Source organism: Mytilus trossulus, chromosome 10 (genome assembly GCF_036588685.1).
Source record: "Mytilus trossulus isolate FHL-02 chromosome 10, PNRI_Mtr1.1.1.hap1, whole genome shotgun sequence".
Lineage (NCBI taxonomy): Eukaryota > Metazoa > Mollusca > Bivalvia > Mytilida > Mytilidae > Mytilus > Mytilus trossulus.
The window spans coordinates 28,779,168-28,923,346 of record NC_086382.1 but is presented as its reverse complement, the minus strand read 5'-3'; the positions used below and the strand labels follow the sequence as shown (position 1 = coordinate 28,923,346).

The 144,179-nt window shown below is 31.4% G+C and overlaps 4 protein-coding genes and 4 long non-coding RNA genes across 15 annotated transcripts; 3 read left to right on the top strand and 5 right to left on the bottom strand.

Moving 5' to 3' along the window:
- The first annotated feature begins 3,404 nt into the window (after positions 1–3,404).
- Positions 3,405–5,086, top strand: LOC134686143 (neuropeptide Y receptor type 6-like). The gene is made up of 2 exons (XM_063545815.1): positions 3,405–3,449; positions 3,740–5,086. The coding sequence occupies exon 2, from the start codon at positions 3,929–3,931 to the stop codon at positions 4,889–4,891; it is 963 nt and encodes a 320-aa protein (XP_063401885.1). The 5' UTR covers positions 3,405–3,449; positions 3,740–3,928; the 3' UTR covers positions 4,892–5,086.
- A 13,103-nt stretch (positions 5,087–18,189) lies between these two features.
- Positions 18,190–20,713, top strand: LOC134686142 (uncharacterized). The gene is made up of 2 exons (XM_063545814.1): positions 18,190–18,324; positions 18,660–20,713. The coding sequence occupies exon 2, from the start codon at positions 18,680–18,682 to the stop codon at positions 19,811–19,813; it is 1,134 nt and encodes a 377-aa protein (XP_063401884.1). The 5' UTR covers positions 18,190–18,324; positions 18,660–18,679; the 3' UTR covers positions 19,814–20,713.
- A 16,718-nt stretch (positions 20,714–37,431) lies between these two features.
- LOC134686141 (uncharacterized) lies at positions 37,432–40,139 on the bottom strand. Its single transcript, XR_010101551.1, has 4 exons — positions 40,080–40,139; positions 39,505–39,577; positions 37,992–38,221; positions 37,432–37,528 (listed from the first exon to the last, which is right to left on the bottom strand). It is a non-coding gene; the product is annotated as an uncharacterized LOC134686141 (long non-coding RNA).
- A 4,066-nt stretch (positions 40,140–44,205) lies between these two features.
- On the bottom strand, positions 44,206–46,970 carry LOC134686140 (uncharacterized). Its single transcript, XR_010101550.1, has 4 exons — positions 46,894–46,970; positions 46,306–46,378; positions 44,772–45,001; positions 44,206–44,309 (listed from the first exon to the last, which is right to left on the bottom strand). It is a non-coding gene; the product is annotated as an uncharacterized LOC134686140 (long non-coding RNA).
- An 8,404-nt stretch (positions 46,971–55,374) lies between these two features.
- LOC134687176 (uncharacterized) lies at positions 55,375–58,125 on the bottom strand. Its single transcript, XR_010101744.1, has 4 exons — positions 58,029–58,125; positions 57,575–57,650; positions 55,830–56,050; positions 55,375–55,481 (listed from the first exon to the last, which is right to left on the bottom strand). It is a non-coding gene; the product is annotated as an uncharacterized LOC134687176 (long non-coding RNA).
- Positions 58,126–61,123: 2,998 nt separating this feature from the next.
- On the bottom strand, positions 61,124–65,310 carry LOC134687175 (uncharacterized). 2 transcript variants are annotated; one of them, XR_010101743.1, is made up of 4 exons: positions 65,208–65,310; positions 64,745–64,820; positions 62,366–62,646; positions 61,124–61,232 (listed from the first exon to the last, which is right to left on the bottom strand). It is a non-coding gene; the product is annotated as an uncharacterized LOC134687175 (long non-coding RNA). The 2 variants fall into 2 exon arrangements; XR_010101742.1 differs by lacking the exon at positions 65,208–65,310 and having other exon boundaries at positions 64,745–64,895.
- A 14,554-nt stretch (positions 65,311–79,864) lies between these two features.
- On the top strand, positions 79,865–123,904 carry LOC134687173 (unconventional myosin-VI-like). Of its 7 annotated transcripts, none has more exons than XM_063547224.1 (33): positions 79,865–79,957; positions 86,756–86,882; positions 87,634–87,703; positions 88,852–88,925; positions 89,814–89,943; positions 90,745–90,909; positions 92,144–92,241; positions 94,089–94,253; positions 95,106–95,186; positions 96,378–96,561; positions 97,298–97,442; positions 98,210–98,367; positions 98,811–98,902; positions 99,768–99,840; positions 100,342–100,469; positions 100,767–100,862; positions 101,181–101,372; positions 102,100–102,141; positions 106,301–106,394; positions 107,373–107,503; positions 107,732–107,939; positions 108,436–108,526; positions 109,434–109,584; positions 110,612–110,752; positions 111,842–111,918; positions 112,438–112,516; positions 112,873–112,922; positions 113,868–113,972; positions 114,555–114,575; positions 116,708–116,811; positions 118,341–118,475; positions 119,296–119,511; positions 120,366–123,904. In XM_063547224.1, exons 2-33 carry the CDS (start codon positions 86,766–86,768, stop codon positions 120,551–120,553), a joined length of 3,801 nt encoding a protein of 1,266 aa, XP_063403294.1. In that variant the 5' UTR covers positions 79,865–79,957; positions 86,756–86,765; the 3' UTR covers positions 120,554–123,904. The 7 variants fall into 7 exon arrangements, with proteins under 7 accessions (XP_063403294.1, XP_063403293.1, XP_063403299.1 ...); XM_063547223.1 differs by lacking the exon at positions 79,865–79,957 and adding an exon at positions 80,057–80,194; XM_063547225.1 differs by lacking the exon at positions 79,865–79,957 and adding an exon at positions 81,857–82,021.
- Positions 123,905–126,579: 2,675 nt separating this feature from the next.
- On the bottom strand, positions 126,580–140,845 carry LOC134686139 (uncharacterized). The gene is made up of 3 exons (XM_063545813.1): positions 140,718–140,845; positions 133,955–133,994; positions 126,580–127,991 (listed from the first exon to the last, which is right to left on the bottom strand). Exons 2-3 carry the CDS (start codon positions 133,977–133,979, stop codon positions 126,910–126,912), a joined length of 1,107 nt encoding a protein of 368 aa, XP_063401883.1. The 5' UTR covers positions 133,980–133,994; positions 140,718–140,845; the 3' UTR covers positions 126,580–126,909.
- Positions 140,846–144,179: the final 3,334 nt, after the last annotated feature.

Here is a 144,179-nt window from a genome sequence, read left to right as displayed (position 1 = left end):
TTAGCTAATACAAGTAAAAGAATGTTAAAATCAAAATGTAAAATAACAAGAAAAACTCCAAGCTATAAATGCACTTTCAATGGAATATTATCATAAAATGTTAAAACAGCCAATTTAGAACTATTTGTTTGTTCAAGCTTGTACTAATTGAAGGATTATACGATCGGGAACTTATAGTCCACCAGGAGATACACAATGGAAGTGAGGCCATTAGTCGTAATAATATTTTATCGTGTGTTGTCTTTGTTGTGATGTTATGCTATTGTTTCAGAAAAAGAGAGAAAGTTTGGTACCATTTAAACGTTTAATCCATCTGTAAATGTTTGCATCTTTCCTAAGTAATGCATCTGAAGTACAGTTTCTCGTATCTCGCTTTTCATATAGATTAGACCGTTGGTTTCCCCATTTGAATGGTTTTACAATAGTAATTTTGGGTCCCTTTATAGCTTGTTGTTCGGTGTGAGCCAAGACTCCGTGTTGAAGGCCGTACATTGCCCTATAATGCTTTACTTTTTTAAAATGTTATATGGGTGGAGAGTTGTCTCATTGGCACTCACACCACATCTTCCTATATCTAATGTTGCTATGTCAACGAATATTCGTTCCCCCTAACAGAAGTTCAAATGGAAACTTTGTTATAGACATTGTCTTAATATCTCTTCCTGTTGGAACAAATATTCTTTACCATTTATTCCGTTAGGAACATATACTGTAATATTTATTCCTTTTAAACTCATCTTAGATACCAGGACTAAATTTAGTATATACGCCAGACGCGAGTTTCGTCTACAAAAGAATCATCAGTGACGCTCGAATCTAAACAAAAAATTATATTATGAAGTAACTTCTATTCAGTGACAACTGCACCAGATGCACCAGATGCGCATTTCGACAAAACAAGTATGTGCAGTGATGATAGCAGGTAAAATATTTGAACATATATTGCCTCATATAAACGATGGATAGCTCATTTAACTAAAAGTACCAAATGAACAATGAATCAAAAGGAGACAATTTCTAAATTTTAATTGACAATGCAAATATTAGCCTACGGGTAATTAATCTAGATAATTATTTAACTATTTCCAAACACGTAAAGAACAAGAATTTGTCCAGCCTGCCATTTTATGAATTTTCATTTTAGAAATAATACAACTATAAATATAAATGTAAACAAAATATAAACAAAATGTAAAACAATTTTAAGAAAAAAAGTGTGAGGACGGAAATAAATAGATTTTTTTCATTAAATTCAGAACAAGAAAATACAATAAAATAGTGTAATTAAGTTCATTAGGTCTTTTCACTTTTCTGTAGAAAGACCTATTGTATTTGTTGTGATTATTATTTTTCTTCTTCCGTCAAGTTTGGTACGTGCGTTGTGTAGTAGTCTCGCAAGATGTCGCCTAGAACATATGCATATTATAACGAACAGTTCTTGGGCTTTTGCGACTGACCCTGATAAGTCGAAACAAAACTGTCCAAGAGTTATCACCCCAAACTCTGTTGTCTGTATGGTGAGATCCCCTCTTAACCTTATAAGAAAGCGACAAATTTATTTTACAAAATTGATCGCTATATCTTTAGAATTTTGGGTCCACTTTTGAACAAAGCGATACAAAGACTCCATATGAGAGTTATTTCCCCGAATTCATTTGAAATACATGATATGCATTTGTAACTGGGAAACTCTAGGAGATAAAGATTTGAGTCTGTTTATTTTAGGTCCTTGGTCCAATGAATAGAAAAGAAGGTCAAGGTCAAATTCTTAGTCTATTTTTTTCTTTTGTCTTGATCTCCTCTGTCACTATATATATACATATATATAAAACAACAAGTGCACAATGTCAATGTTTGCATAGCTGTAATCAGATATGATGCATTTGGTCTGAAAAATCCAAACAAAATCTTATCAGAGTTATCAGAACTGAAATGATCCAATTCAAGGTTAATTCATTATTCCTCAAACATTATAAAGCAATAAGGTCTGTTTGCAAACCGTTGGTTGACTTGTGACTTTGAAAATTATGAATCGGAAGTGACCTTGACTAATCATGAGGTAGCTATTCGTGCACTTATTTCATGTTATACTACCTATAAACTGAATTGTTTTTTAATATGCATACAACAACCTATCATTTGAGACCGGAACAGAATTTCACTAAACCGGAAGAACTTATATCTCCATTATTATAGGCAAAAGTTTAAAGAAACCATAGATTTGGAATCAGTGTAAATGCAGCAATCATTTGAGACCGTATGTAATTGTTTTAACCGGAAGTTGACAATTATATGTCTTATTTCAGACAAAAATATGTAGAAACATTTTTTTCATTGAATTAGTATGAAAGAAAACTATGATTGGACGCCAAAAGTAACTTTAAGTAAACCTAAAATTGCCTATCATCAATTAGTTATCTATAATTCATTAAATTGATGTGGAAAAATTTTCAATTGTTCTCTGAACAATTTTTTTTAAAAATTTTTATTGACTTTGTACTTGTGCATTGGATGATTAAAAAAGACACCGTAAAATGTGCATACAGTGCAGTAAATAATGAAAGCTACACTATTTAAATAAAGGCAACAGTAGTATACCGCTGTTCAAAACTCATAAATCCATGGACAAAAAACAAAATCGGGGTATTAAACTAAAACCGAGGGAAACGCATTAAATATAAGAGGAGAACAACGACATAACACCGAAACGTAACACACACAGAAACGGACCAAGCATCAGACAAAACACCACGAGAATAACAAATATAACATGAGTTATTTAAGATATGGCATATTTTTTTTTCTTATTTTAGTTGCTCAATTTTTTAATTATTGAACCTTCTAGTAAATATATTAATCTTGCAAGGAACATATATAAAAAAAAACTTGATTGTATTTTGCCATACTTCTACTGAGATTTTACAACACTTACAGACCTGAAGGACGACTCCGGGTGGGTGAGTTTTTCACTGCATTGAAAAACTTATTAGTGACCTTCTGCTGTTGTCCTTTCTATTATCGGGTTGTTGTCTTTTTGACACATTCACCATTTCCATTATCAATTTTATTTTATGACAACAAATCAAAAGGAAACAGCTGTGATCAAGACTGTTCTATTTGGTAACTTAAAGTTTTTGACTTAAGTCTTTTGACATGCAAGCGTACGTTTTGCATTCAAATCATAATCTCAAGACATTTAAAAAAATCTGAAACAAGGCGTCAGTATTTCCACTAATTACAGACTCTTTCTCTACAATTTAGATACACTCAAAATGTTTAACTACGGACATGGAAGTTTATCATTCATAGAAATACGGATAAAACAAAGTTCATAGGGTAAAAGGATATGGTAACTATTGATAACAATAGAACCCAGGAAATGTCTAAATATTTTTTAACTGTCGGCAAATCTTCAAACTCACTCTCTTTTAAAGACATCATTACACAAGGTTTGTGTTTCTAGATATTTCTTTAGATTTTGTTAACATTTTTTTTTGGACGTGTAGAAAGCTTTCTTTATTCAAAAATTGCTTCAATTAAATTTTTGAATGTTGAACATGACATATAAATATTACCTGTATTCAGATTAATTGCTTTCAATTTGAATTCAAAATGAGGGTTTTGAAATTTATTTAGATTTTATAATGCCCATTTTTAGATAGAAACGAAGTTAAATGTTTTAATTCTTAATGGAAGTCCTTAACTCGTATGTAGCACATTTTCTTTCTTTTTTAAATAGAATCATCAGATAAAAATGGAAAAGACCTCAACTGTTTCATTGATTAATTATCAAGAACAGGACTATTCAAATATGTTGAACACTTCCACGGTTGAACCTAACATTTCTACTTTACCGCCAGCCAGATCACCGTCTCTAAGTGATATCGATTATAGTGAATTTGTTAGACGTTGGTTTTAATTTTTTGTAATGATAGTTTTGTTCTTAATTGGAACGTTCGGAAATATACACACAATACTAGTTTACTGGCGTGTAGTAGAAATGCAAGAACGTTCCCATGTTCGTACAATAATTATCTGGCTCTCTGCTGTAGACTTAACTACATGTGTCGTAGTTATGCCTTTCGAGACGATTCTCGTTCGCTTATGGTTTTCCGTATCATCAAATGCTGTTTGCAAACTAATTCGATATATCGCTCACACGACTGTCGTCTCTTCATGCTTGATTTTAACTGTAATTGGACACGAGAGATATAGGAATATCTACAGTATATTGTTAGGTACAAAATCAGAAGAACGTCGTGTGATTTGTAAAATAAACAGATGGTTAAAAGGAAAGTCTACTCATTTTCGTCAAAATTTCATTTGTTCTTTTATCTTAATATTTTGCTCTGTTTTGTTCACCCCGATTTTCGTCTTTCTTGGGATTGAAACGGTTCCATTGAACTTTCCAAATATATATGGAACGCAATGCATAACGCTCAAACAGTACAGATCTAGCCTGACCGCTGGATTGTATTCAGCGGTAGGCGGTTTACTTGGGTTATTTTGTTTCATGTACTGTTGTTTTTGCTATGGAAAGATATTATACTTAATTTACAAACAGTATAAGAAAGAAAAAGCAAGACGAAAAACCAGCATTCACCTGAGAGCAAAGGTTCACAAGGCACAGCAATCCTCTAACTACAAAAAAAGAAAACCGAAATACAAGGTTACAATTAGTCTACTTGCCGTGACTTTACTCTCGTTCTGTAGTTTGGTTCTTTATTCCATTGGATCAGCAATTATAGTCTCGAATTCACCACTAAAAGATGCTACCATTACACTTCTTCTGATGCGGGCTTGTTTTATTAATAATGCATGTAATCCCATTATATATTTTATTTGTGACAACAAATACAGACAGGCTTGCAAGAAACTGTATATAAAATAAAGCTAAACAAACAAAACGTATATAACAAAAGTGAGGAAATTGCATGATTCCGAAAAGGAGCAAGATCGGGTGCATCGAATGTGACGGCATTTCCGGCTATGCATAAATCACCCACCATGTAAAACAATTGGAACATTTTTAAAAAGAATTCAAAGACCAAGAATTGGAATATGGACGAATGAAAGTTTTACCAATTTTTTCTAAACGCTTCCTTTTATATCTTTTTTTTACAAATTTGAACTATTTGAACTAATTTGAACTAAAGTGCGTAATTGTCATTACTTTTTTTTTTTTTTTTCGTCTTTGGTACATTCTTTTGAATGTTTCTTAAGTTTCTCTATGTCAGTTGTGTTGTATTAATTTGTTATGTATTTTTACGGGGTTTTTTTGCTGATGGATCTTAATTAGGTTTATGTTATCAATATAACGGTTACTATCAACAGCACTCATAGAAGTTGAAGGATTGAAGGACAAACTAGCTTTGAGACCAGGTTTAAATTCCAACGCGCGACATATACACAATGAGGAGCAAATGCGGAGATTTGATTTTAATTAGATTGGGTACATTTTTCATAGAAATATCCAGACAGGAGAAGAAAATGTGTTTTCCAGTCGCTCTTTATAAAATATAGTCAAGTGTGCGGTTTGTTATGGTTTGTTTTGACTCTTCTCGTGTTGAATTAAACTTTGAGTTCGATATTTTTGTTCGTACATACATATATAGGAAGATGTGGTATGAGTGCCAATAAGACAACTTTATAACCAAGTAACAATGTATAAAAGTAATATAGTCTATTTTATCTATGGCTCTTTTTTTTGCGAACTATTCTATAGAATATTTATGTGTCTTAGTAAAGATTCGCCTAGATTACAAATACGAAAATATTTTAAAAACATATGAAGACTTAACAATATTGCAAACGGCGCCAGTCAAAGAAACGCTGTCTTTAGATGACAAAGGTCAAGAAGGGATTGTAATAATCATGATGAAGGGCAATACAATCAGTTATCGAGAGTTATCGTGATGGTATCATCTGTACAATTTTGCAAGTAAAAGAATAAAAGTCATTCAAGTCATTCATTTTATGTATTATTTATTTAATAACCTTATGTATTGGTTTGTTCTTTCAGTTTTTTATTGTACACTTTGTATGTATTTATGTATAGATATATTATTAAACACTATATATTATATGATAGCCACAGATTTAATTATTGTTGTTGTTTTATCTTATACTATTGCTTTTATTACTTTGAAAATAAGTGTACATATGCAGTTGTTACTTTTTCATGATATTCAAAATAAAGAAAGTTAATTTATAACACCACAACGTGACATCTTGTTTAACTATTTGTATTAGTGCTGCCCATCAATAATAAATTTCTACTTTTGTTCAGCGTATACCTTTGTAATGTTATTTAGCAGGTTTGTTCAAGCAAGCATATGCCAGATGCCTACTATGATTGATATCATAATACCATAAGAAACAATAAGAAACATGTCTATCAGAAACAAATTAAAGAACAATGACAAAGTAAAAAAAAAAATATTTAAAACTAAATATACCAAAGGATCAAACAAAAATTATATAGTGTTTTGTAAAACGTTGCTTTAAAATATTGCTACGAAACTAAATGTCTTATTCACCAATCGCAATTTCAGTTCCCTTTGTAATGATTACTTTGATGAGTATTTAGTTTGTTTTTAGAAGCAACTTCTTCTTTAAGGTACATGCAAACAATATCAGCCTTTGACAACTTCAACATTCAGGAAAAAGAAACAGTACCGAGAAACCAAGCTTGACAATAAATGGTATAAAAAAGTAACAAAGTTGAGTCGTATTTTTATTCACTTCAATCGACAGAGAACGATACATTTCTCAAAGTCGATATGTAACCATCTTCATCGCTATTTTACGACTTTTCCTTTGATCTTTCTGATTGAATATATCCTTTCCCAGTGAAGTCGAATGGTATGAAAAACAGAGTCAAGTGATATAAAAATTTCGCTAGAAGCTAAGGAAACACTTGCCGTTGTCAAGGAAATTAACAACGGCTTCATAGGTTTATAGCGATAAACAGATCATTATAATTGGTCATTTTGATTGCTTTTCCAACTTTCGCTGTATCAGCTCGAGCGAGAAATTCAATCTCGTTGAGAAGATCAACGATATTATATAAGTATTGACTTCATGCAAAAACCATATATGTTATATCATTGATTTGAATTGATGAATCTATTTAAGAAATAATTCCTTCATGTCATGATCTATGCTCATTATAACATGGGTAGGCATTATATTTGTCGATATTTTACACTGAGCGTTAGCGAGGTGTAAAATGTGGTCAAATATAATGCCTACCCATGTTAAAATGAGCATAGAGCATGACACGAAGGAATTATTTCGATTCTAATATGACAGTTTAAAAACTAGGAGCAGGGTAAATATATGTTGTTTTATAAAAATATATAATAAAAGTTTATGCTAGCTGCTTAAATTTATATATTTTAAAGGATAACGATGAAAATAATGTAAATATACACAGTAAGTTCGTGCGCATGTGTCAAACACATTTTGTGCTCATTAGAACACGGCTTTGTTTACAAAGCGTAACAAGGACGTCATATTAGAATTATATATATACCGTACTGTATATAACATGTGCAGTATAAATTTTTAATCGATAAAATACAAAATTTAGCACCGTTATGTTTTTTCTTGAAAATAATAATTCATGTTTAATAACGTAGGTGGGTGTTCTCCATCAGACAAGTTCATTGAGTATATGATAAGGTATGAATATAATTCAAAACACGTGAACAAACAGTTGTACATTGTTCTAGGATTCGTGAAAAAAAATACGTGTAACTCTACGGTACGTGAACAAACCTATGCGCGTATCTCCAGGGTTTATAAACAATATGTTATGCGTACCTGTAACGTGTACGTGTAACAAAATGAAAACGACTGGAACGGCTTTTATAGTTCTCAAGCAATCCTCATTTTCACATGGGTGGTTGACATAACAAATTCTGTAGTTTCATTTATTCCGAGCTCAATGGAATACTTCCGTATAACATATACTTACCAAACATTGAATAGTTTAGTGAGATTACATCATCTTTAACGCAGAAGGGGGAGCTGACGGAAAACTATAGCTTCCTTAAATTTGTCTAGCGAAACTGCTATTTTTAAAGTCTCGTATGCATTGACTGTTTACTGAACTACTCGTTACACGTTAAAAATCTGTTACCAAGAAAATTAAAATGCATCTTGAAGATATCAATTTTAGAACAAATTTGAGTTGACTATATTGATAATTGCCTCGATCACAACTGATGTAATTGCCTTATTAAGATAAATGCTGGTTGTTAATGGATATTGAACGTTATATGAACACTCATTTATGTCGTAACTACAATCCCCTTCCCTTTTCACAAAGATGACCTACCAAATTAGACCATTTACTGGGTTTGTAATAACATGAGCAATTCAACGGGTGTCACGTGTGGAGCAGGATCTGGTTACTCTTCCGGAGCAACTGGGATCACCCCATGTTTAAGTGGGCTTCTTGCTGCTTTGTCTTTAGTTTTCTATGTTGTGTAATGTGTTCTTTTATTTGTCTCTGTGTCTTTTTGGTTTTTTTATGAATGGCGTTGTCAGGTTTTTTTCGAACTATAATTTTGACTGTCCCTCTGGTATCTTCGCCGCTCTTCTTTTAATATACACTACTGTGATATTTTATTATCTTTTAACTAAAACATAGTTAAAAAAGGGTCTGAAATTGACAAATTCTTCATATAAAGAACAAAACTGTTACACTTCAAGGGTTTTGGATATAGCAACACTGCAATAAGAAACAACACATGGAAACAGTTATTTGTTCACATTCTCCCTTAGATTATGTGGTATGAGGGCCATTGATACAAGTCTCCATCAAATGGAGAACATTACAACTGTTGCAGTCCATAATTACAGAGAGGTCGACTTCACATAATATCGACACTCTGCATCACAACTTTTCTTCAGTATTGACAACAAGTTCATATATTCTGGGAGACATTGAATATAATGAATTTTCTATACGTTGTTTGAATTTTCAATTAATATATGTTTGTCTTTAAGAACGGTTGGGAATGCTCAAATATATGTAATGTCGTAAGAGACTTTTTTTTTCTTTATTGGGTATTCTAATATTTCATTGCTCAGTTATGACACAGTTATACAACTTATGCCGTTTGGAACACATCTATATATATTTTGGTCCTCCAGGAAAACACGATCTTTATCAAGTTCCTTGAAATCAAATATTTAAATCATTTATAGACGGAAAGGAAAATATTTGATGAATTAAAATCGAACAAAACACAATGAACTATTTTTACTAGATTTTAATGATAAAAGTCAACTGTATCCATGAATGTGGGCGATTTTGTATTAATGTTTTGATATTATTCCAACATATTTGAACTTTTATACACCAACAACATAAATAAAGGCATCAGTAGTATATCGATGTTTGAAAATCCTAAATCGATTAAGAAAACAAGTCTTGGTCACAAACTCAAACCGAGGGAAACACATCAAATATAAGAGGAGAACAGCGATACAACAGAACAAACAACAGAAAAATGCAACACTCACAGAAACGAATTATAATGTTCCCAAATTGGTACCGGACATTTTAAAAACAAAATGGTGGGTTGAACCTGGTTTTTTGTCTAGTCAAACATCCCGCTTTTATTGCAATCATGTCAAATATAACATTAAAATGACAACATAACATGACAGGACTAAAAAACATATAAATGGGAGAACATATACATGATACATACAGGAGAGAGAAAGTCATAAATAATAGATATCAAAAGGTACCAAGCCTACAATTTAACACACCAGACGAGCGCCCCGCCTACACAAGACCCATCAGTGAAAACAACCTATTAAAATACAGTGAAGAAGAAGATACCTTCTCTTTGAAATCTAAATATATCGGGTTTTTTTTCTATTCATACATATAAAGTTGCTACTCAAAACAAAACGTCCTGAAATGAAATAATTAACCTTTTCAGGATTTGTTGTGCAGACGACTTGGTGAATCACCTTACTACAAAGCTTTTTTAACTAATCAAATATGGAGTACTTCATTTATGTTCTTAATTATGTAATTGACATTTTCTTATGTGCTAGATCTTATCATTTATTTGTAACATAATTTCAAATTAAACTATAGAAACCTAATTTATGCACATTCTTATGCAACTAAGTGGTTGTCGGTTGCCTCGATTTATGACTTTAAACAGTGGGTTACTACCGTTGGCTGAACAAAATACATATGAGTTCTCTACTTAAGTTAAAGGACCATCTTTATATCTGTCTCGATATTGTTAAATTAGATATTGGCGTTGCACAAGCTTGGAGTTCATATTTTTCGGAGACTACTTATGACATCCTTATGCTGAATCTGTTGAATTTGTACTGAGTGATCCTTTAGACTGGAAGATCATTATTCATTGATGAGTTGTAACTGGATTTTTAACTTTTCTCTTCAACTGAAAAGTCTTCTATTTTTTTAATTTTTTTTGTCTTTTCAAAGGTTTAACGTCAGTTGTTTTTGTGCGTTTTTATTTTAGTTCAGCTCATTTAACCTGAACTTTAATCTTTCTTCTTGTGTTGTTCCGATTCACAACATTACCAGGTAATGTGAGTTGTGAGCCATCGCAAAAATGTTTGATCCCGCCACTTTCTGAATGTACATATACAGAGTTTGTAAAATTGTAGTTTATATGTTGTCTTTAGTTCATGTCTGTTATATTTGTTTTTGGTAAATTGTTTGTTATAATTTATGCTGTTTCTTGTGAGCATGGTTTCACACGTTTTTATGTCAGGTTCTCCAGCCGATCGCAAGTTATTAGATTGTTTTGCAATGTCGTTAGTGACTTACACTTGCTTATATCCACTTTATTAATAAATTTAAAATCTAGTTTATAGTTGCCTCTTTGTTATCATTCCAAATATCCTTATTTTCATATAATCATAATTTGTCGACATTAAGGGACATCCAAATTCTTTCATACTATCATAAGATTTCTGCTGCACTTGCCTCATTTATATAATAATTAATTCATATTGCACCTGTATTGCAATAATTGCACGTTTTGTCGTGTTAATGAAATCATAAGATATTTTGTTTTTTTCTTATATTAAACCAAGCTTACGTTCCGGAAATTTTGAAAAAGAAAAAAAAATGAAATTTTACTACAGATTTTTTTTTAATTCCAAAGCATCATACAATTTAAAAACTTTAAACCAGAAGTGCGTACTTTATCATATATGGAATCTTGATTTGTACAACTGATAAATAAAGAGGATATAGCTACAATATACAAAGAAAACGAAACAAGGAAATATATTTTTTTTATGTTTATTCTATTTAATTAAAGCAAAAGGTTGTAATCCTTAATTTCTTCTTTTTTTTTATTTTACCTTTGATCATATTTATGGCTTTCATTTTCTAAGTTTAAATTTGAAAATGTGGTATTTACTCTAAAAGATCAAACTATTCATTTTGTAAAATTGTCGTTTTTAACTTGGTTTTAGTAAACGGAACTACTGAAATAAACAAAATAAATTTCACTATGTTTTACTTACGAGCTTTATTCTCATAGGAAGACATTGTACATTTCAGATTTGAAATCACCAATTTATTGTAATGGAGAACGCTACATCTGGTACTTTGACATTATACAAATCGGACAGTTACTCATATATATTTTCACACTCTGCATCACAGCTTAATATGTCAACAGCAATGCCAACCAAGTCACCTATCTTAGGTGATATCGAATATAACGATTTTGTAAGACGGTGGTTAGAATTTTCATTTATGATATGTTTTTCATTAATCGGAATGTTTGGAAATGTTCATACAATACTTGTGTATGCTATAGTGGAAGAAATGAATCAGAGGTCTCATGTTCGTACATTAATTACACGGCTATCTGTTGTCGACTTGATAACATGTTTTGCAGTAATGCCGTTTGCGACAGTTTTGGCCACGAGCATCACTGAAGAGACATGTATTGTCGAAATGCGCATCTGGTGCAAGAAAATTGGTACCGTTAATTTTATTACTATTCGCTTAAATTATTCCGTGTCATCAAATGAAGCTTGTAAACTATTTCGATTTATTGGTCATACGACAATCATGTCTTCATGGTTGTTATTAACTGTTATTGCACACGAGAGATACAGGAAAATTTACAGTATATTCTTAGGTAATAACTCATCGTCAAGTACAGGTAATAAAATAACAAGTTGGGTTAAATCAAAATCAACTTTTTTCCAACAAAACTTTGTGTGTACTTTAATCATTATACTATCCATAATAGTTTCTTCTCCGTTGTTTGTTTTCTTGGAATTGTTACAGTTCCGTTGAAAAATACAGGACTATCTGGAACGCAATGTACAACGCACAGACAGTACAGAGGTAAACTAACCGCTGGATTGTATGCGGGAATAGTCGGTTTATTCGGGTTATCGTGCTTCATATACTGTTCTTATTGTTACGGAACGATTGTATATCTAATACGTAAACAATCTGAGAAAGAGAAAAAGAGAAAAGAAAACAATCTTTAACTAAGAGGAAAAATAAACAAGATTCAACGAACTCCTAGCTACAATAAAAGGAAACCGAACTTTAAGGTAACAATCAGTCTAATTGTTGCAACTGGATTATCTGTCTGTGGTTTCATTTTATTTTCGATTGGGATAGCACTTGTTGTGTCTGAGTCAGCACTAACAAATTATGCCATTACATCTGTTCTGCTACGTGGATGCTTCATAAACAATGCTTGCAATCCTGTTGTATATTTGATTTTTGATAACCAATTTAGACATGCTTGTAAGAAACTCTATATCAAACAAACATAAACAAACAAACAAAAGAGTGTAGAAACTTTATTTTAAGAATTAAAAGTGTTTATCTTCTTTTTTCCAAACAATTATTTTCGTCAGATTTATTTCTGTGTGTAAAGTGTGTGTATGTAATAAATAAGAGATAGCAGTAGTTGTACAATGCTCAAATTTCTGTCATCCATTGAAAAGATAACAATACGGGCTTCTTTATCGGAAGTACTTTAACAAAGAGACATGTCTATAACTTTGGGTTGTGACAGTCTTCATAGTTTTGCTTATAAGATTGTAATGTAAGAATGTTCTTTAATAATCAAAATACATTTGTGGTAACGAATTTCATTGTTTAGTATAGCCATCATAGCTTTTGTTTATTGTATTTGAAAGACTTGTCAACTAATATTATACGAACCAAATTAAATAAGATTACCATTGGTCTCAAATGTTCTGGTAAGATAACTAGACCTTGCGTCACTGGTTGATCCCATCATGTTGCTGATATATTGCTGATAAGTCTTATTCAGTGTTTAAAAAATGTAGGATGAGAAAAGGATTTTGGTTAAAATGTTTGATTATTGCATCTTTGACTCATTAGTGGTGACCCAACTCGTGATGGTGTTAATTAAAAATTCAATGGAACTTTACTACTATGACTCCTTAGTTCAAAGGCAGCAATAACAAAAGAATTAATAGTACCTCATTGTATGACAGCTACGGTCTGAAATTTCGCATACACTGAGTTATTTTCTCCATATTAAGCGCTCCTGGAACGTTGAATTATACAGAGAAAAAAATCAAACTGTGAGGATAAAATCATGTCTTTATCATGGCTGTTGTCAATTAATCCTTACTCTGAATTTCTAAGTAGAAGTAGTGATATGGTGCAGAATAAACTGCTTAATATGATTTCAAATGCTCTTACACTTAACTTTCTTTGGCCTTTTTGGTTCGAGAGTTTCAGTAGTTATCAAAAGTACCAGGATTATAATTTTATACGCCAGACGCGCGTTTCGTCTACATAAGACTCATCAGTGACGCTCAGATCAAAATAGTTAAAAAGCCAAACAAATACAAAGTTGAAGAGCATTGAGGACCCAAAATTCCAAAAAGTTGTGCCAAATACGGCTAAGGTAATCTACTCCTGGGGTAAGAAAATCCTTAGTTTTTCGAATAATTCAAAGTTTTGTAAACAGATGAGTCTTTAGTAAACAAACGCGGTCTAACGTGCACACTGTCTATCTTGGTGTCTATATATGATGAGTGTATTTAAATCAAACTCTATGCGATTAGTGTGTTTTACAAAGTCAGCAATCATTATATGTTTGTAGGGATAAACATCACCTATATACCTATAAAGCGGAATGTTAAGGTACATGCCAAAGCCAGCTTTACGAAATATTTCTGACAAGCTGACGCATGAAGTTTGTCTTGTTGAAAAAAGGAAAAGGTCGGTTTTGTAAGTCATATTGATCATTTGTTTTATACATGCGTCCTCCATTTTTCAATTTGATATATCCAGCTGACTAGACACTTTTTGTTGATAAGGACCTACATGTATGCGACTTCTGAGAGTGAAATGATTGGTTACAGGTTTACTATTCATTATATTTGAACTGATAAAAAAACCCAGCATAGAACAAATAAGATTTATTTCTCTTTTGTACTGACCATTAAGATCTGAACATAAAAAAATGTCGAGCACAAAGTAACACCAACTACAGAAAATGTTCCAGATTATATGGATATATTTATACTGTTTTTGTAGTTGATATCGGACAATGTAAAAAAGATCTCCGATTTATATCTTTACGATTTGACAAACAACATTACTTATACAAATCGGATATAATCAATCGTTGAATAATAGCATCAAGATCGCAATTTATTATGACTAAAAATAAAAAAAAAGAGGGGAAAAATAAAATCGGTAATCGAAATTAAACTGACAACGCATACGACCTACCTAAAAAAAACAGTTTTAAAAACATAGCATAGAAAAACTGCACAGCAGGAACCTAGCAAAATACAAGGAGTGAACTAATAGAATCGGAGAGGTTGCCAGATCCTGCTGTATATGTGACATTTGTCGTGCTGCTGGTATTTCGGATGATATAAAAAAAATTGAGAATGGAAATGGGGAATGTGTCAAAGAGACAACAACCCGATCAATTAGCAGATAACAACCGAAAGCCACTAATGAGACTTCGATATAGGTTATATGCAGCAACCGGCTATGAAATAAATCATTGATTGAAAGTACAAATATATCTAGCACATCGTTTTAATAAAAAGAACTATGTAATTAGACGTGTGCTGCTTTAATGTGATACCTGCTCTTTCATTTTTACTAGATAACATTGTTGTTTGCTATGGATATTCCATAAATCTTCACGTTATTGGCATTCCTATAGTGTCTTACTGTGCACAACTTATTGGGGAGCTGGTTCTGTATTGTTTTTAGTTACAATTCATGACTAAAATCAACAAAAACCTATAGAAAAACATCTGATTCAAAAGAATATAATAACACTTCAAGTTATTTAGATGATATATTAGCTCTCAATAATAACGGCTTCAGTATGTAACCTAAAGAGATTCATCCTGCAGAACCGACTTTAAATCAAGATAATACGAACAATGCACACTGCCCTTTCCCGGATCTCGATATCTATATCTGTCATGGAAAAACTAATATTCATATAAATATATATATAGCTTTGTTATAGAATATAAAATAATAAAATACATTTTGATAACAGAAATGATTTTTCATTTTCTATTGTAATTGTAAATTTTCATTTTAGATGGTGTCTTTATCTTGTCACCATCTAATGGTGTTTATATATCTCATCTTGTTCGATTCAAGATAAATTGAGAATGGAAATGGGGAATGTTTCAAAGTGACAACAACCCGACCATAGAAAAAACAACAGCAGAAGGTCACCAACAGGTTTTCAATGTAGCGAGAAATTCCCGCACCGCATGGCATACTTGTGTATTAATATTGATTCAATTATAAGGTATTTGCATCAAAAATGAAAACCTTTATTCAAAACCAGTTGTTGGCATAATACGATTTATATTCTTCTCATATATCTTATTATTGAAGAAATAATTCGTTGAAGCCATAGATTGTTTGAAATTTACACATGGCCTGGGACGGGTTGATCGAATTTTATCCAGAGCTTTACGAATATCACGACCAAGGCCATGTGTAAATTTCCAATAATCTATGGCTTCCATTAATTGTTACGATTCTAAATTGGAAAGGTTAGTTTTGAATGACTCCTCTGCTAATAAAAAATATACATCTTCATCACATTGTATAGTATGAATTTAATGTTGACCTTTTTTCAAACTTAATGGATAAGTTTTCAAACTAAATGGTCGAGTTTTCAAACTAAATGGTCGAGTTTTCAAATTACAAATAATTTAAACCAGCAACATGTTATCAAGAGCTTCAAAGTTTTTATTCTTAGTACCATCTTGGGGATAACATTTTGCCGACTGAATGTGTAACCGATACATAGCGAGAACCGTAATTTAATAATTTATCAGTTGTTAAATATTCAATTGTTTCATTGTAACTTTGTTCATTGTAGTACTGCTCCTGTTAATTGAGTTGATACGGATCCTGCAAGCTGATTACATCCCCCCGGTAAACTTGTCTTGTTTAGGTTTCTTCAATTTACGAAATGACGAAGATAATTATATAGATTCAGAAATTAAAACGGTAAGATCAATTAAAATTAAACATTCAAATACAAGGACATGCTTTTGTAAGTTTTATATGTAAATCTTCTCGATAAAAATAAGTAGATGTTTTTCTTATTGTTTTTCATATTTGAATACTTTTTGAACGTTTTTAGTTTGAATACAACATGTACAAATGATAACGTTATAAATGGCCTAATTAAATATCATGTAGAATAGAGGGGACTAAATGAAGGCCATAGTAATATACCGCTGTTCGAAAGTTATACATCGATTGGGAGAAAACAAATCCGGGTTACATACTAAACACGAAGGAACAACATCAGCTATTAGTGAAACACAATCCCACGATTAGATTACCCTACTTTTTTGGCACACCCATTTGGAATTTTGGGTCCTCAATGCTCTCCAACATTGTACTTGTTTTGCTTCATAACTATTTGGATCTTAACGTCACCGATGAGTCTGATGTAGACAGAACGCGCATCTGGCGTATAAAATTATAATCATCGTACACGTTTATGCCAATGTGAAATATACCACTAAAATGACAACATTACATGACAGGTATACAGTAAAAACAAATGTAAAAAAACATTCAGGACACAGAAATTACAGAAATACAGAAATTATTAAAACAATAGGTCATGTCGACATGCTAACCACAGAATAACAACGAACACGCAAATCAGCCAAGGACAGCACACAAAAACAGCATAGCAGCAACACAATCTGTCCGTCACACGGCTTTAGCAACGCCACAAAAATGACGACATAGATAAGTTTCTTAAATTGGACATACATCAGGTTTGGATTAACACCCTTAGGCTATTTATTGAAGTTCAAATATAATGTTTTTCAATGTATAATGAAAGAGGAGATACATGTATTAAAAGAATTCTTGAAAAAATAATTAACCCTTCATTTCGTGTTGGAAATAAAGGTAAATAAAATTGGAAGTCTCTTGATGTATCACATTAACAAACCTTTTTAGGGGTTCCACATGTCGAATGTAGTTCTAAAGAGTTATGATTGACTTTCTATGCATTTCCCTGGTCTTACTGTTTACAAATGTACCTGTATAATTGTACAGTAAACTATAGAAACCTTATTGATGCACGTTAAAATAATAATTTCAGTGGTTATGTGTTATCTTACTCAACTGTTATTCTGAATTGTCTAACTATTCATTGTGAGTACACATGTACCAAAGCGTCCGTTAAATTTACGAAGGGATGGTTCAACTTCACCATTTGGAAATCTTGGTTTAATATCTTCCTTATGAGCAGCAATCCTATATCAAGAAAATCATAATAGGAAATACAAGCAGAGGAATATCGTAGCAATTGGGGGAGATGTTCCCGTATACAGGTGCTGCTGGAATGTTGCTACTTAGAAATGGAAAGTTCCCAACTGGAAAGCTGAATTCTTTTGTCGTAAAGTTAAGTTTTCAACCGACCCTCATTGTCTATTTCTAGATGTAAGTCAAGGTATGAGGCTGACTTAACTGTACCTAACTGTATCTCAAATATGCACTGATCAATTAAATAAAATCAAGATAAAAAAATATCTGACATTGACAAATGTTTACTGTTAAATGACGCCTTCATAATTTAGTTTTAGTATACTTCAAATTGTTTCACTCGAAAACTTTTTATCTTTCCTGGAAACAAACACGGAATTAAATGCACAAATGATGCGGGTAAAGGATAGAGCAGCACGTAACCACGTAGAGTTACAAGGAAACAGATTGTTTTGATTAAGCTTTCAATGTTCAGTGTGGTCTATCAAGTCAGACGCAAGGTTTGTAATTTCGGATTCAAATTTTTCTTTTATTCTAATATATGGCTTTCCTTATAATTTATGAAAAAAAAACTTTTTCTTTTATCAAAATAAGAAAAAAAAACACTAACATTTAATTTTAGAGCGTGACGTTTATGAAAGTTATGAAAATATTGACTAATTTGTATTTGAATATTTATGCTTTTTCGCAGTTAACACACAACTTACTTCCGCAAATTATAAGATTGTGTCACAGGTGTTAATTAACGTAACAAGTTAAACATACGGAACCTATTTAATTAATACAGTGTCACACTTTCTCCCTTTTTCTTATGCGGACAAATTTTACATTTCAGAATTAAATCTGAGTATTGATATGGAGGAAACTACAGCCTTTGTCGTATTCAAATTCAAAGAGGTCAATTACTCAAGTATATTAGCTGCATCACATCTAAATACTTCAACATCAATGCCTGTGACGTCAACATCGCTTGGAGATTTTGAATATAACGAATTTATAAGACGTTGGTTTGAATTTTCATTTATGATATGTTTGTCTTTAATTGGATCAGTTGGTAATGTCCATACAATATTGGTGTACGTGCGAGTGAAAGATATGCACGAAAGGTTCCATGTTCGAACATTAGTTACCTGGCTCTCTGTTGTCGACTTAATAACATGTCTTGTAGTTATGCCATTCGAGACGGTCACTATTCGCTTAAATCATTCTATGACATCAAATGCTCTTTGTAAGCTTGCTCGATATATAGGTCACACAACAATCACGTCTTCGTGGTTGATTTTAACGGTTATTGCACACGAAAGATACCGAAAGATCTATAGTACATTATTAGGCACTTACTCCGGGCCATGTTCATGTCGTAAGCTAATCAGTTGGATGAGATTGAAATCTACTTCTTTTAAACATCGGTTAATTTGTACTTTAGTCATCATAAGTTCCTTATTGATATCAATTCCAATATTCGTTATTATTGGGATTGAACAGGTTGAAATAAAAAGCACACTGTTAAATGGCACGCAGTGTACAACACTTAAGCAGTACAGAAGCATACTTTCCGCTGGATTGTATTCGGGAATGATAGGTATGTTTGGACTTTTATGCTTCATATACTGTGCTTACCGTTATTGGAAGATATTGCAATTAATACATAAACAATATGAAAAAGAAAAAAGAAGAAAAGCAGACTGTAGCGAAATGAAACATAATGCGGAAGAAGAACAACCATTCAATAGTGGGTGCTGTAACATTGGCCGCTACAAAGTTACAGTCAGTCTTATTATAGCTACTGGATTGTCGTTTTGTAGTTTCATCTTGTTTACGATCGGTATAGCAATTGTGATGTCTGATTCACCACTTAAAAATCATACTAGCAATGCTGTTTTGATGCGTTCATTGTTTATAAATAATGCATTCAATCCAGTTTCATATTTCATTTTTGATGACAAATTCAGATGTGCATGTAGGAAACTATATATGAAACAGAAATAAGTACAAATTAAAAACCAATTGTTCAGAGAACAAGTGAAGGCCTTTCCACATCAATATTCAAAGTTATTGAAAAGAAACTAGTTCCGGTGTACTCAATGTTAAACTTGGCATCAAATAATTAGTTTCTTTATACTGATAGGATAAATTAATGTTTCTATATACTGTTGAGTGAAATAAGATATGTAATGTGCTACTTCCGTTGAAGTAAATATCACTTTTGGATTCATATGATAGCTTCTTTCACACTGTTTAAAAAATATATAGTTTCTGCATGTTGAACAGGGGATAATTGGCCACATCCGGTTTATCGAAAGTCATTTATAATCTTCAGTGATAAGTTTATAAAACTTTTTACAAAAAAGTATTGATTCCGAGTTCTTTTATATGAAAAAAATATAGTGCGTGCAAATAAGCTACTTCGTTTTCTCAAGTTCACTTCTGATTGTAATTTTTCAAGGTCATATGTCACCTTACCTTTTGTAAAAGGTCATATGTCTTTTTAATTAACCAAGTTGAGGTTATAAACAAATACAAAGTAAGTATTGCAAGAACAAAATATGGCGCAAGAAAACAAAAGAAAGAAAATCAGAACAAATGCAATAGGTCTTTCCACAGAAAAGAGGAAAGACCTAATAAGTCCGGGCACATATATTGTGTCACGGATGAATGTTATTTTTGAAAATGAACTTTTTGTCTGTGTATCCTTTTGTGCAGAGTATTTCATTTTCAGCCAAATTGTCATCAAATGCATTTGTATGCTCTAATAGTACTAACCATTATCACGAAATATATGTGTGTATTTGTTAGCCTTATATTTTGACATGTACTTATTGTTGATCATCTTCATCCCTTATATATTTTTTAAGTAAAGGAAAACACATTCATCTTGCAAAAATAATTATAATGAAATACATAATGATTACCAATTCAGACAGGTTTGTTTAAATCATATTTCAAATGCAAATATAACTTCGGAAACATTTTTGTGAGTGTTTTTTTTTAACCCATCCCGTTGGTCCCTCGGTTATTCAAATGCGGATTTCCAAAGCACTATTGCTTTCCTTAATCAAGTCGGATCAGAGTGTTACAAAGTTTTAACAATATCATATTATTATATATAGACATCTGTGTTCTGAATATTTTGCTATACATTACTTTTTGACAGTTGTACATGTACTATATGAATCTTGCGGATATTTAATAACCTTATACAAGAAGATCGAACAGTATTAGAGACATTCACGCTTTTTATTAATAACATAAACGTCATGAAGAGTCAGAATAAAACACACCCTCGTACAATGCCAAAATAAAGATATCAGCAGGTTGCAGTACCGTTAAACAACGTACTATTACAACAATTATATTAAGTAAGGTTTTAATTTGCCGATAACAAAATTTATATTTCTACAAATAAAAGATTTTTTATCTTGTTAGATTAGGTACCGTTTAGAATTTGATTATTTTTTATGTTTGGCAAGTTTACACGGATAGTACCTAAAGTTCCGGCCTCAATAAACGACATCGCCGTAAATTTATGACGTGGTATATTCCGTTTGGAATAGTTTTTCTACAGGTACAGTCAACTTGCAAACCAAATCTTTGTATCTATGGAATATTTTAGCTATCATTTTTGATAACGAAATCCCTTACTTAATAAATAACTAGTAATGAGTACGTATCGTGAATTAGTTGTTCGTCGTAAATTTGGAGATGTGTGGTCACAGTTAACTTCAAAATCAAACAACCACAACGCGAATGGACCATGTTAGCTGCAAACACCATCACTTTAATATTTCCTTTGTTGAAACCAAGATCTATATCAGTGCAACAATTAGAAATGTCTAATAAAGAGATAGCACACGTAATACAAGGATTAGGAAACGTGGTTAATTTATACGAATTAGAATCATTGTTTTTTAGATGAATTTTGGAAGATGTGGTGTGAGTACCAATGAGACAACTCTTCATCCAAATAACAATTCAAAAAAAAAAGTAAACCATTATAGGTCAATGTACGGCCTTCAACATTGTATGGTAAATTGCTTAATTAATCATTCAAACAATTTAATAGTCTTCACCTCCGTTGAAAATTTTAAAGAAATTACAATATCAGCTCTATCACCCTCTCAGTTTTAAATAATTTACTTAAGGATGTATTCTTCTGACATTTCAGTCTCGTTCAGTCTCGTTGAAATCTCGTTCTGGAATTATGTCTAAAACATGTGGTACAATTTCGAGAAAATGGGTGAGGGATACAAAAAATTATTTTACCAGAAACATGTACATCCCACATCCCTTTTTTCTTTTCAAATTTCTTAGATATGTATGTTTTCAAACATTTATAACAAAGAAGTTGAAAAAATATGCAATTTGTACTTAAAACGGAGAAAAATCACAAATTTACTAAATTGACAACATGGTAAATTTGGCACAAAAAAGCATCAAAATATGATAAAACTTTCTTATATTAACACCTACCTATAGTTTTTGTAATTCAAATTTATTCAGATTGGTCCCCTTTATCTTTATTGAAAGTATGACAAAAAGTTTAATTGTGGAAATGTGATTTTTTTTCATGATTATAGCCCAAAAATAGGTAAAAACTGATGAAAAATGAGAAAATCATCAAAATTGGGTACTTTCAAAGGGCCGTAGCAAAGAAAGAAGTGCACTACCATATGATTTTTTCTTCACCAATCATTTTTTTACAGTCATATGAACCCAAAAAACAGGGTTAGAAAAAAAGTTTAATTCTAGAAATTTTTGACTCCTCAGAGGTGTACATCCTTAAAGCTGTTAACTATATTGATTGATTGATGGTTGTTTAACGTTCAGTGGCAAATATTTCATGCATTATCAGAACAAAATGTTAACTTCAATAGGATAATCTATGATATTAAACAGGTAATTTTAGTTTCTCAAGTGTACAATTTAGAGTTAAGAGTTTAGTATGACGTACATTGTCACTGAACTAGTATATACATTTGTTTATGAGCCTGCTAGATGACGTTTTTGTGTGCGGGAGTTTTACGCTGCATTGAAGACCGATTGGCGACCTATTTCTGTTGTCTGTTATATGGTCGGGTTGTTGTCTCTTTGACACATCCCCCATTTCCATTCCCAATTCTAAGTAATAAAATTGCAAAAATTAAATTAGATATCGGAAGACGGCGATGTTACGTTGAAGGGTAAGTATGATAAAAAAATAAAAAAAAACTATAAGGTCTGATAATATAGCATTTTTTCGCTGGTTTTGGTTCATTATTTGAGTTGTTTAAAGAAATATTCCAAACTATAAAACAAATTGAAAGAGTTGGTATTGCTTTGTTTCATAAAAAAGAATGGCGAACGTAGATACAAGTATCTTTTCTTAGGAAGGGATAAATCCTACTTTGTAAAGAATCACTTAGATTCAAACAAAAAACTCTTTAAAACTGACACAATTAAGAAGCTTACTTTCTTGATTGACCACATGCAGGTATTGGTTACGTTTGTATGGTAATTTTTCAGCAGCCTGTCGACATTCCAATGGGAACCAATTGTCGCCTCTTCTTGCCAACTTGTGCATTATTATATTGAGGCTGACTTCATAAAGGAACCTCTTAGGAAGAAAAATAAGGAATAACCAATATCTTTTAAATTTACTTCTCCGCTATATAGAAAAAAGTAAAATCACTAAAACACTTAATTTCGAGGAATATTCAAAACGGAAACTCCCTAATCAAATGGCAAAATCAAATGATAAAACACATCAAACGAATGGACATAAACTGGCATATTCCTGATTAGGTACAGGCATTTTCAAATGTAGAAAATGGGATTAAACCTGGTTTTATAGCACTAACCATTCACGTGTATAACAGTCGGATCTAATTCCATTATATTTACAACGATGCGTATACAAAACAGCCATGATAGGTAAAATTGTCAAAATATGGGTACAGCAGTCATTGACGGAATGTTTAAGTACCGGGTCACGTCAAATGGATATCAAAGAAGACAGACCAAACATTTAAATTACTGACTAAATAATTTCAAATTTGGTGACTATGTTGAACGCATCTATCACATTGAACTAGAAATAAAGGATACAACAGATACAGTTACGACTGCCTCATATCTTGACTTACGTTTGAATGGTTTTACACTAGTTATTTTGGGGCCCTTTATAGCTTGTTGTTCGGTGTGAGCCAAGGCTCCGTGTTGAAGGCCGTACTTTAACCTATAATGGTTTACTTTTTAAATTGTTATTTGGATGGAGAGTTGTCTCATTGGCACTCACACCACATCTTCCTATATCTATTCTAGAAATTGACAATGATGGTTGGTTGAAAACAAAGTTTACGACAAAAGCGATGATTTCATCTTTCCAATTAGGAAATTTTCAATTCTATGTAGCAACATTCCAGCAGCGCCTGCATAATGAGCAAATATCCCCCAATTGATAGGCTCATTTTTTATATTGCCGGGCTTATATTTCTTTTCATGATTTACTTGGTAGAGAGTTGCTGCTCCCAAGCCAGCTATTAAACCAAGAGTTCCAAACGGTGAAGTTGAAATCATCCCTTCGTAAATTTTACGGATGCCATAACGAGTTGGTTGACCGTTTTTGAATAATCGTTTCTTAGATGATATCGAAAATATTTATTTTGTCGTTACCACAATCCACTTTCCTGTCCACCATGAATATGCCTGAAATAACCCCCAGCTTTTGGTAGGGTTCGTGTTGCTTTTTCTTTAGTTTTCTTTGTTGTGTCTTGTTGAATATTATTTGTCTGTTTCTCTTTTTAATTTTTAGCCATATCGTTGTCAGTTTATTTTCGATCTCTGAGTTTGACTGTCTCTTTGTCTCTGGTATCTTTCGTCCCTCTTCAAAATTTCTAAAACATATGCATCCTCTGTAAAATAAGTTAAGCATTTTTTTTTTATTAAGGTTGAATAAGAACATTTTGTAGTTGAAGTTAAGGGTACGTTATCTATACATATGTTTATGAAGTAACATCTATAGGTTAAATACGGTTTTCGCAATCGGGAATTTTTAGTACCTTTTTTCTTCTTTCTTTCTAAATTTTTTTTTTAAAGAAAACAAATATTTGATAAAAAAAAAAAAGGACCCCTCCTTCACATTAATACTATAAGTGATGTCATATGATGGAATTGAGGCTTGTTGTCATATGGTTTTAGATAACGATTCATAACATAATGTTAAAAGAACAAGAGAGATGATCTGCAATAAATAGCACACGAATGATAAAAAAATAAATAACTTTTGAAGTATTTTTGTTGTTGATAGATCTTTATGAATGTGTAAAGCATATTTGAGCTCAATTACAAATAATTTAATTTTGGATGTAACGCGTCTTCTGATTGGCTGAGGTTATTTTGTTATGAGCAAATAGACATAATTTAGTCATGTAGCCGTGACGTCTTCAACGTTTGTTCATGGTTTTCTACGGTTTAAAATGAATATAGAATTAAATTGTAAGAAATGACTGCAATATTTTCTTCCTGTCTATTCGAAATAACATAAAAAATGTGGTGCACACTGTCAAAATAACCCGCTACGCGCGTTATTCAGTGTGCACCAAATTTTTTATGTTATTTCTTCATAGACAGAAAAAAATATTACAGTCATTCCTTAATTAACAAAACGTAATTACATAAAAGTTTTATTGATATGAAATGAAAAAGAACATTAAAGTGTTTCTGACATTTTTTTGTCAAAAGCGCTCGTGACGTTTAACGTGATTTAACAAACTTTACTAAAATTGTCCGTTTATAAATTTATCAATTATTAAGTAACTAAGGTTTCAATCACCTTAGGCATGTTGGTTTTAGATGAATTCTGCTTTTTATTTTAGGTATTTTTGACATATAGCTCTTCAACGGTTTCGGTACTTATACATTTTCGGATTTCAAATGTTTGGCTTTGAGCGTTCCTGATTAAGGTAAATCCAGAAAAGCGCCTCGGACGCAAGAAATTATTAAACGTCTTGTTTTCAATTTTTTTTATTAACAAGACATACGAAATAATAAGAAGAAAATAAATATTTTACGACATGAATCTAAAAGGATGTGTATTATTCATATATAAGCATAGCAAGAAAAAAATGAACTGGTTTTAAAAATAAGATATCAGTTTTAAACGAACTAAAATAAGACCTTTATCTCTATTCATACTGTTATTTTTTAAAAGGAAAGGAAACAATTTGCTTACGTTTGAAAACAGATAAAACATGTACAGATAAAAAACAAAAGGAAAACAACAATTCGGCTCAGGAAGATAATTTGTCAAAAATGGAAGTATATAAACAATTAAAGATTTAAGATTAGGTAGAACGACATTTGTATGCCCAGAGTTTGTTGCAAAGTGTATAAATTAGGTCATAAATTAATTGTTTTCGGCTCCTACGTAGTTGATTACTTATAAATGAAACCGGAAGTTGTTATGTTAACTATAGATAATCATAGAATTAGGATTAAGTAAACGAAACGTAAATCGAATTTGAAGAAATAAAGACGTGAACCTACCACAATCGGTTACAATTGAAACATATTTTGAGTTAACAGTTGAGGTGCACGAAAACCAAATATAACATATAGCAACAAACGACAACCACTGAATTAGTTATTTCGGACTTGTTACAGGCACATACATACTAGTAAGGTCAATTACATGACGTATACCAAATCTTACAACTAGTTCAGTTCAATAATATACTTCATAAACAAGAAAGTTACTACCGAAATATCCGGAAAGAATGAATTTGTTAATAAATTACTTTAAATTAAAGAGAGAAACAAAGTTGTAATCAAAGGAACATCATCGTGATTATGATTCATGTGTAGATATACTTTTTTGTTTTGATAAAATACAAATGTAGTATGGCGGAAAGGATTGAAACGGTAGATATCACCTGCATAATACGTTGAAGTGTTTTGATTGGTATCAATTCATATGAAAAATATTATTTAAAAATCAACAAGACTGTTATTAAAACGGACCAAATTCCACTCTTTTCAAACAAAAATTGAAAATTAAATTCTAGCTATTATAATCATTTTATATGAAACCTCCGAAAACGATAAAACTGGCTTACGAAAGCACAAATGTAAGGTTCATGAATTTATTATACTGGATTCATATATTCGAATTCACATTATACATATATTGAAAATAACATTAATTATTGGCAACGCTGAATAGTTCAATATTTGTAGAAAAATAGAAAAACACAAAACACCATAAATCTAATGAAATGCAGATATAAATACAATTAAATTTAACTTGAAATAAAGATTGCTTTTTCAAATATCAATTCAATACAATAGAAACATTAATTTAATCAAAGTTTTATAAAACCTTTTAAGAACTTGATTATCTCCCTTTCTGAATATTACAATTCATAACATTTCTCAAATCAAAATATGAACACAAGAAAAAGTCTTCAAAGTAAACAACATTGTTTATGAATAATCAATAATGTTTCAATTAGAAATATCAAAAATTAACTAAACATTATCATAATATCAATCAAGGGCACATAATAACAATTCAATATACATACCCTAAATAAGGAAATGGCAGACAATTTTACTGCAATAATATCATCCTCTAGTATGAAAATCACATAGATCTACCTGTGAACAATATTTACTTTATCAGAACCTTTTATATTTAAAATGTAAAACACATCTTTCATAGTATAAATAGTTCTCAACAATGCCTATCAATTAGTTCAATAAAACTATATTTCAAATTCAAATGATTAAACAAAATTTCAAAATCATATTTGCATTTGCAAAACTTCAGATAAAAATATAGAAAGTTATATACATTTACATATCATATTTTCGTTCTTTTTGTATTTTATAAAACTCTTTTATATCAAACAGTCATATTCTTTATCATTATAAATATTTACAAAATACACCAACCTTAATCTTCAAATATTCTTGTTCACAAAACTGAGACACAACTACACTTGTCGATCAGTTATTTATCAATGGTACAAACATACAATGTAGTGAACAGTTTTTACCTGTACACTAATTACTAGAATGAAGTAAATAATATTTTGAAATACCTTTAAATAATATTTGGACAAAATAATCAAACTGTATCATAAATATGATTTGATAAAATATATAAAAGCTAATATAAAATTTATCTTTTCTCTTTTTTCCAATTTTATTTAATTTCCAAATTTCACTACATTTGCTTAACTCTATACAAAATGTAATACAATGTATTTGACATGTTACAAAACTTCAAGAGCTGAACTCTATATATACAAAGAGAGGTAACTCAAAAATTTCTAATATAATTTTTGGCATGTTACATATAGTATTAAGTAACACAAGTTATATATTTGAATTTCTTCTCATTCGTTAGAGCTCTTTCTGTACCTTTTTTTTTTAGTAATAATTAAAATAAGCCTATCAGTTATCAGATGGTACTATATACTGCTATTATAATGATTTATTTTTTCTCAAACTAAAAAGCAGTAACTTAGATTTTGAATGTAAAACAAAATATAAATGGGTAGCACAAACAGGAACGACAAACTATTCAATCAAGCAAAGTCATAAACAAGAGAAATTAATGCGTGTCTTTACTATAGGAAGAGATAAAATTAAGAAAAGGAACGAGGAATGTACCAAAGCGACGACAACCCGACCATAGAGCAGACAACAGCCGAAGGCCACCAATGGGTCTTCAATGTAGCGAGAATTCCCGCACCCGTAGGTGTCCTTCAGCTGGCCCCTAAAAATATATATACTAGAACAGTGATAATGGACGTCATACTAAACTTCGAATTCTACACAAGAAACTAAAATTAAAAATCATACAAGACTAGAAAAGGTCAGAGGCTCCTGACTTGGGACAGGCGCAAAATTGCGGTGGGGGTAAACATGTTTATGAGATCTCAACCCTCCCCCGTTATTCATTATATGGAATGCATAGACACTTTTCTTTAATATCATTTTTCGTAAACGAGAAGTCCTAGTCCGATGTCAAAAGATGTAACAAAAGGAAATGAATAAATTGACAATAATACATAAATAACAACAGACTACAAGCAGTTAACTGACATGCCAGCTCAAGACCTTAATTGAACTGATTAAAAAAATATGTCTTCATCATTTGAATACTCAGGCACAATTCCTCCCTTTAGGGGTATAGTATCATACTATCATAAATTATATGAAAGGAACATAACCCGTGTCATGCCAACAGCTGGTTTTTTTTAAATAAATTTGATTAGTTCCGATGCAAAGACCCTTTAAGTGAATCAATATTAAAGCATATACGTTACATGACTCGTCAGCATTACATTGCACTAGCCAATCTTGTAGGTATGTAAAAGGTTCAACACACTCAAGTGGCAAGATTAAGGGGTTATGATCGTTTCCCGTTATTGTACGTCGGATCATATTAGGTTTTTACTTCCCTGCGGTACCGCAGGAAGTTCTTTTGGGACAATCTCATTTCTACCCTGAGTGGCCGGTTCTGAATTAGTACCAGTTCGAGCTTAACTGTTTTATGGTACATAGTACGGCCTATGTATTCAGTGTAAATATTGTGTTTTATGATAAAGAAACTGTTAATCTTTACTCCCCTGTAACCAGATGGTGATGGGAATAAGACCCGACGTATTTGGGGATCATAACCCTCGTTCTTTTTAGGATTTTACCTGGGGAAACTTGAGCATCCATTGCTACAAATGGTACACAGATTTGTCAGTTAAAACAATCATGTTGACATTATGTAATCATGTCAGACCTCGTCATTCTAAGTGAACTGTGGCCGTTATTTCAACATTAGTTATTTGTTTGTTATGTTTTTGCCTGAAACTGGATTCTTTGATTAATTAGACTATATATAATAATGACTCTTTATTTTTCTTGACATGTTAAGCCTTAAAGCCTTTAACATATCTGTTCTACATTCATTCGATAATTGTTTTAGTTTGAAGGAGTTACATATATACGTCTCTATTTGAGGCGTACACTTCTTCTGATCTTTCATAATGTTTGATAATCTATCAATCCATTTTGTTTCAGTAACTAGACAACTGTGATTTTAAAGATTTTTCCTTTTTTCTTATTTGTGCGTTCTTACAAAACAAATCTTTTCAGGAACTGTAAAAATGCATTAGCTTGTTTTATGTTTAACTATATCATTTTAAAGTTTGGCAAGTCTATTTTTAGTCTAAGTTCAAATACAATCTTTGTATATTCGTAAAAATTAGAATATTTCAGCAAAAGCCATCGATATTGAATAATACATTGGACAGTTCCCTAGTTCAACTTTCTTTTGAATTGCCAAACACTTCTTCTAATCGATTCTCAAGAGTATATTTCAAAAATTGTGTATCTGGTTTTTTTTCTACTTACAATTTACATGCAAAATAAGCAGTTGAAAACATACCCCATATTTCTCTTATTAATAGGTTAAATTTCAGGTTCATATAAATGCATTGAAATCAACACCTTAGGACTTGATGATGCTAGGTATCGCTGAAATTAAGAACAAATTGGTTTATTGTAAATTTCATCGTTGCATTTTAAAAAAATGATTTCCTTGGAAGATAATAATTTTATTTTCCTGAAAACACCTTCCACCCAATCGTAACCTCTTTACAACCCTAGTACAAGCAAATGCGACCCAACATGTGCGTAAAAACTTCTGATGATTATTTTTAGGTCAACATTGTTTCCATCTTTCCGTTTTATCGTACATGTTGTAGACACTTTACAAGCAGTACTTACAAGGTAAAATTGTTTTTATTATAAGCTTAATTCATATATCAAATGCCTTTAAAAACAAATCATGCTGTAAATCCCAGGCATTGACTACTTTAGCCGTATTTGGCACAACTTCTTGAAATTTTTAGTCATCCATGCTCTTCAACGTTGTACTTGTTTGACTTTTTAACACGTTTGATCTGAGCGTCACTGATGAGTCTTATGTAGACGAAACGCGCGTATGGGTATTTAATTATAATCGTGGTACCTTTGATAAGTATTTACACAACGGGGTCGATGCAACTGCTGGTGGACGTTTCGTTCCGAAGGTATTAACAGTCCAGTAATCAGCACTTCGGTGTTGACATAGATATCAATTATGTGGTCGTTTCATAAATTTCTTATCCACGGCATAGATCACCGTATTTGGCTCTTTGATTTGGAACTTTTTAGTCCTCAATGCTCTTCATCTTTGCACTAATTTGGATGTATAAAACTTTTTATGTAGACGAAACGCGTCTGGCTTATTAATTTATAATCCTAGTACCTTTGATAACTATTATACATAAATAAAGGCAACATGAGTTAATCGATTGAGAGAAAACAAATCCAGGGGAAACACATGAACTATAAGATGAAAACAAAGAAATATCAGTTACACTGAAGTTTATCAAAACAAACGACAAAAGAGTAAACCGAAATAGTCCATCATGTTTCACATGCAAAAAGTGAAATATCTAAATGTAAAAAAGGATAGTAATTACCATTATTATTTTGTGGTTAAAATAGTCTCTTATTATTCCCGTCCAAAGGAACTAGTGTTTCGTTTTAGTGTATTCTAGTACTTTCTTTCAGACAAAAACACGTGTTTGAACATTTCAGCTGTTGCCGAAACACAAAATGATCGCCATTGCTATTTTCGTTGTTGTTTTTGCAGTTGGTCTAGGGGGTAAGTCAACTTGTTTTATAACTTTGTTGGGCTTTTTTTACATCATTCTGTCAGACCTCTTGAAAATGTAAAACTCGATATATCTATTTTTATTGGTACTTTTGATTTGTAAAATTAAAATTCTGGACGAGACTTGAAAAATAAATACGAAACTGGAACTTTTAAATAACATTACCATATTTTTTTAATATTGCCATCTAACGGGAGGTTTTGCTCGCCATAAAACAATACTCAACCAAACATTTTTCTTAAAAGTATACTGTTCTAAGTCAGAAATGTGACAGATGTTATTACATAGTCCGTTTCATTTACAGACATTGTTTTCTTTTTAAAAAAATCAATAAAAGGTTTATTGTACCTTCAAACAGGGAAACGAAACTATAAAATGTAACAGTCAAACAAAAAGCAACGAGACACTTGTATATATATATATAAAATGAGGGTACTTTTTATATGGCCTTCCAAATACCGTTTCGATCCCTAACATCACTGAAGAGACATTTATTGTCGAAATCCGGATATGGTGTACTAAAGAAATATTGACACCGAATGTTTGTGGCACAACATCCTGTCCACAAGTTAACAATTATTTTTTTCTGTGACGTATTAAATTTATATTAGGATCCATTTTGTTACATCTTGTGATCAATTTTATTTGGCAATCGTCTATGGCAGTCAGCAGGGTTAAAGAACATTAGTTGTTCGACCTGTTAGTCAAATGCGTTTTGTTTAAATATACTTTTTCACTCTTTTGGTCTTTTGGGAAATGTTGTTTGTGCTGTTTTTAGACCCTTCTACAACGAAATTTGTTTGACATGCACACGTATAAAAATTGCGGTTTTTATCCAACGCAGTCATAGGTTTGAACGTAGTTTTCAATTTAGACTCGTTATATATATGTTCCGGACCATATGAGTATTTGGACCATACGCGTATGGTCATGACCATATGGGTATATACTCATATGGTCCGACCATACGCGTATGGTCGGACCATACGCGTATGGTCGGGGTAATTAACACTCTGTTACAGTTTACTTTTCATACTTCTAAACTCTTCATATGGTATGACCGTTCATTCAAAATACGCTATCATAAAGGTAATTTTATCATTATATTATAATAAAAAGATAAAGCTAAATAATAATAAAAAGTTTCACATAGTTACTTAATTTTACTTAATTGTCAAATTTAAAGTAAACACATTTTATACCGATGGTCATTACCGATTTGTTATTACGAGTAATGGCAATATGTCGACTTAAAAATTAAATTCCAAAAATTTCTTAATGAACTGTTGCATAAGAAGTCACTGGAAAGTATCATACTATTAATTTATTTAAGTTGTGTTGTGAAGATGGTGTATTGCAGTCATTTTACGATATTTGAGATCTAGAGCTTCTTAAAAACACCGTAGACATCAGAATTGCCAAAGACCTCGGTACCACTGAACGCAGCTGCAAAAAAGGCTTGTTTTTCACTCGCAAACAAAATGTGTAAATGAAAAAGATCGTGCACAAATTTCTTGCAAATGCAAAAAAGCTATGATACCGTGTGGAAGTGAATGTCATCCAAACCTAAATGCAGGAATGTAACTAGCGATGAAAACTAACTATGGCATCAATATTAAATTTTACGTATTTTTTTTTATTATAAAATTACAAAAATTGTCATGTTTTAAACCATCACTGTTTTTTTAGATAAAGTTTTTGTATTATTGAAACGTTTATAATGTAATTTGAAAAAAATATATATACCTATATGGTCCAAATACTCATATGGTCCGGCCCGTTAATAACCAAACGAGTATTATACTCATATGGTCCGACCATACGCGTACGGTCGGACCATACGCGTATGGTCGGACCATATGAGTATACGCATATGGTCATGACCATACGCGTATGGTCCAAATACTCATATGGTCCGGAACATATATACAACTCGTCTAAACATCAACCCAACAATGTTAGATCTGTAAATTTGCTTACGCAAATTTTTGGTTCTTCCCTCGCCGGTATTCGAACCCATGCTACTGTGATACCGTGACACCAAATCGCCTGCACTGCAGCCGTCCCGCTAGACCACACGACCACCTGGGCTCTCAAAAAAAGAGCTTTTGGTGGGCATGTGTTACCTTTCCACGTCAGTTTTAATCTAGCGGCGTACTACAGTACATGATATATAAGGCATGAAGATGTTATTGTTACAGATCAGCTAAATTATCTATAGTAAAGGATCCTACAAATTAATGTAAGATACAGTCACAGAAAATAATTATATTCATAAGTACGTCTGAGTCAGTGACAACCCTACAACAGATGTATCCATCGGATCGCCATCAATGATGGTGATACATGGCTGTGTACATAATGTATATACAACTCGTCTAAACATCAACCCAACAATGTTAGATCTGTAAATTTGCTTTCGCATAGTTTTGGTTCTTCCCTCGCCGGGATTCGACCTATGCTACTATGATATCGTGACACCAAATCGCCTTCACTGCAGCCGTCCCGCTAGACCACACGACTACCTGGGCTCTCAAAAAAGAGCTCTCGGTGGGCATGTGTTACCTTTCCACGTCAGTTTTAATCTAGCGGCGTACTACAGTACATGATATATAAGGCATGAAGATGTTATTATTAGCTCGAATGATAAATATTATAAAAGGCCAAAAAAGGTACGAAGCTGAAGAACATTGAGGAGCACAAATTCCTAAAAAAAAATGCCAAATACAGCTAAGGTAATCTATTCCTGAGGTAGAAAAGCCTCATAATCTTTTCTTGGATAGTAAACACATAACAATAACTAACCATTCATTGAATCTATATCACTATACCAAAAAAGTAGAATTCTAATTGTTTATCAGAATATTGTTTTATTTAGTCATATATGTGTTATTGTTTGTCAATTTTCACTTTAATTACGTTAATCGGTAATTTATAATGTAAATAAATAGTAATTAAATGTAAATGAAACTGAATCATAATGTTTATGCCCTTTATATATCTTTATCTTTCTAATATTATACGTATGCATTTTCTGATATTTGGAAAATTTCGAAATTTTTAATCATATTATGTATATTATTCAGTTTGACGAGGAATGAAAGACAAGAAAGACTAACCAATGAGATGTAAATGCTTACCGCATACATTACGATTACCAGATACAGACATTATGGAACACTCACTTATTTATCTATATTATTGTTTACATATCTTAAAAATTATAAAGTTTATCTATTAACTAAAGTATCTACAACGACAAGACATTGATCTTTAAATGATTTCTACGTTTTCTATTATAAACAGTATGATCGTTAAAGTGTTTTTTTGTGTTTCGGTATCTCTACTCAGAAGATACATATTTATTATGTTGAAGGTGGAACCTAACACTACAGGGAGATTTTTATGTTTAATTGAAAAGAACGATAAGATGTTAAATTGAATTCATGAAACAAAAATTCCTACACACAATTGATAAACAAAACTAAAGGAAAAGCGCTGTACTTGCATTCTTCGTCTCAAAGAAAGAGAAAGTTGGTCGAGGATCTTTCAAGTTACACTCATTGCAACATTATAGATTATTTAAGGGCCCCTGGTTGCTAAGTGGTTTAAGTAGTTCTACTACTGTAATAACTATTCAGTCAACACTGAGGTTGTGCAATCGACTCTAACCATAATTTAATAGAATTGACAGTTTTCCTATCGAAGGTCTGTGGTTAAGTCCAAGCACTCCATCTTCCAGAGAAACAGCAAAGCTTTGAAACCAAATATTTGTATTTTTGGGGGAAATGTGATAATACAAACAAACACCACAAACATCTTCCTTGTAAGTGAAATCTTAAAGAAGAAGGTCAATAGATAGGTGACAGTCGACCTTTTTTCAAATCTCTTTACTCGATCAAGAGCAGAAAAATCAAGAAAACAAACATGAGGGAATTGCATGAACTTAAAAACAACCTGAGTACGTCGACCGGGTAAGTGTTTTTTTCCTATTTATGCATCACTAGCCATACGTATTCACACTCAGAAAAAGATACAATATGTATAATTACAGACCAGACGACTATTATTGTATCAAGGGAGTTAAGCCCACTTATCAGTTAAGCTAGTGATTAGAAACAATAATAACTCGCTCAGCCCAACAATTTGTAACGGTGATCGTAATTATTATGTAATATCGATTTTAGTTGTTCTTCCACGTGACTTATAAAGCAGTTTTTGTATTAGGTGTGAACATGCACGAGCGTAAAGTATAATCGGAGATAGTCAAATGTGATGCGATGGAGCAGAGGATATGTTACTGTTGTGAAATTTTAAGAGAATATTTAGAAAGTTGATATCATAACGTCTGTTATAGATTCTAGTTAGAAGTTGCCCATCGGTGTCAACATCGAGGAAATGATCAAGATAGGAACCAGTCATCATTCGAAAGTATTCGTATTACAAGTTGGCTAGGATACAAAAGAATACTTATTAAAAATGGGTTATTGAGTGACTGAACATCATCAATATACATATAAATAAAAAAAGAAGGTGTGGTATGATTGCCAATGAGACAACTCTTAAGTACAGACCACATGACACAGAAACTAGAAACTATAAGGCGCCGATTGGTCTTTCACAATGAGCAAAGCCCATACCGCATAGTCAGCTATAAAAGACCCCGAAATGACAAATTCAAACACGAAGACTGACGACCTTATGTGTGTAAAAAACAATGAACGATAAACTAGTATAAATCACAGCAACAAAAAACAACCTATCTGAATTGACGATGGATATGTTCCAATAGCCGAAACCTAAACCTGGTTTTTTTTGTTGCGTTTATGACGTCACCGAATTAAAATTATCACCGAGTCTCTACTGAAATGAGCAGCACGACCAATTTAGCATCTGCTAATCCTTTCACATAAGCTTGGTATCAATCCTAGTAATGTTTAAAATAGGAATGTGTTGTTCTTGCTTTGATTCAAGTGTTGGTTTGTATTCATTATGATTATGGAACATGCGTTTTGTCAACAGGCCCCTCTAACCTTTTAGAATATCACTTTCAATCAACTCAAGAAGTTTGAAAGTATTCAAGGTTGTTTACACATTTGATGATGGCTTTTGGTAGGATTAGAAGTATTCCGATATTACGCTAGTTTGTTGTATCTGATCTACCACCGTTTGTTTGTGTGATAATATTTCGGGGTTTTTTTGTCACAGTATTGTCCGTGTGATTTCGGCTTATGAGTTTGAAGTTACCTTTGGTATCTATGACCTCTAATATGAACCGTTTGAAAGTTATTAAAATGTTAAGCAATATGATTGAACACATGCCCCTGCCAATATAATTAAGTCTGGCTGTTACCTTTGTACTGGGGACCTACATAATATGTCTGTTACAAACTTCTTTTTAGATACCTGACTCTGTATACCCCTACGAGCATATATAGTCCTTGATTATTCATAATGTTTTTGATAATTACTCAATCATCTTATTATAACACATTTATATAGGAGGAAAAGGAGGGGTATGAACTCGAATGACTCAAATTCTCGGGAAAGTCCGACAAAATTATATGCAATTCGAATGATAACCAGTAATCAACCACTTGTGGGATAGTCCAAGCGGAACTTAAGTTTGATGGACATGTTTGAAAGATATAAAAGCGAAACTAATTCAAAATGACAAATGCCGACAACATATTAACTGTATGTTTGAAACCAAATTCGTTAACATCATTGATTAAAATGATCAAAATAATTAAGACAAATTAACAATAATTACTGACCCTCAAAAATGATTGCTCAGGTTCTTAAAAAAAATCAATCTTTTTACCACATGTTCCTTCAGACTATACTAATCTTTGAGAAATACAGAGAACTTCATATAAAATAATGATTAATAAATAAAAAAAAAATTATTGAAATTTTATTTATAATATTCATATAAATATATATACTCTGCAACTGTTCATATTGTGTCTATATATTGTTAGACGGTATCGACAAACATCTGAAAATGTAAAACAAGAAATATTACAAAAAATAAAATGTACTTTACAAAGCTGAAATTTCGAGAAGTTTACCGGCATTTACCTCGGTTATTCAAGAGATGATTTTCATACAGTTGACTTACAATCTTATTTTACGTATATATAACTGATTTGTACTATGCATTCCATTATATATATTTACCTTTTATAAACTATGTCATGTGTGTATTTCAGTTTTGTTTTAAATTATTTTTTTTATGTCCCTCCATTTTGTTTTTCGTTAAAACAGTCCTCTTTTGAGAATGTCAATTTGTGGAGCACTTATATTCACAGTTGCTTTTTTGTACTTTTATGCCATAATTAAAGTTATGCAGTATTGAATGGAACGATACATAGCAACAATCAATCAATATAGTTTTGAACGTTTGATTTCCTAAAAATCTTGAAAATCTAATATATTAAGTTAATGATAAATTTACTCACACTATATAGTTAATATAATTTGTCCTCATTGAATTCGTCTGAAGCAAATTCCTCAGTCTCTTCGTTAGATGGGAAGTCCCCTATGACCTGGTCTTGATTAGACTTCCTACACCAATAGCATTTGCATTTCGTTTTAAGCCAGCCTCCAGTACATTTTCCAAAACAGCGTTTAGTAAGACAGTGGATTTTACAAGCAATTTTAATTGGACAGCCATAATTAGCTTCACATACTGCAATATATATTAATATAATTTAATTTTAGATGTAACGCGTCTTCTGATTGGCTGACGTTATTTTGTTATCAGCCCAATATACATAATTTAGTCATGCGTTTTTTCATGGTTTTCTACAGTTTAAAATAGAATTTAGAATTAAGTTATAAGAAATGACTGTAATGTGTTTTCTGTCTATTCGAAACAACATAAAAAATGTGGTGCATACTATTAAATAGCCCGCTACGCGCGTTATTCAGTGTGCACCAAATGTTTTATGATATATCTTCATAGACAGAAAAAATTATTACAGTCATTCCTAAAATATATTTGAATAAGATCATTTTCGTTTGCTACTTCTAATTAAAACTATAAATTTTATCATTTGAAATCATGGTTTCCTAAAATTTCACCAAAATAATTTGTATAAGAATTTTTGAAGTTCGAGTGATGTATGGAAACATATAAAAAGCTACGATTTTGCAGCGTTACACCTTTACGAAGCTACAATTAATTTGTCATTTTGCAACTTTTCCATTACATAAAGAGACTTTAAATAACCAAAATAAAACCGAATACGGTGGTCCCTTTAATTTCTTTGCATCTTTAAAACGGAAATGTTCACAGCAATAAATATCGTTCAAATTTGAACTGTGTACAGCAATTACGTTTTATTTTCAGTCAAACTTATTTGACATACATTTTTCTAGAAAATACAATTTTAAAAAAGTGCATATTTGTCGTTGCTTGAGACGTACATTCTAAACATCTTAAGACTTTTCCATCCATATTAATTTGATTGTATATTTGATCTAATAGAGGGTAGATTTTTTTTTATCATTCAGATATTTTGCCTTAATCAGTATATTTCAATATTGGTCAAAGAAATCATTTTTAAAAATTCAGAGTTGTTGTGGTTGTTCACAAAGATAAATGTACAATTCCCTATTTACAGCTATAGCATATTGCTGAATCCAACCTATCAGATGATATAACATTTTTTTTTCATTTTTCTTCAGAATATTGTTAAAGAATGCGGGTAAACCAATGATGAAAATTGTTTTTGAATTGTTATTTAGTATACTAGATGTTCTGTTCTACACTCAGAGGTCATCATTTGCCGTATATAAAACCGTACATTATCAATTTAACAAGCAAGTATTTTTTTTAGAATTATATGTCATGTAATAAGTAATGTTGCCATTTCCTTTAAAAATTATGTGTATTTATGATTTTTTTTATAATAGTCTTTAAACGAACCTTGCGTTTGTTAAACGCATGTGTCTTATGTATAAACTTACCTGTGAAATATGCTACACAAAAACAGATAAGTAAACCAACTGCTGCTTTCATATTGGAAATTTTCTTGTCAAACTAAAAAAACAAATTGAATTAGAAATTTAACATGCGAAATCAAGTATGCATCATTGGTTGTTTTCTGTGAGTAAAAATATAAAAATAATTTTGACTGAGATTAAACTTGCATGGCAGATGATTTATGTCTAGCAGGAGATGATAAACTATCGACGTATCTTGCTTCTTACTCTTTTGAGTTCATGCGATTCCAACCGAGTTTTTTAATACTATATCTTCCTAATCGATGAATGAAATTTGACAATCGTTTTAATTAAACCCCTTTTTATCTGAATTCGTTATTGTAATCGAAAATCTTCCATATTTTTTTTATTTGAACATCCATGTATTTTCTAAATTTGAAAATGCATGTACCAAGTCAGGAATATGACAGTTCTTGTCCCTTCGTTTTTGATGCGTTTTGTTATTTGCCATGTGATTTTGGACTTTCCGAATTGATTTTCCTCTGAGTTCAGTATTTTTGTGATTTTACTTTTTATAAAGAAATAATAATTCAACTCACCCGTTACTGTTTTACAGATGTCAAAACAATTAAGTCAATCATCGCATTACAGAGATTTATATACATGCCAATAAACAAATTACGGAAAACAAAAAGGAAAATCATTTATGACCTTTGTATTCCTGTTTACTAAGATATTGTTTTTATTTTTTTGTAAATAGCCTAATTAATTGATATTCATATCCGATTCTTGACCCACTTCGTCCCTTCTAATTTGTTTTATTAGATTTGAACTTCAGTAGATTGCTTTACTTTTAACTTTGCTAACCCTATTGAATAAAAAAGTCTTCTTTATTCGCGTTTAACCAATAGTAAGTGGATAATATGCCTACATTTTGTGGTACTCTGTTGCAACTAACATTTGTATGTAATTCGTATATAGTTAGGTTTGTATCAAAAGTACATTACCTTTATAATAGAAACTGGATCATTGTAAATATGTTGTTGTTTTAGGAAAGACAAAGGTCGTTTGGCGGAAATGTACAAAATCATTTCATCTTGTCAATATGTTAGGTTGTAATTTGTTATAATTGTTTTTATTTAAGACACAATATGATAAAGTTGATATTATAAAAAAACTGTTACTAAACATTTCAAACTGATATTGTGGCTATAGTAATCATTTCACAGCATAAAGGGACATAAGATGTCATATTCATAATATCTGATTTGTGATGCCCCCGCAAACGAAAATTGGGCATATTGTTTTACCCCTGTTCGTCTGTCCATTTGTCCTTCCTTCTGTACTTGTCCGTCCCGTTATAGGTATATAGTTGTTCTACTTAATTTTCTTCTCATCTTGAATCCTAGGATGTTTTCGCTTTGCTGTCTGTGTTTACATATTTTAAAGGTGTGCATATGGTCAGGTTTTTAATTTTCACTAATATTTGCTTTTAGGAAGATAGTTGAAAGTTTCTAGATATTTCGTCTACCATTCAAATGCTAGGTGGTCAGGTTTTTCTATATTTATTTATATTTGTTTTTTACGAAATAGTTTTTGAGGGTATAAGCGGATAAATATTAAAGGTAATTTACAATATTTACATTTTGCATCTGCGCTATGTATTTGAAGGCGGGCAATTGTGTCTCTCAGACACAATAATACCTCAAAGAAAGTCCTACTTCGTTTTAACACAGTTTTTTTTAGAGTGGAGTGCGTGGGCATCGCTTTGTCTAGTTTGACTTAAATTCTCATGTATAATTCATACCATACGAAAAAAGGGATGAAAGAACCAGACGGACAAGCAAACTCATAAATTGAAAATAAACTGACAAAACCATGGCTAAAAATAAAAGTCAAACAGACAACCAATAGTACAGAAGACACAACACAGAAAACTAAAGACTAAGCAACACGAACCTCACCAAAAACTGGGGGTGATATTAGGTGCTCAGGAAGGGTAAGTAGATTCTGCTCCACATGTGACATCAGTCGTGTTGCTTATCTTATTACAAATAATGTAAATAGTCTTTTCGGTAGGTCACATGCTTGAAAAAGGAAGGGTATTGTGGTAACGATATAAGGAACAAATAAGATTTCACAATCAAACTCATAGAGCATATACAAATAAAATACTGAAACTCAAAGCCAAATTACAAAGTTCAAAAGTAACAATTAACAATGTATGGACTTGATCAAATGTATCAGGAGAGAATACGCGTTGTAAACTAGATGCCATCTTAATAACCATCAAGATTACTTCCAAATTCTGACGATAACCATCAGACCCGATTGAAACATAAATAGCAATAAAAATAGACTGATAAGCATGAAGAGTTATTTAATAATGATTGTTCGAGGTCTGTTTGATTTCATGTCATAGATTTGGAAGAGGTAAATCCTGGATCTACTTGATCATAAATTTTTTTATAGTGAATATTTTGTTTCACTTTTCAAATAAACTCATCATAGATACCAGGTCTAAAACTTAATATTTACGCCAGAGGCATTTCGTCTACAAAAGACTCATCAGGGACAATCGAATCAAAAATGTTATAAAAGGCCAAATAAAGTACGAAGTTGACGAGCATTTAGGACCACAATTTTTTTAAAGTTTTTCCAAATACAGCTAAGGTAATCTATTACTGAGGTAGAAAATACTTAGTTTTTCAAAAATTCAAAGTTTTGTTACAGTGACTTGACTGTTAGTGTTGCTCTCCACAAATTGCAACTCATTCAAAATTTTGACCAAATAGCAATTTGTTTTATAAAATCAATGTCGTGGTATTTTATTGCCTATGTAATCATTCAGCACGACATCGTCAATCTGAGCAGTCGAATTTTCTTGGTAAATTTTAATTCTGGTTAAAAGTTTATTAAGATTTTTATTTGGAGAGTTTTTTGTTTGATACTGATGTTTGAGTTATATATATTATATGTGTAGATATATGTATGAATTGTGTTTATTTCTTATTAAATATAGAGCATCGGCGTTGTCGTGCGACTATCTACTTTACAAAGTATTTGGTATTTATTATAGCCTTTTATGGCGTTTATATTCAGAGTGTATACATATATACTTGGAAAGTTGCTACAAATATTGATTATACTTGGATATTTGGTACAAGTATTGATTATGCTTGTTTATTTGGTGCAAGGTTTGGTTTTTATGTCTACATTGATGGGTGGTTTATACGAGGAGAAGTTACTGTTATAATTTTATACTGTTATACTGTTATAATGTTATAATCCTGGTACTTTTGATAACTATTTACTGCTGAGAAATTTTAAGAGTATATTTAGAAAGTTGATAGCATTACGTTATTTATAGATTCTAGTTAGAAGTTGCCCATCGGTGTCAACATCGAGGAAATGATCAAGATAGGAACCAGTCGTCATTAGACAGTATCCGTATTACAAGATGGCTAGGATACAAGAAATGAGAACACTCGATGAAAATGGGTTATTGAGTGACAGAACATCATCAGTATATGTATGAATGAAAGAGATGTGGTATGATTGCCAATGAGACAACACATAAGTAGAGACCACGTGACACAGAAATTAGAAATTATAAGGTGCCGATTGGACTTTAACAATGAGCAAAGCCCATACCGCATCGTCAGCTATAAAAGACCCCGAAATGACAAATTCATACAAGAAGACTAACGACCTAATGTGTGTAAAAAAAAAACCGATAAACAAGTATACAACAAAGCATCAAAAAACAACCTCTGAATTGACGTTTAAAGTGGGAATGTGTTGTTCTTGCTTTGATTCAAGTGTTGGTCTGTATTCATTATGATTATGCAACATACGTTTTGTCTTACCTTTAAGAATATCTCTTTTAATCAACTCAAGGGGTTTAAAAGTATTCAAGGTTGTTTTAAATTTTATAATGGCTTTGATGGGATTAGAAGTATTCCGATATTACGTTTCTTGTATTTGATATACCAGCGTTTGTTTGTGTGATAATCTGTCGGTTTTTTTTGTCACAGTATTGTCAGTGTGATTTCGGCTTATGAGTTTGAAGTTACCTTTGGTATTTATGACCTCTATTATGAACCATTTGAACGTTATTAAAATGTTAAGCAATATGATTGAACACATGCCCCTGACAATATAATTAAGTCTGGCTGTTTCCTTTGTACTTGGTTCTACATAATATGTCTGTTACAAATTTCTTGTTAGATACCTGACTCTGTATACCCCTACGAGCATATATAGTCCTTGATTATTCATAATGTTTTTGATAATTACTCAATCATCTTATTATAACACATTTATATAGGAGGAAAAGGAGGGGTATGAACTCGAATGACTCAAATTCTCGGGAAAGTCCGACAAAATTATATGCAATTCGAATGATAACCAGTAATCAACCACCTGTGGGATCGTCCAAGCGGAACTTAAGTTTGATGGACATGTTTGTAAGATATAAAAGCGAAACTAATTCAAAATGACAAATGCCGACAATATATTAACTGTATGTTTGAAACCAAATTCGTTAACATCATTGATTAAAATGATCAAAATAATTAAGACAAATTAACAATAATTACTGACCCTCAAAAATGATTGCTCAGGTTCTTAAAAAAAAATTCAATCTTTTTACCACGTGTGCCTTCAGACTATACTAATCTTTGAGAAATACAGAGAACTTCATATAAAATAATGATTAATAAATATAATAAATTATTGAAATTTTATATATAATATTCATATAAATATATATACTCTGCAACTGTTCATACTGTGTCTATATATTGTTAGACGGTATCGACAAACATCTGAAAATGTAAAATAAGAAATATTACAAAAAATGAAATGTACTTTACAAAGCTGAGATTTCGAGAAGTTTACCGGCATTTACCTCGGTTATTCAAGAGATGATTTTCATACAGTTGACTTACAATCTTATTTTACGTATATATAACTGATTTGTACTATGCATTCCATTATATATATTTACCTTTATAAACTATGTCATGTGTGTATTTCAGTTTTGTTTTAAATTAATTTTTTTATGTCCCTCCATTTTGTTTTTCGTTAAAACAGTCCTCTTTTGAGAATGTCAATTTGTGGAGCACTTATATTCACAGTTGCTTTTTTGTACTTTTATGCCATAATTAAAGTTAGCCAGTATTGAATGGAAAGATACATAGCAACAATCAATCAATATAGTTTTGAACTTTTAATTTCCTAAAAATCTTGAAAATCTAATATATTAAGTTAATGATAAATTTACTCACACTATATAGTTAATATAATTTGTCCTCATTGAATTCGTCTGAAGGAAATTCCTCAGTCTCTTCATTAGATGGGAAGTCCCCTATGACCTGGTCTTGATTAGACTTCCTACACCAATAGCATTTGCATTTCGTTTTAAGCCAGCCTCCAGTACATTTTCCAAAACAGCGTTTAGTAAGACAGTGGATTTTACAAGCAATTTTAATTGGACAGCCATAATTAGCTTCACATACTGCAATATATATTAATATAATTTAATTTTAGATGTAACGCGTCTTCTGATTGGCTGACGTTTTTTTGTTATCAGCCCAATATACATAATTTAGTCATGTGACCGTGACGTCATCAGCGTTTTTTCATGGTTTTCTACAGTTTAAAATAGAATGTAGAATTAAATTATAAGAAATGACTGTAATGTGTTTTCTGTCTATTCGAAACAACATAAAAAATGTGGTGCATACGATTAAATAACCCGCTACGCGCGTTATTCAGTGTGCACCAAATGTTTTATGATATATCTTCATAGACAGAAAAAAATATTACAGACATTCCTAAAATATATTTGAATAAGATCATTTTCGTTTGCTACTTCTAATTAAAACTATAGATTTAATCATTTGAAATCATGGTTTCCTAAAATTTCACCAAAATAATTTGTATAAGAATTTTTGAAGTTCGAGTGATGTATGAAAACATATAAAAAGCTACGATTTTGCAGCGTTACACCTTTACGAAGCTACAATTAATTTGTCATTTTGCAACTTTTCCATTACATAAAGAGACTTTAAATAACCAAAATAAAACCGAATACGGTGGTCCCTTTAATTTCTTTGCATCTTTAAAACGGAAATGTTCACAGCAATAAATATCGTTCAAATTTGAACTGTGTACAGCAATAACGTTTTATTTTCAATCAAACTTATTTGACATACATTTTTCTAGAAAATACAATTTTAAAAAAGTGCATATTTGTCGTTGCTTGAGACGTACATTCTAAACATCTTGAGACTTTTCCATCCATATTAATTTGATTGTATATTTGATCTAATAGAGGGTAGATTTTTTTTATCATTCAGATATTTTGCCTTAATCAGTATATTTCAATATTGGTAAAAGAAATCATTTTTAAAAATTAAGAGTTGTTGTGGTTGTTCACAAAGATAAATGTACAATTCCCTATTTACAGATATAGCATATTGGTAAATGCAACCTATCAGATGATATAACATTTTTTTTTTCATTTTTCTTAAGAATATTGTTAAAGAATGCGGGTAAACTAATGATGAAAATTGTTTTTGAATTGTAATTTAGTATACTAGATGTTCTGTTCTACAATCAGAGGTCATCATTTGCCGTATATAAAACCGTACATTATCAATTTAACAAGCAAGTATTTTTTTTAGAATTATATGTCATGTAATAAGTAATGTTGCCATTTCCTTTAAAAATTATGTGTATTTATGATTTTTTTTTATAATCAAGTCTTTAAACGAACCTTGTGTTTGTTAAACGCATGTGTCTTATGTATAAACTTACCTGTGAAATATGCTACACAAAAACAGATAAGTAAACCAACTGCTGCTTTCATATTGGAAATTTTCTTGTCAAACTAAAAAACCAGATTGAATTAGAAATTTAACATGCGAAATCAAGTATGCATCATTGGTTGTTTTCTGTAGGTAAAAATTTAAGAAAAAAATTGACTGAGATTAAATTCGCATGGCAGATGATTTATGTCAAGCAGGAGATGCTAAACTATCGATGAATCTTGCTTCTTACTCTTTTTTGTTCATGCGATTCCAACCGAGTTTTGTAATACTGTTATCTGTATGTTCCTAATCGATGAATGAAATTTGACAATCGTTATAATTAAACCCCTTTTATCTGAATTCGTTATTGTAATCGAAAATCTTCCATATTTTTTATGATTTGAACATCCATGTATTTTCTTCATTTGAAAATGCCTGTACCAAGTCAGGAATATGACAGTTCTTGTCCATTCGTTTTTGATGCGTTTTGTTATTTGATTTTGCCATGTGATTATGGACTTTCTAAATTGATTTTCCTCTGAGTTCAGTACTTTTATGATTTTACTTTTTATAAATAAATAATAATTCAACTCACCCGTTACTGTTTTACAGATGTCAAAATAATTAAGTCAATTATCGCATTACAGAGATTTATATACATGCCAATAAACAAATTACGGAAAACAAAAAGGGAAATCATTTATGATCTTTGTATTCCTGTTTACTAAGATATTGTTTTTATTTGTTTGTAAATAACCTAATTAATTGTTATTCATATCCGATTCTTGACCCACTTTGTCCCTTCTAATTTGATTTATTAGATTTGAACTTCAGTATATTACTTTACTTTTAACTTTGCTAACCCTATGAATAAAAAAGTCCAATTGTTTTACATTGTCTTATCGGGGCCTCTTATAGCTGACTATATGCAGTATGGGCTTTGCTCATTGTTGAAGGCCGTAAGGTGAACTATTATTGTTAATGTTTGTGTCATTTTGGTCTTTTGTGGATAATTGTCTCATTGGCAATCATACCACATCTTCTTTTTTATATTTTTTATTCGCGTTTAATCAATAGTTAGTTGATAATATGCCTACATTTTGTGATACTCTGTTGCAACTAATAATTGTATGTAATTCGTATAGAGTTAGGTTTGTATCAAAAGTACATAACCTTTATAATAAAAACCTGATCATTGTAAATATGTTGTTGTTTTAGGAAAGACAAAGGTCGTTTGGGGGAAATGTACAAAAACATTCATCTTGGCAATATGTTAGGTTGTAATTTGTTATAACTGTCCTTATTTAAGTCAAAATATGGTAAAGTTGATAATAAAAAAAAAACTGTTACTAAACATTTCAAACTGATATTCTGCCTAAAGTAATCATTTCACACCATAAGGGGACATAAGATGTCATATACATAATATCTGATTTGTGATGCCCCCGCAAACGAAAGTTTTGAAGTATTTTGAAGGTGTGTATGTGGTCAGGTTTTTAATTTTTATTAATATTTGCTTTTTAGGAAGATAGTTTTTTCAGTTTTAAGTTGAAAGTTTCTAGATATTTCGTCTACAATTCAAATGCTAGGTGGTCAGGTTTTTATATATTTATTAATATTTGTTTTTTTTAACGAAATAGTTGAACTCAATTTGAGGGTATAGGCGGTAAGTTATTATGGGTATTTTAAAATATTTACATTTTGCATCTGCGCTATGTATCTGAAGGCGGTCAATTGTGTCTCTCAGACACCATGATATCTCAAAGAAAGTCCTACTTCGTTTTAATACAGTTTCTTTCGAGTGGAGTGCGTGGGCATCGCTTAGTCTAGTTTGACTTAAATTCTCATATATAATTCATACCATACGAAAAGAGGGATGAAAGAACTAGACGGACAGGCAAACTCATAAATTGAAAAAAAACTGACAAAACCATGGCTAAAAATAAAAAGACAAACAGACAAGCAATAGTACAGAAGACACAACACAGAAAACTTAGGACTAAGCAACACGAACCTCACCAAAACCTAGAGTTGATCTCAGGTGCTCTGGAAGGGTAAGTAGATTCTGCTCCACATGTGGCACCAGTCATGTTGCTTATCTTATTACAAATAATGTAAATAGTCTTTTCGGTAGGTCACATGCTTGAAAAAGGGAGGGTATTGTGGTAACGATATAAGGAACAAATAAGATTTCATCTGTGAAATGGTAATTCATTTACGGTCAACCAGCTCATTATGGCGTACGTAAAATTTACGAAGGGATGATTTTAACTTCACCATTTGGAAAAATACTAAAAAAGAGGGACGAAATATACCAAGGACAATCAAACTCATAGAGCATATACAAATAAAATACTGAAACTCAAAGCCAAATTACAAAGTTCAAAAGTAACAATTAACAATGTATGGACTTGATAAAATGTATCAGGAGAGAACTAACGTTGTAAACTAGATGCCATCTTAATAACCATCAAGATTACTTCCAAATACTGACGATAACCATCAGACCCGATTGAAACATAAATAGCAATAAAAAAAGACTGGTAAGCACGAAGAGTTATTTAATAATGATTGTTCGAGGTCTGTTTGACACGAAGAGTTATTTAATAATGATTGTTCGAGGTCTGTTTGATTTCATGTCATAGATTTGGAAGAGGTAAATCCTGGATCTACTTGATCATAAATGTTTTTATAGTGAATATTTTGTTTCACTTTTCAAATAAACTCATCATAGATACCAGGTATAACACTTAATATTTACGCCAGAGGCATTTCGTCTACAAAAGACTCATCAGTGACAATCGAATCAAAAATGTTATAAAAGGCCAAATAAAGTACGAAGTTGACGAGCATTGAGGACCAAAAATGTCTTAAAGTTTTTCCAAATACAGCGAAAGCAATCTATTATTGAGGTAGAAAAGCCTTAGTTTTTAAAAAATTCAAAGTTTTGTTAACAGTTAATTTATAATTTTGAACATATCAATGATATCTCAAGTCAACACAGAAGTGTTCAATGTTCACATTCTTTTCTTAAGAGTTACCAAACAGACTTGATTACCAAAGAAACTAAGTCAGTGGAAAACATTACACTGCTAAATATTCATTTTGAACACAGGACTGTAAGGTACGCATCACATACAAATTAACGAGAACATTTTTTTCTTGGCAAAAGTTCACCGTGATGGTTCATTTAAAATAGGGTGTTGTTTCAGGAAAGACAAATGACGTTTGGCGGATAAGATATAAATTTTAACATGTTGGATCTTTAGAAATTTCCGCTACGTGTTTATTTGTCATTATTGGTTTCGTTTCATTTGGTCTTTTTAACTTTTTTGGATTCGAGAGTCACTGATGAGTCTTTTGTAGACGAAACGCGCGTCTGGCGTATACCTAATTTAGTCCTGGTATCTATGATGAGTTTATATTCAAACCACTTTTAGATAAAGACAATGTCGTAAAATTCAAGAAGACGTTCAGTTAAAAAATATTGAACTGGTTGTAATGATAATTTAACAGAAATTCAATTGAACTATTGATAAGATAAAAATATTAATACGTTTCACAATGGACCGAATAACACTGTTTAAAATTATTTTAGATTACCAATACTAATATTTATCTGCGTGTGTAGTCAGCATTCATAGGTTGGCATACACAGCTATAAAACTGATACTAGTATTTGATTATTTCCCCCATTACTTGGTTGTGTTACAAAGAGAGCAAACCAACTTGAAATGTGATACCTAACGCTACGTTTGAATACAAAATACAAACTGGAAGTACTAAACTTGTTGTTACAATCGGTCAAATAACTGGAGATTTAACTGCGTTCCTTCATATATATTGGTGAATTTCTTGATTAACTAACGGGGCCTTTTAAAGCTGACTATGCGGTATGGGCTTTGCTCATTGTTGAAGGCCGTACGGTGACCTGTAGTTGTTAATGTCTGTATCATTTCGGTCTTTTGTGGATAGTTGTCTCATTGACAATCATACCGAATCTTCTTTTTTATAAAGACATGCATAATCTTAAAAAGTTGAAAATTTCGATAAACCTTTTCCCCGTAAACAAATATGAATTGCAAGTTTGAAGAAGTAGACAAATTATACTTTATTTGATTTTAACAGAAATTGAATGAATCTTATTTTGCATCCAGAATGTTGGGCTCCGTATTAAATATTTTTTTTTTTTTACATTCCACCATCATAGGTAAAATAGGGACGACAGATACTAGAGGGACAGTCAAACTAATAAATCGGAAATAAACTGACAGCACCATGGCTAAAAATGAAAAGGACAAACAAACAAACAATAGAACACAAGACACAACATAGAAAACTTAGGAATAAACAACGCGAACCCCACCTAAAACTAGTGGTGATGTCAGGTATAAATGTCTAATTGTTTTACATGTGTGATCAAATTTACTTTGTGTCAAAAATAGGGTTGTCAACGGTTAACCGATTACCCGGTTAATCGGTCGAACGACCGAATACCGAATACCAAAAACGCTAACCCGTCAACCGGACTTTTTTTTCAATTTCGATAGATTAGATAAAAATTTGTGTTGAAAATCAAATCATTAAATAGTTATGTTTGATTGAAAAATTGTCGTCGTGGTAATTAGTTTGACAGATCAATTGCCCAGTATATTGATTGCCATTGTTATTCCTTAAAACATAAAATTAATTAGAGTTCGGGGCAGGATCTTTAAGAAACATAATTAGTAAACATGTTTTTTTAACAGTAACTTTAAATCAGATTTAATTTTACTAATTACTTCATTATTTCGTTTTCGATCTTATATGGTGTAAACCTACATTTAAATGTGCAACCTCCGTAGTGCAAGGGTTAGTCTTACTTTAAATTCAAAATAGTAAAACTCAAACCAATGTGAATGTACTCAATGTATACGTGAAAGTACGAGTAACATGCTTTAAGAAAAAAGCAAACACAGTGAAGAAACAGGTCGTACAGCATGTACAATGACCTATAGTTGTTAATTTCTGTGTCATTTTTGGTCTCTTGTGAAGAATTGTCTCATTGGCAATCATACCACATCTTCTTTTTTTATAATTAATCATTTCAAATTGAAACACACCCCATTATTTTCGGAGACAACAAGAGAAAAAGAAAGAATGATAGGTTTCAGGCATATGACATATTCAATTCTACGAGATTAAGATTTTTTTTTTTTTTTTTTAATCTGAAGTTGGTACAAACGCTTTAGTTGATACGGTGTATTTCATTATCAAAAGTCAAACTTCGCCAGGAATCCTCACAGACAAGCCTTATAATGCGAAAGGAAAAACTTTAACTCTTAAAGCGTATTTATGACTTGGATGAAAGGTTGTCAAATTGACACTCATACCATCTTCCTATATCCACATCTTATATCTATATGTAGGGTTCTATTGATAAGACTTTCAAACAACACCTTAAATTACCGGTTAACTGGTTAATCGGTCGAACGATTATCCGAGTAACCGGTTAAGCAAAAGTGTTCGATTTGACAACAGTAGTCAAAACCATGCGGTGTCAAATATATTCAATCACAATCTAAAGTCATAGTTGTTTGAGCTTCAATGTTGTGTCTATAATTTTCCAAACTGCTGGTGTAATACCACTATTGATTTTCCCCTATTAGTCATTGTTAAATTTGCAAATATTTTCAAATAAAAGAAATACTTGGCATGAGTAAATTTTTATTCTATCCAGTACAATAGAAAAAAATTCACATAACTTTTCATTGCATATAAGAAACTTACCATCATTGGAAGTTAACCAATCAAAATTCTCCCCTTATCTATCATTTTAGATTTAGGAACCATGTAACCACAAGTTTACAAAATATTCCATAGAAACCCAACATCAAATAAATAATGGTGATTTGAATAACCCAAGACATATGTTTATGACACAGAAATATTGTACTGCAATGAAATGTAGGATTAATTACCTACAACGGTGAAATTTAAGGGAATTTTTTTTTTGACCTATTTTCGTATTCAACCGGATGTGACGTACCATGATTTGGTTGTATTACACCTGCATAGGGTCCGACCTCGACGGTCGTATCAAGCTACGCCCAGCAGAAAATTTATTGTAAAAAGTGACCATATGCACTTGCGCAACATCTTAACGGATATAAACATCGTGAAAACCAACAGATACTATGTTACTGGTCAAAAATTGGAAGTAGATTGAAAAGTTGATATTTACACGTTTGTAAAAAAAGATTCGAGTTTAAAATGATCCCTCGATTTATTAAGACGAGGACATGAAAATACGCGTATTGGATGACAGAACATCACCAAAACAGCAAAAAGCGATATTCAAGATCTTTTCATAATGCTTCTTCGCTTTGTCTTTTAAATGTGAGTATGAGTTAGCAACATTTTATAACTGGATATTACCAAAACATTTTTTTATAAAAAAAAACAAGTTCTGTTATTAAAGAGACCAATTGGTGCCGACAGGAAAACATGTTGTTATACACAGCTTCAGTCATCTCATCACAGTGAAAATATCTGGCAAATTTACCTTCTTTATTACAGATGAATGTTTTATGACTTGCAGCAAATTTCTGTACACTCAGACAGCATGCAGACTTTGTAAAGGGCCATTGAATAAGACTAGAGAAATACTTTTATAAACGGATGCGTTGTATAGAGTTGGAAATCGGAACTTTCAACCTAATTGCAGTGAACATAAACAGCACGTAATCAATCTTAAACATAAAACAAAATTTAATTAAACTTCCAGTTTATACGATATCTACAGCTTAAATTACATAACATGATTGCCTCCATAGAGGGTTCCTCGCTACAAGGAAGTTATTTAACCAAGTGATGAATTTGAATCCTCCCGTGGGAAAATATTACGTTTGCCATTTTGAGTTTGTTGACCTTAACGGTATATGTGTTTAAGAGATTAATATAAATATGTTCCAATAACAAAAACCATTAACCCGTATATGATAACACCGACTATTTAATTATTGCCGATTTAATAGGGTAAATTCAGTAAATAAATATACGTCATAGGGATCGCCAATTTTGGGGAAAGCTTTCTATATAAAACTGAAGTCATGTGCTCTTCTGATTGGTAGATAATGTTTGTAAGAAATATTTTTGGATAGATGGATCAAAACTAGAGTTAAACATATATTTTTTTAAATGTGAACGTACTAGTTATTTTTACTACAGGGTTAAAAAGTAATTGGGGTCAGTTTTTTTACTGCATTTACCCCCAATAATTACACGAACAACACAGCCGATGTTGATAAGGATCTACTTACCTTTCCAGAGAAACCTGAGATTAACTCTGTTATTGCTTTCGTTGGAAATGTTGGTCTGTATTTTTATTTTTTGTTGACAGAAAAGTGTAGCCTGATAAATTTCTAGGTTTACTTTAGTTCTGGGTTAGAATGTTTACTACTAGTCTGATGGTTTACGAATTAAGTTATGTCTTCTTGTTAGATAAGAAGAAAGTGCCAAATCGCTATTGGTTAATGCATTATTTAGAAATAATTCATGGAAGCCATGATTTTTGTTGGGGATTTCGTAACAAAGAAGCTGTCATGTTGACTTGCAGAAATCAGTTAACATGCCAACATTGTAATAGAATAGAAAATAAAGCAAACCCTACCGAAACAAATCCATTTCAATGTAATATCATACGAATTTCAATAGTTCATGTAAAGATAAAACCTTCAACTTTGGCGTTTTTTATTTGTATAAAGTCACGTTTTGAAATTACTTAAGTGCGCCAAAAGGCATTAATGGACTTTCGCAGAATTTTACTTTATTTTGATTTGTAGATTTCTTCGATCTCTTGTGCATGAATTATATTTGCTATGCATCCGAAAAAAAAGGCTCTGTAATTATTTGTTTTTTTCAATTGCAATTTTTAGTAAATTAAAATCGGAATAGCGTTTGCACTAAGTTCCGATACATAAGGATTGACAAGGGAGGTATATTGTAACATCCATTATTATGTATATCTCTGAGTCTGTGTTACGTATAGATATATCGAGACTTTTATCATGGTGTTGTTAACAACGCCACTAAGCACGTCATATAAGAATCAATAATGTACCATCGTTTGGGTGGTTGGTTTTATATTGCTCAGTTTTTAATAATCTATATACAGTGTAACTAGTCTAATCCGACACACTGGGGACCAGTAAAAAATGCCGGATTAAGCAGGGTGTCGGAATACTCAGGTGTCGGACTAGGCAGGTTACACTCTATGTTGAGTTGTATGACTATAATTACTTTCTGTTGATAATGAATGTTTCGACTGTTTGTCATGGCATTGTCATTTTTTTTTCTGCTTATGAGTTTGAATTATATTTTGGTAGCGTGTGCCTCTCTTAAACAATATGGCATACATTGCATTTTAGGAAAAGAACGACGAGTTGTAATTCTGATACACTTTCTAAAGTACTTGGGATCACACATAGGTTTTGAAATAGAGTAAAATAAATTCATTTTGAATGTTTAGCTATATCCTTGGACATGTTCCCCTTGAATACTAAGCAGACAGTCATTAATAGTGATCTCAGATGACTTTTTCTCTCCCCGAGGATTCTTAGATTGATAGTGACTGACGATTGTTAATATGTGTGTATTGATTTTATAAATTTTGTTAAAGTTTTGTATCGGTTCTTGCGTGTTTTAATCAAAATGTGATGATAGAACATGTAGAAGATATATATGGATTTAAAAGGCACAAAGTTCAAAATTCAACTTTACACAAATCTCATACTGTATTTTATGCATTCCAAAATTATAACGACGCTCTTGATTTCGAATGAGTCAACCTCGGATGAAACGAATACTTTTTGTCTACCCTTTCGACTTCGACTCAACGAAGTTCGATTATTTTCTGTTGAAGCTTTACTCACATTAAGTTATTTTTCTTGTGTGCCTAATATACATGTATGTTGTGTTTATTTGTAATACGATTTTTGGTTCTTTACATCACCCCTCTATCGTCTTGCTACATGTACCTACAGACTATAAGTATTTTTGACAAATGAAGTGTATTTCATATATGAACAAACCCCGATTGGTAACAAGATTTATTTTTAATATTTTATGTATTATATTCTCAGATATTTACTCGATAACTGTTTATAACGTGTCTTGATGTTGTAACTTGGTGTTGACAAACATCTGAAAAAGTCAAATAAAAAACAGAATAAAAGAATAAAAGGTACAATAGTTATCAAAAGTACCATACTTATAATTTAATACACCAGAAGCGCGTGTTGTTTACATGAGACTCATCATTGACGTTCAGATCAACCCATTCAAAGTTTTATCGAATAATAAGTCTTTGTCTCAGCTCTATAAAAATCAGACCTGACGCATATGGTTATTGGAAAGGTAATCCGAAAGGTGTCAACTGATTTTACGCCTACATACAGTTATCTAACAATCGTATTTGACGTGGATTTAACTGAATTGTACTCTGAATTCCAATTAGATCGATAATATCAAGTAAATAATACAATTACTCACTATAAACAGTTAGTTGATATCGTCTATTGGGAATTCCTCCGTGAATTCGTCTGCTGGGAAATCTTCAATGGCCTTGTCTTGATTAGATCTCTTACATATATAGCATTTGCATTTCCTTTTTATCCATCCTCTTCCTCCACAGCGTCCAATAAGACAGAGTTTTCTAAGGCAATGGAGTCGACACAAAGTAGGAATTGGACAGCCATAATTAGCTTCAGTTACTACAATACATATATATAATTGAAAAATATCATATCTGTTTCTTAATTCAATTCAAAACTACAATTGCTATCATTTAAAAATCATGCTTTCTTGAAAATCCATTAAAATATTGTTGATACAAATTTATATTTCATTGCTGTAAATATTTCCGTTTTAATGATATGAAAAATTAGTTGGTTGGCGCATTCGTTTTTGTTGTGTAAATCATTCAAGTTGAGTAATGTATGAAAAAAAAAAAAACGCTTTGTGTTTGCAGCGTTACACCTTAACGAGGTTACGATAAGTTTTTTCGTTTTGATCCCGTTTTTAACTACATAATTATTGAGACTTATTGTTTTCCAAAAAAAAAAGAATATGATTATTCCTTATAATTTGTTCATATTCTTAAAATTGAAATGTTTACAGCAATAAAAAATCATTTTGAATCCAAATTCTGTCTAAGGATTTTCTAGGACATGAACATTCTCATAATTATTTTCAAATTGAAAATTTTACAACAATAACATATTATTTTTAATCAAATTTCTGTGGATAATTTTCGTTGAGTTTGAAGTGCATTCTATATATTTTTAGATTTGTTCACCAATCTTTAAATTGACTTTACATCTGGTATGACAAATGTTACATTTATCATTATTTGATATTCAGATATTTTGCCTTAATCATTTTGACTTAACCATTCTAAAACAAATTTAAATTTTCAGTATTTTCGTTTTTTTTTATAAATACTCATTTAATAGTTCTATATTGCAAAATATTGTTACGATTCATCCGATCTCTTGAAATAAATCACAACTGTAATTCTATTAATAAATTATAACTTTATTTATTTATCTTAACATTTTTTTAAAGCTCTTGCATTAATACACATTTTTCTTATAGTATATATTGTGTATAATTTTTTGTGAACACATTTAAAAAATCCAGTAAACAATTCTTCAAATCATTGAGTTTAATTAAAACTTGCATAAATTATTCGATTTTCTATATTTTTCGTTATTATTATGTTTAGCCAAAATATAAAATTAACAGTTCTGTTGAGGAGGTAAGGAATACAAATAAAAAATTCCGCTTATAATTTATATAAAAACTTATTTTTAATAATAAAAAAAAACATCTATCTAATAAGTAAAGATTCTCCGTATTGAAGATCTATTTTTCATTTTTAAAACTAGTTGTTTAATGCAAACAATGCGTCTCTGTAGGGAAAATATGTTGCTATGTAAGAAAGATTACACCTAATTTCAATATGGTATATAGATAATGATAATAATTTCCAAAAAATGTCATCAATATATTTGGAAATAATCAATCAAAACAGTTCACATTTATGAATTTGCAGATAAAACTTTTCAGCAAAGTGAGACCTGAATAAGTTTTAACAATGTCTACAAAACAAAAACGCATGTTTATTTGAAATAAATTAAGAAATTAACGAGAGGTGAAACACCTTTAAAAACGACTGCACCAAGTAGACGCTTTGAACGTTGCGCTTGGTAAACGCAGGTGTCTCATAATCTTACCTGAGAGATATGCCGTACAACAACAGATAAGTAAACCAATGATTGCTGCTTTCATATTGGCAATGTTCTTCGCAAACTTTAAATAGAAAAGGTTGCATTTAAAACTAAACATGCTTGTTTGACATTTTCCCGATTTCCATTCACAATTTTATTGTGTCTGTAAGTAAGTTGATGAAAAATCATTTTTTGAGAGAGAATTCGAATGGCGGGAAAATAGTGCATAGCAGCAGACGATTAAGTATCGTCGCGCCAAGTCTGTCCTACTTTTTGAGTTCATGCGATTCCCGCCAATAGTTTCATTATCGTTATCTTACTAATCGATTAGTGAGACTTGTACATCGTTAAAAATACTACTGTCTAAATTCATGATTCTAATTTAAAAATCTTCAATATTTTATATATTTTTATATATATTAAATATCTTTGTATTTTGATAAAAAAAAATTCAACTCACCCTTTACTGTTTTGCAGATTTCAAACTATTTAAAACAATCCAATAAACAAATATCGGAAAGCAAAAGGAAAATATATACTCATCAGGGTTTTCCGGTTTCCTGTTATGATGTTTGCTTATCTTAACTTATAACAAAATAATTTTTTTAAGTAAATCTTGTTTATGAAGTAGGAAAATGTTCTATTGTTGTAACATTAAGGCATCAAATCTAAGAGCTCGATTGAGAATAGTCATACCAAGGCAATAAACAAAAACTAAGGGAATCGAATGAACTCAAAATAAACTGATCATAGGTTCAAAGCTTTAAATGTGTACGCCTTAATTCTGTTTCTTCTACAAAAGACTCATAATACGAATAGGTATAATGGCCAAATAAAGTACGAAGTTAAAGACCGTGCGAGGGCTGTATAGCCAGCCAAGGTCGTTAATAATATCCATTTGTAAAGTTAAAGAGACTGTAGGAAACACAATTTCAAAAGGTTCTGCCTAATACAATTAAGGAACGTAATTTATTCCTGGTGTAAATGGTCCTTGTAGTATTTTGCAGTATTCAAAGTTTTGAAAACATTAATTAGTTAAACTGTTGCAACCGCAAATAAACACAATCGGAATAGGTTATTGATCAGACATCTGTACTGGTATTTAAAAATGTAAGGTCGCAGAAATATGAAGCTAGTTATTTAAGACACCAACACAGTGTATCGGTCAACCCATTTGGGATACCTACCATAAAATGTACATTGTTCCGATTTCATTTGTTCTTCTATATAACTCTGGATTTCAATGAAATAGTGCAAGAAAATGTGAATATGCACGACCGTAACATCATTTCTATGCTATTGAAACGCATTCGAATGACTTTGTCAGTTAGTTTTTTACTTGCAAGTTTGATTGTTCCCTTGCTAACTTTTGCATCTCTTTTAAATTTTAATACTAAAGAATTAGTACGGTTTCAAAGAAAGATTATCTGTGTCAATATAAAAAATATGATTAGATTATGAAGAAGACTTTTAGACTTTCTATTTTCGGTAGTACCCTCAAACAGGATGTTCTGCTTGTTTTTTATACTGGCAATACTCTTACTTACATTTGACAAGTTAAATTTTGTTGTTATTTTTATGCGTTTTAATTTCAATGTGTACATAGGTTTCATTTATTTAGCTTCCCGTGATATTGTTATTTGATGAATATTGACTATTGCTGACATAGTTTTATATTATTATCAATTGGCCAGTACAACTGCTTGTTTCGCTGTCATTCATGAGGATATCATATACTGAATATTCAGTGTTTTTGAAATGTCAGGATTTCCATGTTTATCTAAATAAATATAACTTTTTTAAGTAAGGTAAAATTTATGATTGCACTAACACCAGGCAAAAAGTACCCTTAACATTTCGGCCTTTTATTTCAAACAAAAAAATAGGTTTAAAATGTTTACGGTATCTAATCTGCATGTCAATTACAGGTTATTAAAGCAACTTTAAGTTGCAAGTGATATGAACACTAAAATGTATCATACATAATAGTTATGAAAGGTACCAGAATTATGATTTAATACATAAGACTAATCAGTGACGCTCAGATCAAAATAGTTAAAAAGCCAAACAAGTACAGAGTTGAAGTGCATTGAAGGCCCAAAATTCCAGAAAGTTGTGCCAAATACGACTAGGGTAATCTATTTCTGGGTTAAGAAAATCCTTAGTTTTTAGAACAATTCAAACTTTAGTAACAGGAAATCTATAAAAATTACCATATAATTGATATTCATGTCAACACCGAAGTGCTGACTACTGGGCTGGTGATACCCTCGGGGACAAAACGTCCACCAGCAGCGGCATCGACCCTGTGGTGTAAATAGTTATCAGAGGTACCAGGATTATAATTTAATACGTCAGACGCCAAAATAGAGAAAAAAAGCCAAACAAGTACAAAGTTGAAGAACGTTGATGACCCAAAATTCCGGCAAGGTGTGCCAAATACGGCTAAGATAATCTATTTCTTGGATAAGAAAGTCGTTAGTTTTTCGAAAAATTTAATGTTAGTAACAGGGAATTTATAAAAACGACCATATAATTGATATTCATGTGCTGACTACTGGGCTGGTGATACCCTCGGGGACGACACGTCCACCAGCAGTGGCATCCACCTAGTAGTGTAAATAATCACCAGGATTATAATTTAATAAGACAGACGCGCGTTTCGTCTACATAAGACTCATCAACTACGTCAACTGTCCCAAGGTCTAAAGTCAAAATGAGAACTGACAACGCTGTAGCAAAGAGACGAAATAGACTCAACCAAAAGTCTGAAAAACATATCACAAAATAATTGAGACAAAGCAACACTAACCCCACAACAAAGCATGGAACTCGAATACTAGTATATATATATAGATGTATAAAATAAAACTTTAAAGGGCGACTATAATGAATGTTTTAAGTTCGCATGGAATGTTTTTTTTTAATCGTACAGTAATCAAGGCAAAATAACGTTAGTGATTTGTATTAAAATGATAGACCGTAGGAATCAAATTTTATTGTGTTCTGTATTTTGCAAAGGATGGATTTCCTTTGTCAGACTTAACATTCACATCTTTTTTATTTTTCTTCCATGGTTAGACACATGTCACACGATCCTATCATGGATATTAAAATCGATGTCAGTTCTGGAATTGACAAATTCGTCTGAACTATTATGTTTGCAAATCATACTGAAACTGATGACGACCAACTGTATGTCATGACCGTTTTGATTGTTAATATTTCTGTGTTATTTTTATTTGTGATTTTGTTTTGTGTATCTGTTCTTATGTGTTTATATTTGATTATCATGATGGACCATGTCAAACATCAAATAATTCGAATATTATGTTCCTTCCCTTGGACACCGACTCAACAAAGTTCGATTGTTATCCGTTGTACCTTTTTCTCACTTTGCATTAATTTTCTTTTGTCTGGAATATTCTATTTTTGTTTTTGTTTCTTGATTTTAGGACTTCTGGTTCTTTATATCCCCGTTCCATCCTCCTACTACATTTACCTCCAGACTAAATTTATCTTTGATACAGTGATCTTCAAATCAACAAAAACTAATAGCTTATAACATTCTTTTTTTATACATTTTATGTATTATATTCTCAGATATTTACTTAATAATTGTTTATAATGTGTCTTTTTGTTGTAACTTGGTGTTGACAAACATCTGGAAAAGTAAAATAAAAAACATCAAAAAAGAATAAAAGGTACAACACCAATCAGAGGTTTGGTGAGAAATATGTCTGTGCCTCGAGAGCTCAGACATATAAAAGTCAAAACTGCAGCTTATACTACTGTATTTCGAAAGGCGTCAACTGTTTTAATGCCTACATAAATTTGACTGACAATCTTATTTAAGGTGAATATAACTGAAATATGATTTGGTTACCATTTAGATATATCTATCCTTTACAACCATTACCATGTGTAAATGTCTGTGTTTTTTTCTCTCCATTAAATACAACCTTAATGTTCCTCCTTTTTGTTTTTCATTTAGCCATTCTTCTGAGAATTTCTATTTGTGAAACACTAATATTCACAGTCGCTTTTATAACCATTTGTTTATCTTATGTAATATACAACTAGAACGATACATACAGGAGTCAGTTTTGCTCTGTATATGCTCTTCTATTTATCAAGAGTATGGATGAATACACATAAGCTCTAGATGCAGCTTTATAAAAAAAACTTGTTTTATTAAGCTTTCACTCAAATTATTTATTATGGAAGAAATATGGTATCCCTAAAAAGTAATCTGACGCAACGCGTTTCCAATGGACAGAAACATATAACAGTTATTTTCTACAGAAAAGCTTTTTGCAATTACTAGTGTGGTGAGGGCAAATTCGATGATAATTAGTAAATAATTAAGTTACTCACATTACTAGTATATAATTAAGTTACTCACGTTACTAGTAAATAATTAAGTTACTCACATTACTAGTATATAATTAAGTTACTCACATAACTAGTATATAGTTAAGTTACTCACATTACTAGTATATAATTAAGTTACTCACATAACTAGTATATAATTAAGTTACTCACATTACTAGTATATAATTAAGTTACTCACATAACTAGTAAATAATTAAGTTACTCACATTACTAGTATATAATTAAGTTACTCACATAACTAGTATAAAATTAAGTTACTCACATAACTAGTATATAATTAAGTTACTCACATAACTAGTATATAATTAAGTTACTCACATTACTAGTATATAATTAAGTTACTCACATAACTAGTATATAATTAAGTTACTCACATTACTAGTATGTAATTAAGTTACTCACATTACTAATATATAATTAGTTGACTTCGTCTAATAGGAATTCGTCAGTAAATTCGTCTGATTGGAATTCCTCATTGGATTCGTCTGCTGGGAATTCCTCAGTGGCTTCGTCAGATCGGAAATCCGCAATGACCTTGTCTTGATTTGACTTCTTACAGATATAGCATTTGCATTTCCTTTTTATCCATCCTCCTCCTCCACAGCGTCCAATAAGACAGCGTCTTCTAAGGCAATGAAGTTGACACAAATGAGGAATAGGACAGCCATAATTAGCCTCAGTTACTACAATTATATAATATTAAATAAAATCATATACGTTTCCAAATTCCATATAAAACTATAAATTTTATCATATTAAATCATGCTTTCTTGAGAATCCATAAAAATAATTCTGATACGAATTTATACTTTATTGTTGTAAATATTTCCGTTTTAAAAATATGAAAAATAGCCGCATTCGTTTTTGTTGTGTAAATCATTTAAGCTGTAAAAATAAGAGTTCTGTCTGAAACGTGAAAAGCTACGATTCTGCAGCGTTACGCCTATACGACGTCACAATTATTTTGTAGTTTTGGTCCCCTTTTCCACTTCACATTGAGACTTATTGTTTTCTACCGAAAAAAACGAATACGGTGATCCATTCTAATGTGTTCATATCTTTAAAAGCGGGAATGTTTACAGCAATAACATATTATCTGCGTATGAGTTTTACGAAAAAATACAATTTAAAGTGCATTCTATACATTTTTAGACCTTTTTCGTCCAATTTATTAAATTGATTTTTCAACCGGTATGATAAAATTGAGAATGGAAATGGGGAATGTGTCAAAGAGACAACAACCCGACCAAATAAAAAAAACAACAGCAGAAGGTCACCAACAGGTCTTCAATGTAGCGAGAAATTCTCGCACCCGGAGGCGTCCTTCAGCTTGCCCATAAACAAATATATACTAGTCCAGTGATAATGAACGCCATACTAATATCCAAATTGTACACAAGAAACTAAAATTAAAATAATACAAGACTAACAAAGGCCAGAGGCTCCTGACTTGGGACAGGCGCAAAAATGCGGCGGGGTTAAACATGTTTGTGAGATCTCAACCCTCCCCCTATACCTCTAACCAATGTAGAAAAGTAAACGCATAACAATACGCACATTAAAATTCAGTTCAAGAGAAGTCCGAGTCTGATGTCAGAAGATGTAACCAAAGAAAATAAACCAAATGACAATAATACATAAATAACAACAGACTACTAGCAGTTAACTGACATGCCAGCTACAGACTTCAATTAAACTGACTGAAAGATTATGATTTTTATCAAATGAACATCAGGCACAATCCTTCCCGTTAGGGGTTTAGTATCATACCATCATAACATATATGAGAAGAACAATGTTATCTTAAATTTATCATTTTCTTATATTCAGCTACTTTGTCTTATTCACTATAACTTAAATATTGTTATAACAAATTAAAAAAAAAAGACTTTGAGTATTTTCTGATTTCGTAAATATTTATTTATAATTTCATATTGATAAATTCAGTTACGATTCTGAATCATTCAATATAAGTTAAATAAACAAATGAAAACTGTTATTCTATTAACTGATTATATTTTTATTCCCATATCTTTAACATTTTGTTACAGAAAGCTTGTATTAATGAAAATTGTTCCTAAAGAATAAAGAATAAAGAATAATAATCTGTAAACATATTCAAAAAATTCCATAGAACAATTCTGTAAATCATTTAGTTTAATTAGAAATTACATACTCGAATTTGTAGCTTCTCGTTATTATTATGTTTAGCTCAAATATAAAACTATCAGTCCTGTTGTAGAAATTAAGGGATATTAAACATGAATAATAAAGTATTACTGCTGTTAATCATTACAAAAAAACCAATGACTCTCTGTTCCATAAATTGGAATTCAATTTTTAATTCAGCATACTAAATCTGCTATCCTACACTCAGAGGTCAAAAGAGTTTCACCATTTAAACATTCCGCTTAAAAGTTAAATAAAATCTTATATTCAATAAAACAAAACCTATATAATAAGTAATTTTTTTTCTGTATTGAAGATTTATTTTTCATTTTAAAAAGTCATTGTTTAATGCAAAATATGAGTTTCTGCATGAAATATATATTGCTATGTAGGCAAAGATTACATTTAATTTCAATATGTTATATATAAATAATGATAATGATTTCCCAAAAATGTCATCAACATATTTGGAAATATCATCAATCATATCAAAACTGTTATATGAAAAAAAATACGGAATTAACGAGAGGTGAAACACCTTTAAAATACGACTGCACCAAGTAGACAGTTTGAAAGTTGCGCTTGGTAAACGTGGGTGTCTAATAATCTTACCTGAGAGATATGCTGCACAGAAACAGATCAGTAAACCAATGATTGCTGCTTTCATATTGACAATGTTCTTTGCAAACTTTAAATTAAAAAAGGTTGCATTTAAAACTAAACATGCTTGTATGACATATTCCCGATTTCCATTCTCGATTTTATTGTGTCTGTAGGTAAATTGATGAAAATCATTTTGAGTGTGCATTTAATCTTACTTTAACCCCACCAGTTTTTGGTAGGGTTTGTGTTCCTAAGGTTTTAGTTTTTTTATGTTTTGTGTTGTGTTCTTTTATTTGTCTATTTGTCTTTTTTCTTTTTTAGCCAAGGCGTTGTCCATTTATTTTCGATTTATGAGTTTCGCTGTCCTTCTGGTATTTTTTGCCCCTCTTTTTCTTTTATCGATTAGTGAGATTTAAAATACTGTTGATTTAAATATCTATGTATTATAATAAAGAAAAAAAATTCAACTCACCCTTTTATATTTTGCAGATGATTTCAATGTTTTAGTTATTAGTTTAACGCATTACAAAGGTATATATACATGACAAAAAACAAACAACGGAAAACAAACAACGGAAAACAAACAACGGAAAATCTATTCTCATCCGTGGTTTTCCTGTTTACTGCGATAATGTATTTGTTTCTAAATAGTCATTGTAATTTTACTTATAATACTTTATTGTTTTGGTTTTGTTTTCTCTTCCAAAACGATTTATTATATTTGAACTTCGGTGAATTGCTTTACTCTCAACTTTCAAAATGAAGTAAGAAAATGTTCTACTGTTGTTAAATTAAAGCGGCAGTATGTTATCGATGTTCAAATCTAAGAACTCGAAAGGTAGATACAAACTCAAGCTACAAACAAAACTGAATCCAATGACACTTTTCTGGAATATTGTATAAATCAGAACAAAGCAAACGAGGACCTCATAAAAATGTGCAGTTAACTCATTTATAAGGATAACACTTCGCTTACTTTTGTAGGTTGTAAATTTCTTAAATCAGAAGCATTATTTTTTTTTCATATTGCAATATATAAGTTAAGATTGGTAATGAAAACAAAAACAAAAAAAAGTTTTCAATATTTACTTATTTATGAGTAGACTTATAAGCATATACTTCGAGGTGTTATAAATGTCAGAAATAAAATCATCTTATCTTGCAATGTTCTGGTCAATAATTGGTTTTCAATGATTCCTCGTTTCAAGTTTAATACAGTATACACATAATAAATAATTAAAAATGATAAATTCATAAAAAAGACAAAATAAGCTTCCAATTAATTTAATATATGATGTCTTAACTCTTGTTTAATTTTAAATGATTTATTTTTTTGTTCTTATTATGTATTTGAAATTTAATTTTGATGTGTACACATGTTTCATTTATTTGGCATCCCGTGATATTGTTATTTGATGAATATTGACTATTGCTAACATAGTTTTATATTATAACCACTGGGTCGTTACTTCTGCTTGTTCCAAAGTCATTCATCGGAGTACTATATACTAAATATTCATTGTTTTTGAAGTGTCAGGATTTACATGTTTATATAGATAAATATTACGTGTTTAAGTAAGGTAAAAGCTATGATTGCAATAACGTCAGGCAAAACTTACTCTAAAACATTTCGGCCATTTATTTCAAACAAATGTCTAGGTATAAAATCTTAACGTTATCTAATCTGCATGTCAACTATATGTTATTAAAGCAGCTTATATGAACACTTTTTAAAATGCATCATGCATAAACTACGTCAACTGTCCCAAGGTCTGAAGTCGAAAAGGGAACTGACAACGCCGTAGCAAAAGACGATATAGACACGAGCAACAGTCTGCAAAACATCACACAAACACAATGAGACAAAGCAACACGAACTCTACCACAACGTGGGAGAATTATCAATAAATCCTGCTTTACATGTTGCACGTCTTGCTCATGAAAGTACGAACACGGTGAAAAATCTTATTCACATTGGAGGAAAACAGGGTGGGATTAAGGTTTATAAAAGTTATCAAAGGTACCAGGATTATAATTTAGTACGCCAGACGGACTATCATTGTATAACTTGGTTCTGGTGTGATTCGTCATCAAAATTAGATACACATGAAACTGTTGCTTCCTGCGTTGTTTCCACTACAGATTCATATTGGACATCTATCACTGCGGTATTGCAGAAGATCTACATTTTACCATCTTTGCTCTTTAAATTATCAGATCATGTCTTCATCTAAAACTGTCTGCATCAAACACCTGCTTAAACAAAACAACACAATTAATTTATCAAATCATATTCATTTTCTTGACATTTTAAAGCTATGTACAGGTACGTACAGTTTATGCAATTGCAACGGGACACATAAAATACTTTGTGTTTTTTAAAATTAATAGTACTTTAGAGTTGATTAAATGATTAAACCGTTCTTTGATATGGAAATGGTTAATTTTGTTTAGTTTATGCATTTCATATTTAGATACCAATATTATAGAGCTTATTGCTTCTTTACCCTACTTTTTGTACGTTACATACACGTTTCTTTTTCCATTGATGAAAATCAAAAGGAGGAGGCTTGAAACTAAATTCAAACTTTTAACAGCCTGTCCAATTCATAATAAGGGTTTTCTGAAAAATTAACATTTTTTTTTATTGGTTTTGGTTTCTACTATTTGTTGAATTATGTTTTGAAAGCATTTTTACAGTTTTTCTAATATTTTTTTCGCAATTCTTTTAGACTGACTTATTTTGCGCTTAAAATACTTGTATAAACAACAATAAGAAGATAAGGTAGGATTCCCATAATGAAAACTCTCCATCTGAGACCTAATGACATAGAAAACACAATGCATATATACAATTATAGGTGACCGAACGGCCTTCACAATATGGGAAAGTCATACAGCACGGTATAATCAGCCATAAAAGGCCCCGGAATGGCAAATGTAAAACGAGAAAACTTACGGTCTAATTTATGCAGAAAAAAATAAAGAGAAACAAATATGATATACAGCAACAAACAACTATCATTGAATTACAGTTTCTTGACTTTGGACATACACGTACAGAAGGTAGTGGGTCAAACTAGTCTGTTGGCGCCAAACCCTCTCCCTAACTGTGGACATTGGTGTACATAGTTCCAAAATTACCAGGATTATAATTTAGTATGTACAACAGTACAACATAAATACAAACTATAACTATATATACAAGTCCTTAATAGACACATCTGATGACAGTGACAGTGCTTCTCCGATGACATTTATATATAAGTGAAAGTGTATCGCCATACTAATTACTCATCAAACGTGGTAAAAATTTAAAAAAATAGTGAGACGAGATATGACACAAAATTAGTAAACATTGAATTTCAAAATGCATTAAAAATTGTGTCATGAGGTCAAATCAACTTGATCGAACATTGATGCGTGGACAGGGTAGACGATTCTGCTTTCAAATGGTGGAGGGGGAGGAATCATTGGAAATTCTCGATTTTTTTAAAGTCCCGGTCTTGATGAAAGTAAAAATTAATTCAGGAAACCCCACACTCATACCTTTTCCGAAATAAATAAACATTTCACACCCTCATTTATCAATACTAGTGTTCGTTATAACAGTTAAAAATGTACACAATTTATATTTCTATTATTCAATAAAAGAAAATATCAGCTGGGCATCCAGAACTTTTAGTTGATTAGTTGTTTGTGACTTCGGCGAACCTTTTTTTGTATATGCCAGTCATGGTCTCATTGGCATTCGCCACACCCTCATTCCATTTTAGTTTCTGATAGAAATACTCTCCTGGAAGAACATGTTTAAACTTACGATGTGTGCTCATAAGAATTTAATCGAGCAGAGCTAGACGAAAAGCACCATTTCTTTCGTGCCAAAAAAAAAAGTTTTTTTTTACTGTAGGAGTAGTGTAGGGTTTGGGTCCCTTGATTATGCATCTCCAGGTCATACGTAATTAAAAGTATTTCATGTAAAACCGTGTTAAAAATGTCACGCTTGACTACCAGATATTATCCATCTGATACCATTGAAATGTTCAAAAGTTTTAATGAAAATAGTCGTAAAAGCTTCGAGTTAACCTACAAAAAACTAATACATTAAACCATCAATCCCTGATACTGTCGTTCTTCACATCTAAATAAAAATAAGGTTTTGACTTGCATGAAGCAAATATTGATCAAATGAAATAAGAAACTGATTTAGTGTATTCATCAAAATAGTTATAATTTTTGCATGATTGAAATACACAATTGTTCATATCTTGTGAACAAATATCGATGCCCTTCCCCTTCTCCCATTTGAAGTACTGACAAATTGGACCCCCACTTTCTATTCCCAATATTTTTAAGACCCCACTTGATTTATCCTTCCTACGTTCATGTTACAAATGGCCACTCTCTTTAAAATGTAAACGAGTTTTTATATGATTTTTTAATCAGATAAAACTCAACCCCTCCCTTCCTGAAAAAAAAGAACGGTCGGTGCTTTTGTAAAACTGCATTTCAAATTCTTGGAGTGTTTACCACGATGTTGATTTGAATTAAAAAAAGGGACATGCAGTTATGGACACTTTTTGCCTTCAATCAGGCAGTCAGAGTGTAACATATAATTCAATTAAAAAAACAAAAAAAAACAAGATATTTAGTACAAACCAGCAGGTCATAAAAACATGTTTTTTCTCAAGAAAGGTCAGTTGTTAGTAAAAGGATGTCCGAATACCGACAAAGGAAAAAACAAAGGGAAATTGATAGGATCAAGCTTTTTGTGTCATTTGATTTATCATTTGTTGAGATGTTTTATTTCTTGGCTTGTATAATATGTAACGAGAAACAGGCAATATATGCCCCAAAATTTAGAATTCGTTCATACAGTTTGGTATTATTCAAAATTATTAGTCTATACAAGGATCACCAGTCCGTAACCTTTCATTTGATACTATAACAACTAAAATATATTCTACATAGCTTTATATTTACAACTATGCGTAGAAACTATTTTTGTTTTAAACATATTATACTTCCTGTATGTTTTTTTAAAAGGCTCGATTTGGCTGTGATACATCTTACAATTACAAGGTATATCCTATAATCATGTTGCTCCATATCGTGTGTTCTATTACAAAGTGTGTACCAGACTAGTACTTCAGAATGATAACCACTTTTACCATTGAGCATAGGATAATTTTGGAGTTCCGAAGACCCGCGCGGTACACAATTTGAAGTTTTGTGCTCCTGATATTATTTATATATAATTTAAGATTGTAAAAAAAAATTTTGAAACTCGTGATCCCCGTTCTGTCTTCCCATTATAAAAATATACGTTAAACTTATTTATTTTGAAGGTATCAATGAGGTATGTCGATATTGAATTCTCTGAAATTGATTAAGATGACAAATAAAGATAACGAACACAAACTGAAGGACTTGCTCGAGTTCAAAAAGGAAAAAGGAAAATAACAAAAATACCGATTCAAAACGGAAAGTCTGATTTTTTACAAGTCCCAATCTTGAAGAAAGAAAATTAAAAAAAAAAAACTTTTTTCTTCTCAAAGACATCAGATGTCATCCCATCATCTCTCAATACCTTTGTTCGTTATAACAAAACAATATATATACATACAGTACAATGCTTCGAGAAAACCTGCGAAATCTGAGACACCAAACCTTTCATTCCTGATATAATATGGTCGTTCTTTATGTCTAACAAACAAACAGAAAAATGTATTGACTTGCATGAAACAAATATTGAAAATAAGATTTAAAGTAAAAAAAAATAACACAGAGGATTTATAAATTGCATCTCAATCCCGTGTTAGAAATTCTTGCTGAAAAACAGTCAATCAAGTACTGATTTAGTGTATTCATCAAATCAGCTTTAGTCGTATCGTAATCTCTTTGACACAGTTCCACGTGCCTAGTAGTCAGCATTTCGGTGTTGACATGAATATCAATAATGTGGTCATTTTTATAAATTTCCTGTTTACCAAACTTTGAAATTTTTGAAAAACTAAGGATTTTCTTATTCCAGGCATAGATTACCTTAGCCGTATTTGGCACAACTTTTGGGAATTTTGGATCCTCAATGCTCTTCAACTTTGTACTTGTTTGGCTTTATAAATATTTTGATATGAGCGTCACTGATGAGTCTTATGTAGACGAAACGTGCGTCTGGCGTACTAAATTATAATCCTGGTACCTTTGATAACTATTGACATGAATATCCAATATATGGTCATTTTAACAAATTTCCTGTTTACACAAGTATATGATTTTTTCGAAATACTACGGATTTTCTTATCCCAGCCATAGATTATCTCAGCCGTATTTGGCACAACTTTTTCGATTTTTTGGGTCCACAATGCTCTAAGACTTTGTACTGGTTTGGCTTTATAACTATTTGGCATGTGCGTCACTGATGAGTCTTAAATTATGTAGACGAAACGCACGTCTGGCGTATTAAATTATATGCCTGGTCAATTTTAACTTTGATTTGTGTAGGCTTGAAATATAGAATTGTTCAAATCATGTGTGCAAATTTTTATCCCTCGAGCTCCTACACCCAACAAGTACATGTATGTTATAAAAAAATAAGAAAACACCTTTAAATTTTTAAAACTTATCAAGGCCCCTTAACTTCTTCCCCTTCCTTAGTGTTACAAACCAGTTCTTAAGTAAACGATTTAAGATAGAAAGTATGTTATCATATTGAACACGCCTTCCTCCTCCATTAAAAGATCAACGAAAGGTTCCTTAGTAAAGCTGCATTTCAAATTCTTGTAATGTTTGCCACGCAGTACATTTAATGAAAATGGAGAGTTGTGGGTACTTTTCTCCTGTTATTCGGCATTTGGAGTATAGCAATATTTTTATTTTTTTTTTATTTTAAACGTATATTACTTCAAATGTTTAAGTACAAACCAACAGGTCATAAAAACATGTATTTCTCAAGAAAGGTCAGTGGGTTATTAAAAGGATGTCTGAATACCGGCAAAGGAAAAAACAAAGGAAAATTGATAGGAACTTGTTGATATATATATAGCTATGTTGTGGTCTCATTTCTTGGCTATTATCTATAGCACGTATAAACTGTTTACTTGAGAATAATGTCCACTTTTACAGTGGGCATACCATAATTTTGCAGTCCTGAATACCCGCGCGGTACTCAATTTGAAGCCACTTATGTACTCCTGATATTGTTTCTATATGTATATGGGGGGAGGGTCCTGATCCCGAAATCCCGGGCTTAAAAACACGAAATCCCGGGGTCCCGAATTTAAATAAATTTAAATCCCGACGTCCGAAATTCGATAAAAGAATTCCCGGATCCCGAAAGGGTCAATCCCGAAATCCCGAGCTTAAAAACACTCGATCCCGGAGTCCCGATAGAGGTCCTATACTCCTTCATATACAGCATGGTTAGATTAAATTTTTCTTCTGTTTTCTTGTTTTGTTTCTGTCGCTCGATTAATGAATGGATAAAAAAGGGATGTTGGTGTTCGTTAACAAGACAGCAATTTTAACAAGAAAAATAAGACATCAGTTATGGTCCGTGTAACACTTATCAATTCAAAGTTTTAAAAAGTTTTGAAATTTTAGATTTTTGGAATTTTGATCAAATTATTAAAATATCAAAATTCTAAATATCGTTTATAAATTTGATAGTTTAGAAATTTGATCAAACTTTTGAAATACTAAACCTAACGCGCAATTTTGATTATTTCACTTTTTGAAAGTTTGATTTTTTAAATGTTTGCTTAATATATCAAAATAGAAAAGGGGCAATAAGAGGGATACCTGTAAAAAGCGAAACGAAATAAAAGCGGAACGAAACGAAACAATATGAATTAAAAACATACTGATACTTAAAAGTTTATGTATGAAATAAAACGGATATTTGTAAGCGGTGAAAAATTGGATGACAAAATTAATATTTCTTAAAAGAAGATAATCTATTTAAAAAACAGACGTACGGCTCTGACATTGACCATTTTACCTGCTGGTTTTATGATACTGAATGCATGGTGTCCTAATTAAGGTTGTGATAGTCCACAGTGTGGGAGGTTTTTAATGTAATCTTATTAACGCTGAAATTAAGACGGTACTAAGATCCAATATCAGCAAATTGGAACCAAGATATTGTTACAAGGTATCTACAAAAACTCATCATAGATGGATACCAGAATATAAATTTTGCCGGTTTTTGCGCCAGACGCGCGTTTCGTCTACAAAAGACTTATCATTGACACTCGAACCAAATGAAGTTAAAAAGGCAAATAAAGTCAAATAAAATTGAAAGGGCCAAATAAAGTAAACTTTAAATCCAAAGTATAGCTCTGGTTTTGTAAAAGTTGAAACCTTTCATATCATATATAAACGTATGTAATGAAGGTAAAATGAGGTAAAATATTTAAAGATTTCATATAAAACTAAGTGAATATTCTATGTATTTGTAGAAAATAACTTATTCTTGTATAAAGCTTTTTGTATAAAAAGATATAATTAGAAAGTCTATAATATTATGTAACTTTTAATATATAAGTATTTGTGAAATTCTTCTTATTTGACACTTAGCGACATAAATAAGGTTTGACAGCTTAAACTCTAAGAAGTATTTCCTTTACCAAATATATCTAATTCTTTTCTATTGTTCAACTAGAATTCAATCTAACCAAAATAATCGGATTCCCCTAATGGTCGTAAAAACAAAGTATTAAGCAATTAAAAATAGTAACCCCAACTTATGCAAAAATATGAATAAGGTAAAAGAGATCTAACCAATAGAAACTGTCCTTATAAAATAAGTATTCTAAAAGTCATTCTGATTGGTGAATAAAGCAACCAGCACGTGTCCCTAGGGTTTAAAATAGGAAACCTTAAGGAATCAAACATTAATTTACTCGTATGGTTGGACTCCAAATAAACATATATTGACATCTTTGTTTTATTCACCAGGTTCGTAAAATTACAAATTCTGTTTAATGAAAAACATAACGTAACCTTAATAATCTTTTAATGTAACAGTTTATAACAGAAATCTTTCTTAATTAAAGTTACCATTAATATCATGATAAACTATTTTAATTAATTGATAAAGTATTTTGATAATTGTTAATTTAATTTCATTTTAAGAATCAAACTCTTCATTTCATATTTATGTATTTGATTAATTTACTCGTATGGTTGGACTCCAAATAAACATATATTGACATCTTTTTTTTATTCACCAGGGAGCCTCGAAAGAACGCAAACGATAGTCCCCCAATTATCGTAGTTAAATAGAGAACACAGACATTTAAAACAGCAGACCAACAACTACACTTAACCCTTCAACGGGAAAGGGGAGACAACTGCCTTAGTCAGCGCTTTCTCCCTCTTTCCCGCACAACACGTATACCATAAACATTATTTTCACGAGCATTCATATTTATGTAATAGTCACCGCTGTACTACATTAAGCACCCAACTTGCATTCATGTTTGTGTAATAGTTGCCGCTGTACTACATTAAGCACCCATCTATCCAGTTGTAGGTGCCGGCATTTTGAAAATTGTGTTCAAAAGTTTCTATCAGCGATAAATGGTAATCTTCTGGGGAACCAATATTTAGATATTTCTGCCTTTTTGCAAGAGTTATCTCCCTTTTCAATGCAAATCTCCATAGGAATTTTAAAAGGTGATTTTTAAGTCTTCTTCAAGTAAGATTTTATGGGACTTTTTTCTGTGTATATTTGGGGTATAATGCTAAGGATTAAAACTTAAAAATCTTCTGTTGCAATAACATTCAGGTTAGGGTCAAATGTATGATAGACTGACTGGACTAAGAGGGAGACATCATTGTAAATTATCAAGTTTTTTTTTTTCATATCCCGGTCTTGAAGAAAGAAAATAAATTCAGGAAATCCCACACACACCCCTTTTCCCAAATATATAGACATTTCACCCCCTCATTTATCAATACTTTTGTTCGTTATAACATTTTAGAAATGGTACACAATTTATATTTGTTTTATTCAGAAAAAATATTTTATTTGCTGGGCATCCAGGGCTTTAAGTGGGTTCGTTGTTTACAACTTCGGCGAACTTTATTTGTATATGCCAGTTATGGTTTCATTGTTTCATTGACTTTCACCACTCCCTCATCCCATATTAGCTTCAGATAGAAATAATCTCCTGGAGGAACATGTTTAAACTTACAATATGTGTTCTTTAGAATAGAACCGAGAAGAGCGAGACGAAAAAAGCACAATTTCTTTCGTGCCAAAAAAAACCCCACTTTTTACTGTAGAAGAAGTGTAAGAATTTAGTCCCTTGATTATACATCTCCAGGTCATACGAAAATGAACGTAATTCATTTAAAATGTGTTGAAAATGTCACGCTTGACTCCCAGATATTATCTTATACCATTGAAATAATCATAAGTTTTAAAGGAAATGGTCGGAGGAGCTTCGAGAAACCTAAGACTTAAACTAAGACGTTAAACCATCAATCTCTGATACTGTCGTTCTTCATATCTAACAAACTAACAAAAGAAGGTTTTGACTTGCATGAAGCAAATATTGATCAAATGAAATAAGAAACTGATGAAGTGTATTCATCAAAATAGTTATAATGTTTTGCTTGTTTGGAATACAGAATTGCTAAAATCTTGTGAATAAATTTCGATGATGCCCTCCCCCTGTCCGATTTGATATATTACCAATGAAGACCCCCGCTTTCTATTCTCAATTTTAACAAGACCTCCCTTAATTTCCACTTGCCCCTTTTAGGTTACAAATGACCAGTCTCAGTCTTGAAAAAGTAAACGAGTTACAATAGATATTTTTGTCAGATTAAGCCTCCCTTCCTGACAAAGTACGAACGGTCGGTGCTTTAGTAAAACTGCATTTCAAATTCTTGGAGTGTTTGCCACGATGTTCATTTTGAATTAAAAAAGAAACAGTTATGGACACTTTTTAGCCTTCAATCAGGCAGTCAGCTCTAGTGTAACATATAATTCAATCAAAAAATTAAAAAAAAACACCAAGATACATGTACTTAGTACAAACCAGCAGGTCATAAAACATGTATTTCTCAAGAAAGGTCAGTTGTTAGTAAAAGGATGTCAGAATACCGACAAAGGAAAAAACAAAGGGAAATTGATAGGATCAAGCTTTGTGTGTCATTTGTTTATTAGTTTTTGATATTTGTGTTGAGATGCTTTATTTCTTGGCTTGTATAATATGTACCAAGAAACAGGCAATATATGCCCCAAAATTTAGAATTCGTTCATACCATATGTATTATTCAAAATCATAAGTCTATACAAGGATCAGCAGTCAGTAACCTTTCATTTAAAGTCACAAGAAACCTCAAATCAAAAGAATAATGCATATGTTTTTTATAACTCAATGGATAGTTTTCATTATAAAACTTATGTACATATACTTTTTTCTGACGAAAATTCTTTAATTTCTTCATATTTAGAAGAAGTTTACTTTATTTGAATTGCTTCCTTCCAGCAAGCAATTCCCCCGACATATTTTTTGGTATGCATGGTGACTTTAGTGTGACCCATCTCGTAAAAATCTGGTGACCACAATACGCTTGGATGTCCTTAAAATAAACTATTATCTGATTTTACATGTTAAACACGTGATCAATTTCCATGCTTTTTTGTTTATTTTTCGTCAATTGTTGACAAACAGGTGACAATCGTTAATCTTCGGCTTCAAAACACGAACTTTAATTACCTGTCATATTTTCACAACAACACTGGCCGATTGAAAACAAAATTGACGATTATACGAAATTTACACGAAAAAAATGATAAATTCAAGCACAGAAGACTTAGTTTATGATGTTTGTATGCATTGGTTCAAGAATTGGAAGAACATTATTTTTCACCGGTCACTCGTTTCTTATGACTTTAATACCATAACAACTAAAATATATTCTACATAGCTTAATATTTACAACTATGCGTAGAAACTATTTTGTCATATATGTTATACTTCCTAGTTTTTTTTAAAAGGCTCGATTTGGCTGTGATACATCTTACAATTACAAGGTATAAATCCTACAATCATGTTGCTCCATATCGTGTGTTCTATTACAAAGTGTGTACCAGACTAGTACTTCAGAATAATAACCACTTTTACCAGTGAGCATAGAATCATTTTGGAGTTCCGAAGAGCCGCGCGGTACACAATTTGAAGTTTTGTGCTCCTGATATTATATATATATATAATTTAAGATTGTAACAAAACTTTTTGAAACTCGTGATCCCCGTTCTGTCTTCCCATTATAAAAATATACGTTAAACTTATTTATTATATTTTGAAGGTATCAATGAGGTATGTCGATATTGAATTCTTTGAAATAAATTAAGAAGACAAATAAAGATAACGAACACAAACTGAAGGACTTGCTCGAGTTCAAATGGAGCGTGACTTGGTGCATCAACAGGGTAAGCAGGGGCGGATCCAGCCATTTTAAAAGGGTGGGTCCCAACCAGGATAAAGGGGGGTTCCAACCACATGTCCCCATTCAAATGCATTGATCGTCCAAAAAGGGGGTTCAAACCCCCGGACCCCCTTCCGGATCCGCCACTGGTAAGCGACTATGCTTTAAAGGGGAGGGACGTAACATTAGGAAAAGTAAAATAACAAAAATACCGAATTCCAATGGAAATTCAAAACGGAAAGTCTGATTTTTTACAAGTCCCCATCTTGAAGAAAGAAAATTAAATATAGACCCCTTTTTCTTCCCAAAGACATCAAATGTCATCCCATCATCTCTCAACACTTTTGTTCGTTATAACAAAACAATATATGCATACAGTACAATGCTTCGCGAAAACCTGCAAAATATGAGACACCAAACCATCCAAACCTGATATGGTCGTTCTTTATGTCTAACAAACAAACAGAAAATGTATTGACTTGCATGAAACAAATATTGAAAATAAAATTTAAAGTGAAAAAAATAACACAGGGGATATAGAAATTACATCTCAATCCCGTGTTAGATATTCCTGCTGAAAAACAGTCAATCAAGTACTGATTTGGTGTATTCATCAAATCAGCTATAGTCGTATCGTAATCTCTTTGACACAGTTCCACGTGTCTAGTAGACAGCACTTCGGTGTTGACATGAATATCCAATATCTGGTCATTTTAATAAATTTCCTGTTTACACATTTTTTGTCAAGTATATGAATTTTTCGAAATACTACGGATTTTCTTATCCCAGCCATAGATTATCTCAGCCGTATTTGGCACAACTTTTTGGAATTTTTGGGTCCGCAATGCTCTTAAACTTTGTATTGGTTTGGCTTCATATTTGGCCTGTGCGTCACTGATGAGTCTTAAATTATGTAGACGAAACGCGCGTCTGGCGTATTAAATTATAAGCCTGGTCAATTTTAACTTTGATTTTTGTAGGCTTGAAATACAGAATTGTTCAAATCTTGTGAGCAAATGTTTATCCCTCGAGCTCCTACACCCACAAGTATGTTATAAAAAAATGGAAAACACCTTTAATTTTTTTAAACTTATCAAGGCCCCTTAACTTCTTCCCCTTCCTTAATGTTACAAACCAGTTCTTAAGTAAACGATTTAAGATAGAAAGTGTGTTACCATATTGAACACTCCTCCCTCTCCCAATAAAAGATCAACGAAAGGTTCCTTAGTAAAGCTGCATTTCAAATTCTTGTAATGATTGCCACGCAGTACATTATATGAAAATGGAGAGTTATGGTCACTTTAAGTCTGTTTTCCTGTTATTCGGCATTTTGAGTTAGCACATATATTTTCATTTTTTTTTTATTTTAAACGTATTAACCTCAAATGTTTAAGTACAAACCAACAGGTCATAAAAACATGTATTTCTCAAGAAAGGTCAGTGGGTTATTAAAAGGATGTCTGAATACCGGCAAAGGAAAAAACAAAGGGAAATTGATAGGAACTTGTTGATATATATATAGCTATGTTGTGGTCTCATTTCTTGGCTATCATCTGTAGCATGTATAAACTGTTTACTTGTGAATAATGTCCACTTTTATACAGTGGGCATACCACAATTTTGCAGTCCTGAATACCCGCGCGGTACTCAATTTGAAGCTAGTTATGTGCTCCTAATATTGTTTATATATATAAATATTTATATGTAAATTGGGGGTTTTATCCAATGCAATCATAGGTTTGAACGTAGTTTTTAATTTAGACTCGTATATATATAGCATGGTTAGATTAATTTTTTTCTCCTGTTTTCTTGTTTTGTTTTTGTCGCTCGATTAATGAATGGATAAAAAAAAAGATGTTGGTGTTCGCAAACAAGACAGCAATTCTAACAAGAAAAATAAGACATTTATTTATTTTATCACCGGTCAATTATGACAATAAAGGGTCGTCTATTATCAATACATTGTAGTTCATTTTCATACTATGGATACTATATACATGGTTCAAATTTTGTTTAGCCGTCATAATGTAAAGTAAAAGCAAAGCAGGAACATATATAAGATATACTGATCCCAGTTAAAAGCAAATTAATATATTTAACCCGAAACATATATACATATATCATAGACGCCCCCCCCCCTTTTTCGTTGGAAAAATGTTGTCAGTGCTCATGATAGATCTATATATAGGGAATCACTGAATCATGACTATAGCGCCCCCCCTAAACCCCCCAACCCCTATGAAAAGTTCTGAATCCGCCATATATATAATTCTTAGTAAATATTATATAGATATGTCTCTGATTTAAGCGGGAACTCATTTCGGATACTGTGGAAAATCATCATTGAATAAAAATAAAATACTATTTTTAGTACAGAAATAAAAGATGTGCAGATCAAGAGTAAAACAAAATAATAAAATAATTGCAGAAAAAATCATAATATGATCAAGTTCACAAAAATATTAAAAAATAAAGTATACTATCTACATGTTCTAACTTCTAAAGATTAGGAAATATTCCTAAAATTTAAAAAAAATAAGGAAATTAAAGGCTCCAATTTTCTTCTGTCCTTCGTATTTTTTTCTTCTTTCGGTAATGGAGATGCGTGTCCTTCGATGATTTATCGTATTGTTATTGGTATCTGTCAATAATTTTAAAACTTTGGAATTTTCAATGTTAGTCCGGAATTTGAACGGTTCATTTTATTTTGTGTATTATTCGTCATCCGGCAATTCAGCATACCTGGCAAAAAAGTACGAAATAGGTACGCTCAAGGTAAGTTGGCTGTTTCTTAACCCCATGTATTTACTCTTTCTTTATGCTGGTAAATTCTTATACTTCCAGTAATTATTAGAGGTCAACACAAAAGAAAATAAAGGAACTATTTGAACAGGTGTTTTCAATATCACTGCGCGTCTACTCCTATTTTTAGCAGGTCAACTCACCGGTAATAAACTTGGGAAATAAAACAGAGAAACACCTTCAACACACAATTACTGGATACAATTTTTGGTAAGAATTTATAATAATTTAGTACACAAATATATGACGGATCGTCATTTCGTGACAAAATTGATACACTCTGAAATCAAGCCTAATATCCACACCTGAATATACAGGTAAAACATGTAAAAAGTCATACTTGATAATTCCAGGTAAAAAGGGTTTTCTAAATTTTTTATCAATGACTTGTTTGCAGTATGTTGTAATCTGATACAATTCAAGGGTTTTTGACGTTTGAAATGATGTCAGAACTACAAAAGCAAACTTTCAAATTTATGTGACACACCCTTTTAATTCAATATAGATTATCACATATATTATAATACATGTAGAAGATTATCTGGTAATTAGTATCATTGTTACTGTGTAACCCACATGTCTATAGCTTACTTAACAGGATGTGATACAGACATACATATCAAAGGGGGAAGTTCACATCTATTTTTTTCTGTTAAAATTTCCTTGTTTACTTTTTTGCCAGTGATCATGGTGATTGAAAACTCCAATAATCATGAATATGATTTGAAGTTACAAATCAAAATTGAATGCATTTACAGATGCAGCCAATGCATTCAGTGGCTGATCCAGAACTTTTTATAAGGGGGGTGGGGCATGCAATGACTGACGGTGTGTCCTCTCCATTTAAATATTGGACATTTGAGTTGTATAAATGACCATATATATCCACCACTGGTCAATGCTATACATTTGAGTTGTATAAATGACCATATCCACCACTGGTCAATTCTAAACATTTTAAATAATTGTAGACCATGTAGACAAACAATTGTTTGTTTAAAACATGATAAATAAGGTGGTTAGTTTTCTCAATTGAATATATGGTTTCATATTATTCAAGTTAGGTAGGATCTTTTAAAGCCAACTATACAGTTATGTTTTTTCTCATTGTTGAAGACTATGGTTTCCCATAATTCCACTTTATTTTTAAAACTTTGGTTGTCTCATGGGCAATGACATTACAATATCTCCTTATTTTCATATTCATGATACTGGCATACAAACTAATTAGCAATCAGCAGTATGTATCTTAGGATTGCAAAGTCTAAACCAGTTTTACATACCTGCCAACTGTCACTATTTGCGGGGATTTCCCCCATGGAGGTTCCCAAATTGAAATTTTCAAAGAGCATTTATGTCCACAGTTTTAACAAAACAATTATTTTACAATGAATTGAGGATTATAAAAGTATGAAGAAGCCAAGAAATAACATTACACTGAATTTGAAGGCCCCCTTGAAGGTTTTTTAGGAGTATGGCAGCCATTTTGCACGCAAAACCCCCATGTGCATTTTGAAAACTTGGCAGGTATGGTTTTATTTGAATGTTTTGTTGCTGGGCTTAATTTTCTGCAATGTTTACAAAACTTTATCACTTGTGTTAAATTTGCAAATTTGCTGAAGGTTGAAAAATATATGTGGTGTGTCAATTGAATAAAGACTTTAATATTAAACCTTCCTTTCAACTAAAATAACCTCAGGTAATCAAATTGTGTACTATAAATTAGATAAAGGTTAAAAAATAAATATCTCAAATAACTAAAGATGACATAATTAACTGTAATTTCCTTACCTAGCACTTACCTGCCAATAACAAGTCAATTAACAACCAGGTATACACCTGTCCTCACCTGGTGGGAATAAAACAATTACATGTACATGTACATGTAACTATAACGTAATTGAATAAGTTTTAGTATTTGTTTATTGATGTTTGGTCAATGGTGTCAACTATCTATACCATGTGTAATGTTATTGTATATTACACAGAACAGTAATTAATTGTCTAGCATAATTAAAGGATCTTACAAATTACAAGGTAATTGTTGTGTCTGCTTGGAGAAAGATTTGCTCAAAAACCAGATTATTTTATTCATTGACATCATAAATGATCATGCTCAAGGTGCATGCATGTACAATACATGTACATGTAATAAGGGCAAATGTTTTTAAAAATAAGATTGAATTCTGATTTTTAAAACATTTAATTTAACTTACACATTTGTTTCTGTATTTTGTGTTTCAGATATATTTATTCATAAGATCCTTTTAGCCTCCCAGAAAATCAAATGATGTTCCCCTATGACAGCTGAATCACTGCTGATCCTTATGTACTTATAAAGTTGATATGAGTTACTTATTTGTTACTGTGTACATGTTGCTGTTTAGAAAGTATTGGAAAGTTTTGTCCATGTTCAATTTGCAACCTGCTTCATGGGAGATAACTCATGGGTTTTTTTATTTATTTTTTTGTATTTTGTATTTTCATGATTTTGTAAATGTCAGCTGGTATCATTTCTGTATAGGAATTTACACCAATAGATTTATTTGATGTATTTGATTTTTTTATTATCAGACTTGTCAATTACTAATTTTTCACTCTATTACATGAAGCTAGTCATGCTAGTGTTGAATGATATTTGAAATAGAAAAAAACCCAAAATAAACAAAGTTTTGTTAGAAAAAAGTTTTTTTGCTTGTTTTTTTTATTTTTTTTTTTATCTCAAATCCATAAGATAATAATCATGCACAACTGTTGCAGTATTCTCTAATCAATAACTTTATCTGGCTGCATTATACACAATAGATACATTCTTATCGGGGCCTTTTATAGCTGACTATGCGGCACGAGCTTTGCTCATTGTTGAAGGCTGTACAGTGACCTATAGTTGTTTTAATGTTTGTGTCATTTTGGTCTTTTGTGGATAGTTGTCTCATTGGCAATCATAGTACCACATCTTCTTTTTTATATATATAAGGAAGTGAAAATTTGCCTGTATGAGCAATGAAAAGATTCTGCTAATTTACAAGATTTCCTTGTAATTGACCAATGAACATTTTTATTCCATCAACAGTATGTAGGCATTGACATGTTTTCCAGTCTTGCTTTTGTCCTTCAATATGTATAAATATAATGTTCCATTACAGGTTCAAGTTTTGGTTAAGGTGCTCAGCCATTATTAACCTTAAATTTGTGATCACAGATCTTCTGGATATTTGATACACATGGTTCATATGATATAGTGCTACTTTTAAGAATATACATTATATACCTACAACTTTAATTAGGGATTAATCCAGATGTCGCTGTTAATTTAACCTAAAAATGTGACTGCATCAAATTTATAGTGCTTAAACAGATTTTTTATGATTTGGAGAAAATGTTCTTGCTACAAACCAATAAATACACAGTATACAAATTGTCTAAAGCCCTTTGCCAAATGTTGGTCATGATTTGAAGGCAATTATTTATAAAGAAAAAATGTTTATATTAATTGCTACAATATAAAAAAAGATTCAGAATAAAGGGCTGCTGAAATAATGCCTCTTATGTTTTGTGCTGGTAGAGTTCCCTTACTGCTACTATGCATGAACATGATCATTTGATTATAATTTTACCTTAGGTTGCATGGCAACAGATAAATTATTCTTTTAAAAAGCATAGGTATGAAGTATTACAGTCTATTGATCTATAGCAGAAAATGTAGATATAATATAGCAGTATATAAAATCCAATAGAATTTTGTCAATTGTGTTACAGTATCAATTCTAGATATAAGGAGGAAGTAAAAAAAATCCACAATCAATTGACAATTGAATGAAAATCTAATTGTGTAGGTTAATAATCATGTTAAGCACTTGATGTGAGTACATTGTTTTATCTCATATTTAAAATTTTGCTTAAGAATTGTATTTTTATAGACTATAAATTTGAATAAAAGTAGATATTTGATGCGACTATAAATAGGAATAACATTAGAAATTTGGTGCATAGACCAATGATACACTTACAACAAGTTCCCTCAATAAAAAAAACCCTGAAGCATCAGCCATTTTTCAGGTATAAAATTAAAGATAAGATTTTGCATAGCAATGTACATGTACATGTATACTTCATGTACATGTGTATTTCAAAGATCATAGTCAGAGGTTATCTGTAAGTTTCATATATACATGGACATTCAAAGGACTTTTCAGAACAATCAGATCATTTAAGTTTCACAATAAAAGCTAGACACTCAGTACGTTCTATGGTGTTTTTATAAATATAACAATGACACTGGGGATTTCAAGACTTTGTCAGTTTGTGCTGAAATGCCTTAATTCATAAATTTGTCATTATACCCCTGCTTTAAAAAAAGTGGGTGTATAACTGTTTGACGTCTGTCAGTTGATCCATTTGTCCGTCCGTCCATCCATCCCATGAATATTTTTCATCATAGCTTTCTCAGAAACTACATTGCAAGGACTTCCTAAGTTTGGTATTAGGTTTGATATAAGTTATAATATAGCTATATACAGTGTGATGCATTTTCAGATTAATTGCTCAACAACTTCCTTTTTACCTAAATATTTGGGCGTTGGGTATCATCAGTGAGCAGTAGCTTGCAGTTTCACTTGTTAAATATGGATAGATAAGACTTAAAACAAGCTTATTCTAAGTGCCCTCCCAAATATAAGTCGCTCTCTACATTTTTACAGATTTTAAGTAATAAAATTGAGAATGGAAATGGGGAATGTGTCAAAGAGACAACAACCCGACCAAATAAAAAAACAACAGCAGAAGGTAACCAACAGGTCTTCAATGTAGCGAGAAATTCCAGGACCCAGATGCGTCCTTCAGCTGGCCCCTAAGCAAATATATACTAGTTCAGTGATAATAAATGCCATACTAATTTCCAAATTGTACACAAGAAACTAAAATTAAAATAATACAAGACTAACAAAGACTTTCTACTTGTACTTTTGTTAAAAACAAATATATCGATGTATTGTTATTCAAATATTTTGTCTATAGATTTTGTGCACATAAATTTAAAACCCTAATATATGACACAAGTCAGAGAAAAATAATAACCTCAGCAGTAAATACGTGTAAGGTTTAGAAAAAGCACAGTATTTAAAACTAGATAGATTATGATCAAAATTGAAATGTGCAAGTTCATTTCAGTTAGAAGAAAAATAAGAGTAATTAAGTACTGTCTCTAAGTACATTATACTTTCGGTCTTAAATCAATTGATCACCTTGGTTTGTATATATATATCAAGATATAAATATTTAAATTACACCCTGATTACCTTTATACATGCATTCTATTGATTAGAAGAAGGAAGAAACACAGGTATATACCTTGATTAGACAGCTATAATCTTAAGTTAAATGATAATTTACTTTGATGACTTGTTGATGTATAAACTGTCTGAAGGACTGTGTCACCCGATATATTATAAATAATGAGTCACATACCTTGGCTTAACATCAATGCATGTTATTTATGCATAGAATACATACCTGCTATCTTTTTAAGATTTCTGCAGGGTATTTTAGAACAAGAAGACCTAATGCACCTCTAAAACATGAAAAAAAATAGTCCGCTATATACATGTACTGTGATTTAAATATGTGCTAAAGTCCTTTGAATGCCTTTTATGAGGTGTTCAGTGTATTGTTTTTTGGAGGATTTCAAAAGACTGATAACACACCTGATCATGGAAGAAATATTTTACTTTTAATTAGGAAGCATTTAACAGTTTTAAGCCATACGTAAAAGATTTTAACTTTTACATTGCTTCTTCTAGAATAAGCTAATACTTTAATGTGAAGGTCGATATTAAAGAGGTAAAAATAAAGGACAATTCAGAGTAATAGGACCTAGAGATTTATTCTATTTTAGGATATTAAGTACCTGTATTTAAATCATCTTTTCATTGGACCCTTTAGTACACAATACAATTACGTTATTTAAAGTCATACTTGAAAAACCAGATTACATGCAAACATGTATACATGTGTTAAAACTCATCCATACGAATGTCAACAACATGTGTAATTTTAATCTCTTATGTACATACAGTGACTCAGAACGTTTACATACAAACCATTTTTCAATAAAATTAATGTGAACAAGCAATAACAATTATAACAATTGATTTGCCATTGGGTAAAATACATCTTTTACGAAGAAAATATAGATATTTCATTTGCTTTAAGGTGAAACTATATAAATACATGTACATGTATTAGACAGGGGAGATTAACTTTCAGATAATGGAGATTTTGTTGATAAATATCTCATTAGGTTTCCATGTGTAGTCTGTTATACTTCCTTAAACTTAAACAAACTGGCCACATCACAATCAAAATATTTTTTATTAAAACATCAAGAATTTAAAAGTTCAAAAATTTATTTACACTTATGAAAAAGTAGGAAAGAAAGATAAAACTTAGGTCTGGAGTTGGTTCCACAAAATACTTATGACTAAGTTTGATCGTAAGTCATGTAAGCATACTGAATTAATTGTTCATGACTTAATTACAATGTACGATCATTCTTAGTCCTAAGTATTTTGTGAAATCGACTCCTGATCTTCAGAGTAAACTGGTTTAACACCATTACATTTTCATATGCCTGTTCAAGTTATTTTTAAGAACTTAATTTGTCAGTGGCTGTCTTTCGTGTTTTAATTTTTTTTCAGGTGGATTTGGGTTTACAATTATTTTGATATTTTATATATATATATATGACAGTAGATAACTTTTTTGTAATTTCAGGTAATCCACTATGGATGGTGGAAAGAAGGTATGGGTGCCCCACGCCCATGATGGGTTTAAGCTGGGTCGTATTGTAGACATAGGATCTGATGACATCACAATTGAACCATTTGATGCACCGGGAACTGTAAGTTAATAATGATACTAATATAAGAATTTAAACTTTGAGCGAATAAACAGATCTTAGAATTATAACTGACTTCATGCTCGCATTCCAAAGTTTTACAAGAATGGTTCCATGAAAAATGTGGATGATCTATAGAAGGGATGAAAAGAGAGTTTGCTCAATGAGAAAAAAATCAGTTCTTTCTTTTCGATATTTAAGTTCATTTTTTTCTAACTTATTGGCCCACAGAGCCATATGATACAAGAGAACAAAATCATATAAAAAAAAAGAAAATGTTGTATAAATGCAATTGTCAACCAGAATGAATTAGTTAAGGTTATAAAGACTGTGTGTTTCTGTCTTTCTTTAGTATGTATGGCAGTTTTAATGATTGAAATGTGAACTGCATGGGAGCCAGATGTCCTATTGAAATATGGAGCATGTGTTACAAATTCATTGTATACAGTTTACTTGTTTTGTACTTATTTGTAAATTTAAATTAATCAGATCAAAAATGGGAAAAAAAAGTTTGAGGTTTATTTAGGTAGTCAATAATGTGACACCTTATTTATAAATGAAAATATGAATCAAAGACATGAACATAAAGATCTTTCAACTTTTTCAATTCTATGATCTATAAGACTCAAAAAAAGAAATCACAACCCCTTTGATTTTTCAGAATATATATACATATATGCAAGCATACAATTGAATTTTGAATCTCATTCTGTGAGCCTGCAATTGTTGAATAATGCACGTTTTCATGTTTCAGGCAATACATTCAGTGTATGACAGAACCTTCCCAGCTGAAGAGTATGATAATAAGGATGTCGATGATAACTGTAAGTATATGTCTATAATACACAGAAATGCTTGCTTCCTATCTATTATCCTCCTATGGTAGGAGGAATTCTGCACGCCTTATATGCAGAGAGGTGATTGAAGAAATTCTGCACACTTTGTTTACTTAATCAAAATGCAGCCAGCCTTGAGTTGATGGATATAAAAAAAAATGTAGTTTATCAACCCTGACAAGGAGGCAAACACTCATAAAATAAAAATATTAATTGACCTTGATAAACTTTTTATTCACCTGCTGTAGTGGAGGGGGTATTAAGTTTTATTCTTTTTCATTTGGACCCCTGCACGTCCATCCGATACATCCCAAAGTTGGTTTTTGTTCTAGATCTCTAACTTTAGTTTGCCTCAACCAAATGTTATGAAACTTATACACAATACTTATAACAAAGACAAATCAAAAACAGATCAAATTTGAATTTTGGTGGGTCACTTTAAGGGTTATTGAGTGTTCCCAATTACCAATGGAAAAATTGCTGAATTTTTAATTTCTGTTCTCTAACTTTAGTTTGCCTCAACCAAATTTTATTAAATTCATACACAAAGCATATAATAGCATAATACAGATCATGTTTGAAATTTGACGGCATCACTTTTACTGTTGTTCAGTTATGCCCTTTATAAACATAAAAATTGCTTCAACCAAATGTTATGAAACTTATACAAAATGCTTATTACTTTGAAGTAACATATCAGGTTTGAATTCTGTTGGTGTCACTTTTACCGTTCTAGTTATGTTTGTTTATCAAATGGAAAATTGCTGAACTTTAAGTTTACCTCAACCAAATGTTATGAGTCTTATCATACCCGTAGCCAGGGGGGGGTTCGGGGGGTTCGTCCAAACCCCCCTTGAAAACAAATAAGCACTGTTAAAGTCAATGTTCTGTTCAAATTGTGACTGTTAAAGTTGAGTTTTTGAGCCCTTTGGAAATTCCTGGCTACGGGCCTGCTTATACACATATTTTACATTATCATGAATTTACGGCTCTATAACAAATTGTATGTTTATTGAAGTAACTTTTCCTATTTACTTTAAGTTATATACTATTTGAAATTGTAGACATCAATTATTGTATATTGTACTTTAAAAACCTTATTACTTATTACTTTGAGTATTTGTTTTACATTTAAGGTGGTTTAATGTACTTGAATGAAGCCACTCTTCTTCATAATTTAAGAATCAGATACTTGAAAAACCAGATCTACGTAAGTACAGTTAAGTGCATTAGTCAGGCTATAATGATACATGTATATCAAAGAGAGGCTAAAGATACCAAAATGACACTCAAACTCCCTAAGTCGAAAAATAAACTGACAACACCATGACTATCAACAAACAAAGATCAAGAGGCTAATAATAGCATACAAAACACAACATAAAAAAGTGGGTCTCATTGGGGTCTAAGTGTGACACGGGATTGCCAATATTTTGTAAGCGTGACACGTGAAAGTCAAATTATTGTGTCATGAAAATGGGAAATGAGGTCTTGCGGGACCCAGGAAATGACAAAAAATGAGAATGCTAACGTACATAGTGTAAGCGGGATACGGGAATCTGACAAAACAGTAAGCCGGATACGGGAATCTGACAAAACAGTAAGCGGGATACGGGAAACTGACAAGACAGTAAGCGGGATACGGGAATCTGACAAAACAGTAAGCGGGATCTGGGATCGGAACCCCCCAGTGAGACCCCCAAAAAACTACGATGTAAGGTTATGCAATCATTTATGGTTCATATTTCTGAAAGATCAAATCTAATTTACATTCTGCATTTTGGTCAGCTAAAAAACCTGATGTACATAATTACAACTTGGTTAAAGCTATACTATAGTGATATGGTTTTATTTAGTCAAAATTACGTATTATTGTCCAACCACCTTACCATCGGATACCGAAAAACTATAGATATGTACATATGTAAGTACTGTTTTGTTAAAGCCAGGCTATTGGTGTACAGGGTTGTTGAATGAAAATTAAATTAAGTGTACACATATTTTATTGAAAACAAAAACATACCTATAAAGATTAATTGTTAATTTAGAATGCATACATGTCATGTACTAATGTTAATGTGTTAATATTTCATTGCAGACCTACACTGCCAACATCTTGATAGCAGTCAATCCTTATTTTGAGATGCCAGATCTTTATGCAACACAGACTGTGAAGAAATACAATGGAAAATCTCTTGGAACAATGCCTCCACATGTGTTTGCTATTGGTATGTCTTTTCCTCAATCGATTTTCTATTTTTCCTCAAAAAAACAATGTTATCCTTCGGCAAAATTTTATAAATTAATTCTGGTGTTACTCAAACTTCTTGTAAAAGTCATATTGGACAGTCATAAACAATCTTTTAACAAATTTGTGAAACTTTATTATCGCTATTTTGTGCATTTTTCCTTTGATCTTTTTTTGTGATAATTTTCATATCGTGCTTCTTGCTTGAGATGGAAAAATTATCGCTAGGAACTAAGGAGGCCACGTGGCGTTATTATCGAAATTGACAACGTCATCATAGGTAAAATAGCGATAAACAGATTATCATTGGTAATCTCAACTCGATTGCTTTTCTCACTTTCACTGTACCAGCTCAAGCGAGAAAATCAATCTCGTTGAGATGATCAACGATAATCTATAATTATCACAAAAGTTAACTTAACTGTATTAGTGAAAGGTGAAAGTATAAGAGCAAAAATACCAAACAGAATTTCTATTGTAAATGGCATAATCAAAAGCTTTGTTGTTTGCTTAATGTTCAGTGGCAAATATTTCATGCAGTTCAGGACTAATTCAATAACTGAAAAAGAGCCTCCAACTATTGCTTTGAATAAAAAATTGTTAAAAAATTACTAAATGTAATGATTTCTATGCATGAATGCTCCAGTAGGATTGGCTGGCTCACAGCACTGAAATAATGCTGTTGTTAGACCCTGGATATTTTAAGAAATTTGTTTTGAAAATGTCACTCACCCTTTCTTAAATATCGGACTTAATAAAAAAAGAAAATTTATTATTCCAGCTGACAAAGCTTATCGTGACATGAAGGTAACCAAACACAGTCAATCTGTCATTGTAAGTGGTGAATCAGGAGCAGGAAAGACAGAGTCTACCAAATATATTCTGAAATACCTGACAGAATCCTGGGGTACAGGGTCATCTAATATAGAACAGAGAATATTAGAATGTAAGTATTGATAAAGAATCATTGGGGACAGGGTCTTCTAATATAGAACAGAGAATAGTAGAATGTAAGTATTGAATTGAAACCAAGTGAGTGAAAACAGAGAACCTACCATTCTGGCGGAATCCTGAGCACCCAGTCTTTGCATATAAAAGGAAAATAAAGTTTGATCTAGATTGAGGGTTCAAGCACCTAAGAAAAATATGACGTAGAAAATACATATTTTTCTAAAACCTGCCTTTAGGCAGCTCTCAGTCAGGTTTGTAATATGGTTTGTCTAGTTATTAATACATTGAATAAACAGAAAAGTAATTGGGTCAGGAGGTGTTATAGATTTCTCAAAGTCAGAAATGATAATGTTTTCTTCTGTAGCTCAGTCTATATTGTAAACTTGGATCTGTATGATGGCTTATTTTGAAACTGAGACTTTTCCTGGTTACAAAGTAATATTCATTGTTTTGTAAATTAGCACACCCTGAAAATTCTTTTGTGAAGGGGCTCCTTTTGGTAAAAAATCTTATTGTCACATCCTAAGCTTTAATACTTTGCATATATTCATTAACTTCATAGTTTTTACACATTTATTCCATGGTTTTGTACTTTCCAAATCCACCCAAATTGTTAAGCTTAATCACTTTTTGTAAATAGAAACATGTCCAATAACACTCCACAGAGTTTTTTTATTGTTAATGCTCAAATTTTAATTTATCGCTTTGAGGCATATTTTGAATCTTGGTCCTACTGACTTGATATCAGGCCAGCATTTTATATAGATATAAGAAGATGGGGTATGAGTGCCAATGAGACAACTCTCCATCTAAGTCACAATTTGTAAAGGTAAACCATTACAGGCCAGGTCAAAGTACGGTCTTCAACATTGGAGCCTTGGCTCTCACTGAATGGCAAGCTACATATTAAAGGGCACCAAAAATGACTAGTATAAAACCATTCAAACAGGAAAAGCAACCGTCTAATCTATATAAATTACGAGAAACGAGAAACACTTCTGAACCACATCAACAAATGACAACTACTGAATTAGTTTCTTGTAGTGCAATATTATTTACTGTCATAATTATATTAAAAATTAAGTGTCTTACTTTCAAAATTTGCACTATTCTGCCAAAATGACAGACCGGTGAGACATTATAATAATTGCTGGGTGAACAGTTTATTGTTTTTGAAATATGATTGTTGTTTTCTCACATATCTTATGATTTACTATCATTCATTACAGCTAATCCTTTACTAGAAGCTTTTGGAAATGCTAAAACAGTGAGAAATAACAACAGTAGTAGATTTGGAAAGTTTATTGAAATACATTTTGATGGAAAGGTAACCAATTAATAATCATAAGTCATTACAAGGCTTTTACTTATAAGTCAATGGTAGATATAGCATATTGATGAAAAGACAGCTAGCTCCTTCAAATATAATTAGTTTCCCTTTTTGAAAAAAAACCCAGATTGGATGAAGGGTTTAGACTTGAAAATATAAAATAAAATGACCAAAGAAGAGAAAGACGTAAATTTAATCAGAATTGTTTTGCTACTTTATTGTCTAACCTCAGTCTAGACATGTTGGATTTTTGCCATTGAGAAGTCATGAAACCATCTTTCTTTTAGTTTTGCACTGAAAATGTTTTCTATCACTTTTATCTTTTTTCTTTCAAAATTTTTTTATTTTTAGTCAACAGCATGGCAAGCTGAGGTGAAAGTTATTTTTGTTGCGTGTGTTATATAAATATTGACTTGATTTCAAAAATTTATATTGTTTATCGGTATTCTCATTGTATTTGTTATTGTTTTGTGTTTGTCTTGTTGAATATTCGTCCCTGCCCAATGAATGTATATTCGTCCCCGCCCAATAAATGTATATTCGTCCCCGCCCAATAAATGTATGTATCTGTTTACCATGTTTACCTGACTTAAAAACATTACTGGTCAAAATAATTTACTGTCCATACATTTAAATAAATGATTTTTTAAGAGTTGATATTCAGTTTTAATTTAAGAATTGTTGTTATAATAAAGCTTAGTGTTTGAACCAAAAGTGTTGTGGTAAAATCTAAATTAAGATCAATTAATAACTCACCTGAATCTAGCTGTAGGACTTGCACAATATCTATTGTTAAGTTCTTCTTAAAACTTTCAGAAATAAGTGGACACTATATGATTTTTAATATAATTTCGAGCAAAAGAATTCAAACACATCTAGAGTGATAAGTTAGTTCTATGACTGAAATCCGCATCGCATGTTTCTTTGAAGATCTTAGTAAGCAAAAGATACTAATAGGGGGGAATGGCATTGCATGTTTGAAAAAAATGGCATAATACCTTTGTACTTTTATATATAAAAAAGAAGAAATGGCAAGATTGCCAATGAGACAGCTCTCCACAAGAGTCAAATGTCACAGAAATGTGGATGTGAACATGCTTGATGTTTATTATATACACAAATATGTATCCAATACTGTTGGTTAACTTTGTCAGTAATTCTAGTGTTAAAGGAACCATGCTAATATATTTAATTTAAGGTGGTACCCAACACTTTCACTAAAATTAATTCTGCTGGTTTAATTTTCATAAAATTTTGTCAAAGTATTTACTTTAACCCTTTAACAAAAATTTCAAAATTTCAAAAAATTTTAACCAACCGTTTTGTCAGAAAAATTACACTGGTTATATAGCAGTTTGACAAACACCAATTTTGATCATTGGGAAGCTTAATTTTCCATTTACAACACAACGTAATTAAAACGTTTAGCTGACTTTACAGAGTTATCTCCCTGTAGTGTTAGGTACCACCTTAATGTTCACATCCCTGATGTCAATTTTGAAAGATACCAAGTTAAATTTTCTTATTATCGAGTATATAGAATTTTCTGGTCTGTTTTTTTAGTCTTGTGGCAAATGTTTAGATACTTCTGTCTGAGAAAACTCTAAAGAATCTAACAAACAAATAGACCAGAGTACATTTGACTGTTTTCATTAAGATAATAACCTCTAGTTTGAAAAGAAATTAAGATTTACTTTAATAAAAGAAAAAAATGGAATGTCAGCAAAAACACTGAAATCAATATTGTTTTTGATCAAACAATATGAAGACTAACAGAGCATTGAAAACCAACAGATCCATATTTTGAAATTCATGTTGTTATAATAATGTTACTTTTGTTTCAGTGTTATGTAAATGGAGGCTTTATTTCTCACTACCTGTTAGAGAAGTCAAGAGTGTGTACTCAGAGTAAAGAGGAGAGAAACTACCACATCTTTTACCGATTGTGTGCTGGGGCTCCCGATCAGCTGCGACAGAAACTTAGTCTGGCTCCTCCAGATAAATTCAAGGTAGATTGATATATATTGATGTTGTGTTTGATATTGTGTGGTGTAAAAAAAACTTCTTTCCATTATGATTATTTTTACCCAAAACATTTCATATCTTAGAAAAACAATTATGGTTAACACAGGCTTTGTTTTGTTTGATATACAATGAAAAGATTGACATTTATAATATTAAATAAAGGTGTTTTGAAAGATAAAAAGAAATTGCAAACTTTTGAATGAAGGACACATTCATTGAGATGAAAAATACAGACGGGTCTTAAATGCTTCAATTGTTTTACTCCATATTGATTATTCAAGGCTTAAAAATTACTTTGGTGGTCCACCTTTGAATTAAAAATAATATCTTAATACAACTTTAAAATATTTCAGAGCTACAGATTTTTTAACCAGTTGAAAAATCATCAGTAAGGGTTTCTTGTGTAATAGGATTATATATCTACAGGGTTATAAATGAAATGACCAAAAATTAAGGCCTATTTTCTTGTAAAGAGACAGGAAAGTTGTAATCAAAAGGAAAAAGTATAAAATTCCAGAATTCTCTACCAAATTTGTGATCTTTTATTTTAGATATATAATTAATTTTCAGCTAAAATAGATTTGAGATGATAACAATCGTGACATACTGTATAGGCACATGTCTATTATTGAATACTGTATAACCACACCACCTTTTAATCATGTTGAAAAACAAATTTTAAATTCTGTTGTGTGTTTCTACCTCTTTTATTATTGTGTATGAATCCCAGACATTGTAAAACTGTTTTTGAACATTTTAATTTCTACGAGATTCCCATTTCTTTCAAACATTGTTATTGTACAAAGTTGCATGTATATTTCCATGTTGTGTTTTAGTATTTGATGCGTGGATGTACACAGTACTTCTGTAATCGTCAAACAGATAAACAACTTGCTGCTGATAGAAAAAGCCAACAGGTAGTGTATAATACCTTACTTAGTAATCAATTACTTGTAAAATCACTGCAATTAGTTTTAAATTAAACACCCACTCCAGAGTTCTCGAAAAGTGGTGGTCATAGGGATTTGACCACCAAAATTTGCAAAGGACCAGCACAATTTTAATATTTTGCATTGTCAGTCCCTCTGTTCGTCCATCTGTTGGTCAAAACCATAGCTGTTGTCACTGTTTTCTAAAAGTACTAAAGAGAATGACCTCATATTGAATTAATGACTTTACAGTGATTATTTAAGTTGTAATGTGTGAGCATGTTTTGGACCTGTCCAGTACCTACTTCTTGTTAGCCTTAGTACTTAGAACTTTCAAAATGTTGAATGAACTTTAAATGTTTGTCCCAAAACGACGTTATATTTGGTCAGTAGTTATACAAAGATCAGTTGTAACCTGTGTGCTATTTTATGACCTGTCTCCTACTTTTATGCTTTGACTTACTTTCAATTACATATCAATGAACATGATGAACATCACTGTGAACTAGAAAATATAAATGAAAATAACAAGTTCAAAATGTTTCTATATATTTCTGGACAGTTATATTAAACTTCTTTAATTTCAAAACTCATTTAAAAAAAAATCTTCATTCATTAAAGGGGGTAGGAGGGATCCTGATCCCGAAATCTCTGTCTTAAAAACCTGAAATCCTGAGATCCCGAATTTAAATAAATTTAAATCCTGACATCCCGAAATTCGAAAAAGTATTCCTGGATCCCAAAAGGGTCATACCCGAAATCCCCAGCTTAAAAACACCCGATCCCGGAGACGCGATAAAGGTCATATCCCCTCTTTTCATTGTTATCCATATTGATCAGTGTGTTTAATGAGACTCAAGTTTGTTAACTTTCAGCCAATTGTCTTCTACTGTGGATTCATTTATTTTCGTGGGTTCCAATTTTTTGTGGGTTGAAGAATACTTGCATTTTTCGTGGATATTAAATTTGTGGTTTTGGAAAAGTCTGCAAATAATCCCTTTGAAAATTAGAAATTCTTTGAAAAGTTTAATTTGTGGTTCGTTTCCATGAAAATTGGTATCCAACGAATATTAATGAATCCACAGTATTTCTCTTTTATCTCTTTAAGCTACTGTTATCAATGTTGTTTGGTCTAAAGTCTAAATCAAGTGTTCACATCTTAACATATTTTATTTGCAGTATCTTAAAGATGGCAGTCTTCATGATCCCAAACTGGATGATATGAATGATTTTAAAACTTGTGACCTTGCTATGACCCATTTAGGGATCAGTGATGAGGATAAATTGTCCATCTATACACTAGTGGCTGCTGTTCTTCATCTTGGTAATCTGGAATTTGAGGAAAATGTAGACGATGCAAAAGGTTTGTATGAATATAAATACAAATTATTTAAATTAGATAAAAGTTTGACTTGGTAGATTATTGCTCAATACAACATTTATTAAATTGATTTGTACTAAGGTGCAAACTACTACTTCAGAACCAAAGAACCAAGCATTGATTTAATACACTAAAACTAATTTCCTACTAATTTACCAATTAATATAAAAAGATGTGTTGTGATTGCCAATGAGACAACTCTCCACAAAAGACCAAATAAGGTTATTTCATGTATTTCATCGAATTGTTCCATTACAATTCAAATGAAAATGTTGGCATGTACTAACTTGAAAAATCTGTGCTCCTTAAAAAAAAAGTTCTAGATTTTGTAAAAAGATCTGAATTTTCAGGGAAAAAAAATAGTAAAATAATGCATTTAGAGAGAAGATTAATAGCTGAAGTGAATTTATCAAAAGGTGATTTATGTGCAGAAATTCTTCACATCCTTGTTATGCCCCATTTATGGGCATTATGTTTTTTGGTCTGTGTGTCTGTTAATTCGTCTGATTTGCAATTGTTTTTAAATTCAACACAAAAATCACTTCAGTTATAGAAAATTTGGGAAATGCTGAATGCAAATAAAGCTATCAAATTTCCAAATGTGTGTTTTTATTCTTACAACACCTATCTCATTATCACAACGCTAAAAAACTTTGCAAAATTTCTGAATTTAAAGCCCACAATATCGTTCGTTTTTTTTATTTTCCTTTATAATTAGGTGGCTGTAAAATCAATGGACCATCAGAGAAGACTCTAGGCATATGTAGTGGACTGTTGTCGTTAGACAAGGAGGAGCTCAGAGAATCATTGATAACAAGAGTTATGCAGACATCAAAAGGAGGCTCTAAGGGAACACTTATTAAGTTAGTATAAAAATACATTAAAAATCATCATAGTTAAACCAGTAGGCAATATAATAACAGGACCAATCATTCAATTTTTGATTGGTATCTTTATATACATAGTCGTTGGACAAAAGTGAGTTCTCACTCAAAAAATGTCATATCATTTCAATTAAAATGGATATTTTTCAAAAAATTATTACCGAGTAATTGTTTGAGTGACTTTTATAAAATATATACCATAAGATGCAGAAATGTCTAAGTTTTATTGTTTATTCGGCCACAATATTATTCATTCTTATTTTAAACTTCTGACAAGGTGAACACAATGAAAACTATTTCTTGAAAAGTTTGCTATGTATTCTGATCAAATTAAAATTGTAAAAATTTGCATTTGTGTTTAACCCATTAGATAATGAAAACGAACCTCACCAAAATTATGGCTAAATAAACAATTAAACTTCAGAGATTTCTGCATCTGATGGTATCTATTTTATAAAAATTGCTCATAGACTTACTTGGGATTAAAAAAAAAAAATATATCGATTTTAGTTGAAATGATAGGATATTTTTTCAGTGGGAACTCACTTTTGTCCCATACCAACTTTGATTCTATTAAATAGATAATAATGTGCTTCACAAAATAGACTTTGATTTTCTTGTAGTTGAATGCACCTATTGTAGCTAGAATTTATCAATAAGCAAAGCAATGGTGAAAAACATGTATTTTATGGTCAATTTAAAATTAAAAACTGAGAATTCAATAAAAACATCTTAAATTTTTTCAGAGTTCCATTAAAGATTGGAGAAGCTAGCAGTGCCAGAGATGCACTAGCCAAGACCATCTACTCCAAATTATTTGACTATATTGTATCAAGAGTAAATCAGGCCATTCCATTCTCACAGTCCATGTCTTTCATTGGCCTTCTGGATATTGCTGGATTTGGTGAGTTGATTTCTCAATCCAGCTTTGATTATAAGCAACTTCTAAAAAAAGAATTACTGTACTTACCGTATAGGGGGTTATTTTCACGGGGTGTTAATTTTCGCTTATTTTTGGCGGATTAAAGAGAATTGTGAAAATAAGTTCTGCGAAAACTAATGCATACTTTCGTTACTTTCTAATAGACTAAAATAATAGTTTTAAGGGTTCTATAGCTGAGATTCAATTACATGCAAGTGGTAAGATGGAAGTCTGCACATGTATCTTGAGAAGAAAGTGAAGTTCTTCCTAAAAAATGTATTAAGAAATATAATGTTTTTGTAAAAGTAATAAATACTGTATTTCTTGAGGGCTGAATATAGCCGTGATTGTGTCTGTATTTGGAGTACTGAATTCATTTATGCACTAAACAAAATAATGAAAATACTTTCAATTTTGTTTTTCAGAGTATTTCCAAGTAAACAGTTTTGAACAGTTCTGTATTAATTATTGTAATGAAAAATTACAACAGTTCTTCAACACCAGAATTCTGAAAGAAGTAAGTAAAAAATGTTTATTTCAAATCCTTGAAGCTCTCTTCTGAGAGGGATTGGAGGGGTTCTGATCCCGAAATCCTGGGGATTAAAACATGAAATCCTGAGGTCCCTAATTTAAAGAAATTTAAATCCCGACATCACAAAATTCGAAAAAAGAATTCCCAGATCCCTAACGGATCAATCCCTAGCTTAAAAACAGCCAATCCTGACATCCTGAAAAAGGATCTTCCCCCCTCTCTTCTGCAAATTTGACTAAGAGGGTTTGGGCTTTTCTTTTTAGACCCTTTTAGTTATTATATAGATTCCAAGCGATAAAAAAGGTATACTTCATATTTGTTCAAAGCAGTAAATACCAGTTTTTTGGTTTGAAGAGCTGAGGGATTGAACACACAACATCCTAAATTACAGATGGGTGCCCAATTGACACACACCCAATGTAATGTCATGAATGGATATCTCTATTTAAATTCCATGTTTGTAAGTAAATTTTTAGGTCTTTTGCAAAAAGCCTCATAACCGTTCTAAAAGTGAAATTGCAAACCATTTTTAACCAGTGAGTCAGACTGAACATAATCATATTCTACTGAGTTTATTTAAGTTATGTCTTTTGCAAGAAGAAAACATAAAGTTAGATACATTTTAATCATTAACTGACCATGCAAAGGCTGTATAGCCAGTCAAAGGTTGTTAAAAAAAACTTCCATCATCAATAATCATTAAAATAAATTAGCTGCAAGGACAGTTAGAAAATACTAAACTTGAAAATATTGGTTTATAGTATTCTTAGTTTTATGTTTAGAAACAGGAAAAAAGTGAGGATATTATGTTAAATGAATCAAAACATTTTTATGTTGTTCTTGTATTTAGGAACAAGATCTGTATGAAAAAGAAGGGTTAGGTGTAAAGAAAATCCAGTGGACAGATAACCAAGATTGTATAGGTAAGATGTAGAAATGTATTTATCACTTTTGGTGGTGTTACTTTCTGAGTTCTCTAGTTCTGTCCCTTTAAAATGTTACATGAAAACATATACAGTCATCAACAGTACAATATTTTAAAGAATATGTAAGTTAAGTTTTGTTCAAACTATCAGTTTCTGAATCTAAAAGATTTTGGTTTAATAATTGTTTATGTACACCTAAGTCAAAATTATTTTAGTCATTGGTTGAATATTCATGGTTTAGGATGATGTTAACCTACCATTACTTTTTAAAAATGCTATTGAAAATATTATCAAGGATGCATTACATTTTGAAATAATGCATTGTATAAACCAAAAAAAAGGGAGATAAATCTTATCAACCAAAAAATATGTTTAATAAGATAAATGTCATCTTGTTTCTATTTTGTTTTTTGTTGCTGAACCAGTTCCACCGTTTAAAGTTTTATAGTTGGCTTTTAAAAAGATTAAGCTGATGTTTTTTATTTTCATATTTTTCAGAATTGATAGAAAACAAGAAAATGGGTATTTTTGACCTACTTGATGAAGAGAGTAAACTTCCTGCACCTAAATATGATCATTTTACCATGGAGGTTCACAACAGGAACAAAAATCACTTTAGGCTTAGCGTAAGTAAACGGAACCCTTAAAAAACAGGTTAAAAAATCAGTCATGATTAAATTGTATGTATTTCAGGCAGATCTGTGTATATGTATATTATAAACTTTCAAAACTGCTACCTTCAAAAATTTTCTCTCCTTGTAGAAATCTACAAAGCAAGGAACACATCATTGTTAGCTTAAAATGTATCCAAACTGTATGTATAGGAAAGCACAAACCTCTACACCAAAACAACATTTATATTATTTTGTAATCTGTTACCTTGTTTACTAGCTTTGTTAATTTCTGTTGTTTATATTTTTCAGCTGCCAAGGAAATCCAAATTGAAGTCCCACAGAGATATCCGAGACGAAGAGGGATTCTTGATTCGTCATTTTGCTGGTGCTGTTGTTTATCATACTGTAAGAATATTTTTTGAAAATATGCCTTCATTTTCAACTTCAAAGAAAAATAAAATCTTTTTGGTATCATAAATTTTGAAGACTATATTATAGCAACATGAGTAAAGTGTTTGACTTAAAAATAAAAAAGATATATTTTTAAATACTGGATTATAAATGTGATAGATGTACTAGATTATAGATGTGATATTATGTTTAGGTAATGGTTAACACACATTTAAATTTAATTTACACAAAAATTCAAGAAATAATAAAACAATATTATAAAGAAGAAAAAAAATCTTATCCTGTTATTTAACAAAATATTTCTCATTACAGAACCAGTTTCTGGACAAGAACAACGATGCTTTACATGCCTCGCTGCACTTCCTGATCCAGGATAGCAACAACACGCTACTGAAAAAGATGTTTGAAGGAACGCAGGTCTCTACTGGAAAATTAAACTTCATCAGTGTCGGAAGTAAATTTAGATCACAGCTGGTTATACTGATGGAAAAACTGAAAGCAACAGTAAGTTCCATAGCAGTATACATGTATTGAAATCTAAATAATAGTGGCAATTTACTGTTTCAGAGGGTAACTTATTGAAAATACCCTAAAAATGGTGGGAAATAGTAATTTCTGTGGTTTATGTTCATTAATTAATTAAGACTTTTTAAACCATCCACAGCATTTTTGTGTGCATTTTTGATATTGAAGAAAATGCATTTAATTCTGAATTGGTAGAATTCAATGATGTTATCGAATATGTTTGAAAAGGTATGAACTTTCAGTACAAAAAGTTAAATCTTTGTATTCATTGCTTACAATTTGTTTTGTTAAAACAAAATTGTTTCATAGGAGTACCAGGGTTTATATAACCTTAAAAGTCTTCTGTATTTGAGGTCATCAACCACTAAAAAACAAAATTCCCCTTATATAATAAAGATGATCTTTTAAATTTGGCAGAATGCAATATATTGAGTTTAAATATAAAACTATATTTAACACTTTAAAACATTGTTTGTATATATATATATATTCTAACAAAATGATTATTTTTTTCAAATAATTTTCACACTTTGAAAAAGTAGCATTTATGTAGAAAAAAAATTGACAAAGTCATTTTGGAGAATTTTCGGCTATTGTAATTTTTGAATTAAATGAAAACAAAACAAGAAAGAATGAGGAATATATATATATATTGAATTCATGTATATGATGTACTTGTTTCTGTACATTTTAATATGAAATTTAGGAAGATGTAACACTACTGAGGACTCCAACTTTACTTGTCAAAGTAAGTGGGAATCATGGCTCTAACACAGGGTAGCTGTCATATGTATACTTTGTGTCTTAATACATATATTTTGGACAATTTGACCAGTCTAATAATTGGGAAATGTATGTATTCAACTTGGTATTAGGAGTACAAAACACTTACTACAGTTGCTGTGATTTTTCTGTCGATTTTTTTGTGTTTTGGTTGTGGAAATATTTATAATGTTCATATTCACAGAAAATGAGGAAATACATAAGATAAATGAACCAAAACATCTTTTTACCCAACTATGAACAAATTTGAAAATATCATGATTCAATTATTCTCTTATTTTTTTAATGTCTTTGTTTTATCAGGTTTAATTCAAAATGTAAGACACTTTTAAACTCATTTAAAAAATTTCATGAAAAAATTAGGACATATAAGTCCCATCTTAAAGATACTATCTAGAAAGTGTCTTCAGTTTAAAAAAAAGGAATGTTACACTTGTTGAGAAAATATTCTCCTTTTATACTGATTTTACAAAAGAAGATCCAAAAAGGATCCATTTATAAAACCTGAGAGCTTGCCTTTATCATATGTTTATATTGTTATATGTATCTACTGTATGACCAGTGTGTGTGTTTTTATGTGAATGTGTGTGTTTGAGTGCTTAAACTTCTGTTCTATAGTCCCTAGTCTTATAGTTACTTGTGATCCATTCTAAGAGACAAATATAACAGCCCTGAAACATATTCATGAAATGAGATATGAATCCCATATTTATGCAACGAGAACTAAAAGGAATTGATGGTTATCATTTTGAAAGGTTGACTGTTACGATTTAGACTGGTCATAAAAAGTTAGATATACATTTTTTATTTAACAGTTGTTAAGACACAAGCTATTTATATTTTAACTTGACATATAAACAGCATTTGTATATATTGTGGCTAATATATATCATAGGTATTGAGAACATAGTAGTTGTTTTCGTATACATATATATAGGTTGAAATTAACTAGATTTTTTTTTCAGGAAAAGAGCACTTTTGTTACTGTTAATTTAGAAATTTTTGTGATGTTTTAATCATTGCAAAAATTATGACAGCTAAGGTTTTCCATAAAAAAACTAGCATTTTAAATTTGAACAGCATTATTACTATACGCTATGCAACATTAATGTATAAAACAGATAGCAATTTTCCATTATTTGCTGATGTTTAACTCTTAATACATATAATATTCATCTATTTTTTTTTTACAGTTTTATATAAAATTTAAAGCTTATTGAAAATGGATATATATATATGAGTAGTGCTATTCATATTTAAGGGGACATTGAAATGAAGAAACTAGAAAACTACTATGTTCGCATATTAATATAATTAGAAGTTGAATGAAAGTATATTTTTTGTTTCTATTATTTAGGAATGTGGAATGCAGTAGATTTCATTTAACTAACTATATTTTTTTTATCATATTTTTTATTGATTAAAACACCTTACAAGATTGAAAAAAGATTGATTTGACAAAACTAACAGATTTACTTACTAAACATAATAAGGAATTTTATCATTTTCATTGGTGAAAATATTGATATGATAAATGAAACTTACATGATATGAAGATGAAATTCAAAATATATATTGCCAATTTTATCATGTCCATAAACAAGTAAAAGCAATTTTAAAAATACCTCAGCATATCGAGATACAAAATGACTCATATACCAAACTAATTTTGTCAGTTCCTTTCAGTTGGAGAAATGGTGGTTCTACTGTAGTAAAATTTGATTTGCTTAAGGTGGTACTCAACATTTTCACTAAAATTAATTTGGCTCGTTTAATTTTCATAAAATTGGGTGAAAGCATTTACTTTGACACTTAAACAAAAATATGAAAATATAAAAAAAAATATATACAATCGTTTTGTCAGAAAAATTACACTGGTTATATAGCAATTTGACAAACACTAATTTTGATCATTAAGAAGCTTGATATTCCTTTTACAACACATCTTAATTAAAAAGTTAATCTGACTTCACAGAGTTATCTCCCTGTAGTGCTAGGTACCACCTTAATATATTATGAACCTTTTTGGCTGATAAATACAGTACTTGCATGAACTACATCCACACATTTCCCGTAAACAATAAGTAAGACAGGGCATGCATATTTAATGCAGACACCTTATATATCATAATTTATAACATTATTTAATCAGCTTATGTATATCTAGATACAATGGCAAGTTGACATAGAAAACAATAGTGTTATGTGTCTTCTTTCTCTGAATTCTCAAATTAATGTGTTTGCACGTTCAGATAGATGCTGCACAAAATCTAATTAAAAACTTGCTTTAGATTTACTGTTTAATATTTATATATCCTTTTCCATCCATGATGCTTTTGTATTTGAGATGTGTTCCAAATAAAAAAGGAGAAGTGGTATGATTGCTAATAAGACATCTATCCACAAGCTACCAAATGGCACAGACATTAACAGCAATAGGTCTCTGGACAGCCATGCTCTTTTTAAGACTTCATCAGAGCAGGAAGATTTATAATTTTGTCTTTCAATGGAAAATAGGTCATTAGGTAAATGATAGACTATGCTCTAAATGCATCATCATACAACTGCTAGTTAGTTAAAAAGCAGGGGGTCAAGTGATGTAATCAACTGCCATGTTTATATTAAAGGTCGTAGGTCAAAATTTACATGAGTTTATTGTTTATTAGTCTCATTAGCCAATCATTAGTGAGATATGCTGATATCATGCAGTTTGAATCTGAAGGTATTTGTTAAATGAGGTTCAGAGATTTGGTTTATTAAAACATATTTTAACCAAATGGCATCAACATTTGAGATGCTCACTAAAAGCAATGTATATGGGTTTGTGTGTATATTATAAAAAATAATGTTGCTTTGAGCTGAAATTTGAAAAAAAAATCAGCATTCACAAAAATTAAATTATTGGACAAGCAGATTAATTAACTTCTTGTAATAGAGGAGATGTATTTTATTGATTTCAGTTTGAACTATTGTGTTATTTTTTGTCGAGCCTGCAACTTTTGTTGCTGAAAGCTCGACATAGGGATAGTGATCCGGTGGCGGAGGCTACGGCGGAGGCGGTATTAGCTCACTTCTTAAAAGCTTAATATTTTAGAAGGTGGAAGACTTGGATGCTTCATACTTTGTATATAAATGCTTCATGTTACGAAGTTTCCGTCAGTCACATGTCCAATGTCCTTGACCTCATTTTCATGGTTCAGTGACCACTTGAAAAAAAAAGTTCAAATTTTTGTAATGTTGAATTCTCTCTTATTATAAGTAATAGGATAACTATATTTGATATGTGCGTACCTTGCAAGGTCCTCATGTATGTCAGACAGTTTTCACTTGACCTCGACCTCATTTCATGGATCAGTGAACAAGGTTAAGTTTTGGTGGTCAAGTCCATATCTCAGATACTATAAGCAATAGGGCTTGTATATTCGATGTATGAAAGGACTGTAAGGTGTACATGTCTAACTGGCAGGTGTCATCTGACCTTGACCTCATTTTCATGGTGCAGTGGTTATCATGGTTATAGTTAAGTTTTTGTGTTTTGGTGTGTTTTTCTCATACTTAATGCAACAGGTCTACTATATTTGTTGTATGGAATGATTGTAAGGTGTACATGTCTAGTGGGCAGATGTCATGTGACCTTGACCTCATTTTCATGGTTCAGTGGTCAAAGTTAAGTTTTTGAGTTTTGGTCTTTTTATCTAATACTTTATGCCATAGGTCAACTATATTTGGTGTATGGAAATATTTTATGATCTTTATGTCAGTCATGCAGGTTTTATTTGACCGTGACCTCATTTTCACGGTTCATTGCACAGTGTTAAGTTTTTGTGTTTTGGTGTATTTTTCTTCAACTATAAGTAATAGGTCAACTATATATGTTGTATAGAAGCATTGTTAGCTGTACATGTCTGCCTGGCATGGTTCATCTGACCGTGACCTCATTTTCAAGGTTCATTGGTCTTTGTTTAGTTATCTTGTTTAATGTTAAGTTTATGTGACAGTTGTAATAAAGCTTTTTACTTAAGACTATCAACATAATATCAATGATATGTACAGAAGGCGAGACATTTCAGCGTGTGCACTCTTGTTTTTTTTATAATTTGTGATAATTTGTGTATGTTTTGTAGGGTACCAATTTCATTAGATGTATAAAACCCAATTTGAAAATGGTGGATCATTTGTTTGAAGGAGGACAGATTCTGAGTCAGCTGGAGTGTGCAGGTAAATTATTTAAACTGTGACTAAAACTATTTTACATAACAGCTAATTTCCTAATGCATATATAACAGAATTTGGGTAGTTTGCATGCTTTGTTTGTATATCATACAATTGTAACTCGGATGGCGTCCAATCAAATTTGGATATAATATATAAAGGCTAAACTATGCCTATATATATATTGTTTGAAGATGTCAATCTTAATTACAAAGCTTGAATTAACATTTATACAAACTGAGCAAGCAAGCTTACCAAAGTTTTACTCTACAGGCATTAGGAAGTTAGCTGAAATGAGATAAATTTCCTAATTCATTTTATTTTTAGCTCATTTTGACTGAAAGAATAATAGATTTTGATTATCACTTTGTTTCCTTGACCTTCATCTGCAATTAAATTTTAAGTTATGTTCCAAGTAGATCCATGAAACCATAGGCAAAATTATCCTTCACATGTATATGTCTTTTTTCAAAATCTACGGACAAAACATATGTGCTTATATCTACATATGCTCCACTTGCCATGGAAGATGAACAAAATGACTTCTAGACTGTGCATCCATTCTTTGGTACATTAATAAGTTCTTCTATCCGGAATCAGATTGGAAATTTTTGAAGAGACAGTCTTGAAACTATGAATACATCTTCATTAATCTTTTGAAATAGATGTCAAGTTGGATTCTTTTGTGCTGTTCTCTAAACATTGACAAGCCTGTAGCCAGGAATTTCCAAGGGGGGTTTGTTGGACTCACAAACTCGACTTTAACAATTCAAACAGAACATTGACTTTAACAGTGCTTATTTGTTTTCAAGGGGGGTTCGTCGGAACCCCCCTGGCTACAGGTATGATTGAAATAAGGAAGAATGTAGTTTCTTATAGACAAATATTGTGATTTTGCTTTATTTTTATGCATCTTCTGCATTAGTTAGTATATATTATGTAATGACTTATAAGGCAGTTAGAATGTTGTTTTGTTTATCTTAGGTATGAATGCTGTATTAGACCTTATGCAGCAGGGATATCCATCCAGGACACAGTTTCTAGAACTTTATAACATGTATAAGAAATTCATGCCATCAGATCTAATAAGACTGGATCCAAGATTGTTCTGTAAGGTAAGGGATACCAGAAAACTTACTTTGTACAAAAAACTAAATGCATTTTTTACGATTTTAAGGAATAAATCATTTGCTAAATGTATCCTTTCATGTTAAATATTTAATAAAAGTTTTGAAAACTTATGAAAGTCAGTTTTTGTTATGCAAAACATTTTCTTATACTGTTTTAGCAACAAAAAGATTTATGGAATACAGTTAATTCAAATTTATTTTTTCATATTTCAGGCATTATTCAAGGCTCTTGGACTGGATGATAATGATTTTAAGTTTGGTCTAACCAAAGTCTTTTTCCGACCAGGGAAGTTTGCTGAATTTGATCAGATCATGAAAAGCGATCCAGAAAATCTAGCAATATTGATCAAAAAGGTTAAGAGGTGGCTGATTTGCTCACGGTGGAAGAGGGCCCAGTATGGTGCAGTTATGGTCATTAAATGTACGTTTCATTTAAATTTAGAAATTATAGTGATGTTTTTATTGTTGGGGAAAAATGCGACAAGGTATATTATATCATCAAAATAATTAAATCCTGCATTTTGAAATTTTGTAAATGAATCAAACAGGCTCTTCCTGAATACCGCAAAAATTTAAATTGCATTTTAGTCTAAAATGACAAAAACGCAATAATAAATGCATGCTATAATTTCTGAATTTACAGTAGTTTTTAGGATTTGCTACATTTTATTTTCATGATCATGGATGTTGGAAATAAACATCAAATAACTTGACATTCAAATTTTGTTTAACAGAAGTCTAAAAATAGAGTGGAAAACAATCTTCAATAAGAAATTAAAAAAGAGTTTAGGGATTGCTGTCAGGTAATTGATTACCCAACATCTTCTTTTATTCATTTGAAAACTTTGCAACATTAGGAATTGGGTATATTTTCAATAAAATCAAGCGTATAAATATTCAGGTGTTATTTATTTCAGTGAAGAACAAGATATTGTGGAGGAGAGAACAGATAGTAGTCTTACAGAAGTCAATCAGAATGTGGAGAGATGTTAGGAAATTTAAACCTAAGTAAGGTCATATAAATATTCATGTTTCTGAGATCCCAATCTGTTTTTGTCAGGGATGTTAGGAAATTTAAATCTTAGTAAGGCTATATAAATATAAATGTTTCTGTGATCTCATTCTGGCTTTTGTCAGGGATCATCATTGAATTGAGATGAGACACCCATGGTTATTTAAAAATTTAAAAATATAATAGATAGATAAAATCTTAAAAAAGTAAAAACAAGCAAAAATTATCAAGTGACAAGATCTACATTTAAGAGAGCATAAAGGAAATCTTCCAACAACTCTTTATTGGAGTTATTGCCCTTTAATAATGATTTTTTTTTTGTCAATTTTATTTTAACATCTTGCCCTACATGATAAAAATTGTTATAGATAAATAGACACATTGAATTCACCAAAAATTACCAACAAGGCCAGATCTACTAAGAAGTCTAATTTTGCTGATATAGTTAATTAGTAGACTGTTACTCGTGAGAAATATTTTTACCCTCTTGTGTGTTTTGAGCAAAAACTAAAGAAGATAGAGAGAAACTAAATCAGCTCAACAAGCAGCAATATGAGATAAACAAAACAGATTTTGTTATGAATTCTATTCCCATTTTACATTGTTGAAGAGTATTTTTTGTTGAACATGCATATAGACCAAGGTATGATAGGCTCTTTAGAGTCTCTAGTTCATTGATCATACAGTTGACAAAGTTCAGATGCTCTGTAAAGACTTATATTGTTTTAATGGTTACAAATGTCTTAAGAATTTGGTCCCTGGAACTTTTGATCTTGAGGCATAACTGATAAAGAATTTCAAGGAACATGTGTTGTGTCCACTGAAATTTAACAGATATCTATACCTTATAAATTTAGCAACTAGAAATTTTTTAAATGCATGCTAATTTAATTTTTCTTTTAGGTATAAGATGATTGTAAAGGCCAAGGGATCACAAGCCCAGCTTACTAGAATGCAGGAGATTGTCAGTCAATTAAAGAAAGGAAAAGATTCAGCAGCTAAAAAAGTCAAGAGTATAGAAGATTCTCTGGAGAAATTCATCAGTAAAATTAGAGTAAGTCATTGAGATAATACCTAAAGACATACATATTTCATAGTTTGAAATTACACTGTTAATTTTTAGACATAGATTTAAAATTTAGTGAACTTTGAACTTAAGTGTTTTATTGAGCTTACTACTATGTTAGTTAAATTCAATTTATCATAGAAAGGAGTAGATATGATAAACTAAATGGTTCTTTGAATTAGAATAATAAGAAAATATAATTTAATTTTGGATGTAACACGTCTTCTGATTGGCTGACTTTATTTTTTTATTTTTTTATCAGCCCATAAACATAATTTAGTGATGTGACCGTGACGTCATCAACGTTTTTCTCCGGTTTAAAATGAAATTTTGAATTAAATTATAAGAAATAACTAATATTTTTTTCTGTCCATGAAGAAATAACATCAAAAATGTGGTGCACACTGAATAACCCGTGCAGCATGTTATTTTTAAGTGTGCACCACATTTTTTATGCCATTCCTTAAATAAATTCATCAAATTGATGTTTTCGGAAGAATAAGCATTTTTTTCCTTTCTCAAATAAGTTGGGGGTAAGGGGATAAAGACTGTATTCATTTATTTGATAGTTTTTGACCATCCCAATTAAATTGTTATGGTTGAGGAACAATCTTTTTGTCTGTAGATTAGGATGGCTGGCATTATGTTCTAGTCAAAATATTTTCAAAGTGATTTTTTAAATCATGTAAAGATTTAGAAGTTAACACTATAAAGTTATGAAAAACAGACCTAATTAAGTTGTCTATTTTTATGTCCCATTTATGGGCATTTTGATTTTTGGTCTGTTTGTCAGTTTGTCCATCCGTTCATTTGTCCCACTTCAGGTTAAAGTTTTTAGTTAAATTATTGGTCAAGGTAGTTTTTAATGAAGGGGTAGTCCAATCAACTTGAAACTTAGTACATATGTTCCCAATGATTTAATCTTTCTAATTTTAATGGTAAATTAGAGTTTTTACTCCAATTTTATGGTCCACTGAACACTGTACTATGGACACCTTCTTGTTTCTCATTTCAGACAACGGAGATGAAGAAGACTGAGATGGAGTCCCAATATAATCATTTCCTGACACAGATGGACCAAACCATGCAGGATCTTAGGAAAGAAATGGAGAAAGAGAAGGTGGCTGCAGAGCAAGAAAGACTCAAGAAGATACAGGTATGCATGAGGAACTGTTATTTATAAAATGTCACATGTTGAAGTGTGTTTGTTCTTTTCTTGCAGCATAGCCAGAAATTGGTAGTACTTTTGCTAATTAATATTCATAATATGTAAATGAGAATTGTACCACCTGATAATAGTTTGAACAAGACTGGCTTGATATCATTAAAATCTTTAAAACCCGGATATCATAAGTTGGCCGTCACAGAGTCCTTGTTTATAATCACTCTGATTATTCAGTAAAGTTGTCAGGCGGTCAAAATCTAAACATTGAATGTGAATTTAGTGAATTTTTTCGAGTTTTTGTGAGTTTGAAATGGGGGCATTTTAACTTTATGTGGAAACCTAGAGTTCATCAACTCCACATAAAGTTATACAAGGTTTAGACATTAAAGTATCAAGTTTCACCTCGGCAACCTGTTTTTCTAATGACCTTATTAGCCTATGTTCAACACGAAATTTGCAAATGTGACGTTTCAGCCATTTTAGCCTGTATTTTATACTGCAATGTTAAAAGCCTCTCACTTCGATTTTTAAGATAGCTCAGGAACCTTGATTTTTGCGACGACAGTCATAATGTTTTTTTAAATGGTGTACATGTATATTGTTGTGTATATTTATTTTCTGCCCCGGCAACCTGTCTACCACTTAAACATTTTTTTTCAAATTCCATATCATTCAATATGATATCCATGAACTGTATCCGATTTCTTTAGTATAATATTCAAAAAAGCAAATTGGCGTTGATTTCTGGATATGAAAAGTCAATATGTTTATATTAAAAAATGTGACTGCAGAAATGAAGTTAAAATTACTACAAATGAAAATGAGCAACTTTACCTGGAATCTTAGTGAATCTTTTATTTAAGAAAGCTAGTTATCAATGACTTACAGTCGAAAATTAATCATTTATCAAATGACATGTGCATTCAGTAAGAAACATCAATTTTATAGACACCAAAAAGGATTAAAATACTGATTTATTTTGCATCTATTTTAGTTATTATTTGAGTATAATGTTGATATGAAAAAAGAGAACTCTGGTATGTATTCAACAAATCAGGATTTTGTTCTGTTTGTTTTCAGGAAGAAATGGAGAGAGAAAGACAAAAGAAGGAAGAAGAAGAAAGAAAGAGAAAAGAAGAAGAGGATGCCAGGAAACTGTAGGATATTAATAGATAAATTCAAAAGACACAGTATATATATATATCATATAAAAAAGTGTGGTTTGATTGCCATTGAGAAAACTCATCTGTATGTATCTGGGAGAAAAATTATAAATATTGTGTAACTTTATTTTTTATGAACTCATGAACATTGAAACCCCTCTTTAAAATCATGAATTTAAAGGTCACCTTGTAATAAGTGAAAACATGTCTTGTCAGGTCGACCTCAACTTGACATTTTTTAGAAAGTCCTATGCATTTTGAACCTCAAATTGAATGTCATCTCTCTTACAAGGTCAGTTTGTCTTGTTCTGAGAGTGAATTTAATATACAGGTATCACTTGTACATAAATAAAGTTTAAACAAAATATGTGAAAGAAACATTGAATTAAGCAATTTCCACAGTTCTGTAGTTTAATGTTATATTGCTATTGCAACATTAGCGTTAGAAAGTTAATTTGAAGAAAAATTGTATTCTTTACTGAAATTGTTATAAATATAATATTGTAATTGCAGAAAAGCAGAAATGGAAATGAAAAGAAAGAAAGAAGAAGAAGAGAGAAAGAAAAGGGAAGAAAAGGAAAAGAAGGAGAAGGTAAATAATGTTAGCGTGGAACCTATGCTCTTGCAATTTACAAAACACTGAATAAGTTTTAAAATCAATAAATAGTTGATTGCTCTTAGATTGAAAAGAAAAGAAAATAAGACAAAAAATTGTTTCAATTGTAGAAATCCCAGCTCTGAAAGAATTTGAAATTTATATAAAACTTAACATGTGGTCTGCTGTAAAAACCTTTTCATTGTCTATTTCTCTATTGTCCCTATTAAGCATTGTTAAATTTGTCATTAGTTCTCAAAATCCTTAAGGTGGGGTAAACTGTGATGGCGATATGATTTGAGAAATATAGTTTGCTGTAATCCATGTTAAAGTATTGTCCTCATTCTTTGCAGGAAAAAATGAAAGATCAACTTGCAAAAGAAGCAGAAGAAAACAAACAGAGGTATTTGATTATGTTATTATCTTAAATTTCCTTTAAAGTGCTTGTATTTTTGATAGACAGTTGAAAGCTTGTTTTCATTAAATTATCAGAAAAATGAAGGGTTATATACAGTATATTTTCTAAACAGGAATACTGTAAATTCAGAAATTATTGCGAGGTTTTTATTATTGCGAATAATGCGACAGAGTTGTAAACGCAATAATTAAAACTCGCATTTTGCAATATTTTAACTGAATAAAGCATGACTTTTCCCAAAATCGTAAAAAATAAAATCGCATTTAAGTTGAAATTGACAAAATCGCAATAATAAATGCACGCAATAATTTCTAAATTTACAGTAATTGTGTATTAGCAGTTATTTATGTGTACTAGCTAGACATTTGAAAATTGATACATCAGGTGTGTAGTAAGGCCTACAGTTGATAATTGCAAATAGTAGAAAATGAACATACCATTAACAAATCTATAGCCAATTATTCCTATCAAATATGTGTTAAGACCTGATTTAGAAATAAAAATATTCATTAATTCATGCATCACTTCACAGTTCAAGAGCATATGTTTTGTCAACTGATCAGTTTCTTGATAAACATTTGAGGTTTTGTTAACTTCATTAAAGCAATATAGATTGATGAGATCCATAAATAATGATACATAGATATAGGAAGATGTGGTGTGAGTGCCTATGAGACAACTCTCCATCCAAATAACAATTTAAAAAGTAAACCATTATAGGTTAAAGTACGGCCTTCAACACGGAGCCTTGGCTCACACCAACAACAAGCTATAAAGGGCCCCAAAATTACTAGTGTAAAACCATTCAAACGGGAAAACCAACGGTCTAATCTATATAAACAAAAAGAGAAACGAGAAACACGTATATATTACATAAACAAACGACACTCCATTTTGGATGCCTCTCGTCTAACTTATATGAATTTACAGACAACAGGTATTGGAACAGGAAAGACGAGACAGAGAATTGGCTTTACGTCTTGCAGCAGAGGACGCTAGTGAGGTTGAAGATGTCGTTGTTCCACCATTAAAGAGGTAAGACAATGATAAAATACGTGTTTTGCTTCTCCATGGCAACTTAGTTTGTAACTTTAAAACCAACTTGAAGTTTATGTCCTTAGAAATAAGGCCATGTATAACAAACATGATATTAAAAATTCATATTTTTTGGAGTAAGTCAGATTCAAATATCCCCATATACTTTTTCTAAAATAGCCTTCAGCTGGTTTTCCTTGAATGTAATACAACATTAATTTAGCAACTAGTTACATTCTGTTTTTATGTGAAAATTTAAGTGAAATGTAACATGTGTTTTTTGTACTTTTTATTTTCTTATTGTCCTCACTCTCTAAATAAAATAATGTAAATTCATATATATTCCAGGATATTAATTTTCGTGGATTGAGGAAAACTAGCAATTTGTTTGATATTTGATTTGGTGGTTTTTGCAAATCTCTCTGCATGCAAAAACTATAGAAAATTTGTAATTTGTTGAACATTTAAATTTGTGGTTCAACTGTACCCTTGAAAACCCGCTAAAATTTGTATCCGATGAATAATTATTGATCCACAGGTTTTTTTTCCTGCTATTGTAAATATACTATTTTATCTTCACAGTGCCACAGGAGGCTCTGCAGGGTATTAATCATGAATTGAGCATGCTTCTTAAAATGATACTGTTCAGCTTTTTCAAATTTATTTGATCAAAAAAGAAATTTCCTATAAAGATAAACATTAAAGACAGCAGAACATTATCATTTTCGGACACAAAAGAGTATGCAATGCAAAATCAAACCATTGCAAGCCATTCAAATATTACCCATCAGTGTTTTCCATTCGGCATTTAAGCCGGGTTTGCCGACCACCTTCTTTTCAAAGCCGACCACCTTTCCATTTTAGGAGGTGGTCGGCTTTTTTTCAAAATTTTTCTTATATTAATCGGGTGAATGGAAAGGCAGATGACGATGGTGATAAGGAAAATTCTAAGCCATATAAGTCAACTTAAACGGAAAGTTGAATTGAAATTGTTGAAATTGAAAATAAAGTATCAAAACAACAGAAACGGCACACAGGTGATCGCGAAGATAAACAGGTTGGGAACAATCCCAAAATGAGGGATATCCCTCAAATGAGGGACTGTCCATCAGGCAAGGGGTCATATTACTGTTGAAGAAAAGAAAAACTTAGATTTATTACCTTAAAAGGTGGGAAATCATTTTATTTGGTACAACTTTTCTACAAGAGTGTCCATGATGATAAAAAGGCCAAAAACAAATATGTGCTAATTTGTTTCTCTTTAAATGTACCCCTCATAAAAGGGATAGTCATTTCATTAAAAGGTTTCCCCTCATCTGTTTCTTTTTAAATGCACCCCTCATAAAAGGGATAGTCATTACATTGAGAGGTTACCCCCTCATTTGAGGGGGTGATAAATATGAACAGGACTTTTAATGGATAATCGTCACAGAAGGATATTACTGTTCTGTGTGCCAAAAATACAGCACTAAAGCGAGGAACAGAACAGACACTTTGTTCGATAGGCCATGCATTAGCAGACTTCGTAGGAAGAGGGAGTCCTGCAACAGCAATTATTTATGAACTGCTATCCGATATGCACAAAACTAATTTGTCAAATCATTTAATGAAAGGCTGGTAGTGATAGCAGAAGAATGGTTCAATTCCATTAAATGTGAATACAATACTTATCCTTCCATTTGTGACCCTAACCCACAGTAAAACTGAAAAAAATAAACCTCGCTGAAAACGTTAAAAAAATCAACCGGTTGCAAGTGTTTTTTTTCAAAACACCCACCTTACCTTAGTGAAAAAAGGAAAACACTGCCCATAGCACTGAAAATGCAGAAAACAGAGATCTGACAATCAAACTGTTGCAATCCATTCAAATATTACCCATAGCACCAGAAATTAAGAGATCTGATGATAAAGAAATTAAGCCATTCAAATATTACCCATAGCACAAGCTTAAGGAATGCAGAAATCTAAGATCTGACAATCAAACCATTACAAGCCATTCAAATATGACCCATAGCACAAGAAATTAAAAGAGATCTGATAATCAAAAATATTCAAGCCATTCAAATTGTACCCATAGCACAAGGAATGCAAACACCTAAGATCTGATAATCAAATCAATGCAAGCCATTCAAACACTACCCATAGCACTAGAAATGCAGAAACTTGAGATCTGTCAATCAAAAAGAATTTCACCCAAAACCCTGGCATGAATTTTTCAATTATTTTTGATTGCTTGCAAACAATAGATAGCTAGATTTAAAGTGGCCACATGCAAGCACTAGTACTGTGGTTGCACTTTGTAGATATTTAGTGATTTAGTCCTGATGTTTTGTAAAAAATAATTGAAACTAAAAAAAATGTTTCTTTGTATTAAATGGTAAATAGCTTGATAAAAATAAAGCTGACACTTTTAACATACATTTTGGTTAGTAAATTACAGGTTATAATTATGTTATGAAAAAATGTGTTCCTTTATATTATTCAGAGTAGATATAAGTAGCTGATGTACGTTCCTAAACAAAAATCTCACAAAAATATATAAGGAATGGAAAAAATACTGAATCATATTAAACAATTCATATTGAATGTGGAACTTAACCATTTTCAGTTTAAGTTAAAAAAACACTTAATGAATTATTTCAGCATATATAGAATGGCAACGTGACATGGATAGTAATGCTTGGGTCATTATAACATAAACGTATATTAATTGATTTATTATAAATGTTTAATAGGTCTGAAGAATTTAGAAGTCAACGTGCTGAGGCATTATCTAAGAAATATGATCTAACCAAATGGAAGTATGCTGAACTTAGAGATACCATTAACACTTCTTGTGGTAAGCTGAACTTAGAGATACTATTAACACTTCTTGTGGTAAGCTGAACTTAGAGATACCATTAACACTTCTTGTGGTAAGCTAACCTTAGAGATACTATTAACACTGTGGTAAGCTGAACTTAGAGATACCATTAACACTTCTTGTGGTAAGCTGAACTTAGAGATACTATTAACACTTCTTGTGGTAAGCTGAACTCAGAGATACCATTAACACTTCTTGTGGTAAGCTAACCTTAGAGATACTATTAACACTGTGGTAAGCTGAACTTAGAGATACTATTAACACGTCTTGTGGTAAGCTGAACTTAGAGATACTATTAACACGTCTTGTGGTAAGCTGAACTTAGAGATACTATTAACACGTCTTGTGGTAAGCTGAACTCTTGTGGTAAGCTGAACTTAGAGATACCATTAACACGTCTTGTGGTAAGCTGAACTCTTGTGGTAAGCTGAACTCTTGTGGTAAGCTGAACTTAGAGATACCATTAACACGTCTTGTGGTAAGCTGAACTTAGAGATACCATTAACACGTCTTGTGGTAAGCTGAACTTAGAGATACTATTAACACTTCTTGTGGTAAGCTGAACTTAGAGATACTATTAACACTTCTTGTGGTAAGCTGAACTTAGAGATACTATTAACACTCCTTGTGGTAAGCTGAACTTAGAGATACTATTAACACTTCTTGTGGTAACTTAAAGATACCATTAACACTTCTTGTGGTAAGCTGAACTCAGAGATACCATTAACACTTCTTGTGGTAAGCTGAACTCAGAGATACCATTAACACTTCTTGTGGTAAGCTAACCTTAGAGATACTATTAACACTGTGGTAAGCTGAACTTAGAGATACTATTAACACTTCTTGTGGTAAGCTGAACTTAGAGATACTAGTAACACTTCTTGTGGTAAGCTAAACTTAGAGATACTATTAACACTTCTTGTGGTAAGCTCAACTATTCAATACTTATGGACCAATTTTCCATTGATTTTTTTTCTACAAATGAGTTATGTTAGATGACACCATGTCAATCAAGAGCCTCACTAGCTGAATGGCCAATGTTGTTCATCTACTGGATTATTAGGCTGTTAAAACTGAGGTTTTGTATTATAACACTGCATATGACAGTTGTGTTTCGACTCAAATCTTAATTAATTAGGATTATAATTAAATTCTTTTAGCCAAAGTATGTTGTTCTCTATGGCACTCCGTCTGCACCAATACAAACTGACTGCTTATTTAATTTTAAATATGTGCAATAAAATATGCGTTGCTTTAAATTGTCCAAAAATATTTTTGCCTTGTCCCTCTCAACACCTTTACAGAATAGCTTTCAAATATCCTGGATAAGCTCTTAGAAACTTTTGATTACATTTTGCCACCAGATCTAGTGATTTTTTTATACTATATATGTGGATTGATAATTTGTTGATCTTGACGGTAGGAAAAGGTCAATAGATAAGTATAGCCTGAAGCAAAAAAAATTTAAATAGATGATTTATATGATTGAAATTGATTTATTTTAGACATTGAGTTACTGGATGCTTGCAGAGAAGAATTCCATCGTCGTCTGAAAGTCTACCATTCATGGAAACAGAAAAATAAGAAGAAATCTGAAGGTCAACCAGATGAGAGAGCACCTAATGAGGTGTTACAACATGGTAAGTATTATATTCATAACAGGGGCGGATCCAGCCACTTTAAAAGGGGGGTCCCAACCTAAGATAAAAGGGTGTTCCAACTACTGTTATACAGTAATTTTCGTGGAGGATTAAATTTCGTTTATTTTGTGGATAGAATATATCCACGAAATTAAAAAACCCACGAAAATTTAACCTCCATATAAAACCACTTACACTTTAAGGACACCACAAAATGAAATCCCCATGAAATCTTACAGGAAGACAGAACCATGAAATTTTAACCCCACAAAAATTAATGTTTCTACAGTATGTGTCCCCATTCAAATGCATTGATCGTCTAAAAAAAGGGTAGGTTCCAACCCTGGACCCCCGCCTCTGGACCCACCACTGCATAGATACAAGAAACAAAGGAACAGTATGTTGTCAGAGATCAAAACATTCTTTTCATGATGATATAATTTTAATTTTCATGTTAAGTTTCTGTAGGTGTAACATCCTAAATTCATGAAAAATATAAAAAAAAGAAGATGTGGTATGATTGCCAATGAGACAACTGTCCACAGCAGACCAAAATGATGCAAAAACTAACAACTATAGGTCACAGCGAAACCTTCAGCAATGAGCGAAGCCCATACAGCATAGTTAGCTATAAACAGCCCCAAAATTACAATGTAAAACAATTCAACCGTAAAGGTTGTCAATATCAATATCTCCTCCAGTTAACCTAATAGATACACAGTTTTAGCATGCCACCTTAATACATGACATACAAGATAATGATGATGATGATAATCAACATAGAAGCAATACTTGAACTGATGTTATTTTCATTTTAAAGCTGATGAGCCCGCAGTAGCTACCAAAGCTCAAGCACCTAAACAAGCTAACACTCCAGCACAAAGATTCTTCAAGATACCATTTGCACGACCAGCTGATGAATTCCGTGGAGAAGCACAGAAGAAACATGGAATGTGGTATGCACATTTCGATGGAGAATGGATTGCAAGACAAATGGAAATTTATCCAGAGAAGTCACCAATGCTTATGGTTGCAGGTATGTAACTAGGTTATCCCTCAATAGGTTTGTTGATTTCTGCTGTGAAACTGAGAATTGATGCTACTGACATAATTAGTTGACAAGACTCTTTGTGTTGGCATGTTCTTTGTTGGTTAAAAAAATGTCAATTTAAATACCTTGCCTGTAACAAAGAAAGTGTAAAATTTAGAATGGAAATGGGGCATGTGTCAAAGTGACAACAACTTGCCAATAGAGTAGAAAACCACCAATGGGTCTTTAATACAGCAAGAAAATCTGCACCAAGAAGTGTGTTTCAGCTGAGACATGCTAGACATAGGGTAAAGTGGCAATATTGAAAACTATTTGTATCACAACTACTATCTTTGTTATATAGAAACACTGCAATGCATACATGTATATCAGAAAGAATTTACACCACCTTGACTTCATTTCATGGTTCAGTTTTCATGATTAGGTCAGTTTCTCTAAAACTATCAGCAAAAGGTCAACTATAGTTGGTGGAAAGAACGAATTAAAAGATGTTTATCTGACCTTGACCTTATTTTAAGTGTTGAACACTGAACTGTTAAATGAAGTCAAAGCCTGGTGAATTCTGTCTGAATAACATGAATACCTTGCAATGATTCAAAATGTTTATTTCAGATATAGTCTTCCTTTTATTCATAAACTGACAAAAAAAAAGAAAAAGAACTGAGTGCATATGCTTAATTATCTCAGCTCGTTTACTGATAATCATGATAATGAATAAATTGTGTGGAAAATAGCAATGTTGTGCCTGTATCACCTTTTTTTCAGTTCTTCGTAAAATCCCTTATCACTGCTTTGTAAGCTGTTATACGTGTGTTACCTTTTCACTTGTTCATTAACAGGTGTAGACGACTTACAAATGTGTGAGTTGAAGCTAGAAGAAACTGGACTGACCCGTAAGAAAGGTGCAGAAATCCTAGGCAAAGACTTTGAAGGTGAATGGGGACAATACGGAGGAAGAGAGTACATGCAGAAACACGCTAAAAGAGTGTCCTCTAAATTTCTACAGAAAAGACTCGGAATCAACTGATGATGGCAAATTTTAGGTCACATAATTATATATTTGTTGAGATACATTTTTGCTTTTAATTTATATTGTGATATTTATCGAATGTTTGCTTGTAAGATAGAAACCTTTAAACTGAAAACCTTTCTTAGAGACACTTTCACAACCTGTTCTATTTTTATATAGTTTTATAAAAAAAATATACACGTCAAAACGGTTACGATGGCTAGTTTTGTATGAATTTTACATGAGATGCTGAAAGCTGTTTGAAATGTTCTTTAAGCAAAACTATATTAGAAACATGCTGAAATATTACTTTTTTATAGTTAAATAAGCCAGTCAAAAAATATTGGTAGAAATCTAGGATTTTGCAGAATTACTCAAGTTATGCAAAACATATTGCTCTTTTGGTATCTGAAAAGTTAAATCGTGATGGGTTTAAAAGCATTTAATTAGTACTGATGTTTTTTTTTAATTCAATGGACATCAGTATTCTCAAAACAAAAGTTCAAAAGCTTAAATGATGAATGCAAAGCAAATTGTTGCTTTTATTGTTGAAATGACTTGTTAAATTATATCTGTTTGTGGTGAGATTGATTGTTACATATTTTTGTATATTGTTCATATATATTTTTAAACATTTCTACAAAGAATTATTTGTTTCATTTCCGTAAATTCATTTCAATGGGTTTTGGGTCTTTGGGAGATATTTTTGTATCAACAAATAGGTAAATGGTTGTTGATAGCGTTAGTTATAGTTTGGGAATACATATGGTCATAAGGTGTTTCTTTGGCATGTTTGGCAGATACCTAACATCATAATATTACATCTAGTTATAGCAAAAAATGTATTGCTTTTTTTTTTAATAAAATAAAATCAATAAATGATCAAATTTTGCTCACCATTTTTATTTTGGCATTTAAAAAATATTCAAGATGTAAAATTAGATACTTTAGCCCTGAGTAAAGTGCTTTATTTATCTTTGCTGTCAAATGCATCTACCTGGAAACCATTAACAATTAGGGAGACTAGAAATTAAATAAATCAAGTTAGCATATCTTTCACATATTCATAGTTCTTATGTGTATGTGAGCTTAAATTTGTTTGTCAGCTTGTTAGAACTGAACGATTTACAGATTACTGTGGATTCATCTAATTTTTTGGGCATCACTTTTTGTGTGGATTGAGAAAAACTTACAGTTTCGTGGATATTTGATTTCATGGTTTTGATAATATAATCTCTTCAAACAAACCCTATAGAAAACTTGTAATTCGAGAAACATTTGATTTTTTTGTTCACCTTTATCCTCAAAATCCATGAAAATTGGTATTCAGCAAATAAGAATGAATCCACAGTAAATTCAAATTTGGAGTCCTAGTGTTGTGAGTGTAGATTAAACTAACAAAATGTATTTTTTGTTTTGATATGAAAATATATCTATTTTAACAAAAGATTTTACCCTGCCAAAACATGGTGAAAAGAAACAAAATTTCACATTAATTTGTCTATTGATTCACAAACTCAACTTAAGTCAATTACATCATTTTATTCAGATTGTCAACAAATTAGCTAAGTTCTCACATTCCTTCAAAATAATCTTCACTGCTATATATAAGCACGGCTATTCTATTTGGTTGTATGTATGCTATTGCTTTTTATGTCTGGATTGTATCATTAGTGAGAATTATAAATGAAAATGGTGGACATTTAGCTGTGTGTGACAATCATTCGGTTTTTAAAAAGAAATGGAAGATATATGGAGTCGTGTAGCATTTGTATTTTTTTTTTTTTTTTTTTTTTTATGATATACTTTCATTGATTCAGCAAGGAAAATAAATATATCCATTGCATCAAGAAATTAGAATTGTAAGATCTTAAAATATGTTTGAAATTAAGTTCAAAATGAAATTGTCACTTATAAATATTAATAAAGTACTGTAAACCAACTAAGTTTTGTGAGCAATTTATAAAATTTTACAAGTAGAAATATAATCTTTATTTTAATCTTTGCAAATTTATAAACATACAAAAAAAATAGAAAATCACAAAAAAACACCATGCATTTACTGTATGATTAACTTAGTATTGTGTTTTTTGTATGAGGTTAACTGAAACATTTTTATTCTAAGTGACAACTTTCCAGATTTTGTTGCACATACTCAAAGACCAGTAATTTATTACCAAGCTAGTGTAAAAGAGAGTTGTGATTGTTTTTATTTCTTCCAAGTGTGGTACTAAATTGAGTACTACATATTTTTGTCGGTTACATACATATATAATTAACCAAATGTAATTTTATAAGACCAAAACCTAAATGTTGTTTACAATTTATTGCTATATTCTTACTTCTTTTTGACATATATGTACGTATATAAATATACATATGGGGACCAAAAGGCCTTGGTGGCATTCTTTTGATTATTGCCATGGAGTTTGAATTGTTTCAGATGATGATAGTATTCAAAATGGTGTTAAAAAATAGTTAATATATAAGAGTTTTCTGCCTTATTTTTTTTATTATATTATAGAAGTGCTTCAAAATTAAGGTTGTGGGACCTTCTATTATCAGCTGTCTCAAAAAAGCTTTTCATATTTATTTTTTTTACCGTTAATAAAGTAAAGATATTTTACATAAGTGTGAAATTTTTATTATATATAGAATATTTTACATCATGTTTTTTTTTTTATCAAATTTTACCTGATGTGTACATGGATGATACAAAATTTGGGATAATTGTTGAAAATATTGTCTAACCAGTTAATTAAATGTGTTTTACATCTGAGAAATCCAAGGTTGTGGCTGGCCACAGAAAATTTTGATAATTTCAAATTTACATATTGTCATTTAATTGGTCACAAAAATGTGTATGGTAAATTTGACGTCACATATTAATTTCTGTTTTTCATTTATTGTTTATTTCTGTGAATTTCTGTTTTTGTTGGTTGTGTATAAAGAGATGTTGTTTGTCAGACATAAATGTACAGATTCATTCTTGATACATGTATTGTGCAAATGGGGGCCAAAATGTTATTTTATTTCTTGTCAAACAGGGACATGTTACATTATTAACAATTTTACAGCAAATACTTTTTTTTCAATTTCTTCAAGCTACAGTTCTTTAACTTGGTTAAATGTTAGTATCAATTTTGGAGAATGCATATTCAAATGAAAAGATCAGTAACAATAGAATATGAATTGTGAAATTTCTAGAAAAAAACTGTATATTTGTTTTACCAGCATTTCTTACATGATTTGTGCTAGGTTTTGTGATAATTCTGTGACATTTGTAGCTGTAGTAAATTTATTGTTTTGTTCTTCTGTTTTGAGATGTGTATGTTTGGTAAGATTAAGAAATTAAAAGAACAAACTACATTCTTTACTTCAGTTATTTTTTTAGGCCACAAACACGAGAAAAAAAAACAAGCCTCATTCTTTTATAACCCATCTCCACCTAAATGTTTAAATTGAAGGTTACATGGATATGGATTCAATGAGGTTGAAAAATTGACTTGCAAGTGAATAATACATCAGCAATGTTTTTGAGCTTATTTTGACAAGTTTTGACCAAACTGACTGGTTATGGAAATATTACAAATATTGTTATTATTAATTAATTGATTTGAAACAAATGGAATCATATTTTAATTTTTGTCTAAAGCTATAAATGCATCTTTAATATGACGGATTGTTGCAAAAAAAAAAAAGTCTAGGAACAATTGAAAGATATTTTTAGTACTACAATTTTTCATTTAAAATTCTACACATGTCTGACATTTTGGATACATTAGCTAATGCCAAGCCAGAGCTGTATTCCACCATCGACCTTTGTTCTGGATTCTGGCAGGTACCATTAGACACTGCTACAAAATACAAAAGTTCACAAATTACACACAAAGATGTATGCAAAGTCAACAGACCAGCATTTGGTATTATGAATTCACCAATGTTTAATGACCAAAGTGCTGAAAAATCTAAATTTCAAAATTACATTAGTCTACACTGATGTTGTTATAATTTTTATCAAAGGACTTTGAGGAACATTTCCAAATTTACAGAGTGCAACCTTCAACTTAAGACCAATCAAATGTTAGAAAGAAATTAACTTTTTAGGACAAATTATTTGGAAAAATCGAATTTAAGTGAACACAGTGTATTATCAAACATACATTTGTATCTTTGAAGTTACAAACTATATCTTCATACACAGCCTTGAAAGTCTTTGATTTTCTGCAGAAACTTTACATATACATTGTCAGTACACACAGTAAATTCTTGATTTGTCAAACAGTTTAAATATCATCAACTAGAGCTTAACCTTTTTATGTAATATGCCATCTTAGCTCAGAGCCACGCAAAGATCTTCTGTCATAAGTAGATGTTTGCTCAACTGTATTCTGAATCTGACTTATTTGAATATTCAGATGCATCTTATGATAGTTAAAACAGTTAGTCAAAATCTGGAAACACAACATGCTTAAGGATAGGAGCGGATAGTTGTGCAATTATGTTGAATCTTCAAAATGAGCTTTTTATACATATCTGGTGGATGATTTTCAATGATAGTTTTATTTGACTAAATAACTTAATATTAAATATGATACTTTGTAAACATTATCTCCCAATTACGCAATCAATTTTCACAATCGTAGAAATGGAGCCATTTATACATTAGAGATGATGATCTGTCAAATATCTCTTCAAAACCTGTACCATGATTTCCGGAGATGAACTGATATGTTTATCCAGGTAGCATCATTACGATAACACAAACACAAAAGGAAGGTTTTTTTTTAAGTTTAGAGATCCACTTATAAAGGTTATTGTCAAGTACTTTTGAAATGATGTAAACACTATTTTAGCTGTGAACGTTTTCAAGACAAAATACATAGTTAACTCAAATACGCCTTGTCATGAAAAGCTGTACTCTAATTTTTCTTTTTGATGAAATTATCTTCAGTTTTAGGGTGTGTTTTTTCTTCTTCAAAAACTACCACCAGAGGCAGAGATGCGAATTAATTATGCTTTAAAAAGTGCATTCTTATATCATTTTGGCGCAATGTATGCTTATGCACAAAATTATCCACATGAATTTACACCTACCACAATCGACTCCTTGGGAAAATTTATCTTTGACTTAAAAGTTTAAATCCTGTATCCTTCTCCTCGAGTTGGACCAACCGAATTAGACTCATCATCGGGTTTCAATTGTACTAAGATGACCAACACGACGGGTATCACATGTGGAGAATAATCTGCTTACCCTGCCGGAGCATATGAGATCATCCCCAGTTTTTGGTGGTGTTCGTGTTGCACCGGCATTAGTATTCCATGTTGTGTTTTGTGTACTGTTGTTTGTATTGATCTTTTTCTTTTTTAGTGATATTATTGCCAGTTTATTAACAAAATACTATATGGTTTTGAATGTTCGTTTGACATCTTTCGGCTCTCTTTTACACATACATCAAAGCACAGTTTAAGTAAAACACGTATATTTGATGTATTCAAATCTGAAATTATACACCTACATCTAACTTAAAAAGCTCATATTAGAAACATTTTTAAACAATTCGAACTTGTTTTGACTTTTCTAATAAAGATCATCATTTCTTTTGTAATTCACACGAATGAAAGATTATGTATACGTACGTAGTATTACTTAATTTATAAGCCAGGATAACTTTCAATGCTAAATATGACAATACAAGAAGGTATTATTATACGAATGCATCCGTTCAGCTATCGTCAACTTAGAATGTAAAGAATTATTGCTTATTTTGAGAAAATATTTAAAATACACCACATATATAAAATGTTCATGAAATTCCTTTCAAATAACTATAATCTGTAGGCTTGCTCCGATTGTATTAAATATTCTTTTATAATATGCATGAATATATTTCTTATATACTTATTAGCTGTACATTGCCTCTTGTTTAAAATAAAAGTAAAACCAACTATACATAATGTATGACATGTATGTAAAAATATTCTGAAATAATTTTAATAGCAAAGAATATCTAAAGTAAAAGCTTTTAATCACGAAATAACAAATCTTTTGATCTAGAATTACAATAATACATTTAAGTTACTATATTCACGCAAATTAGAGAGCATCATTCACATTTTAAAATTAAAATAACACATAACAAATGTAATTAAGTGCCACTAGCTGTCTTCTGGTCCATAAACTAAGTACTAGTAATAAGTGTTATGCAGGTAATTCGATATGTCTTACAGGTAGTACTAAGGCTAACAAATACAATTTAAAAATTATGATAAAACGTTTTCTCATTTCACAAAAAAGGTCAGTGCAACGTGTTGCAATCTATGCCTTCAGTCTCAAATAAAAGTTGTTTGTTTTTTTTGGTAAAATATGTCTACAAAAGTTGTACGATACTTTGAAGCTTCAAAAGGTATGCTTGCTGTACCTTTTCAGCATTTGGTACGGTAACGTCCGCCATTTGAACCTTCGCTGGAAGGTCTCTTAACGGACATCCTAACTGTAAACATTGGACAGCAATTGTGTGAAAATCGTTCAGTTCGTGTATAATTGGGAAATCAGGATCCTCAGGATGAACAAATCTTTCTGACTTCTCATGCATTACGGTTTTAATATGATCGCGTATTTCACTTTCTTTCGCTCCGAATGCCTTTGCAACTCCATTACGGTATTGTGTGATTTTATTGTTTATAAGAAGGTGTATTTTTGGGAGAATAAAGCCTTCTTTTTTGGCCCTGTACCAAAATTCGTATTCCCTTAAGTGTTCGTACTTCATTTGTCGTTCATTATCTATTTCTATACCATACAGCAAGTATAACATGGACTTAACAGCTGTTCTCGAAAAGTCATCAGCATTAAAAGGCACAATTATCCTTGTGGCTGCAAGCATGGCTAGTTCAGTGTAAACCGAAAAACTAGGGTTAGTGTCAATGAAGAAAGTAAAGACACGTTCTCGAGGATCGGAAGCTACGACTCTGGTGACAAATTCCTTCATAAATTCTGTAACTACTTTCCATGGACCTTTTCTAGTAGGTGGTAACATCCTTTCGCCCTCTAGACGCTTGGCTATCACTTCCAAGTAATGGTCACCACAAAGGAGCTGCATATTCCTAGGTATATACTCATTATATTCAGCCGGACGTACTAGAAACTCTTCAAAGTTGATGCCTCTTTTATCTATCTGAGCCATTAAATATCCACACACTGTCTTGTCATATTCAAATGACGTTTTATAAGCATCATTGCAATCTACCTTGGAATTAGCCATTTCCCTTACCACTTCATCTCCCTGTATACCTTCGTCATTTTCATCAACGTTGGACAGTAGAGCAGACGAAGCGTTTGTTTGAGGGCACATATCCAATACAACAATTTCCTCAAGGGGATGGCTTAATGCATATTCAGTTGACAGATGAAACGTAAGGGTTGTCTTCCCTGCTCCTCCTTTATTGTTCCAAACTATAAAAAGAAATTAATAAGGAAATGCAATTATGTTATGAAGTAAATGTTTTGGTCTCGACTTATGATATTCATTTAAGGTTAACATATTTTTGTACAGGCTTTCATTGATATTTATAGTTGCTTTGTTGTTTTCCTTTATATTACAATATGATAACGTTAATTCACTGACTGAATATATACAAATTGTACTTTTTTAATATATATATTAAAGGAGCACTAGCTACGAGATATACAAGAAAAATGTAACATACGTTTTTGTTCAATTGAAACATTGATGTTGAATTATTCCCTTGCAAGTAAATAATCCGATATCATACAAGCTGTCATGCGAACTTAAATTTAATCTATTAGCTTGATATTGGTAACGCCTGCATTGTTTGTGTTGAGTTATTTAAAGGAAAAGAATGTCAAAGCGAAACAAGAGTAAATCCTTTTATTGACTGACTCGATCAACAAAACAAATCATTCTTATATATGTGAAAACGATGAAAACATACATTTTTAATCTATAATATGGAATTAAACCGACCTTGAAATTCCTGTTTCACAATTTTATTTTCTATTTATATTATATATTTATGTTAACATCGCTTATATGGAAATCGGAGGTATTCGGAGATGGTGTCTAGACTCAAATACACTGGAAAGGATGGTTCTATTATCGAGCCCATGCCTTGTAAATTGTTTATTTTAGACTTTTTATTATTTTGATGAATACGCATTTATCTACAATTCTTTGAATTCTTTAACACAAATGATCATTAATTCGTATCTCAATTCAAAATCAATGTTTTCTAGTAAAGGCTGCAAAGTACAAGGTTCCCGACCTGTTTCGTGTAACCGTCACTGGAGACATTACTATGCATGACTAAAATTTGCAAAATTGACAACTATCGACAATTTATCTATTTGTAAATTAAAAAAAATGCATTCGTGTTTTTAAAAATCAATATGCAATGAAAGCAAGAGGCCATTATATTTTTACAAAAAGCCTTTCCGTGTTTCATACAAAGCATGATGGTCAACTGAAATCATAAATTAAAAAAACACAGCTTTGAATTCTATGATTAATGTAGTTTATCATAAAAGAATACTACATCAACTGTTTGTACCAATATCAACTTATCTTATTATAATAATTATATTATTACATAATATTATATTGCATCAATGCCATAGTTAGTGTCAACTAAAAAGTACGATGCTGGCCTTCCAAACCCCATGTTTTACTTTCTACAAATTCCCTCTAGCTCAACAGGCAATTAGTTGAATTTTATTTTAAGATTTCATACATTTTACAAAATGACTAGTAAGTCATTTTATAAATTACCTAAAAATTCGATAATATTATAAAATGCGTTTGACATATTTAACGTGCAGGTGGTGTTGTCTCTTTTTTCCAATAGCATCAGTTCGAATTCCGGTTAGGGATGAACAAAACTTTGCATCCGCAAAAAGATTGTTGTGCTGATAATTAGGGTATTTATGAATATAAAATGTGTTTTCAACCGTGTAATTCACCATTAAAGATGATCCAATGGATTTATCTGTCGTAGAGTTGTCACTTTCCAAAAATAATTATTTCTCTGACTTACGATCCTTAACGATATATATTTATCTAATCTGCAATCTATTATATCTACAATCCTTATACATTATGTACTGTGGTATAACTCATACATGCGGTATTGTCTCTTATCCAAACAGCATTAGTTCGAATCCCGACGAGGATAGAACAATTTTTACTTCTGCAAATTTGCAGACTTAAAACAATGTTGTGCTGATATTTAGATCAGCTATAAATTTTAAATCTATTTCAGCCGTATATCACCTTGACTGGTGATCCAGATCTCATCAGATGACAAAATCAAAAGCCCAAGCACAACAAACAAATGGATAACAAATGTCATATTATTGACATGGAACAGGCATTTTCCTAAGTAGAATATGGTGTTTTTACAGCTAGATGTAGCTAAACATTTCACTTGTAAGACAGTCGAATAAAATTCCAATATATACAACGATATGTGAACAAAACAAACAGACATAACAGGTACAAATGTAAACAAAGGCGGATGCAGCAGTCACCATTGAGTCGTTATCTTAATTACCATGACAACAAACAAATATGCAACAAAGAAGCACAAAAAGCATAAAGGCAGACAAATTTAAAAAATGAAAATCAATCATGCAATTTGGTTAACTCTGTTGCTTGGTACGACACCTATTCGCCTGAAAATCAAAGGGTTCTAAACCGGATTCGTTAAATGAAGTTAAAGTAACAAACCATACACATATAAATGTTATATGGTTGTTATATTTATAAATTAACTGTTCTCAAAATGCAGAATTTTTAAAATACTAAGGCTTTTCTATCTCAAGCATAGACTACCTTTGTCAAGTCATTAATGATTGCATATTTTGGCGTTAATATTGAGTCACTGATAAGGTCTTTGCATCGGAACTAAACACATTTATTCTAAAAACAGTTGTTGGCATGACACGGGTTATGTTCTTCTCATATATGTTATGATGGTATGATACTAAACCCCTAACGGGAAGGATTGTGCCTGATGTTCATATGATGAAATCATAATCTTTCTGTCAGTTTAATTGAAGTCTGGAGCTGGCATGTCAGTTAACTGCTAGTAGTCTGTTGTTATTTATGTATTATTGTCATTTTGTTTATTTTCTTTGGTTACATCTTCTGACATCAGACTCGGACTTCTCTTGAACTGAATTTTATGAGCGTATTGTTATGCGTTTACTTTTCTACATTGGTTAGAGGTATAGGGGGAGGGTTGAGATCTCACAAACATGTTTAACCCCGCCGCATTTTTGCGACTGTCCCAAGTCAGGAGCCTCTGGCCTTTGTTAGTCTTGTATTAATTTAATTTTAGTTTCTTGTGTACAATTTGGAAATTAGTATGGCGTTCATTATCACTGGACTAGTATATATTTGTTAAGGGGCCAGCTGAAGGACGCCTCCGGGTGCGGGAATTTCTCGCGACATTGAAGACCTGTTGGTGACTTTCTGCTGTTGCTTTTTATTTGGTCGGGTTGTTGTCTCTTTGACACATTCCCCATTTCCATTCTCAATTTTACCTTAGCTGGATTTGGCAAAACTTTAACAAATGTTGGTCCTCAATGCTCTTCAACTTCGTACTTTATTATGCCTTTTTAACTTTTTTGGATTCGAGCGTCACTGATGATTCCTTTGTAGACGAAACGCGCGTCTGGCGTATATACAAAATTTAGTCCTTGGTATCTATGATGAACTAAATTATAATTCAAGAATGCTTTTTAAAAAACGGCACGAAACATACCAGTGGGACATTTCATGGATTGAAAATAAACTGACAAAGCCATGGCTAAAATTAAAAAGACAAGCAGACAAATAAAGTACACAAGACACAGCATGGAAAACTAAAGATTATAAAGCAACACGAACCCTGAAACTGAAAACACCAATTTCGATTTTAAAAAGTCAAATGCTTTCAAAAAAATCAACAAAGACTATACCCCTTTCAATTTTGTATAAATCAGTGATATAATAGAATATTTTATATTCATCTCAAATCAAAACCATAAGTATATTCTTTACATATTCAATCTGGTATTTTTTAATAAGCTTTAGTAGGATCTTTTTTTAGACCTGGAGCTAGAGCGTATGTAAGAAGTTTCATGCCGCTATTCAAAAGAGAAATATGACGACATTTTAAGTACCACGGGATCATCTTTTTAAACAAGAGACTTTCAAAAGTCTGAATCACTCACCTGGTTTTTTTTTGTATAAATCTTTCATCAATGATTTGTTTTGCTTTCAGTATATATTGATTAGTGGCTTAGAAATGCCATTTAAATGTTCATTGTATCTGTCATATTTTCTTCAAAAGCTAATAAATGCATTTTACCCAAATGTTCCATTTTAGCCATAGTATGTGTGTTTCTTGATGTACAATGAAATAAAGTACAAAATTTATACTTTGGAAAGACTATAAAGTTAAAAAACATAAACAACTTTCGCATAATTGTCAGTATCGGGCAATAACTCCTTAAGGGGCCAATTGACAATTTTGGTCATATAAACATTTTTGTAAATCTTACCTCGTTTTTTTTTTGCTATTTATAGTTCATCTAGATCGTCTATCATATTCAAGATAACATCCAAAAAATGCAAAATTTACTTAAAATAAACCAATTTAGTGACAGCAACCCAACAATAGCTGTTTGGTTTGTCTGAAAATTTCAGGGTTGATAGATCTTAAACTTTTAAACATTTTTACCCCATGTCAGATTTGCTCTAAATGCTTTAGTATCTGAGATATCAGCCTAAAACTGCACTTGACCCCTATGTACTATATTAAGCCATGAAGGCCATGTTTGTTGATGGATAAAAAATTAGGATACAATTCATAAACTAATTTCCTAAAGGAACATTCATTTAAAGTTAAGATGTATTAGGCACAATAGTTTTTGATAAGAAGATTTTAAAATGTTAGCAAACTTGAACAAATTGTGTAAAATTGTCTGTAAAATGCAATAACTCCTTACGAGGTTACAATTTTTGGTCATTCAATTTTTCTGTAGATTTTACCTTGCTGAAAATTACTGCTGTTTACTGTTTATATATATCTGCTTATTATAACATTCAAGATAATAAAAAAAATTGCAACATTTTCCTAAAAGCACCAGTTTCGTGGCAGCAACCCAACAATGGGTTGTTCGCTTTGTCTGACAATTTCAGAGCTGATAAATCTTGACCTTTTGAACATTTTATCTTGTGTCAGATTTGATCTAAATGCTTAAATTTCTGAGATATAAGAAAAAACTGCATTGGACCCCATATGATCTTCTTTTAGCCATGACAGCCATGTTGTTGATGGGTGAAAAACTCAAACACATTTCTTAAACTTGATTCTTAAAGGAACATTCTTTGAATTTTAAGAAGTGTTAGGAACAATAGTTTTAGAGGAGAAACTTTTTTAATGTCAGCAAACTTGATGAACAAATTGTGGAAAATTGACTTGAAAGGGCAAAAACTCCTTAGAATATCATTTGAAAATATTGGTCATAATTGGTTAGTAGAGTTTACTTTGCTGAACAGTATTGCTGTTTACAGTTAATATGTATCTATAATAATATTCAAGATAATAACAAACAAGAGCCGTTAGAATTACAGTAAACCGGATTTTTTTACATGTTCTTGTGTCCTGGCATTTGTCAATATCACAAGGACCCAAACTCCTTAATGGCATGGTAAAAGTTACAATCATCAATATTAAAATTGACCTCCATTTTGTCAACAGTAACAATATTTTAAAAATTAAAAAGCTTTGGTTGAATGGTTCATGAGTTAGTACAACGACGTGATTGAAAACGCTATTTTTCAATCTTTCAAGAACATTACCTCCTGAACGGTAAAGGTCAAAATCGTCATTCATACCAAGCTTTGGTTGAACGGTTCACGAGTAAATGCACTGACAACATTTGACGGCCGCGCGCCAGCCTACAAGCCCGACCGCCCGCCGTACATCCCGAAAACAATAACCATTAAATTTGTTACAAAAATTTGTTAGGGTCCCACGGAACCCAGTGTCTCGCCTCATTTTGCATGTGCTTTTAGTTAAAAAAAACCCAACATCATTCTTTTTGTAATGCTATCATGCTCATGAGACATTATTATCTGATCAATTTACTATACTTTAATTATTTTTTGGTTTCAAGTTAGGAATTTTACCGACTCCACCTTCTTCGATTATGGCCGCATCATGTGGTGCTATAGCTATCAAATGTCCAAACATGTGTTAAACTCACCATAAATAATAGGTTACCTTTCTGATGATTGAGGAAAGTGGAAATGTGTATTTGTTACCTTGCTCAATAGTTTTTGATCAGAGAACAGAATGGTGTATTTAAAATAGATAAGCAAATGGAATATAAATAAAACTTAGACTTACCAACGTACGAATTCTTCAATGGCATCTTGCAAACTTCACTCTGAAATAAAATAATACCATTACATGGTATGTATGTTCCGTTTGAATTTTGAATTTAAGTCAAATTTGAATTTCAATTGAAAAAGAGTATGTTATTAAGTTAATATAAAAAAAATAGATATAAAATCATGGACATGAAATACATTAGCAAGGTTAATGTCCCTAGTTTTACGCGTAGACATTTGCAATTTTATAAACGATCGGCACATATAAATTTTCGTAAGCAAAACACAAAAGAAGTCAATGGGTGGACAGCAAGATAGGAGAAACAAAACAAACAATGCAATAAAATAACATGGACTCACAACGTTAAAAATCAAATGCAACAACACAACCAATCCTTTAAATATATATATATGATCGGATCAAGCTGCACTACTTATGGAACATATCTCGTTGCTCACGGAAATTTATCAGTTATATTCGACAATCGAAGAAAAGAAAATAGAATTGAAATACCGACAAGTGAAACTTATCCATGATAATCTTCGGTTAATCTTTGTACACCTTAAGAAATGGAATCAACGTCAAACTTTAGAACACTTAACAAAAATGTTCCATGTTTACAGGTAATTTTACAGAAATTCAAAAGCAGAGTTGTGATATGTATGAATAACCCCAACGCCTTAACTCATTTGAAAAAAGTCTTTTTCAAGTTCTCTTAAAAATTCTGGTACAAATAAAGACAACAGTAGGTGTTCAAACGTCATAAATCAATTGAAGTAAAACAAGTATGGGTTACAAACTAAAACCAAGGGAAACACATCAACTATAAGAGGGAAACAGAGGACCAACAGAAACTCCGAAGTGCAACACAAAAATACAAACGGCAACACAAAAAAAAACTATTTGTTAAAAACTGTCATTTTCCATGTCGTTTTAAGAAAAATTAGAGACTGATCCTGGTTTAAGAGCTAACCAAATCTCCCGCTTCTAGAATATTTTAAACATTATCGCTAAAACACTACGTGACAGATATACAGCACAAACACACAAAAGATCATTCATCACAAAGAAACACACGAACAAATAAAATTATAGTCGACACAACATGCAAACCGCAGATTATCAACGAAGATATTCCATCAACGACAAACACCACAGGAAATAAAAAAACAGTGACACCCTTATTCAACTAAAATTCAATCTCGAACTTTATACAATTATAATTACAACATTCGTCCAAATCCTGGAATATTCATCTGTATTTTAAACGTGTGTTTTCATGATCAGTTTCTGAACTTAAGCTCATAATAACGGAAGTGTGTATACACCAACAGTTATTAGGTTGGAAGACGAATGATATGTATCTTGGGATGATGCAGAAATGAAGTTTCAACTTATAATCGTCAGTATAAAGATCTGTTGTTGTTAAAATTATAGTGGTTTTGGTTCACCGTTGCTTTTGATTGCAAAAATATTATTTTATTCATTCTCTGTTTCTATATCTAGTAACTAATGCACTCAACGTGTACACCGTATACCCAGAATATCGTAGACAATAGTTTTCCGCTGAGTGAGTGATGGCCGAGTTCATCGATCACTATTTTCATTCAATGTTCTAATGTAATTTTAACTTCTTACTTTTTGATGTATAGTATTATTTTTCTATGATTGCACACTATAAAACCATTTCACGTCGTCTGAAAGGTTATGAAGTCCCTGCTTCACATTTGTAAATAGCGTATGTCAATAAAAGTAATTATAAATAGTCATCACGCAATAGCACACACAGACACAGACATCATCAAATTTGTAAACCATCGGTTATATAATTTTTCTAATCATCATACTTGACAGAATGAGAATTTTGAGGAATTGAAATACGTTTTACAGGTAAAATGTATTATTGAGTTTTGATAGACCAATGATTCACTATTAAATCCCAGCCTCCATAACAGTAATTCATAAACATATTTTAAATACATCGTCAAACGCGAAGAATAAATGTTCAAAGAGCATTCAATATGTCATCTATAAAACAACAAAACGAAGCCGGTGAGATAATTGCTATATTATTTGAATGCAAATGTTATTATCAACCACAGGATATTATCAGACAATGTTGTGTTCATGTAGCCGTTTAAAAAAGCATTTAAAATAGAAAAAAATCGCAATTGATAAAACCCCTCACAGTCAATCCATAAGTTCTAATTCTGTATGCTTTGTGAAAACCAGTTCCAAAAGGTTTCACAATATTTCAACCACAAGATGTATAATCCACTAAAACATTTGTCACAATTTTTCATTGAATTCTTCAAAGTTCTGATTTAAAAGATTCAAATCCTTTCTACTAATCATGAGGTCAAATGAGTGTAATTATGACCCAATTAAATGTTCAATTAAAATAATATGAAAAAAGGGTACATACGCATAAATAGTTATAAAAGGTAGCAAGATTATAGTTTATTATTTCGACTGTTTTACTTATTATTAAATTCATGTTGAAAGTATGAAATATGAAGGTTTTATACAAGTATCACCTATACAACTTAATATTATATTTTTTTATGAAATTAGGTCACGGTCAGATAAATCATGACAGACGGGCATCAACACCTTACAATCAGTACATTCCCAAAATATGTCAGTCATACCGATCATAAAACCTCCGAATAATCTATCTGCACAAACTTCAGTTTGACCAATTAACCATGAAATTAAATAGGAAAAGTTCATATAACCTGCTAGACAGAAATGTACACTTTGAAATCTCCCACTACATTAAATATAGTTGAACTTTTGCTAAAAGTTTTTGATAAACCGACCAATTACGAAAATGCAAAATATAATTTATATATTGCTTATGATATCCGAGACCAAACCACAAAAATTAAAGTTTGTACAATGAACAATAAAATCGTTGTCAAGGTTAAGTGAAACCTGTTAGTCGGATAGATATATGTTGCAGACCATATGGTTTTGGACCGTACGCGTATGGTCTGGACCGTATACGTATACTCGTATGGTCCGACATACGAGTACGGCCAGACCGAACGCGTATACGCGTACGGTCAAGTAGGAGCTAACCAAACATGTTGTTGGATCATATGGGTTAAATTTAAACAAACATTTATTACAATCTCTATTTTAGTTTTACAAATCGTTATTTTTACAATTAGATGGATAAAATCAACAAACGAACAATTGAAATTAAATATTGGTTTAATTGTATATCTGAATCTTATTTTAGTACTCTCGCCCAAGGTGACACTTGCTATCAAAAGTAGAGTGATATTTTTTTTACATTTACATGTTTGCAGTACATGTATGAACCTTTGCATTTGCATATTTTCATTAAGTTGCTAAATATTCTAAAACAATTGTCCTCCCACACGTTATGTTTACTTCCTATATCTTTAATTTCAGTGAATGTACTACTGATCGACATGCTAAATAAAATATTGAATTGGTAAATACAAGAGGTTAACTGATTTGATAAGCGTGAATTGTTTTGATAGTTAGAATATAAAGTTTTTATTTCAATTACAAAACTTTTTTTATTTCTTTGAGAGTTAAGTTATGTTGATCTGTTATATGCAATTGTATCTAATAAACTTGACAACCTTCCAAATATTAGTCAGACCGTACGAGTACGGTCTAACCGTATGAGTATTTTGTAAAAGCATGCGTAGGGTCCAGACCGTACGCGAACGGTCCAAATACTCTTACGATCTGGAACATATACCTTACAATAAATTCCATTCGTAAAACATAGTTGATTTTTACGTCTTCTTTTCTACTGTATACCTAATTACTTGTTTTACCTGTTTACATTATTCTATTTGGCGGCAATGTTATTTGTTCAAGGTAATGGTTGAATTTCTGAAATTATTTAACATCTTACAACGGTATACTACTGGTGCCTTTATTCATCGCCCCTTATGTTATTGGTTGTATCGACATTTTGTCATTGATAAAATTTATTCGTTCAGGTATGTTCAGTTGTGTTAAGGTAGTTCACAAGTATATATTTTTTTAGACAGAATTTTTTTATAATTTGCCAGAATGAATATTGTACCATGCTCTTGTCAAAAATTTATTAAAAAGTATGGGTCACCGTGCTATCTTTCAAGCTATGAGTCGTTGAAAATTGCCAAAAATTGATTAGTTTGTTCATGAAAGTATACATTAGTGTGCATAAAAAAATTTCTATGAGATAGAATTTTAAAATAAATTGTGAGAAGAAAGGTTTCATAACATGTTTTAAGAAAATCAAAACAAAACATGGGGTTACCGAACTTGTTTTCTTGCTACAAGTCAAAAAAAATTATCCTTTTAGCCCAGTATAAATTTTGTACTGGGTGATTCGTCGTGCCTAAAACGTCTATTTGTTAAAATATTTGGTATAATACGATTAATAAACATTTTTTCTTTAAATGGAAAACAGTCTAACCATTGAATTGCAAATCTGTCTCCAAATTTGCAGATTTAGGCAAATAACTAGACCGATTTTTTACTGTGATTGTTCAATCCAAGATGGCGGTAAAAAAATAAAGGCAATAGTAGTATACCGCTGTTCAAAACTCATAAATCCATGGACAAAAAAAAAATCGGGGTAACAAACTAAAACCGAGGGAAACGCATTAAATATAAGAGGAGAACAACGACACAACACCGAAACGCAACACACACAGAAACGGACCAAGCATTAGACAAAATCCCACGAGAATTACACATATAACATCTAAACCAAATACATGAATTTGGGATAAACAAGAACCGTGCCACGTCTTATCTTAATATCTCAAAAATAAGAGAAAACAAACGACACAACATTAAAATGCAACACACACACAGAAACAAACAATAATATAACAATGGCCATCTTCCTGACTTGGTACGGACATTTTCAAAGGGGAATAAAAATGGTGCGTTGAATCTGGTTTTGTGGCATGCCAAACCTCGCACTTTAATGGCAAAGTTAAATTTAACATTGAAATGACCACATAATATTACAGGACTACAATACAAATAAATAGGAGAACATATTAGACAAAGAAACACATGATTAATAGATAACAGAAAGAATCAGGTTTAAAATTCAATACGTCAAAAACGCGCCTCTTCAACACAAGACTCACCAGTGACGCCCAGATATAAAAGATCGAAAGTGAAAATAAGTACAAAGTTGTACAGCACTGAAGATCAAAAGTTGAAAAAGGTTGTGCCAAATACGGCGTAGTTTTTATGCTTGGGATAAGAACATCCTTATTGTTTAGAACAATTAATGCTATTGTAAACAGTAAATTTTATCAAATGAATATGAAAGAAATATATATAATGAAACTGAAGTATTAACTAATTACTGAAAACTAAACCCGAATACATAATGCTAAGAATATACCATGAATCTACCTTAATATGTCTTTTGATAGAGTTAAGTCATTTTGAAAGATATTTTATAGTGTGTCTTTCTATGTTGTGATGTTACATTTTTTTGTTTCTGGTAAATACGAAAGTTGTTACCTATAAAAAGTTTAAACCCGCTTCATTTGTTTGAAGTTATCTTACGTTAGAAACCTCATGTTCAGTAGTTGTCGTTTGTAGATGTGGTTCATCAGTGTTTCTCATTTTTCCTTTTTTATATAGTTATCAAAGGAACCAGGATTATAATTTAGTACGCCAGACGCACGTTTTTTCTACATAAGACTTGGACCAGGTTCAACCCACCACTTTTATTTTCCCTTTAAAAGTGTCCTGTACCAAGTCAGGAAGATGGTCATTGTTATATTATTGTTCGTTTGTGTGTGTGGTGCATTTTAACGTTGAGTCGTTTGTGTTTTCTCTTATTTTTGAGATATTTTCATGTTATATTTGTTATTCTCGTGGTGTTTTGTCTGATGCTTGGTCCGTTTCGGTGTTGTGTCGTTGTTCTCCTCTTATATTTAATGCGTTTCCCTCGGTTTTAGTTTGTTACCCCGATTTTGTTTTTTGTCCATGGATTTATGAGTTTTGAACAGCCATATACTACTATTGCCTTTATTTACCCGTTTGAACGGCTTAACACTATTCATTTTTGGAGCCTTTTATATCTTGCTGTAATTTGAGTCAAGGCTCCGCGTTGAAGACAGTACTTTGACCTATAATGAATTTTTGTTAACCTATTGTGACTTGGACGGAGAGTAGTCGCATTGGTACTCATACATGTACTACATCTTCTTAAATCCACTAAACTCAAATTTAAAGTATCTGTGATATGAAATTGACCCCGTTACTTACTTTGATCACTAATCCATTACAAGGGATCAAGGTCAGGAGAACCCTTAAAAAACTGAATTTTATTCAAGGGGTTTCTGAGCCACGAAAATGAGGTTAAGGACATGAATATATGACAAAAATACATTGTTTAACATAATGTATCTATATCCAATGTATGAATCATCCAATATATTTAATAATTTTGATACAAAGTTACTTTTTTTTTCTATTCTAAATTTGACGCACACATTCACACAAACACATCCCCATTAAAGGGGTGAAATATTAAATCATATTTTAGCCGCATATACTTTATTATTCAATTTAAATGTCAAAAAATAGTTTTTAATTTGGTAAATTATACGTTCTCATGAGGTTTCATGTTAACTATTATTTGGGCTTCGTTCATGGTTAACGAGGAAACATATTCCGTTAAAATGCGTTTCTGGTGAAGAAAAATTGTAATTCGTACCGTTAATGTTAATGTTATTTACTATGCATTAATTAAATTGTTAGAACTTACCTTGTCTCGTTATTTTATAACCAAATTTGCATCAAACCATTGCTGAATATGTTACCAAATGAAATGAGATATAATAGTAACAATAATAAGTAAAAATAATCTTAAATTCAGCAATTTTTCATATTGTATCAACATTCATAAACACTGTGGTTGTGATAGAAACGAAAATCAATCAATTTGTTTTGCGGAATCGCTATGGTAAACAAACAAACACTGTGACGTATGTTCCAAGTTAATGATCTACGGAAGAGTTAAATTTTAATGACTGATAACTATCTTGCATTTCTAAGTATTATAACCAATATTCTGAATGGATTATTTTCTCTTATCTCCTCTATTATGATATGGACATTTTACATTAAATACACAATTTTCTCTTTCTTGTAAAGATTAACACTGTAAATTTATTGATTTTGTGCTAGAAATATGTTAATTTTAGTTATAAAATCGGGTATGGTCTGAGTTCTTTAAATATCAGAAAACATTTTAAAAAAATGAGTTTATGGATTGTAGTGTAGTTCGTGCAATGAATAAAGATAGTGATTCAGATTCAATTATTTGTGCGTCACAATTACCATTTATGTAGAAAAGAAAGATACAAATGGCAGTAAGAAATTTAAAAGTTGCAACAGCAATATAATCAGACATTGTACTTCAGCCTACATTTAGTAGTACGAGAAGTGATTTAATTGCTGATCAAATTGGTCCATAAAAAGGCCCAAGGTGTGGAAATTGCAAGCTGTATGGTCCCCATGTAGGAAAAAAACAGACTGTAGCAAGAAAGACAAACATGCAGACTACAAAAAAAACTCCAAGCAGATAGACAGGGATATCAAAAATTTAGACAAAGAATTTGTGGACCCTAAAACAGAACTAGCCAGAATATCATAATTTGAGGAAAAAGCAACAATATCTTTCATAAGTGTAGTAAATGAATATTTCAGACAAACTGGACGTTTACAGAAAAACCGAAATACCTAATCACAGACATCCTGGAGAAGGATGTCATTGGCCGTAAGAAGCATTGAAATGATGAAAACCGTTGTATCCCGATTCTCATGATAACGACATTTTCTATGATTCTAAGAAATAAGATATGTAAATCTACTGCAATATACCAGTTTTCAAAAGTGTCTTCTTTTTACGCTGATATTTCTGACACTAATTAGCTCCCTTCTATAAGGTCTACAAAAAATTTTGAAGCCATCTGCAATTATCACCAGCTCACAACCTCTTATCAATCGAAATCCATATATTGTTTTCCTGTTCAACAAATGGCACTACCAGTTTTCAGGTCAAAATCTATGTGGATTTAATCGGTACTTTTATTCGTATGCATACCAGTAAACATAAATGTTAAGCAACAATTTCCCTTGTATCCCCCACCTAAAAATCCTCCACTACCAGAATCAGACTACTTTCATAAAAATGGATATAATGCTAGATGGTGTTTTCAATGTGGGATATTTTTTCGTTTTAAGTTTCTGATTCCTGATATGGAATCACACTCTTTTCAGTTAGTTTCACAACGAAGGATAACATCATTTCCTTATTTGTGAAATGGATATATTTTGAAAGTCAACCCAGTTCTGACAATTTCATATATTTTATATGACGACTCCTGAAATGGAATGGTAGTGATATTATTTTTTTTTTAATTCAGGTTCTACTTCAACTGGAACTACTGTTCAAATTATTTTCAAAATATAACAAGCTTTTACATATGGATTAGTGAATAGAAATGTCAGTGCTCTATTCTTCATTACGAAAGTAAGATTTACGAGCTATAATTTATGTGTGATTGTTTTCAAATCATTTTCTACGGCATTATCAAATCTACGTTCTTCTCAAAGCAAATAAGAATGAAATGTTGAAATAGTAAGAAAAGCATATGTATGACACATTAATAAGCAACATATAGAAATATGCAAAAGGTTATTATGTTGTATTTATAAATTATGGTTCAAAATTCTAGTGTGCATACCGTTAACTATTCAGTCGACTTGATAAATCCAGGTAATCAGACACGCCTCATCAAAATTTTACAATTTAAACTATTCAAGGTTGTCTATAACTGTATTTTTTTAATATAATTTTACGAAATAGGTCAGGAAACCAGGGAATCAAATGTGTAACACAATTGTAAGAAACTATTTACATAAGTTTGAAAGAAAACAAGAAATTAAGAAAAAATGTATTTATGATACCCGTTATTCGACTAGAAATGATAAATGGTAATTATTATACTATGTACCCACAATAAACCACTGTATATTTATTAAACAATTAACTCCACCTCTATACTTATTTTTTAGGGAGTGGAGAGGACGGTGTTTTATTTAGTTTTTTGTGGTGTCAGTTTTGTTTGTAGTTTTTCTTGTTTTCGTTTGTTTTGAATTTTACCTTTTTTCCTTTAAGCCCCAAACACACTAGACCACGATCGCACCACGTTCACCGCGATATAAAATAAATTCAGATCGTGGTGAGGTCGCAGTATGAGCGGCATAACAATGTAAATTTCCATTGCTTGAAAGATGCTTCTACGTCCTCATTACGCTTCTACAACGAACGCGCTTCGATTATAAGACGTTCTCACCTCGCTTATTCTGCGACCTCACTACGCTTATCAACATCTTTCTACGCTCATCACGTTCTCACTACGACCATACCACGCGTTACCCGATTGCAACACGATCTTACCACGTTTCTACTGCGCTTTTAGCACGTTTTTACCACGATTATACTACGTTCATACTTCGATCTTACTACGTTCTCAGCAAAAACTTAAACATCGTGTTCCATATCAATACAGTTCCATTCTTTCTATTTCTGATTAATACGTAGATTTCTCTGAAACAATACAGTCATGCCACCAAAATCTACTAGAACACGTGGGCGTGGTAGTAGGGGTTGATGTAAATGCAAAGGGAGTTCTGATAGTAACGAATCCTGATCCAGCAGAGATGACGGACCGACCAATGCAACATAAATTACAACCTATTGCTGGTTCATCAAGCTCAAACGACGACATCTAGTGAACGATAGCAGAGATGACACACATGTGTCAATACTAGTTGATAAAGGAAGATGTGGTATGAGTCAATGAGACAACTCTCCATCCAAGTAACAATTTATAAAAGTAAACCATTCTATGTCAAAGTACGGCCTTCAACACGGAACATTGGCTCACATCGAACAGCACACTATAAAGGGCCCCAAAATTACTAGTGTAAAACCATGCAAACCGGAAACCCAACAGTCTAATCTATATAAAAACGAGAAGCATGGTTGGGAAAACGGACAAGAAGTCCTTATAACAGACAGACAAACAAAAACCTAAGGAGATTTCATATATTTTTTGTGAAAATGACAATAAGAATGAAAGTCGTAGTATGAACGTAGTGAGATCGTAAGAAGAGCCTGACGACGGCAAGGGCGTGCTAGAATCGTACTGTGATCTTG

What these genes read in the sequence shown, in the direction of transcription:
- LOC134686143 (XM_063545815.1), top strand. Translation starts at nt 3,929, where the DNA reads ATGATAGTTTTGTTCTTAATTGGAACGTTCGGAAATATACACACAATA.
- LOC134686142 (XM_063545814.1), top strand. Translation starts at nt 18,680, where the DNA reads ATGGAGGAAACTACAGCCTTTGTCGTATTCAAATTCAAAGAGGTCAAT.
- LOC134687173 (XM_063547224.1), top strand. Translation starts at nt 86,766, where the DNA reads ATGGATGGTGGAAAGAAGGTATGGGTGCCCCACGCCCATGATGGGTTT. An exon ending in ACACCAGAATTCTGAAAGAA is followed by an intron (nt 98,903 to 99,767) that starts GTAAGTAAAAAA and finishes TCTTGTATTTAG; the next exon opens with GAACAAGATCTGTATGAAAA. An exon ending in TGGAAAAACTGAAAGCAACA is followed by an intron (nt 101,373 to 102,099) that starts GTAAGTTCCATA and finishes TATGAAATTTAG; the next exon opens with GAAGATGTAACACTACTGAG.
- LOC134686139 (XM_063545813.1), bottom strand. Translation starts at nt 133,979, where the DNA reads ATGCCATTGAAGAATTCGTACGTTG. An exon ending in ATTGAAGAATTCGTACGTTG is followed by an intron (nt 127,992 to 133,954) that starts GTAAGTCTAAGT and finishes TTCTTTTTATAG; the next exon opens with TTTGGAACAATAAAGGAGGA.